The sequence below is a fragment of the Ovis aries genome, chromosome 11 (genome assembly GCF_016772045.2).
Source record: "Ovis aries strain OAR_USU_Benz2616 breed Rambouillet chromosome 11, ARS-UI_Ramb_v3.0, whole genome shotgun sequence".
NCBI classification, from domain to species: Eukaryota; Metazoa; Chordata; class Mammalia; order Artiodactyla; family Bovidae; genus Ovis; species Ovis aries.
This window is the reverse complement of record NC_056064.1, coordinates 54,791,872-54,894,650: the sequence shown is the minus strand read 5'-3', so window position 1 is coordinate 54,894,650 and position 102,779 is coordinate 54,791,872. Positions and strand designations below refer to the sequence as shown.

Below are 102,779 nucleotides of genomic sequence, written 5' to 3'. Positions count from 1 at the left end.
CCCTAGAGCCCGGGAGCTGCCACTACTGAAGGCCGCGTGCCTAGAGCCTGCAGTCCACAAGAAAAGCAACTGCAAGGAGAAGCCCGCGTACCACAGCTAGAGAGTAGCCCCTGCTTGCCACAACCAGAGAAAGCCCACGCAGCAACGAAGACTCAGCACAACCACAAAAGAAGTAGACATCAAAGGAAATGAGAAACCTGCTCAGGGAGCTTGGGTCATGGGCTCAAAGCCACACAGCTCAAAAGAGAAAGGACAACTCAGTGCGATGTGGGGTCCTGGACTGAGATGCTGGGATGGAGAGGAGCATTACCAGGCCAACAAGATGTGATTACCAAGTCAATGTCAATTTCCTGATTGTGACGATGGTGCTAGGGTTATCACGAAAGCGTGTGCTTGTTCTAAGGAAATACACACTAAAGTATTTAGTACTAATGGAGCGTCCTGTCTGCAACTTAGTCAATGGTGAAAATATACTTTGATTGGGATTACACTGAACCTACAAATAAATCTGAAGTAAAAATGTCATTTTTATTTTTTTAATTTAAAAATATTTTTATTTATTTGACTGCACCTGGTTTATCTGTGGCATGCGGGGTCTAGTTTCCTGACCAGGGATCGAACCTAGGCCCCCTGCTTTGGGAGCATAGAGTCATAGACACTGGACCACCAGGGAAGTCCCTGAACATCTCTTTTTAAAAAGCCACCCAGCTAAGGGTCAGGGCAGGAATGAACAGGAGGGACAAGATCTGATACTCACGCTTCCCACCCTTCACGCTTTCCTCCCCCATCAGTACAATGAAGCCCTGTGTTTGGCCGACTTCACAGCCCCCCTCTCAGCTTTGGCTGCTCCTAGAAAGTGTCTTTGGACCCTTAGAAGTACCGATGCCTGCTGATGCCTGCTGCTCCCCACTGCACTTCCCTGCCCCGCCTCGCCAGAGACACTAGTCCCAGGTACGGGGATTTTCAACTCCTGGTGGTTCTTCCTGGCAGCCAGAGGTTCCTTCAGCCTTTCCTCACCTGCACCCTGACCTTGCCCCACTTCCCCTAGGAGGGGCCCAGGCAGAGGGTGAGGAGGAAGGACAGTGACAGGCCCCCTCTGTCAATCCAGGGTGTACCCCCTTTGGCGGGGGCTGGAGGCTGATCCTGGGGACCAGTGGAGAGCCTGGAACCCCCATGTTCCCTTAGTGCTGGGGAACGTGGGGAGGAAGGCTGGTGGGTGGTGGGGAGAGGGAGGGAGCCACTGCTGTTGGCAGGGTGGTGTCTCAAGAGGGAAGAAGGGCAGCCTCCTCAGTGAGCTGTGGGAAGAGAGTGGGCTGGCTCCCGAGCTCAGTAAGGGCCCAGCCTGCTGGCCTCTCAGTGTGCTTGCCCTTCTGAAATATTTGGAATAATTAGCAAGTGAAAGCAGCAAGTTAACCGGGGAATGCCAGGTTGGCCAGGAGCCAGCCTTGAGTGAAGGGAAAGAAAGGGGCTTCGGGAAAAAGGGGTCCGTGGAAGCTGGGCAGGATTGTGTGGGACAGTGCCTCTGTTTGTGCCTGCCTCTGTGTGTGTGTGTGTGTGCTCACGTGTGCTGGGGCAAGGGGCTGTGCTGGCAGGGCTGGGGGGGGCCGGGGGTGGGGAGTGATGGGTTCCAGGCAAAGCTGGGGCGAGGGGGTTGAAAGGTGTCTGCTGAGTGTCACCCATTTCCTGTGCCTCAGTTTCCCCATCAGAACTCTGGTAGGTTGCTTCCTCACAGGGTGGAACCTGATGGTGGGAGAGTAGGGTCTAGGCACTCTGTCATCTTTCCTGGTGGCCTTCCTCACCCCCAGTCTGCATTGGAGGGAAGGTGCCCGGTGGGGTGATTGCACCAGGGTGGGAAGGGCCCTGGCGCTGGGGCCCTCTGACCTCACCCCCTGTCCCTACAGAAAGGGACCGAGGACGGGAGGAGCTGGAGACAGGCCCAGGCGAGGACCGCAGGCGAGCCTGGGCAGGCCCTCGTGGTGGGGGAGTTGGGGGACGTGAACCGAGCCCTGGGCAAGCCGGGCCTTTGTGAGTCCCCAGGGCCAGGGAGGGGGCTGTTTCTCCTTTGCTGCCCTCCCACTGGGGACTATAGGTGCTGTCTCCGCACTGCACAGATAGAGGCACTAAGGCCTGGCTGCAGGGGACCCCCCCCACCCCCAGGGCTGCCTCTCAGTCCTTGTCTCTGGGGACACAGAGGTCATGAGGGCATCAGCTGGCACTCTGCAGGCCTTTGGTACCCCCCTATCTTCCTCCCAGCCATTTCCCCTTGGCAGTGAAGCCCCCCAAAATACTGACCCCCACTTTCCCCCAAACAAATTTGCAAGCAGGTCCATTTAAAATTTTTTAAAAGCTTTATTTTTAAAAATGTTTTACTGTAAATAACTTTTCATGAAAAAGTTAAGTTGCCTCACGGGGCAGGAGGGTGGATGTGGGACACAGCCTAAGGGGCTCAGGGTGGAGCAAGGCACTCCCCTGCACAAGCACAGGCAGGGGGCATGGGGCGATCCCCGGTTTCTTGGTCCCAGTGGTTCTAGCAAGCACCGCGTCGTCCCTCCCGGTTAAGCCTCAGCTATAGCTACACTCACTACATTAGTCTTTCTGTCCCCCCTTCCCTCTGCAGCTTGGCTGCTCCTGTCCCCAATCCCACAGAAACCCAACTCCTCGCTGCTCTCAGCCTCAAGTTGGGCTCAAAGATTAGGGATTTATACCTCTAGAGATGGGGCCAGAAGACCCCAGGGGCCTTAGAAAATCTCCTGGCTCCACCCAGCACCCGGATCTCGGTTCAGTCTCCTCTCTTTGCCCCCCTTCCCCAGCTCCGCCCCACGTACTGCCGGCCAGCCCCAGGGAAGCTTGGCCGGGAGAGGCCTCTAGGGGGTTAATTTGCAGTCACCTAATTAGCATTTGTTGTACCTGGGAACTTTCTCTGGATAGAGACCTGGGGAGGAGAGCTGGAGAGGGAGAAGTCTTGAGGCTAAAATGCTCTGGGGCAGACCCTGTACTGTGGCTTCCAGCTTGGGCAGGGACCCTCCAAGCTGCAGCTCTCAAAGTGAAGGGGCCCGAGTGTGTCCCTGGGGCCTGGAAGAAGTGGATCAATGAAACACTGTGTGTATGGGGGGTTGGGGAGGGCAGGCAGCAATTCTGGTCCTTGGTCCCAGTTCTCAGCCTCCTGGGCTGGAATCTGAGGATGGCCTGGGCTGGGAGCCCTGTGTCCTTGTGGGGTCAGCCTTGGGAGACCTGGCCCAGCCCCTGCCTGGGCAGTAGGGTTTCCATAGGCCTGCACTGGGGGGCAGTCTGGGCCCAGACGTGGGCGCTGTCCGGAGGGGGAGGGGCAGGGCCTGGTTTCTTACAAGAAGGCACCCACGCTGGCCCAGTCGTGCAGGTCAGTGGCCAGGGTGGCATCTCCGGCCTCAAAGAGGGGCTCCGGGGGGAGGCAGCTACTGCCGCTCTCGTCCCAAGGGTGCTGCAGGAAGGATGTGGCCAGGAAGGTCTCGTCGAAGTCCAGGCTGTCGGCAGCCTGCTCCACTGAAGCCCCCCAGGTGGCTGGGCAGTCGATGTGGCGGCCGTGGACGGTGAGGTCCACGTCCCCATGTGAGGCAGGGCTCAGTGGCGGGCTCAGCTCCAGGGTCTCCAGCGAGCCCAGCTCCCCGCCCAGAGTGCCAGCGTCGAAGATGGCCTCCCAGTCAAAGTTGCCCTTGAGGGGTTCCAGCTCGCCCTGCTCCTCCTGGGTGAGCAGCAGGGTGCTGGGGGGCCGAGGGACCTTGGCCACCCGCTTGGGCAGCGGCTGTTTGCGCTTATGCCCGAGCCTGCCCTCGCCTGCGCCCCAGCCCGCCTCCCCAGTGGCCTCCTCGAACTCCCGCAGCAGCTGTTGGGCCTCGGTGTTCACCGTCAGCGGCCCGGCCCATGGGGCGGCGCTGGGCTCTTGTGCGGCCTGGCGGGCGAAGGCTGGGTGGATGTGGACCGGGGGCAGCCGCCGCTTCTTGAAGGCCCCGCTCAGCAGCCGCTCTGCATACTGGGGGTCGATGCGCCAGAAGCCCCCCTTGCCAGGCTCGTCCTTCTCCCGAGGCACCTTGATGAAGCACTTGTTCAGGGACAAGTTGTGGCGGATGGAATTCTGGACACAGGGAGAGAGAAGAGGAGGGTGGGTGAGTGGGCAGGGTAGAAGATGGGGGCCACCCAGTGCCAGTCCCCCCCACCAGCTTCTCTCCAATGGGGGCCGCTGGGAGGGATGGAGGGCGGCAGAGGCGCTGCTCAGACCAGGAGGCTTTGGGACACCAGCCACGGGGCACCGGGAGCCGGGAGTGCTGTCGGGGGCTTTTGTTCCCTGTTGCCAGGATATCTGCCTGCTCAGTCATCCGAGTCCTGAGCCGCAGGATGGCTCTCAGTGCCACCCTGTCCTGCCCTCCCTCCCCTCCCCTGCCGCTTGCGGCCTCTGGCCAAAGGCCTCGGCTCCCCCAGGGCCTGGACAGCTATCTCTCTCTGCCTGGGCCTGGCTGGCCTTCTCTGTTTGTGAAGTGAGTGAGTGGGTGTGAGTGTGTATATGTGTGTGTGTGTGTGAGGGGGTGGAATCTGATGATTTTCCTTGTTTGTAGAGCCGGCCGCTAGCCTGGGCCCTCACTCCCCCGCCACCCCCAACAACCCCCCTCCTCCCATTCCAGGCTCTGAGGCCTCAGTTGATTATTACCCAGCCAAGAGGGCCAAGGGCATAGCACTCATTCCTGGGGCCTCTCAGGCTTGGGGTAGGGTGGCGGGGGTCTCTGGATTCTCACTAAGGTTACAAATGGTACTGCCCCCGGGTCAGGCAAATGTGGAACAGCTTGGAACTGTGATCCTGCGGCCTGTGACACGGGCAGTGATCTGCGCATCCTGGGTCTCTGTCTCCAAGAAGCAGATGATCGAAGATGCTGATGGTCAAATATGCTCAGGGCAAAGTGTGCCCAGCCTCCCATCACTACCCTGCTTAGTTCATGCCTGGGTGCACAGTCCCAACCACGCTGGGGAACAGGGATCTGGGGCTTGGACAGTGGGGCCGGCAGGTGGGTAGTGCCCCCTGGCAAGACTGGGATGTTTACACGGCGGCCTGGGCCCCTTGGCTGCTCTGTGCCAGGTTCTGGAGACCTGGAACATGAAGCCAGTGTGGGAGGCACAGCCCCTGTGGAAAGCACCTGGCTCAGGTAATTGTCCCCCTAGGGAGGTTGATGAGAAGGGCGGGGAGGGGAGTGGTGGCAGGAAACGGGGAAGGGCTTGGGGTGGGGGCTGGGACAACAGCTTTAGGAAGGCCCCACAGCCCTTCCATGGGGGCACAGCTGGCCTTCACACCCCAGAGCACAGCCCCTCTCGCCTCCCCATGCTCCTCCAGCCAACCGAAACCAGGCAGGATGAAGAGCCTGTTTCCCATTCCAGTCCGGCCCTGACAAACTGGCCTGGAGCAGGGTCGTGTCTAGGAATTCTAGGACTTGGGACAAAAATGTGTCCCTCAGTCCATCAACCTCCCTCTAGGGGGCCAGCGTCCACACATAGTTTAGCCCTGGTCTTTGGACTGGGCCTGCTGGACGGGTGACAAGTTCTTTCCACTTGAACCTCAAATTCAACACCCCTAAAGCCCTGTGAACATCCGCCCTCCTTCCTCTCTGAAGTCACAGTGGGGGCAGTTCCAAGCACTGGGCTCCCTAGAGGTCCTTCCTCGACGGCCTTCTTCCCTCGGGCCCTGGCTTGACACGCCTGCGGATCTAGATCCGCGATGCGAGTCCAGCCTGCGAGAGCGTGGGCCGGGCTGGAGGGCCTCCCTACCTGCCAAGTGGGATCAGCGTGGCGGAAGTAGCAGAAGTTGTCCGTGATCCATTTGTAGATGGCCGACAAGGTGATCTTGGTGGCCTTGCTGGCCTGCATGGCCATGCAGATGAGCGTGGCGTATGAGTAGGGCGGCTTCACGTGCGGGTTGGTGGCGTAGTCCACGTCGTCGGGAGGCGGGGCTTGCAGCCCCGGGGGCGCGCTCCGCGACGTGCACGACGACGTGGGCTTGCCGGGTGTGTGCGGCTGCCCCAGGCAGGCGGGGTCGGCCGCCAGGGGAGACCCCGGCGCGGCCGAGCCTGGCACCTGGTGGTAGCCGTGGGGATCGGTACCCCCTGAGGGCAGGGCGGGAGCCTTGGCGTTGAGAATAGAGAATTCCTGCAGCCACTGCAGGCTGGTCAGGCTGTCATCCAGAGCGTCGGGCTCCTCCAGGCCGCCCTCCGGCCCGGGCTCCTCCGCCGCCCCTACCCCCGAGAGGCGTAGCCAGCTCTCCGCCATATCTGCGGGGACTCTCCGAGGGGGCGGTCAACATCCACGAGCCGAGCCGAGGGTGGCCGGCCGAGCTCTCTGGCCCGCTGACGCCCGCGGCTCGAGTTACACAGTCTCCCGGAAGAGCGCTTCCATCCCGCGACCCGGGGGTCGCTTCCTCCGAATTGAATGAGGTGCCTGCAGGGACCGTAGCGGGAACTGAGCCCTCTTCCCCCACCCTCGACGAGAGAGTGTGCGCAAGGAGCGGGGGCCTCCTCTAAAGTCGTCCCCGCAGCTGGGGAGGATCTTTTACTGCCTTGGTCTGGGAAACAGAAGCTGTGCCCCGTGGTCCAACCTCCGCAGGGTCCGCCTGGCTCTTCCTCTTTGATGTTTTAGAGGAGACTTAATTAGCCAAACGAGGGAAGAGTGTAAGGGACATCCGAAGCCATTCTCTTCTCCCCAAGAGTGGGAAATCAACCCCCCTCCCCTCCCTCCATAACAAATGGAAATGGGGCGAGGGAGCCCAGGAGGGCAGTATCTTTGAAAAGGGCTATTAGGATGAGGGAGCAAGGGGAAGGAAGGAAGGAAACAGGATAGAGAGTTATAGGGGCGCGGGAAGTGAGTGTCCCCCAAACTTCTCTGATGTCGTCCCTCGGGCCCGCCACTTCCGTCGGGGAAGGATGGGAGAGCGGGCTGCTACCGACGCCCTCCCTTTCCGCGGCCGGAAGACCACCCCGTCCCTTACCTGGCTCAGAGCGCAGCACGGGCCAAAGGAATGTTCTGGAAGAAGTTCCTCCCACCCCCTGCGGCTCTCTGACACCCCACCCCCAGCTCGATGGCCCAGCCAGCAGTCCTTGTCGCCCCTACGCCCGACGGCGCCTCTCTGAACGCCAGAGGCCGGGGGACCGGCATTAAGTAGCAGCTCCGAAGGCTTCTCCTGCTGCCATGGCGACGCTCCGCCCCTATAAACAGCTTCCGCTTCTGCCATTGGTCAGTGTGTCTCCAAGGGGACCGCGGGTTCTTAACACTCTCTCTGGCGGTAACTCTCTTCGAACTCCCTCCTCCTGCCGCCTTCTCCCGCGCCACGCAGCCCCCTACCCGCCACCCGGTCCCGGCTCCAAACATTCCCGCGCAAGGGCCCCGCGCAGGGTTCGGAGAAGCGCGCGCCTCGGCGCTCCAGCCGAGGCCCCGGGCGCCCCGGGTAGGCCGTCCGCTGCGGGAACCTCACTCCTGCCCTACCCCGCCCCCCTCCCACCTTCCCGTCTGGGCTGCTCCGAGGTGTAGACGGCTCCTGGGACGCAGCCTGGGGCGCGGAGGCCAAGACTGGGAGCGGCTTAGCCTCGGGGATCGCGTGCTTGGGGTTTTCCTTCCCTCTCTGGGTTGTGAGTGGCACTTCCGCACGTTTCTGCGGCCTATCCCGGTCTCCCGACCCTGATTGTCGAGTGGTGCCCGCAGGCAGGTCTGACTCTCGATGCCACCTGCCGCTTAGGTCCGCAGACACCCCCATGGCGGGTAGGGTAATCATGCTTCCTGGTAAGCGCTCCCTCCCAGCCCCATCCTCAGCAAGATTCCCAGAAGTGGACATCCCAGGAGCTTCTTCGGAAGTGCCTCTCCCTCCCTTCCAGAGAGCCGAGGAAGCTGAGCCAGTGAGTGGTACCCAGAAAAGCCATGCCTTTGCCAAATTCTCCTACCAGGATCATTTGCTCCGTTAATTTCACCAGCCTTTAAGTGATGAGGACCAACAGCGGACTGTAGTCCGTTCTCCTCCCTTCTCCCACCCTCCCTCCAGTCACCAGCTTTCCTGCTCTTCAATTATTGAGCAGCTGCAGTTGGAAGTTCTCCGGTTTAAGGGCGGGGGGTTGGGGGTGGGTTAGGGGGAGGGCTCGTTATCACGCCTTTGCACAGGACCTGTGACCAGGCCAGCAGACAGTCAACTCCCATCCAGAAACGTCTTTCCCTATCCCTTGTCCTAGTTCACTCCTTCATATACAGCTTGTCTTGAAGAAAAATACTAGAGTGCTAGAGAAAGTGAGACAAACTTTCACAAATAAGCCAGCTGCGCAGTTAACGGCTCTCCTTCCCTTGTCAACAGTTTTATTCATTTTTAAGAATCATGCAGCAATCCATAAATGTTGCATCCTTGACGTCCTCACTGTAGTGTGCCCACAAGTGTACTCCGGGAGTGAGGGGTACACAGATGGCACAACAGGACACGCAGACTCCCACATACTAGGTGTGCAGATCCTAAAGCAAAGTGAGAAACCAGCATGCCAAGATCAGGTGGACAGGACACGAACTCTTCCCAGGGGAGATGGCTTACAGTGTGTGGATCTGTGCCCAGGTGATGCCCCAGCGTGGGCATGACCTCTGGGGGGATGGGACTGGGGAAGGGAAGGAAAAAGGGCTCAGTGAGGAGGCCAGGGTCATGGCATCACTCGAAGTGAGCTCACAGGTGAGTTCAGACCCGAGCATGGCAGGAAGGAACCGCAAACACAGGGGAGTCTGTGGCTTCATGGGAGAAGCCAGGCCCTGTCACAGGTTCTCTGGGTCACCTGCTTACAACATGATGGTCTCCAGATGATGGCTGGGGCATCTGTCCTGTTCCCTGACCAGGCTGAAGACCAGCCTCTCTGGATGGGCTATTTCTAGGGATCTTCCCCACCCCACCTTTGGTCGGACCATGTGGCATGCAGGGTCTTAGTTCCCAGACCAAGGATCGAACCTGCACCCTCTGCAGTAGAAGTGCAGAGTCTTAACCACTGGAGCACCAGGGAAAGTTCTACTTGCCAAAGAGCTAAATGAGAACAGAGAGGTGGGGGGCTTGGGGAGAGAGCAGGAACTGTCTGAGAAACAGGCATGAAGAGCCATTTCTCACCCAGGTCAGTCTTGGATATCGAGCCAAGGCCTTGAGGAATCTGAGCTTCTTCCTGGGAGAAGGCAGACCCTCCAGAAAGGGTGAAGACAATGGCTTCCTCTTAGGGTTCCTGGCCGTTGTGGCTACTGTTTACCTGCCTCTCCTTCATCTCAAGTAACAGCACACTGTGAATACTACCTGCCGGGAGAGCAGGTGGGTCTGAATGCCACCACCCCAGGCTCAGGGAGGTCCCATTCCCTAATGTTTCTGGGGCTCAAACTTCAGGGAAATCAGTAAGTGGGGTTATTGCTCATATCTTAAATAAGATAGGGGCCATACAAATGTTTCGAGGAGAGAAAGGACATGAAGTGGGGCCTGAAACAGCAGAATCCACTGCATGATTGCAGAGAAGGTGGATGTGGGAAACTCAAGACAGAGGCAGACTCAGGCTTGGTTTGTGTAGTGTCTGTTGGGACTACAGGCCTCCCCGTCCCCCAGAGTAGGATGTGAACCACAGCCACCAGACAGTGTGCGGGTCACCACCCGCCTGGCAGCGCAAATAACTACACAGAAGGTGCAAAAGGTCCCCTGGGCTTGGGAAGGACCTGAAAAGTTCTTCAAGGGTCACAATACCAACTATTAATTCAGGTCATCGTGGTGGACGTATCCTAGGGCTCTGTCAATCACATCTCTGCCTCACAAACTTTTGGATCCAGCTTTGCTTCCCAGTCTCAGGCTCCACTAAACAACGACCTCTTCCAAAAGCCGGCAGGTAGCACATCTATCTGAGAGCTGGGAGGAACCCACTGACAACACCAGTGTGGAGGCAGGAACAGCCAACAGCTTACGGTCTGGCCTTGCTGTTTCAGGGTGTCAGTTATATGTCCTACACGGACTGCGGTGGGGTGGGGTGGATACATGGTTTGAACAATACCTCTAAATCTCTAATGAGCCTATGGAAGGTAGTACCTCCCCCATCAGGCTCAGCAGACCTGGGGGGGGGGGGAGGCAGAGGAGGACAACAGGTGGGGAGGGGAGCCCCCTGGATTACCCCTGGCCCCAGCTCAGCCCTTTCCCCAACTTCCTTTGGGGCTCCTGGGCACCAATTGAGAATCACCAGTCCACCCCTTCTCTCAACCTGTTTCTTCAACTATTTAACAAAAGGGGGTGGAGATGGCTACAGTGGGGATAAGAAGGCCACTTGACAGGGCGGTAGTGATGAAACGTGATACCACACAACAGCTCCTAACATGTGCCTGGCACATAGAAGGGGTTAAACTGTTTCTGTGGTGTCACCTTAGGATGGAGTCCCAGGCCTTCTTGAGTGCACCTGATCATAAATAACCCTCCGGAAGGGAGCCATGTAACTAAGGGATCCTCAGATTCAAGCATGATTTAGCCTCCTTCCTAAGCAGACAGACACATGAGGCACTGCCTCTGCCACCAGAAAGAAGCAAGAACTGTTTTCCCAACCAACCTTCCAGTGGTTGCCACTGTTCACTGTCCTGGAGAAAGGACCTCCTAACGCTTTTCGAGGGGGAACTCCACCTCTTGTGCCATACGGCTTTCCCTTTTCGCAGGAGTCATCCCCCAACCCCCACCCCGAACTAGAGGTTTCAGATTGGTCATGATGTCCCAGAGACCAGAAAATGCCAGGTGTCTGTAACGAAGTCACGCAAACTCCAAGTCCTCTTGGTCTACCCGCCTAAGGAGACAAAAGATGCACAAGAAAACAACTGGTCCACGGGCCTCAGCTCCACCTGAAGGTCAGGATTCAGTGGAAACGTTTTCAAAAAGTCTCTGCAGAGGGTCTCAGGAGCTGCAGTTCATCCCGTGGCTTTAGCCCTCAAGGAGCAAGGAGGCTTCTGGTCCCTTCTGAGGGGAAGGATCATGACTGCGGAAGGCTGGGAGAAGGAGCAGGCGCCCTCAAGCATCCAGCTTCCACGTGGGTCTAAAGCGTCTCCACGTGTCTTGCTGAGGATGCCCAGCAGGTCAGCGGTGCAGTGAGGCCAGGAAGGGATGCGAGGACAGGAGGGGGCCCCTGGCACACAGGCCGGGGTTCTCAGACGGCCAGAGGCCCCCACACGCAGGGCCTGTCCTCGGGGTCCTCCAGGCTTCCGGAGGACAAGCGCCGGCGCTGCGTGTTCCGATGACTCACCACGTTGTCATCGGCCTGCCAGGCACCTGAGAAGAGAAATGCAAGGTTACTCGAGCTGGACCTCCGGATCGGTCCAGATGGTGTCCCCAGCAGGGCAGCCTGGGAGTTCGGCACGAAAACTGGCAGGCTGCCCATTACTTGGAGCTCCCACGGTGTGCCAACCACAGCACGTGAGGAATCAGGAGCAGTGGTGCCCACTGGGCCAGGGACAGTCACGGACACTGGGGCCCACAATGGTGGGACACATGGGATGGTCCCTGTTTTGTGGGACCTTGCCCTAGGACCCACGTTTGTATCTTTATTTGGCCTTAAAGTTTGCTTCAGTGTAACCGCAGACAAGGGTCTAGCTGAGATTTTCGTGAGGCAGGAGGAAGTGAATGGGACGGAGAAGAATGTGTTAATTTGGGCCCAGAGTTGATGTTTGCTGTGGGGGCCAGGGTGGAGCAGGAAGTGCTTGGCTGCCCAGAGGGTGCCAGGGACTGAATGGCAAGGAGGAAAACAGTGCAGTAGCCATTCCTCTCTTTCTGCACCCAAACAGTCCACTGAGGTTTGCTATCAGCTGGTGCCATCCACCTCAGGAGATATTAGCCCCAGAGCCGTGGGGTCCCATGAGCACCATCCCCTAAACTCATCATCCTGTCCCCAGTCCACGGCTCCTGCACAAGAAGCACCGGCTGCCCACGCTGGAAACGCCCACAGCCCTGGGTTGGGGCTTCTCTCTCCTTTGTGCTGTGTATCCAGTCACCACCTCTGGCTTGTTCACCCTCTGCTGCTGTTTAGTCCCTAAATCATGTCCAAGTCGTTGCGACCCCACACACTATAGCCCGCCAGGCTCCTCTGTCCATGGAATCTTCAGGTAAGAGTATTGGGGCGGGTTGCCATTTCCTTCTCCAGGAGATCTTTCCGACCCAGGGATCGTTGAACCCAGGTCTCCCGCTTGGCAGGAAGGATTCTTTACCGCTGAGCCACCAAGCAAGGGCTGTGCACTCTCTAGTCATGTCTAAATCTGTAAGTCAGAAAACTGGGTACACCCCCAACTTATAACATACTGACTGTGTGACCCTGGGCAGGTCATTGTACTTGGAGTTCCAGTTTTCCCATCTATCAGACGGAAATGAGTACTTAGCCCCCAGAGTTGCTGGGAGAGATAACTGAGGTGACACGGCAGAGTGCTGAGCAGGGTGCCTGATTCTTAGAATGTGCTCGACAGCCAGGCCCACCCCCAGCCTTGTTCAGGTTCATCTCCCCTCAGCAGGCCTCCAGCCCACAGACTGGCTCCATCCATTCATTATTCCCTCCAGTGCAGCGAGAAACTCCTTCCAGGGGAGAGGAGGAAGCCCTAACCCCCTGGAGTTGGGGAAAGCCATTCAACCTCTGGCCTGAGAACCTCTGAGCCACCTCTCCCAGCTTGTCCCACACGACCCCCCAGTCGAAGAGGGTCCAACGTGTACCGACTTCCTCCCCCACTGCCCCCCTCCTCATGCCGTGAAAATTGCTGAATCCTTGAATTCCTCCATTGCACTGTGACCTTCTCCTGGGCAGAGCCAAGAGCCACACCTGGCCCAGCAGGGGGCTCATTCAGAGGACAGAGCCTGTGACCCCGGACTGGAGGCCTGAGGCTCAGTATATTCTCCTGTGATGGAGGCCACTCATGAGGGTCTGGGGTCAGCCTTCAGTTAAGCCAGCCCAAGACACGAAACCCTTTAATGGCGGAAACACTAGGATTAAGTGGGTAGAAACTGAGTATTTCGCATAAATGTCCTGATGCAATCATCCATCCTAAACCTCTGATACTACCCTGCAGAGGTGGACCCTGGGCCAGAGGAGTCCGTGGGACAGAAAATCGTTAGGTATCTCTCGCAGCCAGACAGAATGTGGGGGTCCCTATTCCCTGGAGGCACTGCAGTCTGGCACCCTCTAAGGATGGCCCTCTAAGTGTGACGGCATGACGAGTAGGCCAGATCGCCCTTCTAAGTTAAGAACCCCCAGAGACAGTGAGTTGTTTGTTCAAGTATATAATTTGGTAGAACTCATACCTATTCCTCAATGTTTAGGGGGCAGGACTCCGGAACGGCGGCTGTTTGGTGGGAAAGACCAAAAGCAAATGGTAAACGAGAGAGAAGACACACAGACACACACGCATGTGCAAAGTCAAACGCCTCCACTACACGGCTACCACCACCAGCTGCCAGGTCTGAATGCCTGAGTCCTTGCTACCAACGCCACTGGTCCAGTTCCTGAGCCAGGGCGCACACATGGCTCCTTCTGAAACCACCTCAAGCCTCTGTGCTCCTGGGCTTCGTGACAGTACCCTTTCTTCTAAAAAGGGCCCCTGCTGGACCCATGGCCAAACCCTGCTGCTGCTTGGCTCCTCCTGTTCAGAGGGAGAGCCTGGGTGCAGCAGGTAAGCCATTCTGTTCAGCCCTCAGCCAGAAAAGGGAGCCTGGAGATTCAGGATCTTTCAGCAGGGGTAGAGAAAGGTGCTGCTCGCTAAATTCCATCCTGGGGACTCAGAAATGGGAGAGTGGAGAGACCTCTAGAGGCAGATTTGAGAAGCACATCCAGGGTGCTTTTTCATACCCACTCCTGTCTTTCAAAGTGTTAGTCACTCAGTCACATTAACTCTTTTCCACCCCATGGACTGTAGCCCACCAGGCTCCTCTGTCCATGGAATTTTCCGGGCAAGGATACTGAAGTGGTTGCCATTCCCTTCTCCGGGGGATCTTCCCAACCCAGGGATCGAACTCCAGTCTCCTACATTGTAGGCAGATTCCTTACTGTCTGAACCGTCTTCCCGTCTCTGCCCAGCCACTAATTAAATATAAGGGCTGTAACAGCTCCGACCATCCTGTAGAGTCTCTCCAGGAAAAGAGGATGTTCACTTCAATTTTTCCTTAGTATCTGGGAAGTGTAACCCTTCCTAGTAGCGTATTCGTCTTGGGTTATTTCGGGTCACCATAGGTACTTTTTTGTTTTCTTTTTTTCTGGTCATGCTGCACGGTTTGGGGGATCTTAGTTCCCTAACCAGGGATCGGACCTGGGCCATAGCAGTAAAAGCGCCAAGTCCTAACTACTGGACTGCCAGGGAATTCCCTCCGTAAGTATTTTACATTTCTTTGGCGATGCCCACTCCTGTACAATGCAGTCATTTAAAAACATTTGTATTACTAAACCAAATTATCTTTGCTTTTCCCCACCACTCCCCAGAGCCTTTTCACAGAACTGTCAACCAGTCCCCTGACTACTTTCCTGCCACTTGTGTGATAGGCCATCATATTCCTTGCAACCACATCTACCTAGCACGCATTCTTATCTGCTCACCACCTACCCCTCTCAGCTCAGATTTCCTCCCTTTGGGAATCTTTCAGAACAACCTCAGAATATACCATATTCTCACACCTCCCCTTAGTTTTGGGTCCAAGAAGATCCAGAAGCTTCTTAGAGAAAGAGGGGCTGGATTGACACAGGTGCTCTCTCAGCATCGCTCCCACATGGGTGATGAGAGCGGGGAGGATGGGGACGTGAGCAGTCCTTGCCGCCAGCTGGGAATCCTGGCAGAGCACGTATGTGGCTGGGGGCGGTGGACCGTGGGATATTGCTGGGGCTCTGCTGCTTGTGGGCCCTCTGTGAGGGGACTGACGTCCTTGTAGAGAGGAAGACCCAGTGCCTGAGAAGCTGTCCTGGCGGCCAAGCCAGCCTGAAGTCCCTCAGTCATAGGATGGAACTCCGAACTTCCAGCTGAGTGTGATGAAGCCTGCCTATTCCATGGGACCTACCAAAGTGGGTACTTCTGTCATTAACCTGACAGATCCTTCCAGAGAGTTCCCCAGCACTTTGCTACCAGTGTGATGCTAACAGTGGAACTGGAGAAACATTTACCGAGAGAGCAGATGCACTTGCCCTCTCCCATAAGAGCCTTTGAGACCTCTGGGTGAAGCTACGTAGGGACCCCTTATGCCTGGGCCCAGAGCAGCCGCCCCAGCCATGTGCCTTCACGTCTGGCCCAAACGGTGAACTCGGTTTAATCTGAGAATGGCTGGCTCCCGAGATCACCATAAGGAATCCCAGGTTTCATGCCCCTCCTGCAAGCCCAGAGTGGAATAAAGATCCACCAGCAGGCTGGCCAGAGGGAGGCAGGGAGAGGAGGAAGCAGACAGAATGGGATCAGTTTCCACCAGCACGCTTGGCTGAAACAATTCCCAGCAGCTCCCTCTGCCAAAAAATGAGGGTGGGAAGTGGGGGGGCCCCGGGGCGAGGCAGGAACCTAGATTTCTCTCTTAAAGCCCAGTGTGCACAGCTGCTACAGACACAGGGCAGAGTGAGGGCAGAGATGTCATCTTCCCCAAAGTGAAAGTGTTAAATCACTCAGTCGTGTTTGACTGTTTGTGATCCCATGGACTCACCTGGCTCCTCTGTCCATGGGATTCTCCAGGCTACAATACTGGAGTGGGTAAGCCATGCCCTTCTCTAGGGGAATCTTCCCAACCCAGGGATCAAACCTGGGTCTCCTGCATTGTGGGCAGATTCTTTACCATCTGAGCCAACAGGGAACCTCTGGTCATCTTCCCCAACTACTGACCAAAGCAAATTCTTCCCGTAACCTTTGCCCCGGACTCATCTACACTTTTGCGGAACAGGGATTCATCTATTCTTACAAATTTTTTCTTGAAAAAAATCACAGCATGTGGAATACAGGCCCTTGCCAGTTAAGAACGGAAGGCCCAGCTTAGAGCCTCTTGGGTGTGCGCACGCCCAGCAAGCTCAGGGTCAGGCACGAGTGAACATGAACTTTCACAGAGTCTGGATAACATAAATGAGTTTCAAAATAAACAAACCGGACAGACAGACTTACAAATTTGGCAAAAAGACATGAGAAACACATGGACAGAAAGAAGCCAGGTAAGGAGTGGGAAGGCAGGAATGAAGTGGACCCTGGGCCCCAGCTGCTCCCAGCACAGACTTGGCAGGGTTAGCACTAAGTGGGGAGGTGTCTCTGGGAATTATAACTTCCCCTGCCACAAGCCTGCGCGGGGCCAAAGGAGTGAGGACCCAGGTCTTCCACAGGCTGATGGAGAGTGGCAACCACAGGAGGCTGTCCCTCCAGCCCCTAGCCACGTCGCCGAGCTAGTAAAGCACTGGACCCACGACAAAGACGTGGCTGTCCTGAAGCGAAGGAAGTCTTCGTTTCAGGGCACTTTAAAAGATTACAGAACCACACAATGTGAAGGCAATCTCTGCCGTGAACCCAGGAGAGGCAATTTTTACCTAGTTCACTGGGCCAGATGTGGCTTTAGAGGCCTGTTGGTGGAGCCCTTGTAAGCAAGGAGTAGAGGGACCTCAGTGCCTGGAGTGTGGCCGATAGCTGGGCTTCTTCGTGAGAACGTATCCCAGATTCAGTTTAGCGTAGTGGGAACACATCAGGGGCACCCTGATGTCCCTGGGAGAGGGCCAACTGAGTTAAGGCTCCAGGGAGAGGAGGCACCTTCCACCCCTGATCTCTCCTCTGGGATCCACATCCAGTGAGCATAAGGCAACTAGTGGTCACCCAGGCCTCCCTGGGTCACAGAGCCACTCGCTCATTTATGAAACGCTGACTCTCAAATTCCTCTCTGATCCTAACAATCCATGATTCTCTGCGGAATTGCAAGTTCCCTTTTCAAGGGCTCAGGGCTCTCTGAGACTTTCTCACAGAGGTGGTTGGTGTCTGCCTCCAAAGCTGCTGATAAAAGCAAGACGTGGCCCCCTGCCATGGGATCTGTAAGACTGTGATGGATGCGCCCTGTCAGGCCAAATCGGAAGAACTGGGAGGGATTTTTGCCCCTTTTCTTCCTGCTCAGAGCAGGGGTCTCTCTTTGCTCAAGGACTCTCCTTTCAGCAACTGGCTTCCAGCATCTTAGCAAAGCCCATGCCTTCTTGCAGGAACTCCAGGGCAGGAGGTGGGTGTCCCAGGGTGAGAGCAGGGGTGCGAGCAGGGGAGGGAGCGTCTCCCACCAAGTTCATGTTCAGCAGACTGCCACTCACCGGGTAAGCAGACCTCAGAGCACAGCTTATTGTCCAGTGCTTTCACGCTGGCGATGTCAAAGTCATTGTTATTGTCACACTCCATACCTAGAAATGCGCATGTCCTCTGGCCTGTAACGGAGTTAAGGCAGTTAGAGAGGGGCTGGCTGTGTTTTTTCTCTGCTTTGCTGTCCTTAAAATAAAAATCTTAAGGATGGAGACAAAAAAAAAAAAAATCATATCATATGTTAAAAAAAAAAAAGACAGTAATTAAGTGGGTAAAGAGTGGACAAAAAAGGAATTAAATTGTTTGTGTTCTCCTGTCCTGCTGTTTCTTTAACAGGCTCCTTTCCAGCCTTTGTTCCTGGGAAGTCAGACCTTGGGGAGGGCTGCAGGATGTGTGCCCAGGCCCAGAGCAGGACTAAGTCAGGCTGGGAAGAGCTGGGGGAGCCACCAGAGAAGCAACTCCGCCTCTGGCCCATGACTGTGGGTTTGTATGGGGTGCGTTTATGACCACAAGGCTCTGGGAAATGGCTAATACATAGAACATCAATTAAAGCTCTTTGGTTCCATAATTTTGCCCATCAAATCAAAGGATCGCTTAGTTCACAAAATTATGATTTATTTTCTGATGAGGCTTAATTTGTTATTCTGAGTATGTTTTAAGGCAGCAGTCCCCAACCTTTTCAGCACCAGGGACTGGTTTCCTGGAAGACAGTTTTTTTCACATACCAGAGGGTGGTGGGGGATGGTTTCAGGATGATTCAAGCTCATTACATTTATCATGCACTTTATTTCTATTATTATTACATCAGCTGCACCTCAGATCATCAGACATTAGATGCTGGAAGTTGGGGACCCCTGTTCTAAGGGACTGACCAGAAACCTACAGTCATGTAAGATGGGGACAGTTTTAGATGTTATTTTTTTCAAGACTCTCCCCTCTTTTTTTTTCTTGGTGGAAGGGAGAGGAAAAAACATACAGCTACAGTGCTGGGCTGGGCAGAAACCACTTGCTGCCCTGCACTTTCCAGAAGCTAGTATTAACTGCCAGGGCGACAATCACAATGGGGAACTCAACCCTCAAGACATCAACTGCAGCGCACCCTGCTTGGCGCAGTCTGCTTTGCCACGCTCCTCCTCCCGGGCTCCCCGGCCAGGTGGGAGCGGTCCAAGGTGCGTGCGCTGCCCCATCCCGCCCCCCACCCCCCGCAACAGCCAGCGCTAAAGCAGAAGCGACTAGCGTGACACCTGCCTCCAGGCTGGGATCCGGGTCTGCTTCGGAGGTCACCCTTCCGCGGAGGCGCCTCAGAGCAGCGGAGGGAGACACCGGTTCCTGGGCCGCCTGGTCCTCCCCTCCCAGGTGGGAGTGCCAGCCCCGCCCAATCTGCTTCCCTGCCCTGCCTGTAGGTCCGCTCTAGGTTTACTAGAAACAAAATTCTTCCCCCTGAAGATATGAATGACCTTATTTACAAAACAGAAATAGAGTTGCAGATGTAGAAAGCAAACTTATGGTTGGGAGGGGTAAGAGGAGGAGGGCTAAACTGCGAGATTGGGATTGATATATACACACGGCTGCTGCTGCTGCTGCGGCTGCGGCTGCTGCTGCTGCTGCGGCTGCTGCTGCTGCGACTGCTGCTAAATCGCTTCAGTCGTGTCCAACTCTGCGACCCCATAGACAGCAGCCCACCAGGCTCCCCCGTCCTTGGGATTCTCCAGGTAAGAACACTGGAGTGGGTTGCCATTTCCTTCTCCAATGCATGAAAGTGAAAAGTGAAAGTGAAGTCGCTCAGTCGTGTCCGACTCATTGTGACTCCATGGGCTGCAGCCCACCAGGCTCCTCCATCCATGGGATTTTCCAGGCAAGAGTACTGGAGTGGGGTGCCATTGCAAATTGAGACCTAAATGACAGTCAAGAGAGTCGGCCCAATAGCTTACAGAACACTGCCCTGCCCTGACCTGCCGAAGCCTCTCCTCCAGCCTTCACTGTGCCCGCTGCTGCTAAGGCCTCTCTGCTACTGTAACAACAGCCCTTTTCTTCACTAAAGCAAAACCAGACCTACTGCCTGCAGTCCTTCCCACCAAGTGATGGAAACTGCCCTCTGCTCCTGCTGCAGCTCAGCTCCAGGGCTGCACAACCAGCTCCATGAGACTCCGCTGAGAAGCAGGAAGGAAGGTGAAGGCAGCTGCCCAAGAAGCTTCAGAATCTACTCCACGCAGACGGAGAACCACCTGAATGATATCTTCTGCAGCCTTGGCTCAGGGGCCCAGAAAAAGCGGGAAGGCCACTGAGGTCCTCGGATTCCCTGCTGGCTTTTTGCTGTTTCATCAAGAAGACAACATCTCTCCAAAGCCACACCCTTGAGCAGTGCCACCCAGTCCCACCAGTGCCCCTTTCTGTGCCGTTTAGCGAATACCCAGGAAAGAAATATGGTAACAGGGAGCCAAAGACCAGGTCTTTTACCATCTTCCTGTGTGGGCGATGCGTCCTCTTCCTCTAGAACATCGTTCCCCTAGGACGGAAGGAAGGTGCTATGAGTCCAGGAAGCAGAGACATGAGCGTACCGACTGGCTGAAAACAGCGCTAACCAGCCTCCTGGTCTCTGTGCGCTTCCCATCCACGTGAGACGGCGCAGAGGCCCAGCAGAGGCAGATTTTGCCTGGTGAGACAGGATCAGCCTGTAGGGACCAGGTCTGAGGCACATTACAGACGGATCCTAGGACTCTCAAGAATAGCCTAGGTAATAGTTTAGCTCACACTGTCTAAGGTGGATGTCGAAGTTGTGAATTGAAAAAGCAAACTGTGAGGTCAAAGCACCTTCAGAAATTCCTTAGGATCCCAAACCCTGTCCAGGTATGCCTTTGAGAACTCGTGGCTCAAAAAAAAAGTTCTGGCGTCCTCACTGTGAGCTGAATGCTCCTATAAGGCCCCACCGCTGGGTCTGAGCACTTCTCATGCTGAATTACAATCCTGACTCCTCCACCGGATGGAGCTCCTGGATGGGTGGAGTGGGTGACAGGCGGGCAAAAGCCACGTCACTCAGTTGGTGTCCCCCCAGTGCCAGGAAGCACCTGTGAGCCGGCTGTCCCGGGCGAATGGAGGACAAACACCCTCTCGAGGGTCTGGCCTGGAAGACTTCCCACTAGAACTCTCTGCACGCCTGTTACACTGAGACCAGTGCCCTCGCTAATCGGGCAGTCCTTCGGCTCTGCACCCGCCTCTTAACAGGCTTCTTCCAGAACAGCTCCCATCCCATTCGCACCCTCTGCTAGCACCGAAGGCCCCTAGACTAGGGAGGGGGCACCACCGTCCTCCGCCTGGCTGTTACCTCTGCGTCCTGCTCCTCGGCGGCGAGGCCCATGAAGTTGCAGTCTGGAGATGCCGCGGGCGTCACCTGCAGAAGAGCAGCGAAAATCAAGGTGCAGACACCACCAGCTCACCTCCCCAGCTTGCCTGGCAGCAAGCCCAAACCACGTCCTCAGGACAGAAGTGGTGCCAAACCAAAGAGCAGACACGAGGGTGTCTTTGACTTAAGGACGGGCACCCTGTTTTCTGAAGCTCCCTTCCCGGGGGCACCGGGGGGCCTTTGTGATCTCCCTGGCAGACCCTGGGTCGAGCTGCTTGGGATGAGCCTGCAGAGCCAGAGCGGCAAGGGCCATCCCATGACCCCCGCTTACCTCTTCTTCATCTGAGGGGGTCCTGCTGGCGGCCCGGGGGGAGGGGAGGGCCTCCCCCTCCTCTTCTGTGCCAGGGGCGATGTAGGAGCCGGACATGGAGGAGACGGTGTCGGTGCTGATCTGGGAGTGCTGGCTCTGGGAGGACACCATGGACATGACCGACTGGGCCAGACTGCTGCTGGCAGGGTCTTTGGAGACAGGAGTTGGGCGGGGGAGGAGATGGAGGTCAGACACAGCTGCCGTGAACCGACTGGGAGCAGGGTTCTCTCCCCGCATCGGGGGGCTGTGAGGACCGTGGCAGCCCGGCCTCGCCCTCACCAAACAGTGTTTAGATTTAAGGTTTGCCAAGGTTTGGCTCCTTTACACTTTATTTAAGTTTAAATTTTTTCTTTTTGGCCATGCTGTGGGCCACGCAGGATCCTAGGTCCCCGACCAGGGATCAAACCTGAGCCCCTGGCATTGGAAGCTCGGAGTCTGAATCACTGGACCCCAGGGAAGTTCTTATCCTTTACATTTTAGAGCTCTGAACTCAACCTCAGGGGTGGGGGATTTGCTTTTCCCTGTCATGATGTTAAAAGAAACCTTCCGACAGCAGCACTGGGAGCAAGTTACCTGCCTCCCCCCTAGCTGGGGGGCGAGACCACCCTCTCAGTGCGAGACACCGAGTCCCGCTTCCCCCTCAAGTCGGGCCCTGCTCGGTGTGGCCACTGAGGTATCACTTGGCTGCTTGCCCAGTCCAGCCCGGAGGAAATACTAGAAGCGCCATGGACTCCAGCCCTCCTCAGGTACCTTCTGGGGAGGAAATCGTGGAGGAGAGTGGGGTTCCCGTGCAGGACGACTGGTCAATAGCTCCTGACGATGACAGGGTCAGGTTCTCACTTTCTGGGGTGACACCGCATTCCTGGGGAGAGGCAGAGTCGGAGGGAAGGAGTCAGGGCAGGGGGCCTGGGCGAGGGATGGCGGGGGGTGACATGCGAGGCAGGGCTGGTTTCTCCTCTGTCACCAGTCCTCTGCAGCCCTGACCCGGGCTGGCTGGCTGTCTCCCCGGGGAGGTGCGAGTGCCTCCTGCCCGAGGCCCAGCACCTGCTGGAGCCACACAAAGACGACAGCTCAGATGACCCAGGTCAGCTGTGACACGGGAGCACCCAGGCTTCCCCAGGATTGCAAACAGCTCTCCTTCTGAAGGGGAAGAACACAAAACCAGTCGAGGCCCTGGAGCCCTCCTGGGCTTCTCCTCTGGGGTGGGGGGGTTGGTTCCAGCTCAATGGATCTAACATAAACACCATCTCCCTCCCCAGCCCACACCGGCCCCCCACGCCCACCCCGCCATCCGTCACCTGGGCTCATAACCTCAGTCCACCCCGGGCAGATGCAAAGGTCTGTTGGTTCTCTCTCCTCTAGGAATTCTTCTCGTGAACTGTAGTGTAGGCGTCCCCCCTGCCTAGCTCTGTCTGTCTCTTGCCTGAGCCTGTCTGGACACCTCTGCCAGGGGAGGCCTGGTGGGGCCAAGTTCCCGCTGTGCCGCTGGCCTGCTCAGGGCCCCCACTCCTGCTCCGCGCTTCACGGGTAACGTCCCTACGACCAGGAATGTTTCTCTTGCCTTTCTCGTCAATGCCTGAGAAATTCTGCCCCCTTCAGTGGAGGCGCAGAGTCCTACCCACTCGACATCCCGGGAATTCTCCATGGACCATTTCTGTGTGTGAGGCCCATTTTAAAAGTCTTTATTGACTTTGTTACGCTATTGTTTCTGTTTTATATTTTGGGTTTTGGGCCATGAGGCAGGTGGAATCTTAGCTCCCTGACCAGGGATTGAACCTGCAACCCCCTGCGTTGGAAGGCGAAGTTGTAACCACAGGACCGCCAGGGAGGTCCCGCCATGGACCACTTTTTAAAGTGAGCATCCCTGCTCCTAGCCTCGACCTTCCCTTACCTGACACACTGACCCATGGTACCACCTGCCACACACTCTTTGACTGTCTTTGACTGTCCTGCGTGTCCACCCCACCCCAACTGCCAAGCCTACAATAAGCACCATGAGGGCAGGACCTCAGTGTCTCTCCACCGCTGCTATCCTTAGCACAGAGGATCACGCCTGGTCAGACACACAGGCCCCATACTTTGTTGAAAGAATGAGTCTAGTGACACCTTTGCTGCGTCTCAGAGAGTGTTCAGAAGGTGTTTGATGAGTCAGTGAGAGCAGATGGACCCAAAGAGGCCAGTAGGCTGGAAGGAAAGGACCCAGAGTCCAAAACCCAACAAGGATGGCATGTATATTACCTCTCCGAGATGCTGGCCTGACGGTCTCTGAGACAGCTGCGTCTCAGATTCACTGCAGGAACGCTCATCGTCCTCTTCGGGCAGCACGGAGGAATTCTGGGAGATGGACCTGTGTGAGGCCGGAGGGAGAAACAGCTGCAGCCAGTGCCCACTTAAAGAATGGAACTCGCCTGCACCCCCATCACCTAGAAGTCAGAGGGAGCAGAGGGCCGTGGGGGGGACTGCAGGGGACTCACCTCGCAGGAAGGAGTAAAGACGTGGGAAAAGGCACCGAGGGGTCTGAGACCTCTTCCGGGTGTCAGAAAAATCTGAGTTTTCCCTTTTGCTCCTTCAAATAGTTGTGTCTGAACTTGGGGAAAACCACTGACATTTTTAGGGTTTCAGTGTTTTCATCTGTAAAATACCCTCCTTTCTTCTTTGAGGGAAACTTATGACTTGCGCCTGTGTATGCAAGCTCAGTAGTGCCTGACTCTTTGCCACGCCATGGACTGTAAGCCCGCCCAGCTCCTCTGTCCCTGGAATTTTCTAGGCAAGAATACTGGCATGGGTTGCCATTCCTCCTCCAGGGGATCTTCCCCACTCAGGACTGAACCCACGTCTCCTGCACGGCAGGCATATTCTTTACCACCATGCCAGCTGGGAAGCTCCATGACTTGTGCCAAGGTGGATGTAAATACTTAAGAAATACAGATCACAAGGCTCCTTCAGTCCTCAGACTAAGTGACGCTCCCCAGGGACGCTCCCACAGATGACCCTAACGATGTCATCTTCCCTATACCTTATACCCTCCTCCCGAAACAGAACATGTAAGTTTTATCAGTCTGGATCCTCCTAAGGACCCATGTACCATCTTATACTCCTCTCCTAACGGATGGGATAACTCCACCTCCGGCGTTGTTAGCCCAAGTCTCCAGTGCAATGAGCAGCTCTGGCAACAGCCCAGAGGGTCTATGCCGCCCCCGGGACCCAGGTCTGGAGTGAGCACACAGGAGTGGAAGGATGGACCGAAAGCATCGCATCAAGGACCCCAGGGCCAACGCTGTTGCTCGCCGCCTACTCACTTGGAGAGACTCTTTTTGAGCTTGAGTCCTTGGCTGCCGCAGTCGGAGAGGCGGTCGAGGGGGGAAAAGGTTCGGACAGGAGGCAGGTGGCCGTCGCTGCCGTAGGAAGGCAGCATTCCTGAGAGGTGTCGGTCTCCAAGCACGTGGAGTGGGGGGACCGCTGGGGATGGGGTGAGGGGCCCATTGAGGGCCTCCAGAAGAGACACCACCTCATAGCCTGGCGGAATGTTCTCTGAGGACTAGGGGAATCAGAGACAGGTTGAAAAATTGATTAGATACTTTTCATTTTATGGTATGAGTGTGTTTCTTCCTCTACGGTGGAAAAATGCTTCCTTTTATATCTAGTCTGGGGGTTCTGCCAAGAAAAGCTTCTCTATTAGAGGCAGAAGAAAGAGAAAATATGTGCTGAGAACCACATGTGCTGAGACTCTAGTTATATATGAGCTTCTTCTTAATAATGTTTATTTTTTTATTGTAATAAAAATATGCGTTCTTTACAGGAAATTTGGAAAACACCTAAAAATGGAAAAAAAGAAAAAAATCAACAACTGAGTCACCTAACTGATAACTTTCGTCAGCCTTCTAGTATTTTCTCCCAATTTTTCCCCTCTGTACTGTTTACACAGTTGTGATCAATCTGTAAATAATAATTTTATACCAAGCTTATTTCACAGAACATAATAATCTCATTCACACATGTTCCTTTTCATAGATACCATACCTTTCCTAATTCTTCCACTGGTGCTGCCTAGTTAATTGCATCCATTTCCTGCTGTAAGCAGCACTTTGATGAACATCTGTTCATTTATTATGCACACATCTCTTTTTTTCAGATCATTTTCTGGGTGTTAAATTCCAAGACCTTAGATTACCAAGTCCAAAGGTACTTTTTTTTTTTTTCCATTATTAATTTTATTAAATCTTCACCCTATCATATACCTCTTTTTTTCCTTTTTATAAAGCCATTTTAAAATTTCATTTTATTTTTTTTATTATTGTTTGGCTGTGCCGTGCAGCACGCAGGATCTTAGTTCCACAACCAGATCAAACCAGCAGCTGCTGCATTGGAAGCATGGAGTCCTAACAACTGGACCACCAGGGAAATCCCCAAGTACAAATGTTTTTTAAGGCTCTTGATATATACAGCTGTTTGTTTTTTTGACAGTGAACTTTCTAGGTATACTCCTATAAGCAGGACAGAATACCTATTTTAATTGTTCTTGGACAGCATGGGGTATCTTCAAAAAAGGAAGTTTCTCAGCTTGAAAGGTGAAAAATGGTCTCCCATTTTAACCTGCATGCTGTTGATTTTTAATGTGGTTGACTTTTAAAATTTTAATGTGTTTGATCATTAACCAGCTACGTTGCCTGTTTTGAGAAATGTTTTGTATATATCTTTGCCCATTTATCTATTGTTTCATTCAGGTGAGTTATTCTAGAGATCCTAGCCTTTCCTCTGACTATATTTTGTTGTGCCTACACTTTTTTCTTTATAGGATTTATTGATTGCATTTTAATTCGGGCCATCTTTTACATATCTAAAGTTTAAAGTTTTTTATGTGATAAAATCCACGTTCTTTTTTTGGATTGTTTTCAAGCTTAGAGAACCCCCATCCATAGTCAACTAAAGAATCATCTGTAAAGTATTCTAGGTTTTTAAGGCTTGGTTTGCTTTGTCTTTAGGGTAGTTAACTAGTTACTCCACCTGAAATTCATTATCTGATAAGGCGTGAAGTGCTAAACTAACTGATTTTTCTTCCCTAAATAGCTACCTAATCATTCCAGTACCACTTACTGAATAATTAATAATTAATCTCTTCCACTCACATGTTAACCTAAAGACAAGACTTTCTAGTCTATAACTACAAAGCTCAGAAGCTTTTCACCATCACTTACACTACGAGACCAAGGTGAATTATTTCATCTACTTGGCTCCTAGTATCTAAAGCCATGAAACGGGGTAAAGAAAAATAGTCACCTTCTCTGAGGATTCAGATAAAAATAGTAAGTTGAATCTAAACCTCAAACAATCATCCTCTGGTTTCTGCCTGGGGGCATTCTAGAACTGACCCCACCTCCGGAGTGAAACAGCAAGCCGCTGGCTCTAGGGATGGTAAATATTAACTGGACACTGAGTTTCCAAGGCGGCAAGGGGAGGTTTTAACGATCAGAACCTCATTTTCCACTGTACTATCGGCTGGTTCTAACACAATGAGATCTCGGCCAGCTTACTCAGTACTTCAGAGTGCCAAGATTCAATTACTTGCTGCCAAGCCACGCAAAAAAGGACAGAAGGTGGGAAAAAAAAAAAAAAAGGCCCAGCTTACCGAATGCTCTTCCGAGTCGGAGGTCTGGGATGAGAGGATAGGGTTGAAGCTGGCTGGGGACAGGGGGCCCAGTTTTTTCCTCATGGCTCGGATTTGCAGCAGTGCCCGGAAGGCTGCGAAGAAGGAAACAGGTCGTCAGGACATGGGGGAGTCAGGAGGGACGAGAGGCTCCACAGAGGCCAGCCCGGCGGAGAGGGCAGTGACCTGGGGGGCCCAGCGGGGCCTCGGGGGGCTTACGCAGTCGGCAGATGGGGCAGTTGTTGGCCTGGTAGCGAAGGGTGTCGGCGCAGGTGTTACACAGGCAGAGGTGGCGGCAGGGCAGGATCAGGGTGTCTCGCACGTCGGAGAGACACACTACACACTCGGCGCTGTTGTCGCTAACCTCGTCCTCAGCCACCTGGCCAGGGGGCGGGCAGACAGCCAGCGTCACAAAGACTCTCACAACCCCTGCTTTATTTTATTATTCATCTGTTTGTTTCATGTGGATCAGTTTTAAAGTCTTCATTGAACCTGTTACAATAGTGCCTCTTGTTTTTTTTATTTTTATGTTCTGGTTTTTTGACTGCAAGGCATGTGGGATCTTAGCCCCCTGATCAGGGATTGAACCTGCAACCCCTGTGTTGGAAGGTGAAGTCTCAACCGCTGGACCCCCAGGGAAATCCCCCATAATTTAGAAGGCAGTTTGCCTGCAGAGCTGAGATAAGTCCTATGAACAGGATCTTGCACCTGCATTGAACTTGATGGTTTACCAAGTGCATGTGCACGCCCAGTTTCACTTCCGGCAACTGTGTGTGCCAAGCTCCTCCTCTGGAGCTGAGATCTGGTCCTGTCCATCAGTCAGAGCTGAAGGAGCCCAGGAGGGAAGGAGGCAGCGATGAACTGAGGGTCCAGGGAACTGGGTGAGCAGAGCCCTGCAGAAGAACCCATCCAAACCAGCCCATTTTTTCATTTCCAAATTTAAATATAATTATAATCATCTGAAATGAGGAAGAAGAAATACCCTTCTAGGACCAGACAAATTTCAGAGTTTGGTGTGCTAAATTCCTAGATCCTGGCTGGATCAGAGGCGGTCTCACCCTGCCTCCTGGGAAGAGGACATTCAGAACTGTGGATTGGGGACTTCCCTGGTGGTCCAGGAGTTAAGACTGTGCTTCCATTGCAGTGGGTCAGGGTTTGATCCCTGGTAGGGGAACTGAGAGCCCATATCCTGCAGGGAAAGGCCAAAAAAAAAAAAAAAAAGAACCATGGATGGAACTTGCCTTAGACTCTTGCGTGTTGTACTTATTTTCAATCCCATAGATCTCCTGAAGGAGGTAGCTGACCCCATCCACCTGAAGAAGAAACGGAAAAGTGCAAGGGCAGGCTGGTTCTAATGAAAGATAAAAGTGGGAACTTACGCATCTCCACCACGAACCTCCTTCAGTAACCAAGGACTACAGATTCACAATGGAAACAATCAAAGGCCTAGGTAAGCACAGGATGCCCTTATTTACTTACATGTTCTCTTTGGGAGGAAAAGAAAATCTGATGCTTAATTCACCCACTCTTTTGTCCAACAGGGAACATGAACATTCATAAATACAACAGTAATCCTTGTACTGTAGGTCACTATGACAGAGCCCAGAGATTAGGCAAAGGGTGGAGGACCACAGGTCAAAATAGATGCATTATCTAGCTATAGAATGAAAGCTGAGCTTAGACCTTATACAAATGAAGGGATGGAAATGAGAAAGAAAGAGAAGAAATGGGCAAGGGAAAGTGGGGAAGGGAAAATGCAGATGCTGAGGGAGAGCAGGCTCTGGAAGGAGGGGCCGATTGCACCCCTCCTCCACTACTGAGCCACCCCATCACTGACAGGTGGGCAAAATTACCCGTTAGTCCTTCAAAGAGCTGACTCATTGGAAAAGACCCTGATGCTGGGAAAGATTGAGGGTAGGAGGAAAAGGGCACGACAGAGGATGAGATGGTTGGATGGCATCACTGACTCAAAGGACATGAGTTTGGGTAAACTCTGGGAGGGCTTCCCTGGCAGCTCAGATGGTAAAGTGTCTGCCTGCAGTGCCGGAGACCCGGGTTCAATCCCTGGGTTGGGAAGATCCCCTGGAGAAGGAAATGGCAACCCACTCCAGTACTCTTGCCTGGAAAATTCCATGGACTAAGGAGCCTGGTAGGCTACAGTCCATGGGGTCGCAAAGAGTCGGACACAACTGAGCGACTTCACTTGACTTCTGGGAGGCGGTGAAAGATAGGGAAGCCTGGCATGCTGTAGTCCATGGGGTCGCAAAGAGTTGGATACAAGCTTAGCAACTGAACAACAAGTCCTGCCTCTTAAAACCCCCAACTTCAGGGCTTTCCTTGTGGTCCAGTAGTTAGGACCCAACGCTCTCACTTCTGGGGCCCAGGTTCAACCCCTGGTCTGGGAACTAAGATTTTGAATGCTGTGCAGCTTGGCCAAATATTCAAACCCCAACTTCAAGGCCCAGTTCAACTCAGACAGCCTGAGCCATGTCTCCCAAAGCTGGCCCCTCCCTCGTTTCCTCATGCCAGTTCAGTCCTCACTCCCCCTACCCCCAGTGGTCCCCTGCCCTAAGGCCCAGTCCATTATCGACTGCACATTCTAGTCTCCAGTTAGACAAAGCCTATTGCTGATGCCAATCGAGGGACTGCTGCTGCTGAGTCGCTCCAGTCGTGGCCGACTCTGTGCGACCCCAGAGACGGCAGCCCACCAGGCTCCCCCGTCCCTGGGATTCTCCAGGTAAGAACACTGGAGTGGGTTGCCATGTCCTTCTCCAATGCATGAAAGTGAAAAGTGAAAGAAGTCACTCAGCCGTGTCCGACTCTTTGCAACCCCATGGACTGCAGCCCACCAGGCTCCTCCGTCCATGGGATTTTCCAGGCAAGAGTACTGGAGTGGGGTGCCATTGCCTTCGAGGGACAGGAGAAGGGATGAACCAACTCCCTTGAGGTACCCGAGCCTTTCCACCCCATGCAGGCGTCCTGGAGAACCAGGCCTCCCCATGAGGCAACTCACTGAGGCCCGGCCTTTCCAGGCAGCAGCCCCCCGGGCTCAGGCTCTGTCATCTCCTCTGCCTCTCTTAAAACTTGCTTTAATGTAGTGAAGATTCTGGAAAGGACATTACCAACAAATTCATACTAAGATATTACTGATGACTACTGACCTCACTAAGGGCGGAGAGCACTTAGTACCTCAAAGAATGAAGAATTAGAATTTCATGAACCTACAGCCTGTTTTACACAGAGAAGTAAGTCAGAAAGAGAAAACCAATATATTAACTCATGTATATGGAATCTAGAAAAATGACATTGATGAACCTATTTGTAGGAAAGGAATGGAGACACAGACATAGACAATGGACTTGCGGACCCAGGAGGGGAAGGGAAGGGTGGCATGAATGGAGAAAGTAACATCAACATATATACACCAGCATGTGTCAAACAGAGAGCTGGTGACAAGCTGCTGTGTAACACAGGGAGCCCAGCCTGGCGATGTGGGGTGGGGGCAGGGGAGAGAGGCGCAGGACGGAGGGGATACAGGTATAATTATGGCTGATCTGCGTTGTTGTATGGCAGAAACCAACACAACATTGTAAAGCGATTTCCCTCCAGTTAAAAACATTTTTTAAAAAATGGAAAAAAAAAAAAAAAGAATTTCAGATATTTGTCGGCCATTGTAGGGGAGGGAGGCTTTCTTTGCATCTCAATCAAGGCCTACCCTGCCCCACACTCGACTGCCTCTCACCCTCCACGTGATGAGGCCACCATGGGCGATGCCACTGACTCCACTCTCCCCTCCTGTCCTCCACGGCTCTCCCCCCAGCCTCAGGGGTCAGGGCTTCCGGCAGACACCAGCATAACTTGCCCGTCATCCTGAAAGGGGGCAGATGGCCAGCAGACTTTGAATTTGAGAAAAGAAATGTTGGGATACATTAAGCCAAGAGCTCTAATTGGCCCTGAATCAGACCCTGATAGTTTATTCTTTTAGCTGGAAATGTTAGTTTCTCAGCCTGGCCTTTTCAATGAAAAGAGTTCTCCCTAAACCTGATGTCAGGAGACAAATCTCGTACTTTCATTTTCTGAAGTCCTTTACTGGCCGTCTCACCACCGACAATTCTGGAACAACAGACACCCCAAACCGGTATTCCTTTCAGGCCACCCAAGTCGTTTCTAACACAGAAAAGCATCCCTTTTTGCTTTTCTTCTTTGATTAAAAAAAAAAAAAAAAGGCAGGGAGCGGGGAAGAAGAGCGCTTAGCAGAAGAGTGGGGAGAGAGACAGAGAGCAGAGTGGGGAAACACCAACAGCCCCGGCCCTCGAATGCTTACCACTTGTTTCTGTTTGAGGGGCTTGACGCAGAAAGTGCCATCTGAGTGCTGGAGGGAAAACATGAAACACGGCAGTTATGACGAGGAAGAGGGAGACCAGCTGCTCTCTTGTTACTTCTCTCAATTAGGCTCCTTCTTGGATCCTCCCAGCCCCGCCCTGGAGTGTGGAACAACAGACTCCTCATTCTAGAAGGGTCCTCAAGCGTGTAGTCTAGCCCTTCCGATTTAAGAAGACAAAACGAGGCCTAAGGAGTCAAGGGGCATCAGCAAGCTAGTGGCTGAGCTGGAACTCGGCCCTGTGTGGCCCTGGGTGTGCAAAGGGGTGCTCCCCACCAGCTTCCCACAGCCTCCCAGCCAGACCCGCTCTGTCAAGCCCAGGCAGCCAGAGAAGGGGCCTCCATGTGACCTCGGAGGAGAGACAGCAGTGCGTACCAAAGCAAGTCCCGTAACGTTACCCACTGACCTTTTCAAAAGTGCCCAGCAGGACATGGCAATGGCCAAAATACTCTGAAAGAAAGAAAGGCACATGGATGGGGGAGAAGACCGCTAATGATACAGCTTGACCCCACCCACCTTCCCCGAGCCCCTGTGACCCTCTGGCTTCACAGCAAGGGGCAGGTTAAGTCACCCAGTAGGACTGTCGGTGCCCGAGGAGGCTGGGAGCAAGAGGGCACTGGGATGTGGAAACTGACGCCCACGGAGGGCCCCTGTGGATCTGAGACCGCAGTTGCTGCCAGCTTGCCTGCCACAAATGGGCCCACGTGCAGCCCAGAAGATGGGAAGCACCCGTACCATCACCTTCATCCACCACGGCATGGACCACCAACGGGTAAACCTCTCTGTCTAGGTCGAAGCCAAGCTGAAGGGAAAGAAGAGAAAAAGGGAGGGAGGAAGGGGCCTTACATCCAAAGGGAGGGGGCCTTACATCCAAAGGGCACAGTTATCCACCAGAAAGGGAGGCCTTAACTTCCTCGTAGCTCCTCACCCGTCAACCTGGTGACTACCTGGTCATTTAGTCTCTAAGTCGTATCCCACTCTCGTAACAGCATGGACTTTAGCCCACCAGGCTCCTCTGTCCCTGGGATTTTCCAGGCAAGCATCCTGGAGTGGGTTGCCTTTTCCAACTACCTAAGTCCATTGAGTTGAAGGCCACCAGTCTCTCTGTAAGAAACCTCAGAGATGTAAAGGTTTGTAACCTGTAGGTCTTTCCTTTGGGCACTACTTTCTCAAAATATCCTAGGCTAACGGGGCTGCTCTGGGATAGAAAAATTAGTTATGTCCTTCTCGGGGCATGAAGGCATCAGAAGGCTAAAGGGGAGCACGCCTTCGAGCTCCCCGGGGCCGGTCCTGTGCTGCCAGCCGGGGTCCCGAGGAGCTTCCGTGCCCTGCGGGCCTGTGCGCGGAACCTGCCCTGCGCTTTCTCCTGGCGGCCGCCGGCTGCTCACCTCCTCTTCCGCCCACTCGGAGGGGTCCACGGTGTGCGAGGGCAGGCAGAACTGCTGGCACACCCCGCGCTTGTAATGCACCGTCTCCGATTGCAGGCTGTTGTCTTTGGGGATGTAGCTGTTGGTCAAAGTGGGAAGCAAAGCACAAGTTACCGTCTCGCCCAGAGGATCTGATGCTTTCCTCTGTTCCATGTCTGCTGTCAATTATCAACAGGCTCTCAGTACAGAGTGGAACAGAAAAAAGAAAAAAGATCTCCTTATAATCTTTCTTTGCCCTTGCTTGGTGGTGCTATTGAAGTTATCTATTTAGGGACTTCCCTATGAGGCTTCCCAGGTGGCGCTAGCGGTAAAGGGTCTGCCTGCCAATGCAGGTGATGCAAGAGACTTGGGTTTGATCCCAGGGTTTGATCTCCAGGTCAGGAAGATCCCCTGGAGGAGGAAATGGCAACCCACTCCAGCATTCTTGCCTGGAGAATCCCGTGGATGGAGGAGCCTGGCAGGCTACAGTCCATGTGGCCGCAAAGAGTCGGACATGACTGAGTGACTGAGCGTTGGTGGCTTAGTGATTAAGAATCCGCCTTCCAATGCAGGGGATGCAGGTTTGATCCCTGATCAGGGAACAAAGATCCCACCTGCTTTGGGACAACTAATCCTCCTGCTGCAAGGAAAAGATCCTGTATGCTGCAGTGAAGATCCTGCCACAGCTAAGACCTAACACAGCCAAAAAGAAGTAAATAAGTAATTTTTAAAAGGTATCTATTCAACCCACATACCCACAGAAATGTAGCTTAAAATATTTTTAAAATATTTATTTGGCTGTGCTAAATAGAGAAATTTATTTATTTGGGGTATGCGAGATCTAGGTTCCCTGCCCAGGGTTTGAACCCCGGGCCCCCTGCATTGGGAATGTAGAGTCTTAGCCACTAGACCAGGAAGTCGACCCAGCTTAATCGGTTTCTAACAGCACCATGATGACCTGAAGGAATATGCTGCTACCTGTCCCTGTACCAAGATGGCATAGTTTGAAGAGAAAAAGTGAACAAGTAAGACTGTGTAAGTAAGAAAATCCAAATTCAGGAACAGTTCTCGCCTGAGTGTCAAAAAAGAATGTTTTCCTTGGCAGGGGATCGCGTCAGGCGTGGACCCTGGCCTGTGTGGGAAGGACGTGGCTCTCCTGGCCCCTCGTTCTTACCTGGCAATGCCATTCTGGAACTCTTCGGTGGCCTGATAATAGATGGTGATGGCCACCCGAGCATCCGTGTCGAAGGTGAACTCCACGTTGTAGTGGACTTTCGCTCTGCCCGCCTCTTCCCCAGCGGTCTTCACTTCCTCGGCACATCTAGAAAACCACAAAGACTCGGCATTTGGGGGGAGCCCATTAACATGTTTACAGTGATCTTTTTTTTCCTTTTCTTTTGGTGGGATCCTAGCTCCCTGGTCAGAGACTGAACCCACCCACGGCCCCTGCAGTGGAAGCAAGGAGTCCTAACCACTGAACTGCCAGGGAATTCCCTTCCTTTTTTATTTTATAAAAATTTATTTATTTGTTTATTTTAATGGCCGTGCTGGATCTTAGCTGCAGCATACAGACTCTGGGTGTCGCCATATGGGATCTAGTTCCCTGATCAGGGATGGAATTCGGGACTCCTGCATTGGATGCCTGAGTCTTACCCACTGGAGCACCAAGGAAGTCCCTTCTCTTCCTTTTTAAACTGAATATACTGTGGGCTACCCTCTGTGATCACACACTTAGGCCTCCACCCTCATTATGAATGACGGCAGAGCACCTATTAGTCCTATGGGGGGAATTTAGGCAATTTCTGACACTTCATGGTGCCACCGTTAAACGCCTTATGCCTTTGCCAGACTTTTAAAAAATAGCTTTTTCTTTAATCAAAGCTACTCATGCCACTGTTTAATTAGTTTCCACAAGGCTCGTGACAAAAACGCAGCGGGTCTCTTTCTGCCCATTTTCCGCTTCTTCAGAGAAAACCGCCTTTCCCTCTGCAGCTGACTGTCTTTGGCATTTACCTGCATGTTTTGCAATAACAGGCTCAGGTTACTTTTTCAGCTTTAGGCGTTGTCTATTGACCTTCTACTATGGGAACAAGGCTTTCCTTTTTTAAAGTTTTAAAAAAATTACTTGTTGATGTCGGTGCTGCGTGCGGGTTTTCCCAGGTGTGGTGACTTCTCCTGTTGCAGAGCCCAGGCTCTAGAGCGTGGACTCGGTATTTGTGGCGCACGGGCCTAGTTGCCCTGTGGCAGGCGGCATCTTTCTGGACCAGGGACTGAACCTGTGTCCCCTGCGCTAACAGCCAGATTCTTAACACTGAGCCACCAGGGAAGTCCCAAGACGTTCTTTCCCTCCCTTCCCTCCGCTCCACACTGGGGTGCTCCCTCCCCCGTGTAATACACCATGATTTTGTTAGCTCAGTACATCTTCCTCTATACAAATGTGAGTCTATCAGCATTATTCCCAGCTCAGCCACAGAGTAATCTCTAATCATCTTCCTTTTCCGGCATAAGCTTTTATTAGAGTTTGTGCTCTTTTTTTTCTCTCCCCACCGCTGCTTAGTTCTCTATGCATTAATCACTAATTCGAACCCAAACTCTTGGTAGACAGACTTGCTATCCGGAGGGCAGCATCGGTTTAAAAATCATACTATCTCTGGGGTTTCCCTGGTGGTACAGCATTTAAGACTCTGAGCTTCCACTGCAGGGGGTGTAAGTTCAATCCCTAGTTGGGGAACTAAGATCCCACAAGCCACACAGTGCAGCCACACACACACACACACACACACACACACACACACACACTATCTCAGAGATAGTACAAAGAAGGCAGATGCTGATGATAACTAATACTGACAATGGTGATTAAACAGCAAACCCAGGGTGCCAGAGGAAAGGCACATGAGATTAAGAATAAATCCAAAAGTAAATATAAGCAGGAAAATAAGGACTTCCTGTGCCAAGTTCAAATATCCCATTTTCACATAGGTTTGTCCAGGTATCTGCAAAATTCACTTTCTCCCCCAACAATTCTTTGTTTTGGACAGTTCATCACGTTGGGATAACCACGATGGCTTTCAGAAAAGAGAAGGTTCCTCACCAACACTGACTGTCTCAGAAAGTTCTGAACGATCCAGGTGCAGAAACATCTCATGCGCGCAGCCCACGGCCTGGAGGCCGGGCTCTGGGTCTGGCAGAAACAGTTCTGTGGGTCCCCTGGGGAGTTGGCTGCCCCTGCCTGAAGAAGGGCGCCTGGAACCTGGCCCCAGCTGGGAACCTGGACTTACTTGACGAGTCTTAGTGTGTCCTTTCGGATGTTGATCAGGCTTCTCAAAGTCTTCACTGGTTCTTGGGGAGGAGGGGCTGCGTAAGGGAACTGTGTCAGAGACAAAGTGGGAGAAGAGAGTGTGTTTAGAAAGACCGATCACCATAGTAAGTGAGACTGCTCAAGGTCACAGCTGCTGGGAGGGCAGGGTGGCAGCGTTCCGGCGTCCAAAATGCTACATTTATCTGCCTTTCCCATTAGATGAAGCTTATGTGAGTCAGCATTCAAAATGTGGACAACTAATAAAAGCTCCCACTGCAGTTCCAAATACCATGCGACACACGGTGGCCGAGTTAATCACAAAAGGCTTTTCCGCCTGACCTTACACCACGGGGAGCCGGACCTGCAAGGATTTTCCTCCGGCGAAGCCGCATGGTGTCTGAAGAATTTAGGAACTGCAAACACAAGAGAACCCCAATGTGTGTACAGTGAAGGCCCGCAAACAGTGAAAAACAAATTTCCTCCGCAGCTGATCATATAAAGCAGAGGGTTTTTAGAAAACAAACAAACAAAAAAACCCATGAGCCAAGAGCTCTTCTGGGGTCATCAAAGGTTTTCAATTGTCCATCGTTTACCTTATACTTTCACTCTCTCCCAGTTTAGACATCTGGGTTTGGAGTTGTGAGGCGATGACAATGAGGAAATAAGAAAGGGGGACACAGTAAAACATTTAATTGGGAATTGCTTGGAGAAGATGAATCAGGGTGATCTACAATGCTCCTGGTATTCTTATAATGTCACTTGGGCAGTAAACATTTTTCACATACAGTTCCCCGAAAACCTACTAGTCTTTGAAGCTTTGCAAAAAACGTGGTCCTCCTAGCTCTGAAGAGTCTGTTCCCTTCTGCTGCTTTCAGAAAACAGAACATCTACATGAAACTCTGCTTTCATGGATTTTTGCTGACTATAACTCTTTTACTTGGGAAATATAATTGAATCTATGGTATTATACATCTGATTTTGTGTATTCAGTGTGATTGCTGATACTTCATGTGTGTGAATGTGACCCTTAAGAGAATACATGGAGGGACTTCCCTGGTGGTCTGGGCCTCCCTGGTGGCTCAGATGGTAAAGAATCTGCCTACAATCCAGGAGACCCAGGTTTGATCCCTGGGTCAGGAAGATCCCCTGGAGAAGGGAATGGCTACCCACTCCAGTATTCTTGCCTGAAGAATCCCATAGACAGAGAAGCCTGGAGGGCCCCAGTCCATGGGGTTGCAAAGAGTTGGACATGACTGAGCAAATAACACTTTCTGGTGGTCTATTGGCTAAGACTCCATGCTCCCAATGCCAGGGTTCTAGGTTCAATCCCTGGTCATGGAACTAGATCCCACATGCTGCAACTAAAGATCCAACGTGCCACAATGAAGACGGGGCCTACTTTAATCAATTCCACATTATTCAATGTTTCCAGTTAGGGTTTTACTTTTTTTTTTTTTTAATGTTACGGTGAATGCCTTGTCCCTACATTTCTGCGTGCCTGCTTGATTATTTCCTTAGGACAAATTCCTAGAAGTGGAATTACTGGATCAAAGAGTAAGCATATTTTTAAGACTCTTAAAACTATGTTGCCAAATAGTTCTCCAGAAAGCTAATTTCAACGTTGCTCTCCTGCATGCAGCGTATCAGGAGGCTTTTATATAGGGAAGCTGAAATCCTGGTTCAGACCCCATCTGTGGCCCATTTCTCCACCCCACCCCTGACCATTTTGCTGGGCTGTCACACTAAAGGAATTTAAAACAATTCTTAAATAAGCTTAAGCAAAAAGTAATTAGGCAGGAAATCCCGACACAAATGCTTGTCTATTCTAAAGCCAAAATAAATGACTTTGGGATTAAAATTTTTTTCTGGAGTAGTGAAGTTAATCATATTTATTTGCACGGGTACTTGAGAGTTGCCCGTAACTCCTACCTGAGTTTAAAAAAAAAAAAATTAGAGGTTCTCCCTTCACTCTTTGCCCCTTCTCCACATCCTCCCCACAAAGAGGAAAAACAAAAGGAAAGGGTGGGGGGAAAGCTAGTGTTCCTCATCTCCCATTTAGAATGTTACATTTGATGATAACTGGCAATGGAACGCAAATTATTCAGCGCTCAAGGAAAGGCATTGTGGGATCAACTGTTTATACAGACAAACTATCCTTCATGGTGGGCTTCCCTGGTAGCTCAGTGGTAAAGAACCTGCTTGCCGATGCAGGAGACTCAGGTTCAATCCCTGAGTCGGGAAGGTTCCCTAGAGAAGGGAATGGCTATCCACTCCAACATTCTTGCTTGAGGACAGAGGAGCCTGGCAGGCTACAGTCCATGGGGTGGCAAGGAGTTGGACATGAGTGAGTAACTAAACACATACGCATACAGCCTTTCTAGTATAATAAATCCATGCTTACATTTTAGCTCTTTATCTCTCTCTCCCCCACCACAAAAGAAAACCACTGAAAATCTCTTTAGGAGAAACTAACCCGGTTTGTAGGCTCCTACCTACCAAAGCTTCTGCCTTAGCAGCCTTTCATTAACCCAATCAGAGTCTTATCTGCAACCCTCAGTGCTGGGTGTAAAGAGACACTTCAAGTGGAAAAGACAATGTCCTGCTCTTTCAGGAAGCAGCATTATAAGGAAGATGATACTGCTACACAAATAACCGGAACGTTAAGCAGAGAAAAGCCAAACAAAAGGGCAGCGATAAGGAAGTGACTGTTTCTGGCTGAGGTAATATGGAACGGCTTCACGGAGAAGGTGGTATAGCACTCAGCCAGAGGACCTCTTTCAGTGAGTCCCCAGGGGTTGCTGATGAAGGCTTTGTGTGAACACAAAGCAAGTTCCTCCTTGGCCTTTTATTCTGGTGTTCATCAGTTTCCTTGTACATTTTTCTTACACCAGCCAGGCGCCACCTGGTGACCGAATGTGGAATTGCCAGCTTACAGAGATCTGATTCGGATATGAACGTGTGTGTACATGTTCATCCCTGAATATTCACTGGAAGGACTGATGCTGAAGCTGAGGCTCCAATACTGTGGCCACCTGATGCCAAGAGCTGACTCTTTGGAAAAGACCCTGATGCTGGGAAAGACAGGGCAGGAGGAGAAGGGGGTGACAGGGGATGAGATGGTTGGATGGCATCATTGACTCAACAGACATGAATTTGAGCAACCTCAGGGAGACAGTGAAGGACACGGAAGCCTGGTGTGCTGCAGTTCATGGGGTCACAGAGAGTCAGACACGACTAAGCAACTGAACAACAACAACACATATGTATATATTTATACACACACATATGTGTATGTGTGTATCAGCCATGTATCCTAGATTTTCTAGCCATCCTAATTTCAAATATTTTGTTAAACTACCCCCTACTTTTGCAAATTTTTGTTGTAAAAAAATATGGTCCCAGTGCATACGAGATTACTGAACGTCTTACTTCAGTTGTAAATTATTGGGCGATTCCCAGTAGTCTGTAAAAGGGACTATAATCCAGTCATAAAAATGAATAATTAATTTCAATAAAAAGGATTTTTAAAGGTACACAATTTGCTAACATTTGCCATTAACTTTGGGCCTGACCACATACCCACAGAGAAGCCTGGATATGGTCTGCAGGAGATCACTCAGTGGCTCCTGGGTCCTTCAGACTTGTCCCCACCACTTTTAAAAAACTGCCTATTATTTTTGGCTGCGCTGTGTCTTCGTTGCGGCGCCTAGGAGTTTTGGTGCACGGGCTTAGTTGCCCTGTGGCATGTGGGATCTTAGTTCCCAGACCTGAATCCCCTCCATTGGCAAGCGGATTCTTAACCATAGGACCACCAGGGGGGTCCCCCCCACCCCCCCGCTCCAATCACTTGTTGAAACACTTGCTTACTTTCTGGCATAGAATGATACTCCAGGTTCACCTTCTGTTTTTCTGTCCCCTTCCTCGAACCTATCATGTCTCCAAGGAGCCCTGGTTCCTTTCTAGAGAAGTCTATCTCAGCCCATCATGTATTCACTAATCTTTTATTGATGGAACACCTGCTCTATCTCCGGTTTTCACTCTTACGAACAATCCTGCAATACACATTCCCTGAAAGGAAACTTAATAGGAAAGAAGGGAGAGGGACACAGAAGAAAAACAAAGGAATACAAGCTAACGCAGTTTTTTCACTTACGAAGCAAAAAGCCCCGAATGCCAAAAATCTGCTTCTGAAGAGAAAGGAGATTATTTTTGGACAAACTATGATGAAAATAGAAAAGTACTGATTGTATACATAGCAGACACGTAACACTTGTGTCAGAGAATCAAATAATAGTCAATATGGAAATCAACATCTGGGATCATATGAATAGCTCATTTACAGCACTCTTTTACATAAGTGCTTGCTTTTATAGATTTTAGGACTTTTCTATTTAAATTTCAGTTCCTTTTTATTTGATGTTTGGTTATTTTCTCAGCCTTCTCTACTTCCCCTCTTCTCAGTTACACAGTGTGTCCAAAACTTTACCAGTGGATATTTTTAGACTGGTGATATTTCAGAACATTTTCTTAAGATCTGTGTTGGGGAGAACAGTTTACTCTGGTTGAAAGCTGTGAAATGAATACAAATTTCCCTATTTAACCAGCTGCAGCCCTGGGACAGGCTGTATTGTGCCTGCTGTCCACCAGAACGTCAATGAGCTATATTTACAGCAGTAAAACCCCTTTACATTAATTTTCCATCCAATCCTCGTGGGGAATCAATCACTTGTGTAGAAAGACTGGTAACCACAAAGCTGACAAGATGTGAGAAGACATCCTTTCCACTCAAATTGAAGATGTGAGGGAGACACCAAGAGGGGGTCACAAGATGACCTTTACTCAAAGATGCTCTGTGTTCAGGTCTGGTTACCAAAGGAATCCATCCAAGATGGCAGTCTATTTATAATCTGTTAACTCTTCCGCCAGGCCCCCTGGCCAGGGGCACACAGGACCAATGTCCTGGCTACATGATACTGCCTCTAAGGTTGACCTTTCCAAAATACTTAAGCCCTACTATGGGTATGCCCAATAACCCAGTTCTCTCTTAACAGGTGATGAAAGATTCACTGCAGAGAAAAGCACCCATCACAAAATCGCCCAGGTCTCCATTAACAACCATCACAGACCCATTTTCTTCCTCTATTATGATTTGGGTCACATTGCTCAGGAGTACTCAGACCAGGCAATGGGTTCTGTATACTCTGATATCAAATGCGTGGTTTTGATCACAAGTGAAACCTACTTGACTTCTGGTTCCTGACTTCTAGATACAGAGGGTTCTGCCTGACACCAGTTAATTTTAAGGAGCATTAAAAGGGAAAAAAGGGGCTTTTAGTAAAGCAGACACCGTTATCTTTTCCCTCCAGTTAAGTTGGTAAATAATGACTAATCGTCAGAGCATTCTATTATAGATGCCTGACTTTCAGATTTCATCTAGTCAGGAGACTGGTAACCTAGCCCACAAACAAGAATTCACTTTTAAATAAGAGATTTCAAGATGTCTAATCCTGTATGTAAAGAATGTGCCCAGAAAGATAAGCACCAGCATCAGCCAAAATAGGCATTTTAAAATATACAATATATTTTTTCCCCAAAGAAGCATATGAATGTTTTTTATTTTTTAATATGAATGTTCTAATGCCACCAAGTTTAGTTTTCCAGTCTTTTTTTTTTTTTTAAACACAGAGGCATTTTCAACAGGCCAATTATTAAGGAGGCCAAGTGGACTAAAGTCTTCCCCAGTCTATATTTCAAAAACTAAAAACTGGGACTTCCCTGGTGGTCCAGTGGCTAAGACTCCCCACTCCCAATGCGGGGGGCCTGGGTTCAATACCTGGTCAGGGAATTATATCCCACACGCTGCAATGAAGACAGAAGATCCCGTGTGCTGCAACCAAGACCTGGTACAGACAAGTAAATAAATATTTAAAAACCTAAACTAAAAACTAAGTTGATGTTCAAGTTGAAAAACTCCAAGCTGCCCACCTGTGCCCTTCCTGAAGTATACTGACTGTAAACTACCTATGTAAGATTCAAGATCAATTACAAGTTTCAAGTCTCCATCTCTCAAATTGCTAGAAGGGAAATATGCTCTGAGGTTGGCTATTGTGTACGGCCATACCACCCTGAATGGGCTTGATCACATCTGAAGTCTGCTGTGTTAGAAATCCCAGCTTTTCAGGGACTTCCCTGGTGGTCCAGCAGTTAAGACTTGGCCTTCCAATGCAGGAGGTGGGGGTTTGATCCCTTGTCAGGAAGCTATCCCACATGCCTCGTGGCTAAAAAACCAAAACAATGAAACAGAAGCAATACTGCAACCAATTCAAAAGACTTTGAAAAGAATGGTCCACATTTTTAAAAATCTTGGGAAAAAAAAGGAATCTCGGCTCCAGTAAAAGAATAACAGTATGAAATACAGAAACAGTTAAGTTTATACAGATTTCTAAGCCAATTCCCTGGTAGCTTAGTCGGTAAAGATTCTGCTTGCAATGCAGGAGTCCGGGTTCGATCCCTGGATTGGGAATATCCTCTGGAGAAGGAAATGGCAACCCACTCCAGTATTCTTGCCTGGAGAATCCCATGGACAGAGGAGCCTGACGGACTACAGTCCATGGGGTCGCAAGAGTCAGATACGACTTAGTGACTAAATCACCACCAAGTCAATCAAATACAGAATTCTAAGCCCAGGTGAGGTCTGTTATCTTGGCTAAACTACATATTTGCAGATACAGCCTCAGGCTTAGGAAGAAGGCCATTAGTGACTCAAAAACTCTAATGAGATTTTATTTTGTTTAGTCACTCATGAGATATGGAAATCCCATATAATTAGAACAAAACAGCATAAAATAAAAGCCTATAGCATATGTCTGATAGTTTTCATTTCTAAATTGTTAATATTAAGATCTGTAATTTGTAGCTAATTTAACAAGGCACCATCTGCTTCATTTTGTCTTGCTAAGCCTCTAGAAGTTTTGAGAGCTCTGATTATTCTTCAGTCACTCCTTAATAACAGTGATTAGCCAAGGCTATGTAAATCAACTGAACTACTTTCTCTGGTTTATATATTAGATACATTGTATTGAAGCCTGCTGCTGCTGCTGCTAGGTCGCTTTAGTCGTGTCCGACTCTGTGTGACCCCACAGACGGCAGCCCACCAGGCTCCACTGTCCCTGGGATTCTCCAAGCAAGAATACTGGAGTGGGTTGCCATTTCCTTCTCCAATACATGAAAGTGAAAAGTGAAAGTGAAGTCTCTCGGTCGTGTCCGACTCTTAGCAACCCCATGGACTGCAGCCCACCAGGCTCCTCCGTCCATGGGCTTTTCCAGGCAAGAGTACTGGAGTGGGGTGCCATTGCCTTCTCTGATATTGAGGCCTAAGGTCACTTAAAGTCTGTCCACAATGAAATCTAGAGCTAGAAGTATAAATCTTATATCCTAGATGGTAAATCTCAGGACATATTTATAATATATATACAATTTATATATATTATATAATTTATATTATTTATATATATATATATTATATAATTTATAATATATCAAGTCCAGAGTCCAGCCTCAAGGCTGATTCACATCACAGGCTTCTCTCTCATCCTGTGTTCCATCCTTAACCTTTCTTTGACCTCCTATCTGAGATCTCTGTGTCTCTCCATCTGTTACCTGTCACCTCTCATTCATCCTTGTAAATTTCCACTCGTTGAACCGCATTCTTCAGCCCTTCCAATTTTCCTTCCCATTTTCTCAGCAACCACTTCTCTCTGTCTCTTATGCTTTTTACTGATTTCCTGCATGCTATTAAGACCCTGGGCTTCTGATCATCTTTCTGGGCTTGTCAGAGGTGATTCCAGTTCATCAAGTAAAAGAAGGTGTCCTAGCATTAACCATAAGCTTTCTGAGACTAAAAATAGCCAAGTTCCATGTTTAAACATAGTGCAAGGCAAAAATGGTGCAACAGCTAATAATTTTCCAAGAAGCAATACACAGCCATAAATCTTAGCATGGTTAGTCTGGCTCCTAGGTTTATAATTCTCAGCCTAGTCAATTAATACAAAGATTCTTTAAGCACTAGTTAATAATCTTCCAAGAAAGCAGAGCCCGAGGATTAAGTGGGAAGTCAAAAGTTCAGCAAGAGGATTTAGTAACTAGCTTCTAAACAAATAAATTATGGAAAAGGAAAGATTTATAGTGGGTAAGCCTGACAGACACCCACCTTGACTAAGTGATCAAGGTTGCCATCACTGGGAGTCGCATGAACTATTATGTGCCTCTGATTTGATGCAGTAAGAAGGGCACTTACCTCTGTGGTATTCTTCCTCCAAAACCATAATTCTAATCTAATCACAAGAAAACCTCAGAAAACCCAAACTGATGGGAGATCTACAAAATATCTAACTATACATCTCAAAATTGTCACAGTTGTGAAAAACAAGGAAAAACAGAAACTGTAAAGATTGGACGAGATAAAGGAGACATAACAGCCAAAGGTAATCTGGAACTTAAAAAAAAGACATTAATGGAAACACTGGTGTAGTCCTAATAAAATCTGTAGCTTTGAAAAATAGTAATGTTCGTATGCTAATTTTTAGTTTGGGTAAATGCTTCATGGTTGTATAAGACATTAACATCAGAGAAAGCAGGGTGAAGGGTATACCAGAATTTCCTACTACCTTTGCAGTTCTTCTGTTAAGGATAAAATTATTATTATTATTATCATTTGGGCTGTGCAGAGGGGCATGTGGGATCTTAGTCCCCCGACCAGGGATTGAACCTGTATCTTCTGCAGTGGAAGTGCAAAGTCTTAACCACTGGACTGCCAGAGAAGTCCTTTTCCTTTTGGTATAAAATTATTTAAAAAAAAAAAGGAAGGGAGGAAGTTAAGCAAGAGAAAGGACGAGAAGGAATGGAAAGCAGGGGATCTCACAATGGAAGGTGGGCCTGTCTTGGCTCCTGTACTAGTGGTTGCGCAATTCCACACAAACCGCTGTACCCTAAGTCTCCACGTGCTCACCAGTAAAATATGCCTGATAATAGCTGCCTTACAATTTGAGAGAGTAAATGTTATATTAATCAAGGTCCAGTCAGGAAAACAAACCACACCAAGCATTTTAACAGAGAATTTAATAGAAGGAACTGGTTAAACGGGCACTGGAGAATCCAAACACAAAAAAGGGACACTGAGCTGACACAGTCACCTGGGGGAGGCCGCCACCGTCCCCAGTGCTGAGGGGACCGGGGGGGGCGAGGTCGGGGCTATCAGATCTTAGAGGCTCCCAGAAGCTGGCACCTCTGGGTACCACACTTCCTCCTCCTCCGGGCCTGCAGACTCATTAGCATCCCCTCTTGGCAGAGCCTGGAAGTGGAGAAACCTGGGAGAAGACTTCCCCAACATTACCCTTGCTCACCTTAGAGAGTGCTTTGGGGCTGGGAGAAAACAGCGGGACTGTTAACGGTGAAATAACTGTGTTGACTGTAAATGGCACCCACTGGTACTTATTACTATCATCACTTCTATTACGTGCCTGGGCTAACTTTTTTTTGGCTGTACCACGTGGCTGTGGGATCTCAGTTCCTCACCAAGGGAGGAAGCCCCTGCTCCCTGCGGTAGAAGCTCAGAGTCTTAACCACTGGACCGGCAGGGAAGTCATCTCCCTCTCATTCTTTAAGAAACCATTTAACAGTCTGGGTTAGCAGAGGACATGCACCTTTGGTATTAAAAGCATTTACATTTTTAATAAATGGAAACTATGGGACTACATTCTATTCTATAATTATAGCAACCTTTACCGCAAAGTCCGCTTTGTCAGAGCTGTCTTCTAAAGATAAAGCACACGTCTGATTCATTTCTGTAATAATCAGAGCTACTATTTTAGTTGAGTGAAATAAGTGTGCCATTCAGGGATGCTATCTACATACAACCACATTATTGACCCAGAAGTCTTTTTTATAGACTTTTGTAAAAAAAAAAAACAAAAACCACCACTTTTCTTACAATATAAGGTCATTTTGCATCTCTTTAAAAGCTGAAAAAAATTAACCAAATTTTTCTTTGAAATGCAACACAGATACCTATAGTTTCCCGTAAGCTGGGGTGGACCCTGACAACAGGAAATAAGAGGTAAGAGTGTGTACTGAGTTTCAGTATGTTTCAAAGAAATTTCGAGGAAATTCCTGCAACACAGAAGCTTTAGTTTCACTGTTGAAAACCGCAGCAGTTCTCTGTGCCCTGGTTTGTTGAGAGACACAGCCTTAAACAACAAACCAAAAGTTCATGCGTTTAGCAGCACTTTCCAAGTCAGCAAAACTTAAGTCACAAAGTAAAGTTTCTCAGAACTTCTGGAAGCTCAGTCTACACTTCATGTATCACTTCCCCTTTTGTGTATATGTGTCTGAGCTTCCTGCGAGATGATAAACTGGAGGGCAAAGTCTGTGCTAGAGACATTTTCGTATCACCCAGGGTGATTAGACCAGCACACATAAATGATTAAAATGGGTATCTGTAGAATGAAGACATGAATAAAGCCTTCAGAGAAGCACAGTGTGTGCCCATGGTGACCACCTGGATTTTGAATATTTGCCCTAAACAGCAGGTTGGCACAATTAATACTCATGAAATACCTAAAAAACAGGCTGCCGTGTGTTTTTTATTTTATTTACTCTTAATTGAAGTATAGTTGATTTACAACGTTGTGCCAATCTCTGCTGTATAGCAAAGTGATTCAGTTTTACCCATATATACATTCTTTTTTTTTTTTAATTGGAGGCTAATTACTTTACAATATTGTGGTGGTTTTTGCCATACATTCACATGAATCAGCCATGGGTGTACATGTGTTCCCCATCCTGAACCCCGCTCCCACCATTTTTTTTTTCCTTTCTTTTCTTTTTCTTTTTGGCAGCACCGCTTGGCTTGAAGGACCTCAGTTCCTGAAGCAGGGATTGAACCCAGGGCAGAGCAATAAAAGCACCAAGTCCTGACCACCAGGCAATGAGGGAATTCCTTGCCATGTGCTTTTTGGTTTTTGGTTTTGCCTGCACCATGTGGCATGTGGAATCTTAGTTTCCCAACCAAGGATCAAACCCACGTCCCCTGCATTGAAAGTACGGAATCTTAACCATTAGATTGCCAGGGAAATTCTTGCCACGTGCTTTTTAATATAGGCTTTATGGAACAGTATTTTTTAAGTTCAAATAGGAGATAGGATCCTCTGGTCCTGCCAGTGAGCTGTGTGCAAGCATGAAATCAAAGAATACAAGTGAAACGATTTGATAAGACACCAGGAGGGGAACCAGTTCACAACGGAGCTGGGGCAGCAGCGTAGCGGTCAGACGCGGCCGCTGAGCGGAACTCGGAGGAAAATCTTTCGCCAGGTGGACACACCGCTTCCGCCACCGCAGCAGCAGCAGCAGCATGGGGAAGGGCGACCCCAACAAGCCGCGGGGCAAGATGTCTTCATATGCCTTCTTCGTGCAGACCTGCCTCAAGGAGCACAAGAAGAAGCACCCCGACTCCTCAGTCAATTTTGCAGTGTTTTCCAAGAAATGTTCCGAGAGACGGAAGAGCATGTCGGCCAAGGAAAAGTCCAAGTTCGGAGACATGGCAAAAAGTGACAAAGCTCACTGCGACAGGCAGATGAAAAATTACGTTCCTCCTAAAGGTGACAAGAAGGGAAAGAAAAAAGATCCCAACGCTCCGAAAAGGCCTCCATCTGCCTTCTTCCTGTTTTGCTCCAAACATCGTCCAAAGATCAAAAGTGAACACCCTGGCTTATCCATTGGGGATACTGCAAAAACAAATTGAGTGAAATGTGGTCTGAGCAGTCAGCCAAAGATAAACAGCGGTATGAACAGAAAGCAGCTAAGCTAAAGGAGAAATACGAAAAGGATATTGCTGCATACCGTACCATGGGAAGACTGAAGCGGGGGAAAAAAAGGGCCCTGGCAGGCCGACAGGCTCCAAGAAGAAGAAGGAGCCAGAAGATGAGGAGGAAGAAGATGAAGATGAGGAGGAGGAGGAGGAGGAAGGTGAGGAATAAATGGCTATCTTGTAATGATGTGTGTGGAGTGTGCGTGTGCGCTCAGGCAATTGTTTTGCTAAGAATGTGAATTCAAGTGCAGCTCAGTATTAGCTTCAGTATAAAAACTGTACAGATTTTTGTATAGCTGATAAGATTCTTTGTAGAGAAAATACTTTTAAAAAAAATGCAAGTTGTGGCTTTTTGAGGGGCTACTACATACAGGCAGAGTTTCAAGCTTCTGATGGTAAATGTTTCTATATATTTAATGCTTTCTTTAATTTCTTGACTTGTATATGGTAGCACAGCAAACTCATAGAAATTAGCATCAATAGCAACTTTTGAGTTTTCTAGAACGAGAATGTTGTGTTTTTGTTTGTGTTTAATTTTGTAATAAAATTATATATATTAAAAAAAAAAAAAGACACCAGGAGGGAAGATCCAAGTTCTTGCTTCTATTCTCGGGTGAGTAATTTAACATCTGTGGCATCAGTTTCCTTATCTGTAAAATGGGATTTACAGCCCTTGTCTATCAGATGGGGTAAGTAGTAAGAAGATAATGAAAGTCGCTCAGTGTTGTTGCCTGACTATTTGCGACCCCATAGACTATACAGTCCATGGACTTCTCCAGGCCAGAATACTGAATTAAGAGCAAATAGAAAATGTTCTAAAAATCACACCATGCTATGAAAATATAGGTTATCACTGTGGTGCTGGAGAAGACTCTTGCGAGTCCCTTGGACTGCAAGGAGATCCAACCAGTCCATCTTAAAGAAGATCAGTCCTGGGTGTTCACTGAAAGGACTGATGCTGAGGCTGAAACTCCAATACTTTGGCCAACTCATGCAAAGAGTTGACTCATTGGAAAAGACCCCGATGCTGGGAGGGATTGGGGGCGGGAGGAAAAGGGGACCACAGAGGATGAGATGGCTGGATGGCATCACCAACTCGATGCACATGAGTTTGGGTGAACTCCGGGAGTTGGTGATGGACAGGGAGGCCTGGCATGCTGCGATTCATGGGGTCGCAAAGAGTCGGACACGACTGAGCGACTGAACTGAACTGATCATTAGTGATGATTATTTGTGACAATATTATTTTCTTAAAAAAAAATTCTACCTGTAATCCCATTTTGAATTTTTGGAAAAAAGAATGCACAAATTAGCAGTTAGATAAGTATTTCTTATCCATGAATCCCAAAACACTTGGAGTAAATACAACTTAGGACACATCTCACTTTTACTTGGGAGAATGACTGCAAATCTTCCACATAGTCTATTGGAACTGAACCTCCTGGGAACAGCACGCATTCTCTGTGTGGAGGCATAAAAATTCTTACCACAGTGACTGGAAGGCTCTCTGAGATCCTCAGTTTATGATTAGAAAGACATGGGAGACACAGCCTAAGGTAAAATGAGAGCTGAGCAAGCTTGCCTCTTATCTGCTGTGACCCTGGTGGTCCAGCGCACAAGTGTGACCTCTGCACTCGATTCAAAGCAACCACGAACCAGTGAAGAACACAAAGCTCAGGTCTGAGACAATCCGCTTGCATTCTGCAGGGAGACCCAGGCACGCGCTGGCGGGGAGCTGGGACCGACCCCTCTGGCTGAGGGCTGTTGATGGAGCAGCAGAGCTGACCTGTCCCTACTCCCACCAGCGCATGCACACGGCGTCTGGGGGACTTCTTGTCACACATCCACAAACAGGGGCTCCCCGGACCATGTGGAGGCCAGGCTGCAGAGGGCACTGGTATGTCTGTGAACTTCTCCTCCTTTTTAAGACATTCCTGTTTTTTCTTTTTTTGGGGGGGGGATTCAAAACTCATTTTTTTTTGTTTTTTTTTTTTTAATTTTTTAAATTTAAAGTTATTTATTTTAATTGGAGGCTAATTACTTTACAATATTGTATTGGTTTTGCCATACGTCAACATGAATCCGCCACGGGTGTACACGTGTTCCCCATCCTGAACCCCCCTCCCACCTCCCTCCCCGTACCATCCCTCTGGGTCATCCCAGTGCACCAGCCTCAAGCATCCTATATCCTGCATCGAACCTAGACTGGCGATTCGTTTCTTATATGATATTATACATGTTTCAATGCCATTCTCCCAAATCATCCCACCCTTGCCCTCTCCCACAGAGTCCAAAAGACTGTTCTATACATCTGCGTCTCTTTTGCTGTCTCGCATACAGGGTTATCGTTACCATCTTTCTAAATTCCATATATATGCGTTAGTATACTGTATTGGTGTTTTTCTTTCTGGCTTACTTCACTCTGTATAATCGGCTCCAGCTTCATCCACCTCATTAGAACTGATTCAAATGTATTATTTTTAATGGCTGAGTAATACTCCATTGTGTATATGTACCACAGCTTTCTTATCCATTCATCTGCTGATGGACATCCAGGTTGCTTCCATGTCCTGGCTATTATAAACAGTGCTGTGATGAACATTGGAGTACAGGTGTCTCTTTTAATTCTGGTTTCCTCAGTGTGTATGCCCAGCAGTGGGATTGCTGGGTCAAAGGCAGTTCTATTTCCAGTTTTTTAAGGAATCTCCACACTGTTCTCCATAGTGGCTGTAGCAGTTTGCATTCCCACCAACAGTGTAAGAGGGTTACCTTTTCTCCACACCCTCTCCAGCATTTATTGCTTGTACACTTTTCCTGTTTTTTCTTAAAGTCAGGTTTCTCAGAGAATACATCAGAGGATCTGACAGTCCCGGGGACCCCGGGGACATGGGGTACGGCTGAGGCGAGGGAACTCTGTGAAAACTGATAGCTAAAGCAAAGGGCTTCGAAAGGAAGCTTGCTGAGACCATTCAGCCCCTTCCCTGAGGATCTCCCAGAACCCGGCCACCAGGCTCACTCCTCTCTCCACCCCTGCCACCCTCAGGCTGGATGTGAGTGGATTCTTTACCGCAGAAACTGGATACGGCCACCCGATTTGCAGCGCCATGAGAAAGGGATGGACAGCCTTTTCCACAGTCGGTGTTGGGTCAATTTAAACAAAAAAAAAAGGAAAAGAAGCTTGGCCCTGGGACTTCCCTGGTGGTCCAGCGGCTGACTCTGAGCTCCCAAGCTCCCAGTGCAGGGGGCCCGGGTTTGATCCCTGGTCAGGAAGCTATGCTGCAACTAAGATCCTGCTTGCCACAACTAAGACCAGAGTAGCCAAATAAATAAGTATGAAAAAAAAAAAAAAAAACCTTGGCCCCTACTTCACAGCACACTCCCAGGTCAATTCCAGGTGGATGACAAGCCTAAATGTGAAAAGTAAAACAAAGTTGTTAGAGGAAAACCAAAACATCTTCCTGATTTTGGTATTTGAAACATTTCTTAAATAGGATACAAAAAAGTTCCACCATATAAAAAAATAGATAAACTGGACTATATTAACATTTAGAACTTCTGTTCAACTAAAGATACCATGAAAAGAATGAAAAAGGCATTGAACTTCAAAGCTGCTAAGAGACGAGGTCTGAAACGTTTTCTCACCACAGAAAAGAAAAACGGCATGCCCTGAGGTGGGTATTAGCAACCACGTTTGGTGGTAATCATACTGCAATATACAAATGTGTCAAGTCAATAGGTTGTACACCTCACACTAACACAATAGTTACCTGTCAATTATGTCTCAATAAAGTGTATTTGTTTATTTTATTTTTGGCTGCATGGCTTGTGGGATCTCAGTTCCCTGACCAGGGATTGAATCTGGGCCACAGCAGTGAAAGCACCGAATCCTAACCACCAGGCTACCAGGAAACTCTCATAAATAATTTTTCAAAAGAGAGAGTGAAAAGCAAGCAGAGACTAGGAGAAGATATCTGCAATGTATTTATCTGAGCAAAGACTCATGCTGACCTGTTATTTCCTTACTAAGGAAGAAAAAGCAGCTGAGCTAAGAGAAAAGGTTTGAACTGACACTCTTCCAAGGATGGATCCAAATGGCCACTAAACATATGTAAAGGTGCTCAGCCTCACTGGGACTTCCCAGTGAGGGAAGTTAAGGTTCAGGGGTTAAGACTTCGTCTCCCAATGATGGGACTATGGGCTGGATCCCTGGTCAGGGAACTAAGGTCCCACATGCTTCATGGCCAAAAACAAAAATAAAGCAGAAGCAATATTGTAACAAATTTAAGAAAAGACTATAAAATGGTTCACTTCAAAAAAAAAAAAGGGGGGAAAAAAATGTACTCAACCTCTTGTGTCATCCAGAAAATGGAAATTAATTGTGCTTTCCCACCAGAATAGCCAAGATGAAAAAGACGGAAAATAACTAGGTGCCAGGGACCCCAAACACTCCTGGTAGGAGTAAAATTGGCAAAGTTGCTTTGGAAAACTGTCTGGCAGAGTCTTCTACAGCATGCTGGGTGCCCCAGCAAGGCCAACCATGAGCATACACCTAACAAATATTCATGCGTATGCTGAACAAAGGCTTCCCTGGTGGCTCAGGTGGTAAAGAATCTGCCTGCAATGCTGGAGACCTGAGTTCAATCCCTGTGTCGGGCAGATTGCCTGGAGAAAGGAATGGCCACCTACTCCAGTATTCTTGCCTGGAGAATCCCAGGGACAGAGGAGCCTGGCAGGCTACAGTCCATGGGGTAGCAAAAGAGTCGACATGACTGAGCAACTAACACTTTCACTTTCATGCTGAACAAAATTCATACAGTAGAAGGTTCACAGCAGCAGGGCAGGGGGTACAAAAGGCCAGCCCCTTGTCCTCGAGATGGGGGGATTCTGTGGTGCAAGCTGCACTCCAGAGTTTTCCCAAGGGACCAGGCTGGAGCAAGTCTCTGCCAAGACCACACTGTTGCTAATTTTGCTCCCCTGCACCATCTGGCTTCCGTTTTACCTTTTCTCCAAAGAGCATTCCTTCAATAAACAGTTTTCATAAAGATCTCCAATGCAGGTTTGCTTCCAGAGAGTCTGCCTTAGAACAGGTGGCATCAGAGGTTACCTACGGAAGTAGACTCGGCAGGTGGAATTCTGGGGGTGGTGGGTCGTTCACCTGCCAGATGGCAACATGAACCCATCAGTGGGGTGAAGGTCCCTGGGATGCTATGACCTGTGGCAGGGGTCGGGGGGGGGCGGCGCACACTGACCAGTTTCACGTCTCTGGTACAGGAGGTGCCGAAGAAACAGCCACAAGAAGGACCGTGGGACTGGGCGGCTGTTATTAAAAATCGTCCATCCAATGAAAACAGAAAAAGACAATCTCAGATATGACGATGTGAAGCCAAGTATGACAATCGGCCTAAAAGCACTCACCCCCCGCCCCCCTGCAGGCACAGCACTTGATATTAAGGAGTGGCAGAACCAAGAAGAAGGACTTCCCTGGTGGTCCAGTGATTAAGAGTCTGCCTGCCAATGCAGGGGACACGGGTTCGATCCATGGTCCAGGAAGTTGCCCTGGAGCACTAAGCTCCACAACTACTGGGCCTGCGCACCCTAGAGCCTAAGCTCCACAAGAGAAGCCACTGCAATGAGAAGGCCAAGCACTGCAGCTAGAGAGTAGCCCCCGCTCCCTGCAATGAGAGAAAGCCTACACAGCAATGTAGACCCAGCACAGCCACGAAAAAAAACTAAGAAGGGTGAACTCAGTCCAGGCAAGTCTGTTACATCAAAGTCAAGGCCCTCATGGAAAGGCATGAACTCTAAGGCTTGAGATGGGGCTGTGTGTCCTGCTTGGTCACTCAGTCGTTTCTGACTCTTTGCAACCCCATGGACTGTAGCCCACCAGGCTCTTCTATCCATGGAATTTTCCAGGCAAGTGCACTGGGGTGGGTTACCATTTCCTTCTCCTTGCATCCCCTGCATTGGCAGGCAGGTTCTTTTACCACCTGGAAACCTCAGGATGGGGGTGTCTGTGTCTATTTACTTGAGAACCTCAAACCCCAGATTACCTGGGCCCACAAAGTGGCTGACTCCCTCTCCTTGGAAAATAGGAATCCCCCTTGCTTGAAGACTACAGCGGCAGTCTCAAACAAGACAAGCCTCTTACGAGACAGTGCCTGCCCTACTCAGGACTGCCCCCACTTCCCTCCTGGCCATTAGACCATAATGAGGGTGAAATTTCAGCATCACCCAATGGGGTTGCTGGGCTCATCATCCCAAACACCCCAGGGGACCGGGCTAACGCGCACACAGGCAGGAACTGAAAGGATGCGTGGGTCCTGGGGGTATCAGTCAGGGGTGCAGAACATAAAGCAGGATGGGAAAGAGCCGCTGAGGACATCCTCCCATAAACACCCTGGCAAACGTCAGGGTCTCATGTGCTGGTCAGGGCGGGGGGGGCCTCTTAGGAGCCTGGAAGAGCAATAGTGAAGTGAAAGTGAAGGTCACTCAGTCATGTCTGACTCTTTGCGACCCCATGGACTACAGCCCAGCAGGCTCCTCTGTCCATGGAATCCTTCAGGCCAAAATACTGGCATGGGTAGCCGTTCCCTTCTCCAGGGGATCTTCCCAACCCAGGGATTGAACCCAGGTCTCCTGCATTGCAGGCAGATTCTTTTCCCTCTGAGCCACCAGGGAAGCCTGGAAGAGCAATGGACCACACTAAATGATTCCAAAACTGGCACAGCAGTCTTTGGAAAAACAGGCCTTGAGGTCACTGGGACCTCAGAGTGAACCTGACGATGTGGCTCAGGGCCCCCAGCCACTCTCCTGCCCCGTCACACCAGTGGAACCCTTTCCCACCCCACCATCCGTCCCCTACAGAAACCCATCTCCATAAAACAGAGGTCCCAGGGTGGAAAGCAAGCACAGAAGTCACATTAAAAATCCCTTCTTAGTGCCAAGTACTATAGCAAACACTTGGACTCAACCGACTAACTTTCAAAGCTGTCTTTTTTATGTTATAATCTATTTTCCAAAGGTGGAGCTAACATTACACATACTGTTAAGTCTCTTTATTTTAGGCTTTTATTTACCTAAAACATAATCTATCCTATACTGCATGTAAAAGTAACCAGCATGGGACCTAGAGGAGCTGGCATACTAGAAAGGGTCTGCCACATACAGCAGGAAAAGCCATGAGCTGGCTGTGTCCTTTGAGAGGGCCGGGGACACACAGTCTGAGCACCAAAGCCTAGACACTACACTGACTGTGCCTCACAGATCAGGCCCTCTTCTTCTTCTTTAGATTTATTTTAGTTTTGGCCGGGCTGGGCCTTCACTGCTGCTTGGGCTTTTTCTCTAATTGCGGTACACGGGCTTCTCATTGCGGTAGCTTCTCTTGTAGCGGAGCGCGGGCTCTAGGGTGCAAGGGCTTTAGTGACTGCTACACGAGGGCTCAGTAGTCGTGGCTCTCCAGCTCCAGGGCACAAGCTCAGTAGGGGCACAGGGGCTGACCTGCTGCACGGCATGTGGGATCTTCCCAGACCAGGGATCAAATCCCTGTCTCCCGCATTGGCAGGCAGATTCATTATTCTGAGCCACCAGGGAAGCCCCTTCTTCTTCTTCTTTTTTTTTTAATATTTACGTATTTATTTATTTGGCTGCACCAGGTCTCAGTTGCAGCGTGCAGATTCTTAGTTGTGGCCTGTGGGATCTAGTTCCCTGATCAGGGATCCAACTCAGGCCCCTCTGCACTGGGAGTGCAGAGTCTTAGCCACTGGCCCACCAGGGAAGTTCCTAAACCCTGTTCCTGTTCCTTGTTCATCTCCAGCAACGTTTCTTCTCTAGGGAATTTTCTTTTTTCCTTTTTCTCATAATTTCAGGTTACCTTGCCACTCCTTTCTACACCTTTAATTCCATAAGACTATACATTGAACCCGACATACCAGACAGATAGAATCACAGTCTCTGTCTTGAATCTTTCAGCAATGCCCTAGATCTAATATATGCAATGTCCTATTTCACTAATCTCAGCCAGTGCAGCACCTTTATGTGAAGAAAGGAGTAAACTTAGTGAGTGGTTTTGCATTAAAAAAAGAAGACATCTAGGCAGTAGTTTCCAACTAACTTCCCCAAGATACTTATTAACTACCATGGGAAAGATGGTAATGCTTCTGTGGAGAAATCCATGGTGAATTGTATCTCGATAAAGCTGTGACCAGGGTCCGGCACAGGGCGGACTGCTAAGGTGCTGGGAATGCTTCATTTCTTGATCTGGGTGGTGAGTCCAAGGGTGTTTGTTTATAGTTTCTTTAACAGTAGATATGGTTTATATACTTCCATATAAATATTTCACAACTCCCAATACAAAAGTTAAAAGAAAAAAAACAGAAAGTAAATTAAAAGCAGATGGTTTTTGTTTCCAGAAAAGAAAGTTAAAAAAAAAAAAAAGAGCAGGTGCCAGGAACAGTCATTATCAGCTGACCTGACATCTTTGGGACACCCCTCCTCATCACTGGGACCTCACAGTGAACCCGATGGTGTGGCTCAGGGCCCCCCGCCACTCCCCTACCCCGTCACACCAGTGGAACCCTTTTCCATCCCACGATCCATCACCTACAGAAACTCATCTCCATAAAACAGAGATCTCAGGGTGGAAAACCAGGACAGAAGTCACATTAAAAATCCCTTCTTAGTGCCAAGTACTATAGCAAACGCTTGGACTCAACCAACTAGCTTTCAAAGCTGTCTTTTTTATGTTATAATTTATTTTCCAACGGTGGAGCTAACATTACACATACTCTTATTTTTTATGCTTTTATTTACCTAAAACATAACCTGTCCTACACTGCATGTAAAAGTAACCAGCATGGGACTTCCCTAGGGGTCCAGTGGTTAAGAATTCACCTTTCAAAGCAGGGGGCACAGGTTTGATCCCTGAGTAGGGAGCTAAAACCCCACATGCCGTGGAGCAACTAGGCCCACAGGCCACAGCTACTGAGCCTGAGGGCCACAACTAGAGAGTTTGTGCCCAGCAATGCAAGATCCTGTATGATGTAATGAAGATCCTACGTGTCTCAACTAAGACCCAATACCATCAAATAAATAAATACATGTTAAAATAAAAGTACCAGTTTTTTGATGTTATCTCTGGAATCAAGAGACAGTTGAAGCTAACTCTTGACTAAAACCTACAATTTGGTTATAGTCCCTCAGTATTTGGAACTACGATGGGATGGTATCTGCACACGGCAAAAGAGTCTTTGTTTACATATTCAATATTTATTCACTAAGTGGTAGGATTACAGCCTTGAAATTAAAAGACGCTTACTCCTTGGAAGGAAAGTTATGACCAACTTAGACAGCATATTAAAAAGTGGAGATATTATTTTGCCAACAAAGGTCCGTCTAATCAAGGTTATGGTTTTTCCAGTAGTCATGTATGGATGTGAGAGTTGGACTGTGAAGAAAGCTGAGCGCCGAAGAATTGATGCTTTTGAACTGTAGTGTTGGAGAAGACTCTTGAGAGTCCCTTGGACTGCAAGGAGATCCAACCAGTCCATTCTAAAGGAGATCAGCCCTGGGTGTTCTTTGGAAGGAATGATGCTAGAGCTGAAACTCCAGTACTTTGGCCACCTCGTGCGAAGAGTTGATTCATTGGAAAAGACCCTGATTCTGGGAGGGATTAGGGGCAGGAGGAAAGGGGATGACAGAGGAAGAGATGGCTGGATGGCATCACCAACTCGATGCACATGAGTTTGGGTGGACTCCTGGAGTTGGTGATGGACAGGGAGGCCTGGCGTGCTGCAATTCATGGGGTCGTAAAGAGTCGGACACGACTGAGTGACTGAACCGAACTGAACTGAACTGAACTGAACTGAACTGAACTGAACTGAAGTGGTAGGAAGCAACTTTGCCTAAAAGAATGCATTTGAAATGATTCCTTCATCTTTATTAAGAATTACAAAGTAACATAAATAGAATAGATCACTCAGATGGTAAAGAATCTGCCTGCAATGCAGGAGACCTGGGTTCAATCCCTAGGTTGGGAAAATCCCCCGGAGAAAGGAAAGGCTACCCACTCCAGTATTCTTGCCTGGGAAATCCTGTGGACAGAGACTGGCAGGCTATACAGTCCATGGCATTGCAAAGAGTCCAACATGACCGAGCGACTAGCACACATCTTAACCCAAAGCCAAGGGGTAACGACGAAAAACAAGTTACATTGCAAAACTGAAGACATACAATAATTTTATTTACATAATTTCTAAAAGTGAATGGTCCTCTTCCCTAGGCCAATACTGGCATGGGTGCCTTAAAAATGGAATGTAACACTCATGTTCTTAGCAGTATTATTCACAACAGCCAAGAGGAGGAAGCAACCCAAGTGTCTACTGACAGATGAAAGGATAAACAAAATGTGGCCTATCTATATCCTGGAATATTGCTTAGCCTTAAAAAGGAAGGAGAGTCTGGGACTGCCAGAATTCTGGTAGCCTGGTGGCTAAGACTCCAAGCTCCCAAAAAATGGAGCCTGGGTTCGATCCCTAGTCAGGGAACTAGATCTCACATGCTGCAACTAAGAGCTTGCAAGACAAGACTCCCACGTGCCTCAACTAAAATTTCCTTAATGCCACAACTAACACCTGATACAGCCACTGAATACTTTTCTTTTTTTTAAAAAAAGAACGAAATTCTGATATAGGCTACAACATGGATGAACCTTGAAAACATTATGCTCAATGAAATAAACAGGTCACAAAAAGCCAAATACTGTAAGACTCCATGATACAGACTTCTCTAGAAGTCAAATTCTTAGAACGGTTGCCAGGGGCTGAAAGGAGAGGAAAAGGGCGAGTTCGTATTTAATGGGGACAGAGCTTTAGTTTTGCAAGATGAAAAGAGTTCTGGAGCTTGGGTGTAAAACGGTGTGAATATACTGACATTGGTATACTTAAAATTGCTAAGATGATACCTTCTATGTTATGCATATTTTGTCACAGTTTTAAAACATGAAAGTAAGATTGAGAAGATAACATACTGAACTGAGCAGGGTAGTCACCTCCAGGGAGAGTCCAGGAGTAGGGAGACAGGTATTATAAGAGTGCTGTTTTTAAAAAACCCTTTTACATAAAGGTCTGTAAAGCCCTATTCGCATTTTAAAAGTATAAATATTCATAGTTTAGCTTTTTTATAGTCTGGATTTTCTTGGACTCTCAGGTTGTTAAAAACAGGACCCAGTCACACTGAATCTGACCTTTCTAAAGGTGAATCATTGCACCTTGACAACCCAGAGGCTGAAGCTCCCCAGCTCTACTCCTCCCCATGCTGATTCTGATGTCTTTGTCTTTTTCTACAAGCCCGCAACCACTTCTCAGTACATCCTAACCTGGTGCTCGGTGGTAAAGAATGGACCTGCCGAGCAGGAGATCTGGGAGATGCAGGTTCAAGCCCTGGGTCAGGAAGATCCCCTGGAGGAGAAAATGGCAACTCACTCCAGTATTCTTGCCTGAGAAATCCCATAGACAGAGAAGCCTGGCGGGCTACAGTCCGTGGGGTCACAAAAAGTCAGACACGACTGACTGACTGAGCATGCAACCCCACTCAGCAGACCACTTCCTGCAGTTCACTAAAAAAATCTATTATTCTATGAATGGCCTTCATTTTCCTACTTTTATATATTCTCCTAGGCCTATTTCCTTCCTATGCTCAATGGTAATCCTTTTTCTAGTTTTAGAGAAAATGTGAATGCTTTCAATTAAAAAATAAAAACATATCCACTGGGGAAAATTCAAACAACACAGAAGGATATGAAGAAAGGGCCTCCTGTCACTGATGTAGCCCCAAGAGTTACCCCTGTCACAGGTTCAAATGCTGTGTGCTCATGTATTTTTATGCACCTGTAAATATCAACATAAATGTATGCACAAATATTTTACACACTGTTACTAATACTTTTATCAGAAGTGAAACCAGACTCTATATTATATATAGCAACTTGCTTTTCTTGGTAAATGATGTGGTCATGGATATATTTTCATCTCAGTAAATACAGCTCTACCTTATTTTTGGCTGAGTGCTAGTTCATAGTATAGACACGCTACAATTTATCTGATGATTCCTGCCTAATGTGCGGAAAACTCACACGTATCTGGTGTCAAAGTGAATCAGGGCTGCAGGAGAATGGTGAGCGCAGAGGAGACACACAGAAGTATGTTCTTCCTCTACATGGACATTTGGAAACGACAAATCGCTGAGCCATAGATGGAAATTAAATACGTACTGCAAACTGAATGTCCAAAAAAATGAAAAACAGCTGTAGTACCATTACAAAGGAAGGAAGAGGGAAAGAAGATGGACAAAAGGCAAAAAATCCAATTTAATACAAACACACACCCACACACTCCTTCCATGGACTTTTACATTCTGTCATGAACTCATGGCATCACTGACTCAGTGGACATGAGTTTGAGCAAACTCCAGGAGATAGGTGACGAACAGGCAGGCTTGACATGCTCAATTCATGGGGTCGCAAACAGTCAGACAGGACTTATCAACTGAACAACAACAACAATGGACTCAATTATGCCCCCTCCCCCATTCATACACTGAAGCCCAGCTTCCAAAGTGACTATATTTGGAGATGGGGCTTTCGAAAGGTAATTAGGTTAGATAGGGTTTCCTTCAGAGAAGGTGATGGCAACCCACTCCAGTACTCATGCCTGGAAAATCCCCCGGGTGGAGGAGCCTGGTGGGCTGTAGTCCATGGGGTTGCTAAGAGTCAGACTCGACTGAGCGACTTCCCTTTCACTTTTCACTTTCATGCATTGGAGAAGGAAATGGCAACCCACTCCAGTATTCTTGCCTGGGAAATCCCATGGACAGAAGAGCCTGGGGGTCTACAGTCCCACTGCAGTATTCTAGCCGGGGAAATCCCATGGGCAGAGGAGCCTGGGAGGGCTACAGTCCATAGGGTCGCAAAGAGTTGGACGCAACTTAGTGACTAAACAACAACATACGGTTAGATAAAGTCATAAGGGTGGGCCCTTCAAGATGGGAAGAGAAACAGAGCTATATCATTCTCTTTTTCCTTTTTGGCTGTACTGAGAGGCTTGCAGAATCTCAATTCCCCAACCAGGGACTGAAACCCAACCCGTGCCAGTGAAAGCCCAGAATCCTAACCACTAGGGAACTCCCAGGCTCTTTCTGCCGTGTGAAGACCCAGTAGAAGGCAGTCATGGCAAGTAAGGAAGAGGGCCTTCACCGGCAGCCTGGTCTGCTGGCACCTTCATCCTGGACTTCTCAGCCTCCAGAACCATGAAAAATGAGTATCTGTTGTTTAAGCCACCCAGCCTATGGTATTTTGTTATAGCAGCCTGTGCAGATAAATAGAGGCTCTAAGGCTGTAGATATCACTGTACCTGTGACCAACCTGCCTGGTTACACTGGGGCCCGGGCACAAACCAGCCTTCAGACAAAACACCTGCAGGGCGCCCTGTTTAAGCGGCAGCTGCCCCCGGGGGCTCTGCTCCTCCGTGTCCCCTGCCTTGCCTTCTCCCCTTTCCTCAACTCTAACTGCCCAGAACTCTTGGATCTTTTTTTTTTTTTTTTAACGTCAATATCCTAGTTCAGGCACTTTTCATTCTTAACTAACATGAACTATGACTTCTGGGCCATTTTCGCCTTCTGAGATGGCCCACACTCTTATCTATGGAGTGTGTTTCTCTCTAGATAAACGCACTTTTTATCTGAAAAGTAAGGTAAACTACGACTTCCTAACTGGTCTCTTCTTCTCTTTCTGATTCACTCAACACTCTGAGTTGAGTTAAAGAATTAACTTTCTAAAATGGAAATCAAAGCACTATAGTTGTCACTGTTCGAATTCTTAAAATATTCCAGCAGGATGGATATTTTTTTAAATGCCTCTGGAGTCAAGATCTCTCTCGATAACTGACAATCCTAAGGTCACTAAACCTCCAAATGATTTACAGTTTTAGCAGTAATTTACCTCAATAAAATGAGATCTAGGACTTCCCTGGTGCTGCAGCGGATAGGAATCCGCCGGCCAATGCAGGGGACATGGGTTCAATCCCTGGTCAGGAAGGACTCCACATGCCACGCAGCATACTAAGCCTGTGTGCCGCAACTATGGAAGCCCGAGCTCTACAGCCTGGGAGCCACAGTTACAGACCTTGTGTGCTTAGATCTCCACCTTACGAGAGGCCTCCACAATGAGAAACCCACGCACCACAAGGAAGAGCAGCCCCCTGCTCGCCGCAATTAGAGAAAGCGCAAGCAAAGCAAACGAAGGCCCAGTGCAGGCATAAAAAGAGAAAAGAAAAAAGCTCTTAAAGAAAAAAAAGGATCTAATGCAATAAAGGACCAAAAAACCACCATCAGTTCTTCCGCCCCCTAGGGAAGGGGAGGGAGGCCTCAACTGTGATGTACAAACACCACCATCTCATCTCCTCAATACAGACGCCAGAGCAGGAGGACCTGTAGGAGCCCTGCTCACTACTTAAGATAGTTCCTTAACAACCAGTGAGGGGATCTGTCTGGTGGTCCAGAGGTTAAGACTCTGCGCTTCCAATGCAAGGGGCATGAGTTTGAACCCTAGTCAGGGAACTATGATCCCCCCTGCCACGTGGCTTGGCCAAGAAAATTTAAAGATGAAATAAAATAATAAAAAACTCACAATTAACTTAAAAAAAAAAAAAAAGTGAGTATGTGCTCCACCCAGAACTGTAATTGCAGAAATAACCAACCTGAAAGGCTAGCGAGTGCAGCTAACATTATTGCACACTTCTCTTTCTCCAGCAATTCCAACGCATTTTTCAAGCATGACATTCCTACAAAGTCAGAACAGCCTCCCCGTTACAAGTGGGTAATTTGAGAGCCTGGGTGATGGACCCTTGCCAGGGCTGCAAAGAGTTTGGGTTGCAATCTTCACTGCCAGGGTTGCAATAGGTATGTAAAATTTGCAATCTTGATTCCGACCTCTCTTCAACCATCCTTCCCTATACACCCACACTCTGGTTCTTTAAATCTGACCTGAAGACTTGATAATACATCTGACTTTGACGGATGGATTATCCTAAGTGGGAGATGAGCTTCTGTAAAAACTACAGGCCGAGCCATAGCTGAATGGTACTCATCTGAGTCTGATCATTCAGAAGATGACAGGAAATACGACAAGTCCCAGAAGCCAGGAAGTCTACGGCCTTTATAACTTAATCTAACCATGTATTTCAACATATTGTGTCCCCATCTCTTTGGAAAGAGGAGCCGTTCCTGCCCAGGGCTGCTGGATGGCTTTATAAGGCTGCTGTTCTCTTTCCTCTGCAACCCAACGCCTGTCTACCGACACTGAGATATGTTAGCAGAGAGTAGAGGTCAGCTCTGGAGAACTCAAGTGACCAGCCAGCCTTCAGTCGCTGGGCCTTCCCCTAAACAAGCTGACGTGTGGTAACAGCAGGCGGCCAAGGTCAGGTCAGCTGGTGGAATTACACACCAAATACAAACTCTCTCAAGAGACACTCGTGAGAACGTGTCACAGGCATGCTGGCTACTCTCTCCACATTTCACAAACTGCCCTCGAGGATCTACTCAGACTCACATACAAGATGTGGGCAGGGGTCCTGAGTACCCCTAACCTGACCATCAGGAAAGGGCAGGGGACCCCAGGCTCTGGAATTGGACTGCTGGGTTCAAGTCCTGAGTCAGTCACTTCTAGGCTTTGCAATCTTTGCTTCAATTCCTTGTGTCTCTTGTTTTCATCCATCAAATCAGGACCTTCCTTGTTAGGGTGTGAGGATGTAACCGAGCAGGACCCTATGGGGCCTTCCCTGGACAGGCCTTCCCCCATATCCTCTGCTTCAGCTCATCTCGGAAGCACCTAGATAATAGTATTTGATGCAAATGTCCTGAGTTGTTTTGCAGATCTGAAAAAAACTCCCACCAAATGGAAGAGCGACTTGATGACCAGGAGCACAGAGCCCCAGACCTCCTGGGGCCTGAGGACTGATAAAGTGAACCCCTGTGGCAGCCCCTGCTCCCTCCTTATCAGCCAGAGAACCGTGCACAAGGCGATCACATACCTCGCAACACCGCCCACCCCTGCCTCGCCTGCCATTTCAAAGTGCTGTGCGGAAACGCTTTGGAGAGTTGAGGCTTTTTACAACATGAGCCAGCCATCTCCTTCCATGGTCCTGCAATAAACCTTTCTCTGCTCCAAACTCTGACGTTTCAGTTCGGCCTCACTGCGCATCGCCCTTGAACTTGCATCAACAAGGACACAAAGAGTCAACACATACAGAGAACTTGGAACAACTGGGCCTGGCAAATGGTAAGCGTTCACTCAATGTTAGCTATTATTAACTAAGAAAGGGAAAAAGCAAAGAGAAACATGTTGCATTCTCTACTTCCACCTCCCTTTCTGAAGTGACTCTGGTTTGCTTTCTTAACGTAAAGGATGATGTCCTTTGAAAACATTTGCTCTGTGCAATATGAAGCATGTTTAACGATTAGTCCACAAAAACAACAAAAAGGCCAATGTTGATGCTTCTTTAGGAGAAAGCCTGCAAGTGAAGGTCAAGGCTGCTGTCGGGGGCTCCTGGAAGAGCTCGGTCATTCATGGGCTCACAGAAGTGTAAACAAGACGGTTACCCTTTGGGGAGGTTTGTCGGCCAACATAAACCTCAAAATGTGCCTAAAGAAGTGTTCCCTTGTTTTAAAATCACCTTTATGGCCTGAAAAAGTTTTTTTTAAAAAACCTACACTTTAAAAAAGTATATAAACTATTCTGACACCAGAGGAAAGGAAAAAGGGAGGAAGAAATGGATGCAAATGGCCAAGTTCCTGTGAGAAGAAAGAGTATTTTTCAAGCATGAGCCCACTTCCAGGAAGTGTGGGAGTTCTTCTCTGGCTCAAGCAGAAAAAAAGATCATTCCACTCTAAAGGCTAAGGTAACAGCAGAAAAATCAGACAATAGACATTTGATAAGTATGAGTTGTCATAATAGACTGTGAAGCAGAAAGTACTTGGTATTTTGAAAGTACTGTTCAACTAAGAATTGGTTTCCGAGGTGGCACAGTGAAAAATCCATCTACCAATGCAGGAGATGCAAGTTTGATCCCTGAGTGGGGAACATCCCCTGGAGAAGGAAATGGCTTCCCACTCCAGTATTCTTGCCTGGAAAATTCCACGGACAGAGGAACCTGGGCGGGGCGGGGCGGGGTGCGGCAGGCTATAGTTCATGGGATCACAAAGAGTTGGGCATGACTGAGCACACAGCACCGGGCTGTGGTGGGGGGGTTGTCACTCCAGACAGAAAGGTGTTGTTAGTCGCTCAGTTGTTTCTGACTCTTTGCGACCCCATGTACTACAGCCCCCCTAAGCTTTTCTGTCCATGGAATTTCCCAGGCAAGATTACTGGACTGGGTTGCCATTCCCGTCTCCAGGAGATTGAACTCGGGTCTTCTGTATCGCAGATTCTTTACCTTCTGAGCCATCAGCGAAGCCCGGATGGAAAGGAAGAAAACAATAAAAACCATCAACAACAACCAAAATGCTTTTTAATGAAAGCTCCAGATGGAAAATCGTCATCAGATTAACCTTCCTAAAGACCAAAAAGCGAATGATTTCTCTGGGGCTCTCATCTGCCTAACACACTTCAGTATTTCCCAAGCCTGTGGGAGAGGGTGGAGCACATCTTGAGGGAACGGAGCCCCCACCTACCTTTCCAACCTTGCTTCTCCACCAGGAAAAGGGCCACTCCTGCCAGACTGGCTTCCTTATTTGTTCCAGGCGAGGAACAAACCATGCTCATTTCAGCTTTGTGTCCCCAGCACCTCCCACAGTGCCTGGCACACAGCAGTTTCTCAGTAAATGGTTACTGATTTGACAGAAATGTGAATGCGTTCACGCCTGTGCCCTGTGCCTCCCTCCCCGGAAGCCCCTTGCCTACCCGCCTCTTGAAGACTCAGCCATCCTCCAAGGCCTCCTCCTCAAAACCAGAACCAAAGCACCAGCCCTTACGATTCCCCTCCACCACTCTCTATACCTACAGAATCGCAGCCCTTTCAGACCTTGACTGCTATTGAACTATCTCTTGTTCCTGTGTTTGGCCTGCCCCACTAAAATAGGAGTTTCTGGAGAACAGCAGGATATTGTGAAGCAAAGAGAAGCAGTGGAAAGGTTATTGATCTGCAGCTAGGCAGATCTAGTTATGTGGCTTTGGGAAAAATTTTCTTAGAGCATTTTGAACAGGGTCCGGAACATAGTGTGCACTTCATAAAGGCTACTGGGCTTCCCTGGTGGCTCAGCGGTAAAGAATTCGCCTGCATTGCAGGAGATGTGGGTTCAGCCCCTGGGTTGGGAAGATCCTCTGGACAAGGAAATAGAAACCCACTCTGGTATTCCGGCCTGGAAAACCCCATGGACGGAGGAGCCCGGCGGGCTATAGTCCATGGGGTCACAAAAGAGCTGGACACGACTTAGCAACTAAAGAACAACAACAACAAAAGCTCGGAACCTCAGTTCTCTCACTTACAAAATAATACTGATAATAAATTCTCTGACAGGTAGCGTTTTTTTATATATATATAGTTTTTATTTATTTATTTATTGGCCTTGCCACGTGTCATGTGGGATCTTAGTACCCAGATTAGGGACTGAACTCTGGCCCCTGCACTGGAAGTGCGGAGTCTTAACCACTGGATCACCAGGGAAGTCCTAAAGTGGGTCTTTATGAAGATTAGAAATAATGTCTGAAAAGTCTCTAGGGCCTTCCCTAGCACAAAGTGGCCAATCAGTAGCCACATGGCAGCTATTTTTGCAAAGCTTCATGCTGGGTGCAGAGAAAATGCCCCATAAACATTTATGGAATGAGTTGAATGAATGGAGAGAGAGACAGTCTGATATCAACTCAGATATCGAGGGGAAACTTGTCAGTCATTCATTCAACAGATCTTTATGAAAGGCTTATCACAATGTCCCAGGCTTTGTTCTGGGTGCTGGGTTTCGACAGTGGCACAGCCCCCTTGCCCTGAGAAATGGACATTCTGATGCAAAAGGCAGATAATAGAGGGGACAAGGCAACGGAAGCTTATGTGGTGTTAGGAAGAACTGATGCTTTCAAACTGTGGTGCTGGAGAAGACTCTTGAGAGTCCCTCGGACTGCAAGGAGATCAAACCAGTCAATCCCAAAGGAATTCAACCCTGAATATTCATTGGAAGGACTGATGCTGAAGCTCCATTACTTTGGCCACCTGATACACAGAGCTGACTCATTGGAAAAGACCCTGATGCTGGGAAAGATTGAAGGCAGGAGGAGAAGGGGGTGGCAGAGGATGAGATGGTTAGATAGCATCACTGACTCAACAGACATGAATCTGAGCAAACTCTGGAAGATAGTAAAAGACAGGGAAGCCTAGCATGCTGCAGTCCATGGGGTTGCAAAGAGTTAGACATGATTTATCGACCGAAAAACAACAATGTGGTATTCGTTGCTATGCTGCTACTGCTACTGCTAAGTCGCTTCAGTCGTGTCTGACTCTGTGCAACCCCACAGACGACAGCCCAACAGGCTCCCCCATCCCTGGGATTCTCCAGGCAAGAAAACTGGAGTGGGTTGCCATTTCCTGCTCCAACTGAAGAGGAATGAAAAGCAAGGTGAGGACAGGCTAGGGACTGGGTAAGGGAAGTCTGCAGAAGCGGTGTTGAGGCAGAGCTTCAGAGCGGCAGATCCTAGGAGAGCTGGGTTTTGTGAGCCGTCCTCACTCTCAGGCAGACCGGGTACTTTTCCAGGGCAGCCTCTGGTGCCAGGAGACCCTGCTCCACCAAAGAGGCTGCCGTCTGGCTCCTCTCAACTCAGACCAAGCCGCAGACGCTGCTGAACCAGCAATTACAAACTTATTTTGACAAGACCATTTGACTCAGCCACTTAGCCCCGAGTGGAAGTAAACGGATGATAATCATACCGCCACGGGTCTGTTCCCCAGAAAGTTCAGATCGCTGTTTTCTCCAAACAAGTAGCCTTCGGGGTGAGTTGAATCAAACTTCTCTCCTCCCATAATGAAGTGGCTGGCAAAATAGCTTCCTAGAGGGCGAGAGACAGAAACCAGTCAAACTAAGCCAAGTGAACAAGCCGATTCAGGGGGAAAGAAAAAGGTTAACCCTTCAACAAACAATTAAGAGCCATTTCTAACCCTAGGAAAATTTTCTTCTCTTGATTGGGGATAATGGCACAAAATATGCAAAATCCTAGCAGTGAGATATCAAATATAAAACAGATCACTGTTTTCCTTTTGACATTCTTTTTTTTTTTTGGCTGTACTTCACGTGGTGTTTCTCTAGTTACAGTGACTGAGGGCCTCTCTTGTGGCGGCCTGCTGGCTCAGTGGTCTCAGGGCTTAGCTGCCCTGTGGCATGTGGGATCTTCCCAGACTAGGGATCGAATCCCCCCTTAATCCCCCCATCCTCCGCATTGGCAGTCAGATTCTTAACCACCGGATCACCGGGGAAGTCCCTTTTGACATTCTTGCAAAAGACCAGAAGGCCCCATAATGCACATTAACGTGTGTGTATATATATATATATATATATATATATATATATATATATATATATATATTTGTTCCTGAATTTTTTCCCTTACACTTGAAATGGTTATTCCTTATTCTGCATGTACTCATGAATCTTAACTGCGGGTATCAGCATGCACGCACGCACATACGTTCCTCTGCCCAGACTTTCCATACACCGGCTCATACCCAAACACAGTCGTCTCAGCATTTCCCTGCCAATTCTGTGTATACCTCCATCACCCTCCACAATGAAGGGTCCTTGTGTTCCATATTTGCTTCAAAATGACGGTTTAATAGGAAAATACAAATTAAGTAATACTGCCCCAGGCTTTACCAATCAACTACCACACAGACTCTTGCCTGGAAAATTCCATGGACAGAGGAGCCTGGCGGGCTGGAGTCCACTGGGTCTCAAAGAGTCAGACACAACTAAGCGACTGGGCACTCACATACCACACAGATTATATTGCTTAACTGGACAAGTTTAATGATTTTGAAAGACACAGACACGCATATACACCCTAGTCCCAAATTCATTAGCAGTCTTCATGGCCAAAGTTACAGGGACATCAGTCAGGTCCCACCTTGATCAGCCAGGAGGCAGGAATATTTTCAACCCTACACCAACTAGAGGCAATCTGCAGGCAGGGTCAGGATCTCCAACTGCCTTATGGAGACAGATGGAGGAAGCGAGCCAGGACACGATGGCACTAAGTAACCACGGGAGGCTTAGGTAACACTGCCCATTCCATCTGGGAACACTTTCCAAATCTGATTAAACGCATGCTTCTCACAGACTGGATCAACAACAGGTCCTACCGCATAGCACAGCGAACTGTGTATCAATATTCTGTGATAAACCACAATGGAAAAGAGTATAAAAGAGAATGTATATATACAAACAGAATCATTTAGCTGTACAGCAGAAATTAACACATTGTAAATCAACTATATGCCAAAAAAAACCCAAACAGTAACAACAACAAACCCCAATGCTTCTTAGCTCACATTTCTATAATCTAATTCTCCCATAAACGTAAACTGTTCAAAAGTGAGTGACTCGGCCATATCATATTCCATCAGTGCTCTCATATACCCCAGTTCTTGGATTAATACAAAGAACTTACGAATCAGCAAAAAGTCTTCCTTATGTGTTATATGGCTAGGATAAATGTTTCAATTTTTTAGGTTTACAGAAAACTCTAAAAAATGAGATTCAGCACTTTCAGCCTGTGAAGAAGCCGCAGCAACAAAGGCAGAGAAGAAAGTTCTAACAGGAAAACGGAATCAAATATTCTTTTTTTTTTTGGATTTTCTACACATGGAGTTGCTTTGGTCTAGAAACACATTAAACAAAACAACATGGATAAAATCCCTTGCCACAAAGTGAGGCAATTCTTTAATTAACCAGCAAGCAGGAAAGCATTATTTGAGAGTCGTTGTTATTATTTTAATTCCGTCTGACTCTTTGGGACCCCAGGGACCGTAGCCTGCCAGGCTCCTCTGTCCATTGGATTTTTCAGGCAAGAATACTGGAGTGGGTTGCTATTTCCTTCTCCAGGGAATCTTTCTGACCCAGGGATTGAACCTGCATCTTCTGCATTAGCAGGCCGATTCTTTTACCACTGAGCCACCTGGAAAGCCCCTTGTTTGAGGGTAAAAGCAGCTGAAACCAAAGCAATCAAGGAGGAACCCTTGAAAGTTACCCATCAACATGAAAACACACAGGGGCAGCCATCCGCAGTGATACACAGCACAATTCATCATTTAGGAGCTTAGTTATAAATTATTTATGTCTAGCACTTACTAGCCCTATTTTCCACGTGCATAATTTATAGAGAAGGAGGTGCCTAGCTGTCACAAACAGAAGCACCCATCTCAAAGAATTTGTCATTTACTGTCAAACATTAGGAAAATACATTTTCTACACATTAGACATTATACATTTACTATACATTAGGTGAAATTAGGAAAGATGTTTACATTAATGGGTGGCTTGCCCAGATCATGAATAAAGAATGGGGAGAAGCAGGTTCGGTGTCTGGAGTGGTACAGGCTGAGTTCAATCTGGGACACGCTGAGTTTCCAGGACCTGGGAGCCATCAGGTGAGGGATGTGAGGACAATGAAATCAACGGATAATCAGCTTACACATGGTAGTGATTGATTCTAGCAAGAGAAGAGCACTAATGGCTTCAGGGTTAAAGCCTTCGGGGTTAAAGCATTAAAGATGGCAGGGTTCTACTGGAAATGCCCTTTTGGGGACAGCCATGATAATAAATGAAATTACCCAGAAAGCAGCGTGTAGTGCTAACTGTAGCCTTGTCTGGCATTTTATTTTTTTTAACTTTTAACTTTTTATTTTTAAATAAGTCTATTCAGCTGCACAGGTCTTGGTTGAGGCATGTGAACTCTTAGTTGCTGAATATGGGATCTAGTTTCCTGATCAGGGATCATACTTGGGCCCCCTGGAATAGAAGCTTGCTGTCTTAGCCACTGGACCACCAGGGAAGTCTCTATTTTATTTTATGACTATTTAAAAGAAAAAAAATTTTTTTTGGCTGCACTGCACAGCATGTGGGATCTTAGTTCCCCAACCAGGGATGAAACCCACATCCTCTGCATTGGAAACTGAGTCTTAACCACTGGAGTGCCAGGGAAATACAGCCTTGATGGCATTAAAAATCAAGAGCACACATATACAAAGACCTAAAAGTAAGGTCAATAATCCACAGGTGAAAAGGAGGATTTTTTTTCATTTTGAGAGAAGTGTCAACGCCACACTGATCTCCCTGACACACTTAAATGCCTCATCAGATAAAAGAAAAACGTTCTGTTTGCCGAGGCTGCCCAGAGATGGGGATCAGGGCGCAGTGACCTAGACGGTGTGGCCACATCAACAGATGGGAACACCAAACACACCAACAGTCCCTGAAAAACAGTGCCTGGTGGACAGTTTGTGCACATTTCTGCTTCTTAGTGAGAACTGTGCACTAAGATCAGAAATGGTACGGAAAAAAGAACTACACTGGAACATTTCTTTGCCTATTTGCGGGAAGGAAACAACACACATGACTAGTAGATTACCTGCAAGTTTTTCATTATTAATTGGCTATAATTTTTATTTAGAGTTTTTATTTTACTTTGTAGGCCACCTATGTAGCATGTGGGATCTTAGTTCCCTGACCAGGGATCAAACCTGCAGTCCTTGCATAGAAAGTATGGAATCCTAATCACTGAACCTCCAGGGAAGTCCCATAGTTGGCTATAATTTATTAACCAAATCATAATTGGAATTCTTTGCAGGCTTTAAGAAGATACATCTTGGGACGTCCCTGGTCCAGGGGTTAAGAAGCCACCTGCTAATGTAGAGGATGTTGGTTTGATCGCTGGTTCGGGAAGATTCCACATATGCCAAGGAAGAGCGAAGCCCAGGAGCCACAAGTGCTGAGCTCCAGAGCCCAGAGCCCGTGTTTCACAGCAAGAGAAGTCAGTGCACTGAAACGCAGAGAGTGGCCCCAGCTCGCTGCAACTAGAGAAAAGCCCTCGCAAAGCAATGAAGACCAGTGCAGCCAGCAATAAACTCAATTTTAAAAAATCTAACCCTTATTTTTAAAAAGACATATCTTGCGGTAATCATTTTGCAAGACACATCTAGATCAAATTATCATGTTGTGCCCCTTAAACTTACAGAATGTTATCTGTCAATTATATCAGTCGAACTGGAAAAAAGAAGCCACATTATACACAAAAATTATATACTTTTAAGAAAAGTTTTTATTGAAATATAGTTGATTTACAATGGTGTGTTAGTTTCAGGAGTATAGCAAAGTGATTCGGTTATAGATATACTTTTCCATTACAAGTTATTACAAGATACTGAGTATATAGAGTATAACTGCTTGTGCTATACAGTCCGTCCTTGTTGGCATCTATTTCACATATAGTAGTGTAGACATTTTAATCCTAAACTCCTAATTCATCACTCACCCCCTAAATTGTATTTGAAACATAAGGTATGTGTGGGAGGGAAAGGGGGGAATCAGTGATTAATGGGTATAGTTTCAGTTTTCCAAGAAGAAAAAGTTCTAGAGATCTTAACACTAATGAACTGTTAACACTTGAAAATGGTTAAGGTGGCTAAGTTTAATGTTATGTATTTTTAACCACAATAAAAATAAAATATCAAGGGGGAAAACCCCATAAGGTATGGCCCAGAATGATCAGTACTAGTACAATTCAGTATTTTTTTTTTTAATATTAGAGGAAAAAAAAGGCATCCAGATTTTAAAAAATTACTTACAAGGGAAGAAAATTATACTAGTACTGTTCTTCCAGATCAGCACTGTTCAGTAATAATATACCATGACAGGGCTTCCCTGAAGGTGCAGTGGTTGACTCTGGTCTTCCACTGTAGAGTCAAGGGTTCAATCTCTGGTCAGGGAACTAAGATCTCACATGTCTTGAGGCGTGACCAAAAAAAAGCAAGCCACATATGTAATTTTAAATTATCTAAGAGCCATATTTTTTTAAGTAAAAATAATCACAATTAATTTGAATATATTTTATTTAACCCCATGTTGGATATTCTAATAACCCAATATATCTAAAATATTACTTCAACATGTAATCAATATAAAAATATTTTCAGGTGCTAGTCACATTCTTTTTTCAACTATCCGCTAAGAAGAATACAGCTATCTGTTACTCACCATGTGAAAAAGAAATATCTTGAAATTAACAATCTTAACTAGTTTACCCAATGAACTACACTACTGGGGTACATTCCTAACATCATAATGAAAGTAAATGTTGCTCAGTGGATTCCAGAATTTACATCTGCCCTAATGAGATATTCTCACATTTGCCACCAAACCACTGTGAACTATTACATCACACAAGAAAGGGCAGTTGACACTTCTCATTTTCTTCAACTCTGTATTTAATGGATACCCTAAATGTTAACAAACAAAAACTCTTAATTTGGGGGGACTTCCCTGGCGGTCCGGTGGTTAAGAATCTGCCTGCCCGTGCAGGGGACACAGGTTCAATCCCTGGTCTGGGAAGACTCCACACACCTCGTAGCAAGTACTGAGCCCATGTGCCTAGAACCGGTGCTCGGTAACAACCCACTGCGGTGAGAAGCCTGCGCACCCTCACGAAGAGTAGCCCCTGCTGGCGGCGATGAGAGGAAGCTTGTGCACAGCAGTGAAGACCCAGAGCAGCCAAAACCAAAATTAATTAACTTAAAAAAGATAATGATTCTCCCCCTAAACAAACAACAAAAAACAGTTTGCAGCCTTCTAGGTTTTCCTATACATATATAAGCACATTCAAGTTTTCGCTTTTGCTTTGTTTTTTAACCTACTTAAAATATTACTCATATTGATCTGCATGTAGCTTTTTTTCTCTAATGTAATACTGGCATCTTTCCAGGTGTGTACTTATGTATGAACTTATGGATTGACTTCATTGTTTTTTCCCCTGGCCCACTCCAATTAGCTTATAAAATCTTAGTTCCTTGACCAGGGGATTGAACCCAGACCAGGCCAGGGCCTAACCACTGAACCACCGGGGAATTCCCAACCTCATTGTTCTTAATGACTATATAAAAACAAACTCTTTTTGAAGGCTTACTCTATATACCAGTGCTATAGTAACAAATATTACATATTCCTTACAACCCTATAAGGTGGGTGTCAACTTTTTTTTTTCTTATTTTACCAAAGAGGAATTGAATGCCCAGAGAGGTTAAGGACTTTGTCCAAGGTCACACAGTTAAGAAGAGGCAGTGCCATGCCCCAAATCCAGCTATTTTTATTCCCGAGCCTGTGTGTGCTCTTAACCATTATACTGTAATCCCATTGACTGCCTAGATTGAATTAACTGTTTCCCTCCTGATAAACGCTCCCTACTCTTTCTCGTTTATGTTGCTTGCCTGGTTTTCTTTTTTCTTTTTTCTGACACATTGTCTTATTTTATTCAAATAGCAGTCTGCTCACACATGGTCCAAGAACACTTGAATAATAAAGCAAATATAATCACATGTTAAAAATTGGTCTTCAAACATCATAGCCAATGATGCCACGCTTGCCTATGATCTCGCCAACATAAAACCACATTCACACCTCAGTGGCCACCAAACCATTCAGCAGACCTTCCTTAACAGTGAGCTGTTTGAAGCTACCGGTTTTAGCACTGTTGATAATTTTTTTTCAAGCTCTGAATTGCTGTAGGGATCTCAGCAGGGGTTGGAGGAACCAGCTCCACCTTGGCATAGTACCAAAACGTGGCCAGTCGAGGCTTCGAGTAAGTCACAGCAGCGTTGACCAGCACCGGGGTCTTCTCCACAAGGTTACGGACAAACTGGGCCATGGTCCTAGGATGGAGAGCCCGTCACCCCGACTGGTTTTTTTATTTTATTGTTTTTACATCTGGAATTTGTCCTTGTGAACTGTGTGAGATAAGGGTTTAATTTTTTTTTTTTCCAAATAGGAAACATCACTAACATAATTTCTCGACTATTCCATCTCCCCCACTGATTATTTCACTTTCTTGTGTATTTGTGGTTGTGCTGGGTCTTCGCTGCTGCAGGGCTTTCTCCAGCTGCGCCGAGTGGGGCTCCCCTCTACTTGCGGGGCCTGGGCCTCGCATTGCGGCGGCTTCTCCGGCCGCTCAGTCAGGCTCTAGGACGTCTGTGCTTAACTGTGGTTCCCGAGCTCTAGAGCACTGGCTCACAAGTCGTGGCCCTTGGGCTCCTCCACTAATTGAAATTTGATTTTTATCATGTTATATATATATATATATATCTCGATCTGGGTCCTATTCTATTCTGAACAAGTACAATATAGGGTTTTCGGGGGGGTGGCGTGCCCCGCGGTCTCAGCTGTGGTGTGCAGGACCTTTCAGTTGTGCCATGGGAACCCTTAGTTGCAGCATGTGGGATCTGGTTCCCTGACCTGGGATCAAACCCGGGGCCCCTGCATTGGAAGTGTGGTTGTCTTGGCCACTAGACCACCAGGGAAGTCCCCAGTACGGTTTTAACAACTGTAGCTTCACAGTATATACAGCAAGGCACAGTCAGTAGACCCAAACCTTCCCACATTCTCAAGTCCCCAACATTGACCCTTCTACCTGTTTTCCTTCTACTTTGTGGAGCTCCTTAAAAACCCTTTAGTTACCGAAGTCTCAATACCTTCACCTTCCCTATATTTGTATTCATCCTTTCTTCCCATCTCAAGAAGATATTCCTATTGTCCCCATCGCAAGCGTGATTTTTTCACCTGGGTTCTCATTCCCAACTAACTCTACCTCCTCCAGACCTCATCAGCAACAATCCTTCTTACTCAAGATTTCCATTCCTCGTTCTCCACTGGCTTTTTTGTTGGCCTCTACAAACATATTCTCTCCCTGACTTAAAAAACAAATACAAAAACAAACGCCTGAAGACCCAACCATCCATCCACGCACTCATCCGCCCACCAGCCCATCCATCCATTCCTCCATCCTCTGTCTGCTCCCACCCCCACATCCAACAACCCCTCCGATCTTTACAGCAGTTGCTACCACTGCGCTGAAACTCTTCTCTGGAACCAGGCCAACCAGGCCAACTGTCTTTTCTCACACTTCATTCACCTTATGAATGCTCAGAAGACTTCAACGCTAGTTTCTGTCTTTTTTAGCATTTCTTTCTTTATTTGACTGCTCTGGGCCTTAGATGTGGCACGTGGAGGGCTTCCTCCGGCTGTGGTGAGCAGGAGCTACTTTCTCATTGCGGTGAGGGGGCTTTGCACCGTGGTGGACTCTCCTGTCGCGGGGCACGGCTCTAGAGCTTGAGAGCTTCAGGAGCTGGAGCCCGTGGGCTCAGTGGTTGCAGCTTGCTGGCTCTACAGCACGAGCTCACCAGTTGTGGTGTGCGGGCTTAGTTGCCCTGAGGCATGTGGAACCTTCCCCGACCAGGGCTCAAACCCATGTCCCCCCCACTGGCCAACGGATTCTTAACTACAGGACCACCAGGGAAGTCCTCAAGCTCTTCTCTATTTTACTCAACTGGCATAAAACACTTGGTATTTCCTTTTTTCATATTTATTTATGCATTTGGCTGTGCCGGGAATTAGATGCAGTATTTGGGATCTTCCATCTTTGCTGCGTGTGGGATCTAGTTCCCTGACCAGGGATGGAACCCGAGCCCCCTGTATTGGGAGCTCAGAGTCTTAACCATTGGACCACCAGGGAAGTCTCTTGACTGTTATTTTTAAAAACAGTTTTTACTGAGGTATAATATACACAGCATAAAATTCATCCATGCTACAATTCAATGATTTTGGCAACTATCACCACAATCCAGTTGAAAACATCACCACCACAAAATGCTCCCTTGTGTCCATTTACAACTAATTCCCACTCCCACCCCCAGCCTTAAGCAAACCCTGCTCTGCTTTCTATTTCTTTGTATTTGCTGTTTCTAGTCCATACAAATGGACACATACAATAATACATCATCTTGTATCTGGCTACTTTCACTTACCACAATGTTTTTGGGGTTAATCTGCATTGTGTAGCGTATACCAGTAGCTGTTTTCTTTAAATTGCTGAATAGTATTGTAATGAATGAATATACCTTATTTTGTTAATCCATTCACTAGTTGATGGACATTTGGATTACTTTCAGTTTTTTGATCATTATGAGCAACGCTGTTATGAACAACTGAACACACAGTGCTGTGTGTAAATATGTCTTCATTTTTTTAAATAGATTTACTCGTTGGAAAAGATCTTGATGCTGGGAAAGATTGAAGGCAGGAGGAGAAGGGGACGACAGAGGATGAGATGGCTGGATGCCATTATCATCTCAATGGACATGAGTTTGAGCAAGCTCCGGGAGATGGTGAAGGACAGGGAAGCCCTGGTGTGCTGCAGTCCATGGGGTCGCAAAGAGTCGGACACGACTGAGCCAGTGAACAACGAGAGGAGTGCAACTGCTAGACCATAAGGTAAGTTTATGTTTAACTTTTTAAGACACTCTCACACTCTTTTCCAAATTGGCCATTACCATTTTGCATTCCCATCCGTAAGGTACAAGGATCCCAATTTCTCTGCATTCTCACCAACATGTGATGTTGTCTTTTTCCCTGTTGCTTTCCTAGCAGTTTTGAAGTGCTATCTCATTGTGGTTTTAATTGTACTTCCCTAATAACTACTGATGCTGAGCATCTTTCCATGTGTTTACTGGCTATTCCTATATCTTCTTTGGTGAAATGTCCATTCAACTCTTTTGTCCATTTTTCAATTGAGTTGTTGTCTTAATATTGAGTTGTAAGAGTTGTCAAAATATTCTGGATGTAAATCCTCTATGTGTTTTGCAAATATTTTCATTCAGAAGGTGGCTTGTCTTTTCATCTCCTTAATGTTGTTTGAAGTAAAAACATTTTTAATTTGGAAGAAATCCAATTTATCAGTTTTTTCCCTTATGGATTTAGCTTTTGGCATTGTATCAAAGAACTCTGCCCAATCTGAAACAAATACATAGCTTCTCCTATGTCTTCTTTTAGGGGTTTTATAGTTCTAACTCTTGAATCTAAGTCCATTTTTAAAAATTTTTGGCCCCATCATGGAGTATGTGGGATCCTCAACCAGGGTTTGAACTCTCGCCCCCTGCACTGGAAGGCAGTCTTAACCATGGGGACACCAGGGAAGTCCTCTTTGCTGTCATTTAGTCACTAAGACGTGTCCAGCTTTTTTTGTGACCCCATGGACTGTAGCTCACCAGGCTTCTCTGTCCATGGAATTTCCCAGATGAGAACACAGGAGGGGGTTGCCATTTCCCTCTCCAGGGGATCTTCCTGACCCAAGGATAGAACCTGAGTCTCCTGCACTGGCAGGCAGATTCTTTACATCTGAGCCACCAAGGAAGCCCTGGGGAAGTCCTAGGTCCCTTTTAAAAACAGCTTTACCAAGAGATAATTCACATACCATACAATCCATCTATTTAAAACATACAGTTCGATGGTTTTTTAGTATATACACAAGTTATGCAACTATTCATCATTATCTAATTTTAGAACATTTTCATAATCCCAGAAAGAAACCCTGTTAGCAATCACTTCTCATCTCCCCCTCCCCCAGCCACTGGCAGTCACTAATCTCCTTTCTGTCTCTACGGATTTGCCTCTTGTGGACATGTCACATAAACGGGATTATACAATATATGCCCTTTTGCCTCTGGCTTCTTTCACTTCATGTTAGTGACTTTCAGGTTTCAGCTAAGCTATAGCACATATCAATACGTCATTCCTTTTTATTGACGAATAACACTCCACTGCACGGATTTACCACATTTTATCAGTTGTTCCAGTCACCAGTTGTTGAACATTAGGGTTATTCCCACCTCTTAGCTACTATGACTAATGCTGCTATGAACGTTCATCTACATGTTTTGGCATGGAATATTTTTATTTTTCTTGGGCATACATACACACACATACACCCCTAGGACTGTAATTGCTGAGTTATAAAGTAACAAAGCATTTGAGGAGCTGTCAAATTGTTTTCCATAGCAGCTGTACCTTTTTACATTCCCATCAATGGTGGACCAGGATTTCAGTTTCTCCACATTCTCACCAACTCTTACTATCTGTTTTTAAAAATTATTGCCATCCTAGTGGCTGTGAAGTGGTAATCTAACTGCAGTTTTGATTTGCATTCCCCTAAAGGAAAAAGCAAGAGAGTTCCAGAAAAACATCTATTTCTGCTTTACTGACTATGCCAAAGCCTTTGACTGTGTGGATCACAATAAACTGTGGAAAATTCTGAAAGAGATGGGAATACAGACCACCTGACCTGCCTCTTGAGAAACCTATATGCAGGTCAGGAAGCAACAGTTAGAACTGGACATGGAACAACAGACTGGTTCCAAATAGGAAAAGGAGTACGTCAAGGCTGTATATTGTCACCCTGCTTATTTAACTTCTGTGCAGAGTACATCATGAGAAACGCTGGGCTGGAAGAAGCACAAGCTGGAATCAAGATTGCCGAGAGGAATATCAATAACCTCAGATATGCAGATGATAACACCCTTATGGCAGAAAGTGAAGAGGAACTCAAAAGCCTCTTGATGAAAGTGAAAGAGGAGAGTGAAAAAGTTGGCTTAAAGCTCAACATTCAGAAAACGAAGATCGTGGCATCTGGTCCCATCACTTCATGGGAAATAGATGGGGAAACAGTGGAAACAGTGTCAGACTTTATTTTGGGGGGCTCCAAAATCACTGCAGATGGTGGTTACAGCCATGAAATTAAAAGACGCTTACTCCTTGGAAGGAAAGTTATGACCAACCTAGATAGCATATTAAAAAGCAGAGATATTACTTTGCCAACAAAGGTCCATCTAGTCAAGGCTATGGTTTTCCAGTGGTCATGTATGGATGTGAGAGTCGGTCTGTGAAGAAAGCTGAGCGCTGAAGGATTGATGCTTTTGAACCGTGGTGTTGGAGAAGACTCTTGAGAGTCCCTTGGACTGCAAGGAGATCCAACCAGTCCATTCTGAAGGAGATCAGCCACGGGATTTCTTTGGAGGGAATGATGCTAAAGCTGAAACTCCAATACTTTGGCCACCTCATGCGAAGAGTTGACTCACTGGAAAAGACTCTGATGATGGGAGGGATTGGGGGCAGGAGGAGAAGGGGTCAACCGAGGATGAGATGGCTGGATGGCATCACTGACTCGATGGATGTGAGTCTGAGTGAACTCCGGGAGTTGGTGATGGACAGAGGCCTGGCGTGCTGCAATTCATGGGGTCGCAAAGAGTCAGACACAACTGAGCGACTGAACTGAACTGAAAGGCCAACTGGAGAAGGCAATGGCACCCCACTCCAGAACTCTTGCCTGGAAGGTCCCATGGACAGAAGAGCCTGGTGGGCTGCAGTCCATGGGGTCGCTAGGAGTTGGACACGACTGAGCGGCTTCACTTTGGCTTTTCACTTTCATGCATTGGAGAAGGAAATGGCAACCCACTCCAGTATTCTTGCCTAGAGAATCCCAGGGATGGGGAAGCCCGGTGGGCTGCCATCTATGGGGTCGCACAGAGTCAGACACGACTGAAGCGACTTAGCAGCAGCAGCAAAGGCCAACAATAGTAAGCATCTTTTCATTACTGACATGCTTATTGTTCATTTGTGTATCTGCTGGAGAAATGTTTACTGAAGAACTTTGCTCCTTTTCAGGTTGTCCTTTTGTTTTTGAATTGCACACATTCTTTATACAATCTAGACACAAATCCCCTACCATATAGAAGATTTGCAAATATTTCCTTCCACTCCATGGTCAATATTTTCATTCTATTTCACTCATTCATTCTATGTGAGTTAATTTTTGGTGATGTGAATAAAGGGTCTAAGCTCATTTTTCTGCTTGTCAATATCCAATTGTCCTAGCACCATTTGTTGAAAAGCATATCCTCTCCCTGTTGAATTGTCTTGGCACTTCTGTCAAAAACCACCGACCATAAATATAAGGATTTATTTCTGTCTTGAATTCTACTGATCTATATGCTTCTAGCTGTACCAACACCACAGCGTGTCTTGATTTGAAACTGGGTAATGAAAATCTTCCAAGTTTGTTCTTCCTTCTCAAAATTGTTAAGGATATTCTAGACCCTTTGCTTGTCCACATGTATTTTAGAACTGGCTGGCCAGTTTCTTCAAAAAAGTCTGTTGGGATTGTGACAGAGAATGTAGTCAATTTTCAGATCAATTGCGAGACCACTGGCATCTCAACTGAGTTTTCCAATTCATGAACATAAAATGTCTATTTATATAGACCTCTTTAAACTAATCTTTAGTTAGAGCATTAATCTTGATAACATTTTAGAATTTTCAGGGTACAAATCACACACTTATGTTAAATTTATTCCTGAAAATCACTATATTCTTTTTGCTGCTATTGGGAATGGAACGCTTTTCTTAATTTCATTTTCAGATTATTTGTTGTTGTTTAGCTACTCAGTAGTGTCCAACTCTTTTGCAACCCCATGGAACCCACCAGGCTCCTCTGGCCATGGGATTTTCCAGGCAGGATTACTGGAGTGGGTTGCCATTTCCTCCTCCAGGGGATCTTCCTGACCCAGGGATTGAACCCAGGTCTCCAAGTCCTCTGCATTGCAGGCGGACTCTTTAGCGCTGAGCCACCAGGGAACCCCTTCAGATAATTGCTCGTATATAAAAGCATAATTGATTTTTTCGTGTTTATATGATCTGTTATCTACAACCTGACTCATTTATTAGTTCTAGTAGGCTTTTTTTGTAGAATCCTGAGTATTTTCTATACATAGGATCATGTCACCTGTGAATACAGTTTCACTTTTTTCTTTACAATCTGGTTGCCTTAAAACTTCTTTATGTGTTTCTTTGTTTGACCTTATTGTTAGAATCTCCAATCCAGTTAGAATCTTCAGTCATTACTGAATGGCAAAAGCAGACATCCTTGCCTTGACCCTAATCTTAGGAGGAAAGAAATCTGTATCTCACCATTAATTATACTGGTAGCTATGAGTATCTCATAGATATCCCACATCAGATTGAAGAAGCACCTTTCTATTCCAAGTTTGTTGAATGTTTTTTATCTTGAAAAGGTATTGGATATGTTAAGCAATATTGATCCAAGGTACTGGAGATCATGTAGTTTTTATTCTTTATTCTACTAATATGGTGTGTTAACATCAATTGATTTTTCAGATATTAAACCAACCGTGCATTCCTGGGATAAATTCCACCTGATCATGGTATATTTTATATTCTTATTTATCTCTTTATGACTGCATTCTACATTTGATACTAGATGATAAGCACTGAAATTTTGGAAGAGTGTAATTCTTAAATTATGATTTTTAAAGACTGTAATTTTTAGACATTTAAAAATATGTTTTCCCAGCACAGGCACTCTTTCAGAAACTAAAAACTTGGAGCCAAAGTTTTGTGCCTATCTAGCACAAATAATTTGATAAAAAAAAGAAGCTACGGAGAATTTCCTGGTGGTCCTGTGGTTGGGACTCCATACTTTCACTACCACAGGTTTGATCCATGGTTGGGGAATTAAGATCCTGAAAAGTCATGCAGCACAGCCGAAAAAAACAAAAAAAAAGAATCACTATGATTGTTAATTTTTATGTCAACTTGGCTAGGGCTATGGTGGTCAGTTGTTTGTCCAAACACCAATCTAGATGTTGCTGCGAAGGTATTTTGTAGATGTAATTAACCTTTATAATTAGTTGACTTTAAGTAACAGAGATTAACCTGGATAATGTGGGTGGGCTTCATCCAATCAGTTGAAGGCTTTAAAAGCCAAAACCGAGGTTTCCCAGAGGAAAAGGAATTCCCGCTGTAAGACTCACACACATATGTGTGGCTGAGTCCCTTTGCTGTTCACCTGAAACTACCACGACATTGTTAACTGGCTATACCCCAGTGCAAAATAAAAAGTTTAAAGTATGGGGAAAAAACAAACACACACAGAAATCCTGCCTGGGTTTCTCGTCTGGCAGCCTGTCCTAGGAATTTCAGACTGACAAATACAACATGAATTCCTGAGAATCCAGCTTGCTGGCCAGCCCTACAACTTTCAGACTTGCCGGCCTCACAATAATGGAGGGCAATTATATGTGTACATCTCCTACTGGTTCTCTTTCTCTGGAGAACCCTGGTGATATAACCACCATAGAGCCTGTATTGTTAATCCTCCCTTCTGTGACCCACATCATGAACTACAAAGTTGATTTGAGGGCTTCTATCCTGATGCTTGCCATAGGCATCAAAATCCCAGGATCAGAGTCTATACACTAGCACACAGCACAATCCATCAGTGCCTGCTAATGTGCATCGACAGTGATAAACAGAATGAGAAAAGAGTTGCTAAGGAGCAAAAGAGCACAACCACTATCATATAAGGAAATCAAAGGCCCTCAATCATAAGACACAATCGAAAAGTGAAAGAAATCAGTCTGCTCTCAATGAAGTAAGGTACAAATAAAGCAAAAATACTGGAGGTTTCCAGAGTAGAATTACCACCTTTTGAGTGTTCAAAAATAACACCAGCATTTGAACTCTTGAGCTTTATGACTCCATTATTAAATAGAACAACCATTAGCTTTATTATGGTATTAAATGTATTTACTAAAAATTTTAGAAACCTATTTTTTTTTTACCATTTTGAAATATTTTTTTATGTGTGGACTATTTTTAAAGTATTTATTGAATTTGTTACAACATTGTTTGTTTTATGTTTTGGTTTTTTTCGACCTCAAGGCATGTGGGATCCCAGCTCCCTGACCATGGATCGAACCTGTACCCCCTTCATTAGAAGGCTAAGTCTTAAACTTTGGATTACCAGGGAAGTCCCAAGAGACCTACTTAATTTTGGTTAATGCATCAATCAAAATTTGCCAAAACCAAGTAATTCTTTATTCTGCAGTAAGTTTCCCTGGCGGCTCAGTGGTAAATAATTCACCTGCCAATGCAGGAGACGAGGGTTCGATCTCCGGGCTGGGAAGACCCCCGGAGAAGGAAATGGCAACCCACTCCATATTCTTGCCTGGGAGATCCCATGGACAGAGGAGCCTGGCTGGCTACAGTCCACGGGGTTGCTAAAGAGTCAGACATGACTCATCAACTAAACAACAACAAAGCTAAGAGAAACTTTTATAACTGTACAACCAGCAAAGACTTAGTACCCACGCTTCAGAAACTGCTCTTGCCCTCGGACAGACCCACTTGACAAGCATATGTGTACTCCAATACAACAAAAAATTTGGAGAATGATGATGTTAGCTGTCCAGGACTCTGATTACCATTCTGAATTTTATTTACTTTTTAAAAAATTATTTATTTATTTATCTGGCTGCATCAGGCCTTAGACGCAGCACGCAGGGTCTTTGTCCCCTCATGTGGGATCTCTACTTGCAGCGCTCAGTAGCTGCCCCGGGGCATGTGGGATCTTAGTTTCCAGGGATCTAATCCCCTGCACTGCAAGGCATGTTCTTAACCACTGGACCACTAGGGAAGTTTCACCATTTTTAATTTTACTCTATGTTTTTAACTTTTTATTTTGTATTGAAGTATAGCCAATTAACAATGTTGTGAATAGTTTCAGATGAACAGCGAAGGGACTCAGCCATATACATACATGTAACCATTCTCCCCCAAACTCCCCTTCCATCCACGCTGCCAAGTGACATCGAGCAGAATTCCATGTGCTACAGAGTAGGTCCCTGTTGGTTATCCACTTTAAATACAGCCGTGTATACACGTCCATCCCAAACCCCCTAACTATCCCTTCCTCATCTTAAATTTTTATAATAAGTTTCCCTCTTAACACCTAAGCAAAATGAATTACTCCTATTTTCCAATTTACTCAAATATGTAAGAGGGAAATGAACTAGATTTATCAGGTACTGAATTAAAGTGAATGTCTTTATGGTATGCTATTTCTTCCTGGACAGAGGAAAACAGAACCAATGACCCTTATCAATATGGAGACACCGTTCAAAAGTCGGGCCTGCGTGCATAAAAACAACACCTCAGCAAAACTATACCTTTGCTGAACAAATGATCATGGGCTTTGAAAGAAACAAAGATCTCAGAGGAGGATTTAAAAGCACAGAATGGCTTCCAACTCAAAAATTACAAAGGCACAACCCTGTGCCTTTTAGCACTGTGCAGAACAGTGCTGAAAACAGCTTTCTATGCTAATGTAGAAACAGTCTACAGCAACAAATTCCCATCATACTTCCTGTTATTTAAATGATTAATATTTGTGTATTTATTAACAAAGCTAAAAACTGCCTGAGAACATATGCATATTAGTCATTGCCGCACTGTTTGTAATAGTAAAAGGTTGGGGCGGGAAGACACTTCCAAATGTTCACCAGTAGCAAACTGCGTGAAAAACCAATAGCACGTACACACCAAGGAATGTTATTTTATTTTTTAATTGATTGTTTTGTTTTTTAATGAAATTTTTTAGTTGTTTTATTTTTTAAAAGAACAACAATAACAGCAACAACAACAAAAAAACCCCTAATATAGAGATAACAGAAAAAGACCTCCAATATCTTTGAAAAGTAAACAAAACAAAACAAAACACGGTGCAGAGCAGTCTAAGTAGTTACACTTGTATTTACACAAGAAACTGGAAGAATTCCAGAAAGTGGTTACGTAGGTATGGGCAGCATATGGGGAGGAACTGGGTGGATGAACAGGCACTGTGAGAACTAGACTCTCACTGTATGCCTTCTCATTCTTTTCAACTTTGAACTATGTGACTCTATGACTGATTCAAAAAAATTATTAATTCTAAACAATTTTAGGCTATTTTTTTTTTGCCTATCTCTAGTAAAAAAACAAAAAAAGCTATAAACCCAAGCGCCAACAAGAAATCAGCTGTTCTCAATATCTTTTAAATGTTTCCAGGTCAACATGCGTAGAAAATTAAGGGGTTCCTTTAAAAATATAAAAAGCAGAAAAACCAATTTCTGCTGGGCACGTGGAGTTATAGAGACTTCCTGGCGAGCCAGAGGGCGGTCCCAGCTCAGCCAGGTTGGTCACCTGGAGAAAGCTGATTCTGCTGTTTGCTTTGTTCCACTCTTAGCACCAAAGATAGGGAGATCTCAAGATCAGCCCAGTCTGATCCTTCAACAGGGAGACAGGCCTCTGAGTTTTGTACCAATACTGATGCAGAATAGCCTCCATTCCACTAATCATCAAGGATGAGTTCAAAATCCAATTCCTTAAGAAAGGCAGAGGCTGATGGTTTAGTAAGAAGAGCACTCACTTGCTGGGTAACCTTGGCCTTTACCAACCCACTTCTCTGAGTCTCCATTTTCTTACCCGCCAAATGAATGGATCAGGGGCCAGATTCTCTGCAAGGTTCCTTTGGGGCTCAAATACTATAATCCAGGGACTGCCCTGATGGTCCAGCAGTTAAGACTCTAAGCTTCCAATGCAGGGGACATCAGTCCGATTTCTGGTAGGGACTCTGTATGCTGCACTGCCCAGCCAAAAAAAACCAAAAAGTATTATAATCCAATAATCAGGTAAATTTAAAGATCACATGAGGGACTTGCATCTGCCTTGCAATGCAGGGGACGAAGAGTCGATCCCTCATCAGGGAACCAAGATCCCACATGCCATGGAACAACTAAGCCTCTGTGCTGTAACTACTGAACCCTCGAGCCACAACTAGAGAGAGTACTAGACAGAGTCAGTTCTCTGCAGGGAAAGATCCCCGTGTGCCGAAATGAGGCAACACAGCCAAATAAATAAAACAATAATAATGATAAAGACCACGTGAAAGATAGCAGATGCATCTAGATTAGCGCATATACACCAAGTACACAAATTTTCAAGTACACAGAGGTCTGCCGACTGCGACATGAATGTTCTGATTCCTATTTTCTGTGTTTTACGTTCAACATACAAAATTTGGTCCACTTGCTACAAAGATTTCTCTCGTGCAAAAGCTCTGATTAAAAAATGGGTTACCATTTGGTGAAACTTTCAAAAAAGATTGGTAGAGCAGAGATGATGATTTAAGACTGTAAGTATGGAGGGCGATGGTTAGGGAAAGTTTCAGTTTGGTCCATTACCCTTGTATTATCATCATCCAAGATTCACAGTTGCATCAATATCCTTTGGGGACTTTGATCGACCTATGCTTATTCCGATAAGTAAAGGACGGATGAATACTCTTCTGAGGCGGTGAATTCCACTGCAAACTCCAAGTTCAGCAAAACACGCTCCATATGCGAATCAATAAAAGCTAAGTGATTTCAGAAAAGTCCACAAATAATTGTCTATATTTTTGTCGACTAAAAAGCAAAATGCATGCCTCCTTTAGCACTGGGTTCATACAGTTGTAATTAGCCAGAGCTTTATTAAAACACTAATAATGCCTCCCTTGAACTCAGACTATACTAAAGCAGTTCAAAAGCATATTCATGTCTGCAACGTTTCATTCTTTGGCACAAAACAGTGTGCAACACAGCCTGGCAGACACACTGCGGGGTGCAGCTTCATTGTCTGGTCCCAGCTTTCACCTGGCACAAACTGGATCGACTGCTGAGAAACCAGCTCATCTCATTAGCATGTCTTTATTCTACTGCTGTAATTCTGACATCTCTCCAAGATCATGAAAATCCTCATCAGGTCCAAAGCCGAAGGGAAGATGGTAGCCATGGGTCCCCAGAAGTCTTGAGAAAAGTATTGAAAAACAAAGAGCCAGGAGTTAGGGTCTTGGCTAGCAGTTTCGAATTGGCTGGTGCTCAATCCACTTGTAAACCTCTCTGTGCTGTCAAAATTCTCCTCCACTTCCAATATTTATGGTACAAGCCAGAGGCTGGAGACATGTATCGTTTTAATCATTCTGAAAACAAACATACTTCTAGACATTATCAATACCTGTGCCCTATCCCAGGGCTATTCTCACTCCAAATGCCAGGGTTGCCATTGCTCTGGCAAAGCGACAACCCGAATGACTCTGATACATTTCTGTTGAACTCCTTTCTTCTGACAGCCTCTTGAAAAAGCACCCGCAACAGCAAACGCATTTTCGGCCGCCATCCTCCAGCAGCACCCCCCAACCCCGCAACCAGGAGAAACCTAATTCAAACCTGTGCCTCCCTCTCCGGAGGCCACCAGGGCCAGCACCTAGCACAGGTGCCCGCTTCGGATGCCAACCCGTTCCACCTCACCCTCAGCTCCTGAGGGGGCCCGGGCACCGGGCGGGAAGGAAGGGGCCCGGCCTGCGCCGTGGACACCCCGCCCCTCGGAGCCGCAGTCCCCCGAGCGCACGTCTCCGTCACAGGACCCGATGGCGCACAGGCCGCTCCCAGCCCCCGGCGGAGGGGCTGCCCACCCCGGCGACCCCCGCCAAGGGCCCTAAAGCAGCCCCTCCCAGACCTGGTCCAACACCTCCCACCCTCCGAGATGGCTCTGCAGCGCCGTCGGCCGCTGGGTCTCCTGGGCCCCCGGGGAACCCCCCGCGCGGGGGCATCGCGACCTCCTCGCAGCCCCCGCTCGCGCTCACCGGACTTGGGCGGGTAGCGGTACACGGAATTGGACGGGATGTCCACCTCCTCCACGCCCGCGTGCTGCCGGCTGGTCAGGGCCCCCATGGCCGCTGCGCGCGCGCCGCCCTGGGCGCCTCACCGCGGCGGCCGCTCGCCCCGCGTCCGGTGCGGGGGTCGGCTGCGCGCCGCGGCCCGCTCCTGCCTCGGCGCTGCGGCTTCGGCGGCGGGGAGCCCCGGGCGCGCCGCGCACCATCCTCCGCCGGGCCCCGCGGCGGCGCCTATGTCGAGGGGGGCTGCGGGCTGGGCCGGGGGCGCCGCCGCCGCCTCAGGCCTCGTGATGTCAGCCGCGGCTAGCGCGCGGGGCCCGCGGCGGCCGCGGCCAATGGCGGGGCGGGGCGGGAGCGGGCCGCGCCGTGCCAGCCAATGGGCGGCGGCACTCGGCGGAGCGGCCGCCGGGCGCGCCCGGCCGGCCCGGGGCTCGCGGCCCAGCGCGGGCTGGAGGGGCCGGGGACGCGTCGCCCCCACGGAGCCAGCTGACCGCGCTCAGGTGACCGCGCGGGAGCCGCCGTCTCGCCGCGCGCGCCAGGTCGAGGCCCAGGAGGTCGCTCACCGTTGTCCCCAGCATCCGAAGGGCGCACGCGGCTTCCCGGCCGGGAGGATGCCTTCTCCAGCCCCACCCCTCAGCATCCCAAAGGCAATGGTCAGAAACCCCGCAGAGGGGGGCCCCTAGCCCGCCCGCCCCAGCCGAGGAACTTCGGGTGGGTTCCCCCCACCCCCAGCGCCGTAGCCTCAAAGGGACTCCCCGGGGCCAGGGAGATTGATCAGTGCTGGTGACCCGCTCGGAAGACGTCGCCACCGACATCCGTCTCACTTTGTTGTTGCCCAGTCTCTAAGTCGTGTCCGACCCCATGGACTGCAGCACACCCGTCTTCTCTGTCCTCCACTGTCTCCCAGAGTTTGCTCAGACTCATGTCCATCGAGTTGGTGGCGCCATCCAACCATCCCATTCTCTATCGCCCTTTCTTCCTTTTGCCTTCAATCTTTCCCAGGACCATGGTCTTTTCCGATGAGTCGGCTCTTCGCATCAGGTGGCCAAAGTATCGGAGCTTCAGCTTTAGCAACAGACCTTCCAATGAACATTCAGGATTGATTTCCTTTGGGATTGACTGGTTTGATCTCTTTGCAGTCCAAGGGACTCTCAAGAGTCTTCTCCAACACCACAGTGCAAAAGCATCAATTCTGCTGCACTCATCCTTCTTTATGGCCCAACTATCACATCCATATCTGACTACTGGAAAAAACATAGCTTTGTCTAGACAGACCTTTGTCTGCCAAGTGATGTCTCTGCTTTGTAAGACATAGTCTGGGTTAGTCATAGCTTTCCTTCCAAGGAGCAAGCATCTTTTAATTTCATGGCTGCAGTCATCATCTGCAGTGATTTTGGAGCCCAAGAAAACAAAATCTGACACTGCTTCCACTTCTACTTCTAACCCTCTCATTTAGCTCCTTTCAAAGAGCAGAATTCTATACACATTCTCTGTTTATGGGTCCCTTCTGCAGCTCATGTAGCCCTGAAGTTAGGAGACCCTCAACTCAGTAGATCGAGACAGTCAAGCTCAGATCATGCCTTTTGGAAACTATGCGAGCAAGGAGAGTCAAGGCGGGATGACAGGTGAAGGGCTTCTCTGAATGAGAACACACAACCACGGTGGGTCACTGGGACAGACAGAAGACACCACTCCAGAGCTTAATTACAGACATATGTGTTTTAAACCTTTTCTTTTTTGTGTGGGTCTGGTGAGAGCATAGACTGATTAGCAAAAACTTCAACTGCTAGAACACGATGTCAGCAATGTTTCAGCAACATTCAGTGTACTGTTGGGCCCTTGGGTTCCCTTGATTAGATTTGTAAAAGCCATTTCACAAAGTCTCTTTCCTGATTACCTTTTGTACTAGTTTTTTAATTCATTTATTTATTTACTTGGCTGCCTGGAGTCTCAGTTGTGCTGTGCACAGGCTCAGCAGTTGCCTAGAGGGGGCTTAGTTGACTGGTGGGCATGTGGGATCCTAGTTCCCTGACAAGGGGTCGAACCCCGCATCCCCCAACACTGGAAGGCAAATTTCAAACCACTAGACTGCCAGGGAGTTTCCTCTTTTGTACTTTTAATTGTCCTCTTCTCAGTTGCAGACCTGGTGACAAAGATACCATCACCCAATTGCCTTGGTTGTCCCCAGGATGGCAGGAACACATATTTGTCTTTTTTTTTTTTTTTTTTTTGACTAATGCCGAGGAGCAGGCAAGTCCCTGGCCCAGGCTAGCAGATGGAAGCTTCTCCCAAGCACCAGGGCTCCATGGCAGAGTTCAGAGCCCTCCCTCCAACCCTTGACCCTCACCACTAGAAGGCTTTTAGACATATCTTTGGAAGGGAACAAATGACTACCAGTTACCCTTTTCATCACACACAGGGCCTACCTTGTAATTACTGGGTAAAGATAAAATACAAGTCACGAAGAATCAGTATGGCCTCAAAGCAGAAAGCCTTTAGCACATCACAGAGTAAAATGCCTTATAATCTTATTATCAAAGAAGTCTTTGTCCTTCCTGCCCTTGGCCATTGGTAAAGGGGGCACCATCTCTGAGCGGATTTACCCACATCTGCAGCCAGAGTCAGGCAGCAGGTAGCTCAGTCAGGCAGCTCTGTTCCTGTTTTTTGCAATGATCTGTTCTTCTTTCATCTCAGCCTCTGATCTTGGGAAGTGGGTTTGCTCCCTATCTTTTCATATATAAATATAATTTTATTTGTATTTATTTATTTTTGGCTGCGCTGGGTCTTCCTTGCTGCATAAGGCTTTTTTCTAGTTGAGGCAAGCAGGGGCTACTCTCTTGTTGCAGTCATGCTATCAAGGTGCAGTGGCTTTTCTTGCTGTGGAGCACAGGCTTTAGGGCACGTGGTTCATTAGGGCATGTGGGCTCAGTAGTTGCAGCTCCCTGGCTCTAGAGCACAGGCTGAGTAACTGGTGCATGGGCTTAGATGCTCTGAGGCATGTGGGATCTTCCTGGATCACGGATGGAAACCATGTCTCCTCCATTGGCAGGCAGATTTTTTTTTTTTTTTTAAACCACGGAGCCACCAGGGAAGCCCTGTTCCCTGTCTTGGATAACACTCCCCAAGCTTATAACTTTGTTTTTCCTCCAATCCTTACTGTCTATTACAAAGAAGCCATTAGTGAATCAAGACTCAGTTTAAAAAAAAGAAGTGATCGGGACTTCGCTCGTGGTACAGTGAATAAGAATCCACCTGCCAATGCAGGGGACGTGGGTTTGATCCCTAGTCTGGGCAGATCCCAGAGCAACTAAGTCCACCCCCAAGCCACAACCGCTGAGCCTATATGCCACAGCTACTGAAACCTGTACACCTAAAAGCCTGTGTTCCACAATAAGAGAAGCCACTGCAATGAGAAGCCCAAGTATCTCAACTAGAGACTAGCCCCCGCTCACCACAATCAGAGAAAGCGCGCTGGAAGCAACCAAGACCCAGAAGAACCAAAAAAAAAAAAAAAGAGTTAAGACTTAAAAAAGAAAGAAGAAGTGATAATGGTAACGGGCTGACTAGGGTCAGGAGGCAGAAGAGAAAGGGATGCCGGTAGTTCAGAGAAAATTCCAGATCAAAGAGATTTTCTGTGAGTTAGGTTAGAGTCCCACGGTCTACAGTGTAATCACACAGTGTTACCGTTTTGGAAAAAAGAACCTCCCCCGGTGCTCAGGGTGCAGGCGAGATAAGCAAACCCTTGAAAGACCTGCATTCCTCCCAGGTCCTTGCTTGGTGCCTCCAGACTCCCCTTGCCAGAGATGTGGGCCAAGGAGAGGTCCTGAGGGAGAAGATGGCACAGACAAGAGGAAAAATCCAGAAGTGAGAGCCATCAAGAGAGCCATAAAAATACTTTTAACTTGAACAAATGGTCTGAGGAGAGATGGCTCAGATCGCACAGGGAAATTACACGCAAATACCACACATCCTTTGTGTAAATAGCCTCAAGGCATTCTAACCATTTCCAAGCTTATGTGGGTGCAGCCCTTGGGAGAACCCTAGGAGAGAAGCCAGCGCTTAAGGGTCTCAGGGGTTTTCCTCTAATCATCCAAGGAAGGCAGGGAGGTAACAAGCCTGTGTATTTTTATCAGGTCGTAGCCCTTCTCCACCTTGGGTCTAAGGGAGAAAGGAGAAGCCTGCGGGGAAGGGAACAGAGGGACGAGTAATTTCTAGGTCAGCTAGTCCCCTTGAGCCTTTACTTTATTCGTTTTGGCTGTCCTGGTTTCAGCCCTGTCGTGCATTTTCTACCTTTTGTGACACACCCACCAATTTCAAAGATTCTCACAGATGCCCGCATCAGGAGGGAGAGAGAGAACTTGCCGGTGAAGAGCTGATAGATGCTGTCCTAATGGGAGCACGGAGTTCCCAGGGCAGCAGAGCCGGGATGTTGGGGGGCATGCCTCAGGGACCTGAAGGAGCTATGACAGGCTCCTTCTTGCCTGTTTGCCTTACCCTTCTGCCTGGGCTGGGCGACAGGAAAGCTAGAACTCTGGCTATCCTGAGTATCCAAAACATGGGCCCCAGGGACTTCCCTGGTGGTCCAGTGGCTAAGACTCCATGCTCCCAATGCAGAGGGCTCGGGTTCCATCGTCAGGGGGCTAAGATCTCACGTGCCACAACTAAAGAGTTCTCATGCAACAACTAAAGCAAAGACACCCCCGCCCCCCCCCCCACCGCCCCAAACCTGTGCCACAACGAAGATCGAAGATTCTGTGTGCCGAAATGAAGTTCTAGAGCAGCCAAATTAAAAAGCAAACAAACAAGGGGCCCAATCTCAACGCATAGCCCCTCATCTCTCTCTCTCAGTCCTTGGCCCTTGGCTTCAGTGGAGTCAAGCTAAAACCACAAGCAGAGAATTTCACATCCTGCTCCAGATCGGCACGCCAGGCTGATGTGGACACAGGGGACTGATCCTAAATGTTTTGGGACCCAGCAAACTGTTCCTCTGACAACCGAAAGCTCTCTGTTGAGGAAGATAACCTTGCCCACTAGGAAATCAGCCATCGGCCTTTCATATTTTTGCGTCTTGCCAAGTGTGAATTCCTCATTGTTAATTTCCTGCTCAGCTGCGTGCCTCTAACAAAGGGCAACTGTTTAGACTCCAGTTGGGTTTGTAGCTTCTTAATCTATTTTTCAAGTTGAGATTGAAATGAAAGACAATGTTTACACTCGCCTGGTGTGGCTTGGGTGGGGAGAGTGAGGTGCCCAGGGTGTGACCTTGAAGTTGCCACTCAGTGTCCGCAAGGCACCTCACCCTGCCTCCAGCCCTGCTTCCCCGGGCCTCTGGAGAAAGGAGAGACCTGGGACATTAATCCCATTCAAGCACTCATTTAAAGAAATCAGGAGAGTTCCTTCTATTTCGCTTTAGTTTAGTCCCAGATTGTTTCTGTGAAACACCAGAGCCCTTAAGCTCGTTTCGGTACATTCGCTTCTGCCTTCACTTCCCTGTCCTTCTTTTGGTTTTGAGCTCAGCTGCATCTGGGGCTGCATACGCTCCGTGATGAAATCTGTGCTAAAGGAGGTGCCGCTAATGTTTCAGCCCACTTTGGATCTGCTGCCTGCTCTGCCTCCTCTGGGGGAAACACTCCAGGCGGGCAAAAAGCCCAGCATCTGTCCCCTGCTGCCAGCGAAGCCAGAATGTGGGAGAGACAGTGCTGACAGCCCCCACACCTCTATGCTCAACTGCAGTTACTCAGAAAATCAAAGGGAGAAGCTGAGAACAAATTCTCTTCCTTCTCCTGGGGTTTCTTGGCAACACCGAGTGCTGGCTGGAGCGTCAGGTCTAGAAGAAGCCGGAAGGATATGTAATCCAGGGCCCCTCACCTGACAGGTCGGAGGTAGTTCTAGCCTGAGGAAGGCAAGGGACTTGCCCAAGGTCAGGCCAGTGGCTGCCTGGCTCAGAACTCAGGGATCCAAGGCTCCATGCTCCGGGCCTCGCCGTGGGAAAAACGAATTGCTGGTTTGGTGTCTTTATTTACAGGGCAGGTTGACTTCTAGTGCCAGGAGAAGAGGACAAATCAGCGGGAATACACGTTCACCTGTTGGGATGCCAGGCCCAACACTCGGTACACCACCCTCCCACAGAAGTTACCCAGTACTGAGCTCGAGCTCAAGCAGGGAGCAGTCGTCTCCCTACACCCTCCCTCTACCCCCCTGAAACTGGAGCTGAGGTCAGATGGGCCATTCACCTCCTCCCAGGCATGGAAACCAAAGGGCAGATGAGAAAAGAGGGTTGAGGATCACCCCTGAGGGCTAGATCAGATTCTAAGCAAATAGGTTAAAAGTGTCACATACACATTCAAGGTGCTTCCCTGCTAAAGTCTGTTGCTGTTGTTCAGGTGCTAAGTCATGTCTGACTCCTTGCGACCTCATGAACTGCAGCACACCAGGCTTCCCTGTTCTTCACTATCTCCTGGAGTTTGCTCAAACTCATGTCCATTGAATCAGTGACACCATCCAACCATCTCATCCTCTGTTGCCCCCTTCTCCTTTTGCCCTCAATCTTTATCAGCATCAGTGTCTTTTCCAATGAGTCAGCTCTTCGCTAAAGTTTGATCACCAACCAGTTCCGTGACTCTGTGTGTGTGTGTGTGTGTGTGTGTGTGTGTGCATGCTCAGTTCTGTCTGACTCTTTGCAGTGCCCTGAATTGTAACCCACCAGGCTCCTCTGTCCATGGAGTTTCCCAGGTAAGAATACTGGATTGGGTTGCCATTTCCTTCTCCAGGGGATCTTCTCAACTTAGGATTGAACCCACATCTCCTTCACTGGCAGGTGGCTTCTTTACCACCAAGCCACCTGGGAAGCCTGACTTCATTTACAAGACACATTTACTCGTGAGCTAATTGCTTGTTCATTTAAGTGACACCTACTATCTTCATCAGGGGTTCTTCAAAGATTGTGTGTTGAGCCTGACAGAGTAATAAATAGAGATGCTACTCACCACCGTGGTTCTCAGGGTAAACTGCTGGAAGCCTCAGATTGCTATTATGTTCCACGAAGTGTATGTTTGTTATATTGCTTCATTGTGTACTGTTATCTTTCCTAGTCCAAGATGCAATCTGTGTATGAAAAGAGATCTAGTGATTTCATTAGCTTCCGCTCTGGTTTTCCTGCCTCTCAATCCTCTCTCTTCTCATCCATTCTAAAAAATCACTCCCAGCTTAACTTTACTGATAGGCAGCTATCATCATCATATACTCTTACCCATATACCTTCAGTGGCTCCCTGTTACCTTACACAAGATGCATATTTTTTCCCTGAGCCCTTTTCTCCCTCTGTGTCTCAGTAAACCCTGCTTGTACCCTGAAAACATGGCCCTCAGAGGCCCTCTAGATCAGCTATCTATGGACTGGGCTGTGTATCTGTCAGCCACTATTGCTAATTTTTCACTGGTGTGTCATCTCCTAACTACAGAGAAAGCCCATTGGGTTGGGGGCCTGCTCTCTAGAGTGGACTATTTGGAATTTTGCCAGCCAGTTGCTAAACTGCCAGTAGCTTGAAATTGGCCATGATGGAACTATTTAAACCACAGAAACCACCAAAAGCTGCAAACCAGGGCTTGCCCCACACCCCCAGCCTTAGATTTCTTTGACTCCCTCAGAAGGACTGGGCATAGTGTCTCCCACATGTGCGTTCCTGCTCAGTCGTGTCCGACTCTGCGACCCCATGGACTGTAGCCCATCAGGCTCCTCTATCCATGGAATTTTCTAGGCAAGAATACTGGAGAGGGTTGCCATTTCCTACTCAAAGGTATCTTCCAGACTCAAGGATTGAACCTGAATCTCTTGCTTCTCCTGCATTGGCAGGCAGATGCTATATTACTGAGCCACCTGGGAAGCCCGTTTCCTGTATGCGAGTCATTCAATAAATGACTTGCTAAATGCTTACAAAGAATAATCGATTTTGAACAATGACTCCATCCAAAAAATTTTGAATGTGTTATCTCATTTAACCTTCAAAACAACCCTGAAGCTATAAGTATGGTTATTGTTCCCATTTCCCAGATGTGGAACCTGAAACTCACTCAACCAGGTGAGGGAGCAGGAACCTGCCTGAGGTTCACCTGAGCCTAAAGCCCCAGGTCTTCCCCGCAGATTACCGGTCCTACCAGCTTCCATGAGGAAAACCTGTCCGTTTGCCAGGCCTGCTGGTCACCGAGCCAGCAGAGTAGTTCTCTCTGTAGGGCCACCAGTGAAAAAGGGCAACACGCGGGGACAGCTCTCCACCTCACCTTCACTTTGCCTCTCCAAGTTTTTTTTTTTTTTTTTTTTTAATATTTATTGATTGATTTGGTTGTGCCAGGTCATAATCGTGGCATGTGGGATCTTTAGTCACAGCATGTCGGATCTAGTTTCCTGACCAGGGACTGAACCGGTGCCCCCTGCATTGTAAGCGTGGAGTCTTAGCCACTGGACCACCAGGGAAGTCCCTGTAAGTTTAACCTACCTTCCTCATCCCACTTCCTTCTACCTCTTCTTATCTAAATTAGGACCGTTTTCAACAAGCCCTTTGATACCCCTCCAAGGTCTTTCTTGGCCTTAAACTTCTCTCCTATAGACACTTTGGTAATGCCTGTGGTCTTTATTTTATTTTATTTTATTTTATTTTTTTGCCTGTGGTCTTTAACAGCCTTCAGGTCTAGACAGAAGTTCTGACTCCTTACACAATCCTGTTTGATGACTGGACTCTGTGCACAGCCTAGTCAGTAGCACAGCTCTGGTCTGGCAGCTCCCCAAGGACAGGTCATAGGATTTCCTCTGGCTGCTCTCAAGGTCCAGGGCTTGATGGACATGGGTATTGCTGGTGACAAAGGCGCGTTCTGGTAGTTTCCCAATTCTGTTGTGTACAACCCAGAGTTCTCATTCTCAGCAGAAACTTCCTTCCTCTTTATGTGGAAAGCTGCCCTGTGTTTATTAACAGCACCCTGCTTGGTCCAGAGAGTGATCTATGTGGCGTGGGCTCTTGGGGTCAGGAAATAGCGAATATCCATCATCTGCCCCAAGGTGCCCTGTGTTCCCAAAGGAGGAAGGTACCTGTTACCACAAAACTTGAGGAAAAAGAAAAAAACAAAAAACAAAACAATACCAACCAAGGACTTTATTTTAAACAAACACTTCCCTTCCAGGACTTGCTTTCCCTTTTTTTTCTCCTTCCTCAATGTATCCTGGCTTCCTGTGTTTCTGAAAATTTCTGCAACCTCAAGTAGCATCTCATTGTAAACTCCAGACCTCTCCAATATTTCTCTCCATTTTGCTGAGTCCTGATCCATCTATATTCCCTCTGTGACTCTGGGATTTACAGATAAGCAAGGGAAAATGAGTCCATCCTCACTGCCTGACAGCCTGGTACCTGTGGAAGGGCCTCACAGAGGTCGTTTAGACTCTGTTAATGTTCACCAGTCCCTCCTTCTCTACTTCTGGGTGTGTGGTGAATCGACTTGGCTGCTCCCTGGAAGTTAGAAGTAGCCATGTGATTTTTCCAGACAATGAACCATGAGCAGAGGTGTACCACTTCTGTGCTAAAGCACTTACTTGCCAGTGCGCAACCCTCCAGCCCTCTCATTGCCAAGTTCTGGCTGGCACACAGGGTCAGACAGGAAACGTTGTAGGCTTTGTTGTTCATACGGCAACTACTATAGTTCAAAAATACTCGTAGATGAATCATAAGCAAATAAGTGTAGCTGTGTTCCAATAAAACTTTATTTACAAAAACAGGAGGCAGCCTGAGGGCTGTAGTTTACATGACAGTGGAAGCTCCCATAGGCTGGATTGTTATATCACTGCCCAGAGGTCAGTTTTTCTTGAAAGTCACCAAACCACAGCGAACTTCGCATGGGTGACAAGTAAGGATTATAGTTACCCCATAGCTTGCTGCTGCTGCTGCTAAGTCGCTTCAGTCGTGTCCAACTCTGTGCAACCCCATAGACAGTGCTTAACCTAATTCGAAGAGTCTTGGCAGCAACTTGAGGAAGGATGTACCATTTTTCATGGCTAAAGGAGTGATACTTTAGCCCCCTTCTCCCCCGCTGCCCAGCACTGGTCCACTCCAACCCTTGCCTCTCCAAGCTTAACGTTCCCCTCTCCACTTCCCAGTAGAAGCTGGAGCTTCCCAACAGAAGCGCCAATGGGTCTTGCTATGAACTTGCTTTCAAGGTAACTCTTCAAGTCCCTTTCTGGGCTTCCCTGGTGGTCCAGTGGTTAAGAATCCACTGCTGGTGCGGGGGACACGGGGTTCGATCCCTGGTCTGGGGAGATTTCATATGCCAAGGGGCAGCTGGGCCTGTGAGCTACAACTACGGAAACCCTCACACCTAGTGCCCCGCAACTAGAGAGTAGCCCCCCTATTCACTGCAACTAGAGAAACCCCTCACACAGCAACAAAGACCTAGCACAGCCAAAAAAAAAAAACCAAAATTCTCTTCTTTCTCCTTTCTATCTGCCCAAATCCTTCCCAACTTAGATTTCCCTCCTCCAAGGAATTTTCTTGGACTATCTCCTATGATTGCTAGTTTGCATCAGCGTCTCTGTCTGAGGTCACGAAAAAGAGCCAGGGATTCGTATTGCTCAGAGGCTCCGTTGGGCTCACCCAACAGAGTTAGGGGAGAGAGGGACTGGGCCCAGGCAAAGGTGAGTCATTTGTGCCCTGGAATCAATCTCTTAGACTCATAATCACCTTTGTCTGGAAATACATACACATAAGATTAAATGACAAAAAATAAGCAAACAAGGGAATGCTTAATGCAAGTTTGAGGATTATGTGTCTGGGGAGGAAAGGAATATGCATTTGAGGAGAGGCATGGCTTTCAGAGGTAGTAGTCTTGAGTTCTGTGCTGGGTACGTGGGTGATTGTTCATTATGCTTCAAACTGTGCATAGGTTACACACTTAGTGCAGGATATAGTTCTCAAAACAAAGGTGTGCCAGGTTGGAAGCCTGTCTCAAACCTTAGAGTCAGTGGCGGTCATAACAACCGGCCTCCTCCTGTGTTTTGGAAGCATGCGTGGGGCTAGAGAGGCCCAGTGCCAGGCTCATCAATTTCTGTCCTGTAGAAAGAGGCTGGTGCCTGAATCCAAGAGGACAGTTGAGGACCCCAGAGAAGGAAGACCTTCCTAAGAAGGCTGTCTCCTGCCCTCTGGCCAAGGCGCCCCCCCCCCCCCCCCCCCCCCCCCCCCCATGTTGTCCCTTCGAAAGGGTTGCCAGAGACCTACCTACCATAAGACACACCTGGCAACTAGAGGTGGGGCCGGCTTATCACAGGGCTGGCAGGTACAGGACGCAGAGTACAGGCCACCAGTGCTGCTTTGGGGAAATGCCATTAACTCTGTTGGGAGTGGTATGACCTTTGTCCCTTTGGACATGTGACATCTAGTGAAACGTAATCTGGTATAAACCAGTATGAACTCATCCCTGAGGTCTGGCTTTAACATTCCCACTACTTCCAACAATACAGACCAGTTTTTGTTATCACTGAAGGAGGATTCCAGCGGATGGGCAGAGCTAGAAAGGAGCCTGTGATATTGAAGAGCATAAACTCTGGGAGAAAACATGTGGACCTGGGTTCAGACCTCAACTCCACCCTGAGCTAACTGGTGACTTGGTCACGTATTACCTCTCTGACCCCGCTTTTCTTCTTTGTTAATTGGGGATATGCACAGTCCCCACCTCACCAGGTTGTTGTATTTAAAAAGGTAATCCAAATAAAGAATAGCACAGAGCTGGGTTCAGAGAACATTCTCGACAGACAGAAATCTCAATGATCACCGAGGAGGACTGGGATTTTCCTGGAGTAGACGTGTTACTACACCAAGCCCCCATCTCCATTAAGGAAATTTAGTCGCTCAGTTGTGTCCAACTCTTTGCGACTCCATGGACTCCTCTGTCCATGGAATTCTCCAGGCAAGAATACTGGAGTGGGTTGCCATTTCCTTCTCCAGGAGATCTTCCCAACCCAGGGATCAAACCTGGGTCTCCTGCATTGTAGGCAGATTCTTTGCCATCTGAGACATTAGGGAAGCCCTTTCTTTAAGGAAAAAGACTAGAAAAACAAGTGGTCAAGTTTACCTTAGCCATCATATAGTAGAAATAGCCTCGCAATTCAGGGGACTCGGGTTCAATCCCTGGTCAGAGAAATAAGACCCTACATGCCACAGGGCTACTGAGCTCCTGTGTCGCAACTACTGAGTGCTCTAGAGCCCACGGGCTGCAGCTAGAGAGAAGCCCAAACACTGCAACTGAGACCCACCACAACAGAAAAAAAACAGTTAAAAAAAAAAATAGGTTGTGTTAAACAAGCAAGAGTTGGCAATTTCATTAGAAGTCCATAAAAGGAGAGGCATGCCTAGCCTCCAGCCTAACCCAGCTGCCCCTCGAACTTTGTCTGCATTTGACCTCCTTACCTGACATTACATCCCTCCCATGATTCTTCTCCTTTCAACATCTGTCTGCTTCTCCCGCCCACTTTGTCCTATTGTCTCGGTATCTTGAAGCAACAGTAGGGAAACAAGAAATAAGAATTTGAGAAGGGAGGGAAGGAAGGAAAGAAGGAAAGATGGAGGGAATGGAAGAAAAGGAGAGATCTAATCCTTGTACTCCCATAATTCAAGCAGTGACTGTGAATAAGCTCCTCACCCTCTCTGAGCCTCAAAGCCTATTGGAAGTTTCAAACCATAGAAGATGTTCAGAGGGTACAAAATTTCAGCAAGGAGACTGCATACGGTGGGTCTTCCATACCAAGAGTCCTCAAGTTCCCCCTCTCAGTTGTTGTTTTGTTTTTTAATTTTTTTTGGCTGTTCCACACAGCATGTGGGATCTCAGTTCTCTGACCGGGGTCAAACCCGCGCCCCACTGCATCGAAAGTGTAGAGTTTTAACCACTGGACCGCCAAGGAAGTCCTTCTCTCAGTTTTGTTGGATCTATTTGGGTTAGAGAATAAAAGTAGTGAGGAAGAAGAAAGAAATAGGAATGGAATGTACATCAGAGATGGCCTGGGAATGTCAGTTCTCCACCCCTCCCCCATGATTGCCCAAGAGAGCAGATGCCTCCTCTTCCTCATCTGGGGCTCGTTCCTTTGCAGGCAACCCCTGTGCAAGCCCCAGTGCCTTTCATGGCTCTTTGTGAGCCCCACTGAGGCAACACTACAACATTAAGGAAGGTAGTGTGGTGTAATGGTTAACTACAAGGTTCTGGAACTACACCGGCCAATGCTTCACTCCAGCGTTTACTACTGTGACCTTAGGTAAGCTCCTCCCCTCCTCTGTGCCTTAATTGCCTCGCTTGTGGAATGGGATTCTGGATTGTCGTGGACTGAAATGAGTTAACAGACAGTAAACTCTTTGAAAGACTTCCTTGGTGGCTCAGCGGTAAAGAATCTGCCTGCCAATGCACGAGACTTGGGTTTGATCCCTGGGTCAGGAAGATCTGGAAAAGGAAATGGCAACTCACTCCACTATTCTTGCCTGGGAAATTCCATGGATTGAGGAATATGGTGGGCTAGTCCACTGGGTCTCAAAATGCTGCACGCCACTGAGCAACTAAACGACAGTAAACTCTTCAAAAGATGCCTGGGTCGCCAGAAATGCTTGGTTAATTGCAACTGTGACGATCCAGCTATTTATTGTTGCCTGTCTCTCCACCAACTCAGTGACTTGCATTCCCAACATCCTTGTTATCTGGACCCCGTCCCACCTCCCCCGCCCCCGAGGAAATACTGGCTAAGACTGTTTCTCCTAGTTGTATCGTGGCTCTTTCTGTAGCCTAGACCATTGGTGTAACAAGGATTTTGTTCCTTCTGAGACTACTACTGTGCTTTATTCGTTATTAATGGGCATGTTTTTATTGCTCTGTTTTGCCTGCTGCACATTGTCCTCTCAGATGAAAATAATAATACCTTCAGTTAATAACACCTTGCACTTGGGGAGCTGCTTTCATCCCAACAGCTCAAAGCCCTCTACAAACATGACCTCATTCATTTTCCCTGTGCTCCCAGGAGGGGGGCACTCCTGTTTCCCAGCCTGAGAAGGGAAAGCCCTACTCCTATTCATTGCCAAACAGATTCTCAGAAGCCAAAGTATTGATTAAACATTTCCACTACTCACAGCTACAAATCAGAGGCAGAATTCTGTTGCTCTCTATGCCCAAGTTGACTTTATGTCCACAGCAGATAACCAGAATGGCTCGGGGGCCTGGTCTTCCATGCCTCTCCTGGGTGTCTATAGCTGTCCCCTGTAAATGGTAAACATTAAAGAAAGCTTCAGAACAGACCGCATTGATATCCAAGAGAAAATAGCTTTGGCAATTTTGGTGTTTTCAGGACCTTTGTCTTCCTGGAAAGGGCAACCATTCCAGCATTCTAGCCTGGAAAATCCCATGGACAAAAGAACCTAGAGGGCTACAGTCCATAGGGTCACAAAGAGTCTGACACAACTTAGCTACTGAACAAAACAAAACAAAAGGGCTCCTGGAACTTCCCTGGTGGTCCAGTGGTTAAGACTCCGCGTT

The 102,779-nt window shown here is 48.0% G+C and overlaps 2 protein-coding genes and 2 pseudogenes across 5 annotated transcripts; 1 reads left to right on the top strand and 3 right to left on the bottom strand.

The window, feature by feature from the left end:
- Positions 1–2,329: 2,329 nt before the first annotated feature.
- FOXJ1 (forkhead box J1) lies at positions 2,330–7,137 on the bottom strand. Its single transcript, XM_027974112.2, has 3 exons — positions 6,998–7,137; positions 5,785–6,450; positions 2,330–4,108 (listed from the first exon to the last, which is right to left on the bottom strand). The coding sequence occupies exons 2-3, from the start codon at positions 6,280–6,282 to the stop codon at positions 3,341–3,343; spliced, it is 1,266 nt and encodes a 421-aa protein (XP_027829913.1). The 5' UTR covers positions 6,283–6,450; positions 6,998–7,137; the 3' UTR covers positions 2,330–3,340.
- Positions 7,138–8,316: 1,179 nt separating this feature from the next.
- On the bottom strand, positions 8,317–88,552 carry RNF157 (ring finger protein 157). Of its 4 annotated transcripts, XM_027974116.3 has the most exons (20): positions 88,213–88,552; positions 67,538–67,656; positions 35,694–35,782; positions 33,587–33,733; positions 32,395–32,512; positions 31,742–31,808; positions 31,413–31,456; positions 30,950–30,997; positions 27,867–27,938; positions 26,845–27,004; positions 26,608–26,720; positions 24,281–24,519; positions 23,220–23,328; positions 21,732–21,843; positions 20,943–21,130; positions 20,594–20,659; positions 19,729–19,777; positions 17,286–17,396; positions 13,301–13,341; positions 11,191–11,290 (listed from the first exon to the last, which is right to left on the bottom strand). In XM_027974116.3, the coding sequence occupies exons 1-19, from the start codon at positions 88,298–88,300 to the stop codon at positions 13,301–13,303; spliced, it is 1,980 nt and encodes a 659-aa protein (XP_027829917.2). In that variant the 5' UTR covers positions 88,301–88,552; the 3' UTR covers positions 11,191–11,290. The 4 variants fall into 4 exon arrangements, with proteins under 4 accessions (XP_027829915.2, XP_027829916.2, XP_042112270.2 ...); XM_027974114.2 differs by lacking the exon at positions 13,301–13,341 and having other exon boundaries at positions 8,317–11,290; XM_027974115.2 differs by lacking the exon at positions 13,301–13,341 and having other exon boundaries at positions 8,317–11,290; positions 31,748–31,808.
- LOC132657366 (high mobility group protein B2-like) lies at positions 46,708–49,724 on the top strand (annotated as a pseudogene).
- LOC105606296 (ATP synthase subunit g, mitochondrial-like) lies at positions 71,902–74,549 on the bottom strand (annotated as a pseudogene).
- Positions 88,553–102,779: the final 14,227 nt, after the last annotated feature.

Coding starts and splice junctions, on each gene's coding strand:
- FOXJ1 (XM_027974112.2), bottom strand. CDS start 6,282: ATGGCGGAGAGCTGGCTACGCCTCTCGGGGGTAGGGGCGGCGGAGGAG. Junction 4,109..5,784: donor ACGCTGATCCCACTTGGCAG/GTAGGGAGGCCC, acceptor CCCTGTGTCCAG/AATTCCATCCGCCACAACTT.
- RNF157 (XM_027974114.2), bottom strand. CDS start 88,300: ATGGGGGCCCTGACCAGCCGGCAGCACGCGGGCGTGGAGGAGGTGGAC. Junction 21,844..23,219: donor CAGGCCAGCATCTCGGAGAG/GTAATATACATG, acceptor GCCTCTCCCCAG/GAATGCGGTGTCACCCCAGA. Junction 20,660..20,942: donor CCCCCTCAGATGAAGAAGAG/GTAAGCGGGGGT, acceptor GCTCTTCTGCAG/GTGACGCCCGCGGCATCTCC.